General features: G+C 58.3%; 6 protein-coding genes across 19 annotated transcripts; all 6 read left to right on the top strand.

The window, feature by feature from the left end:
- The first annotated feature begins 43,008 nt into the window (after window positions 1-43,008).
- FAM102A (family with sequence similarity 102 member A) lies at window positions 43,009-78,098 on the top strand. Its single transcript, XM_045846146.1, has 11 exons — window positions 43,009-44,052; window positions 65,804-65,924; window positions 66,188-66,217; window positions 68,424-68,540; window positions 70,357-70,403; window positions 70,503-70,660; window positions 72,848-72,952; window positions 73,034-73,229; window positions 73,690-73,811; window positions 73,945-74,014; window positions 75,330-78,098. The coding sequence occupies exons 1-11, from the start codon at window positions 43,907-43,909 to the stop codon at window positions 75,373-75,375; spliced, it is 1,158 nt and encodes a 385-aa protein (XP_045702102.1). The 5' UTR covers window positions 43,009-43,906; the 3' UTR covers window positions 75,376-78,098.
- A 1,912-nt stretch (window positions 78,099-80,010) lies between these two features.
- On the top strand, window positions 80,011-82,990 carry DPM2 (dolichyl-phosphate mannosyltransferase subunit 2, regulatory). Its single transcript, XM_045846295.1, has 4 exons — window positions 80,011-80,107; window positions 80,330-80,419; window positions 81,200-81,302; window positions 82,282-82,990. Exons 1-4 carry the CDS (start codon window positions 80,105-80,107, stop codon window positions 82,338-82,340), a joined length of 255 nt encoding a protein of 84 aa, XP_045702251.1. The 5' UTR covers window positions 80,011-80,104; the 3' UTR covers window positions 82,341-82,990.
- A 2,797-nt stretch (window positions 82,991-85,787) lies between these two features.
- Window positions 85,788-92,538, top strand: PIP5KL1 (phosphatidylinositol-4-phosphate 5-kinase like 1). 2 transcript variants are annotated; one of them, XM_045846328.1, is made up of 12 exons: window positions 85,788-85,854; window positions 86,714-86,917; window positions 88,118-88,168; window positions 88,349-88,503; window positions 88,746-88,870; window positions 89,290-89,324; window positions 89,416-89,471; window positions 90,220-90,332; window positions 90,638-90,788; window positions 90,918-91,222; window positions 91,441-91,677; window positions 91,873-92,538. In XM_045846328.1, the coding sequence occupies exons 1-10, from the start codon at window positions 85,789-85,791 to the stop codon at window positions 91,183-91,185; spliced, it is 1,224 nt and encodes a 407-aa protein (XP_045702284.1). In that variant the 5' UTR covers window position 85,788; the 3' UTR covers window positions 91,186-91,222; window positions 91,441-91,677; window positions 91,873-92,538. The 2 variants fall into 2 exon arrangements, with proteins under 2 accessions (XP_045702284.1, XP_045702283.1); XM_045846327.1 differs by having other exon boundaries at window positions 90,918-91,677.
- Window positions 92,539-95,196: 2,658 nt separating this feature from the next.
- ST6GALNAC4 (ST6 N-acetylgalactosaminide alpha-2,6-sialyltransferase 4) lies at window positions 95,197-108,529 on the top strand. The gene is made up of 6 exons (XM_045845946.1): window positions 95,197-95,401; window positions 95,825-95,905; window positions 97,458-97,643; window positions 100,917-101,329; window positions 103,049-103,156; window positions 104,158-108,529. The coding sequence occupies exons 2-6, from the start codon at window positions 95,894-95,896 to the stop codon at window positions 104,345-104,347; spliced, it is 909 nt and encodes a 302-aa protein (XP_045701902.1). The 5' UTR covers window positions 95,197-95,401; window positions 95,825-95,893; the 3' UTR covers window positions 104,348-108,529.
- A 2,980-nt stretch (window positions 108,530-111,509) lies between these two features.
- Window positions 111,510-122,770, top strand: ST6GALNAC6 (ST6 N-acetylgalactosaminide alpha-2,6-sialyltransferase 6). Of its 13 annotated transcripts, none has more exons than XM_045845932.1 (8): window positions 111,532-111,657; window positions 112,789-112,842; window positions 113,588-113,649; window positions 114,499-114,589; window positions 116,704-116,883; window positions 117,767-118,173; window positions 120,499-120,606; window positions 121,231-122,770. In XM_045845932.1, the coding sequence occupies exons 2-8, from the start codon at window positions 112,789-112,791 to the stop codon at window positions 122,192-122,194; spliced, it is 1,866 nt and encodes a 621-aa protein (XP_045701888.1). In that variant the 5' UTR covers window positions 111,532-111,657; the 3' UTR covers window positions 122,195-122,770. The 13 variants fall into 13 exon arrangements, with proteins under 13 accessions (XP_045701900.1, XP_045701888.1, XP_045701890.1 ...); XM_045845934.1 differs by having other exon boundaries at window positions 111,563-111,657; window positions 112,789-112,986; XM_045845935.1 differs by having other exon boundaries at window positions 111,564-111,610; window positions 112,789-112,986.
- Window positions 122,771-127,623: 4,853 nt separating this feature from the next.
- On the top strand, window positions 127,624-136,045 carry AK1 (adenylate kinase 1). The gene is made up of 7 exons (XM_045846404.1): window positions 127,624-127,717; window positions 130,584-130,622; window positions 132,102-132,137; window positions 132,316-132,479; window positions 133,169-133,285; window positions 135,362-135,553; window positions 135,804-136,045. The coding sequence occupies exons 2-7, from the start codon at window positions 130,616-130,618 to the stop codon at window positions 135,870-135,872; spliced, it is 585 nt and encodes a 194-aa protein (XP_045702360.1). The 5' UTR covers window positions 127,624-127,717; window positions 130,584-130,615; the 3' UTR covers window positions 135,873-136,045.
- The last annotated feature ends 278 nt before the right edge of the window (window positions 136,046-136,323 follow it).

Genomic DNA, 136,323 nt, shown 5'->3' with positions numbered 1-136,323 from the left:
CAGGCCTTTGGAGTCAGCCAGCTTCTCACTCACTAGTTGCGCGCCCTGGCATGGGGTCATTTAATTTCCCCAAGCCTTGGCTTCCTCATCTAGAAGTCCTTCTCCAATGAGGTCGATGTGAGAAGTTAACCAGGTAGTACCTAGAGAACATTTAGCACAGTGCCTGCTGGCACGCGGTAGGTGCTCAGTAATGGCGGCTGCATGTGTCAGTGAGCTAGTGCTGGGTAACAAAGCCCTCCAAAGCTCAGAGGCTTCAAACAGCCATCATTTGTTTGCCCATGATCTTGCAGTTTGACCAGGGCTGAGAAGGAACAGGTCGTCTCTGTTTCTCGGAGCATCCCCAGGGCAGCTCAGCTGCGCCTGGGGGATCCGCGTCTAAGGCGGCTCACTCATGTCTTGCAAGTGGATGCTGGATATGGGCCGGGAACGCAGCTGGGATGGTCGTCGGGGGCCAGGAGTTGGGGCAGGCACCTCGGTTCTCTACATGGGCCTCACCGTGCAGCTGCTTGGGCTCCCTCACAGCACGGTGGCTGGAGGTCTGAGGACAAGGAAGGGGACATTGCCAGTCCTCTTAAAGGTCGGGCTTAGGTCTGGCACGACACCACTCTGTCGTATTCTCGTGCATTCTCAGGCCAGCCCAGAGGCAAGGAGGTAGCGAACAGAGGCAGGATGGAGGTGTGGCTCAGGCCTACAAGGGGCAGAGGAACGGGTGGTGGCCATCTTTGGAAATGAGTGGACACACTGCTTTTATTATCAGTGGGGGTCAGGACTCCAGGCACATTAAAGACAGTCTCTCTCACACGCCTGGGGGAGTAGGGACTCCTTCCAGGCCACCAACCACGAGGCAAGGGAAACTTGGAAAGTCCCCCAGATTTGGAAAGAGAACCCATTGAAGCTACTTTCCACTACCAGCAGCTTTGAATCAAGAGATTAGGAGGAGGGAAACTTTGGCAGGACGGGGCCACTTGAACTCCTCGGACACAGTGGGAAATCTCTGTGCATTAGAAATGGCCCCCCCAGACCTAGGAGGGGCCCGTCTGGGCAGACCTGCCTGAGAAGGCTTCCTGAGCCCTGGAGAAATTTCAGACAGCTGGTGGAAGGTGGCAAGGTGGTTGCTACGAGTAACGGGCAGGGATACACCCACTGTTTTGTTGAGAGCTGATGACCTAAACTTGAGATGGGTATTTAGGAAGAGGGATGTGGCTCGGACACGGTCTGTTCAGCATGGAGGCCGTGCTGGAATGTGCCGGTTCTCAGCCAAATCAGGTCACCTTCTCCGCCCCACTTCTTCCCCCCTGGCCAGCTCCAGAGCAGAGCTCGGGGCATGTCACTTTCTCGAGAGGCCCTTCCCAACCACCTGCTTGCCCCTGGGTAGGCCCTCCCCTGCAGGGCACTCACAGAGCTCCGGGAACCGTGTCCGCTCTCATCCCACATGGACTTGCTGGTTTTTGAACTGATCCCCTCACTGGGAACCCCACGGCTTCTGAGACCTCTAGCCCAGCTCTGTGAACGGCTCGTCCATTCCCCAGCTGCCCAAGCCGGATGCTAGATTCCTCCTGCAGTCTCACCCCTCACATCCACTGGTTGTTCAGACTCCCCCTCCCGGCACCCTTCAACCCTCTCCTCACTCTGCTTCTCCTACTCCCGCCTCCCCTCTCTCACCTGAGTCACCCACAGTGGCCAGCTCCCGGGCCTCCCTGCCCCCAGGCCTTTCTGAGGAGGGTCTTCAGGCCCCGCTCCCTGTTCCTCCCTGGAGTGACTTCCCTCATCTCTCAGGGTGAAGTGTGAGCTTCTGAATGCGACCTACAGAGCCTTTCACGGTCCGACGCTGCTCCCCACCTTGTATTTCGTTCAGCCACACTGCAAGTTTACTTCCTGGCCAATTGCGTACTCCACCTCAATAAAACGGGGGACAATTTTCCAAAAACAAAAAAAAAGAAAGTTCACTTTCTTAAACACGTCAGGCTCTTTCTCTACCCTTCAAACCTTTGCCTTTGCTGTTGCCCTCACCGCGAACAACTTTCTCCCTCGTCACTTTCCTCACTCTTATGAATCCTTCGCATCAGCGGGGGCATCACCTCCTCCAGGGAGCCTCCTGGGGTCACACCCTGTGATCCCTCTCTCAAGCGTGCATCACACTCTCCTGTAACTGTCTGTTTAATGTCTGGGTCCTGCTGGAGGTGGGGGGATTCTCGAGCTCAGCGCCATGGTCATTCTGGGGCTGGATCACTCCCTGTCCAGGGGTCTATTGTAGGGTGTTTAGCTGCATCCCTGACCTCTGGACACCGGGCGCCAGTAACACTTCCCCCTTGAGTTGTGATGATCAGAAATGTCTCCAGACGTCGCCAGATATCCGGGCGATGGGCGAAATCGCCCCAGAGAAGCACAACGGCTGTGTGGCAACACCTTCCCCCGCTTGTCATAGTGATCTTGACTTTGATTTGTACTTGCTTTGTTTTCACGTTTCTTTTTTTTTTCCCCATTACTTAAATGGAATTTCTTGGGGTGGCCCCGGTGATCATTCATCAAATGATGTAGGTTTCAGGTTTACAATCCTGCATTGTGTGTTTACCACCCCAGGTCCCCTCCCATCACCACTTGCACCTGTCTGACTCATGGTGACTTTCCAAGGGCATAACTCGGTCCCTGAACAGGTACGTAACACTTTTCAGCGTGGTGCTGGCTGAGTTGAACGCCGAGCGCGTTTCTGGAAGATGTTTTCCATTGGCCCCATTGATAGACCACCTGCTGGCGCATCATTTGTATAAAGGCCAGCGCTGGGAGTCTCCCCGAGCTGTGCCTGGCAGCGTGGCATCCTCCTCGTGAGTCAGCTTCCGGTGAGCGTGAGCGTGAATCAGGCTTCTGGAGCTGTGACCTGGACCCTGGACCTGGGACAGGTGCCTCAGGCTCCCCACCCTGAGCAGCTCTGCCTCACCTGCGCGCTGTGACCTTGGGCAGGCCGCACCTCCCCACTGGGCTGTCCCCTCCTCTGCAGCCCCAGCTTCTGAAGTTGCTGAGAGGATTCCATGAGATCAACGAAGCAGATGCATGCTGGGAGGGACTGTGCACAGGTGGCAGGCAGCCCCAGAGCCACCCCCAGGGCCCGGCCCCTGAGACAGGAAGAAACGAAGACACAGCTTTCAGCTGCTCAGATGAGCCCCTTGGCTCAGATGACAAGTCCCCCCCTCCTTCCCCCCTGTCCCCCGGCATCTGCTCAAGGTTGGCTAGATGGAGGCTGAACTAGGAAAGGCTGACAGGCAGGAATGTGGGTTCAGCCTGCCAGACATCCTTTTTCACAAAAGCAGCCAGAAATCTGGGCTTTTATGTAACATGTCCCAGTTTAAACATATTGACTCGCAGACATTTGTAAATCTTGCGCAAGCCAAACAAAACACACCTGTGGGCTAGCTTCGATCCACGAAAGTCAGTTCGAAAGCTCTGGACTTAACTCTTTGGGGGCTGCTCTGTACCCCCTAGGAGGAGCCCCAGGAAGGCAGCTGGAGGCAGAGCGGGTGGGCAGGAGACCCGGATGCCAGATCCCTCTTTCTCTTGCGCCTCAGTCTCCCCATCCATATGGGGGGAGGGGTGGCCATCCTAGCTGGAACTGTCCCTGGTAAGGATGCCCCTCCTGAACGCCACTCCTTTGCTCAGGCTGGGCCTGACTCACTGCACTGGGAGGACCTGGGCTGGGTTCTTTGCTTTGCTTAAAGCTGAGTCAGTCTTGACAAATGTGGCAATGCTACTCACGTGCCCACCTGCCTGTCAGGAACCAAGCACAAGTGGGACTGTGTGCCATAGGGGACCTTCAGCCCCTGAGGCTGGTAGAAGCACTGTTATTAGGCAGGCAGGCCTCCAACAGGGTCCTGTATGGGTGGGAGGTTGGGCCAAAAGGCTTTCATGATTTCTGCTGGCTGTCTTTAGGGCCTGCTCAGCACCCAGGTCTCCTCCTGGCTGTGGGGTACCCTGGTTTTGTCTGGAGAAACCATGCTTCCTTCTCTCCCAGTCCACGCAGTTTGAAGGAAGGATCCAATTCTGCCTTCAGTGGTAAGGACGGGGTCTAGGACTGGTCCATGAGAGTAGTACATCCCTCTGCCCACAGTGATTGGCTATGGGTGAACACATGACCCAATCAGACCAGTGAGAGTCTGCCATTAGACTTTTTGTTCTTTCTGATGAAGTTTCCCAGCCCGTGGGATGGAAACCTGAGGCCCTGGGGAGGTCACTCCATGGAGAAATCCTACCTAATAATGAAGCCAACCCAGAAGAGGCTAACCAGAGGATGGAGAAGGATTTCAGCCTGGGTTTGAGTACCTGACTGCTGCAGTTCCTGAAGCTACCTCTGCCCTCCCGGATTCACCGTTTATAGCACCCGCAAAGCTCCGGTGTTGCTTATGTCACTTTAAGCAAGTGTTTGTCATTCAATGTTGAAAGAGTCCTAAAGCTTTTTCCCATGATAAGGATCTGTGGTTCAGATTCCAAGTCAAAGTATCTTCAGAGTATTTGCCTAGACCAGCTGTTTTTCGTGTTGTAAACCAAGGGACTTCCGCTTTAGAACCATCAGAGTGGTAAACGCACATTTCTGAGCCCTACCTTGGAGCGAAGGAAAGAGACCGGTGGTGCTGAGTGAGTGTGTGGGCATCTGAGGCATTTTAACGAGCTCCCGTGTGATTCTGACAAAATCCTAAATCCCCAAACCCTGGCTGACTTCTGCCCCTCCTCCTTTCCACTCTCCTTGCTCCATGTTGGAACCACATCTGCCTGTCTGGCCACAGCTGATTGGATGAGGTGAGGATTCCTGGGCCAAAACTGGGCCAATCAGATCTCTTTACCCCCAATTTGGAACTGGTATCCAGAGCCCTGCTCAGTCTCCATGGCTGCTTGAACCTTCTGACACCTCACACGCCGGGGAGTAGAACAGGTGGCTATCCTAGGGAGAGGAACCAGGGATCACGCCGGGAGAGCCAGGCCTGGGAGAGCCCCACGCTAGTGACTGTGTTGCCATACAGCTCCCAGCTGTGACCCCTGCCCCCAGGCCCCTTCCCCACTGCCTGCAGCAACCTTGTTTTGTTTTTTAAGATTTTATTTATTTATTTTTAGAGAGGGAAGGGAGGGAGATAGAGAGAGAGAGAAACATCAGTGTGCGGTTGCTGGGGGTCATGACCTGCAACCCAGGCATGTGCCCTGACTGGGAATCGAACCTGCGACACTTTGGTTCGCAGCCCGTGCTCAATCCACTGAGCTACGCCAGCCAGGGCAGAACCTTGTATTTTTATAGCTCTTTCCACATTTTGTACTAACGTGGGTGATTTCCGTTACTTGTAACCGAGAGCCCCCTACCTAAAATGTAGTTTCTTTTTCAAGGTCCCAGTTTCCTCGGCTGTAAAACGATCAGCATTGTGACGCCCATACCTTCTGTCCCTATGCGCCAGGTCCCCAAAGAAGAGCCCCCTCTGAACAACTCCTTCCATCGGGAGGCCTTGATGACTTGGGTTATGGGTGGCAGAAGGCTTTCGCTCAACAGCGTGTCTCAAACCTTGGTGTGCGGAGAAGTGACCTGGAATTTCTCTAAAATGTAGAAGTGGAAGCTGTGATCATTGGGTGGGTTTGGTGGGGCCCAGTTATCTGTTACTTTTCTTTCCAGTTTTACTGAGGTATCATCAACATGCAATTAACTCCATATACTTAACAATTTGATGCGTTTGCCTGTGTATCTGTGAAACCATCACCACAATTCAGACAATGAGAATGTCATGAAAATCTCCATCCTGTCATGAGAGAGGGCTCCAGGAATTGGCTCAGACAAAAGCCAGACAACAAGGGGTGGGGGGCAGAAGGGTCCCCAAAGACCTCTGGGCTGCAAAGGCTCCTGGCCATGCTTGAGAACGAGCCTGGGGGCCGGCCAGCCTGCGGAGGTGAGTCAGGCGGTCACCCTTCTCTTGATGAGCTTCCCCTGCTCCCCCAGGAAGTGGCTCTCCAGGAAGTCACAGAGCTGAGCATCTACGTGGGCAGAACCCAGTGACCCAGTATACGAAGGGCCTGGGTCAGGTTCTTCTCCAGGGCCAAGGAGGCTTCCACGGTGTCCTCCACGGTGTCCTGAGTTCCACCCCACACATCTTTCTGTTTTGTTTTGTTTTTTAAAGATTTATTTATTTATTTTTAGAGAGAGAAGGGAGGGAGAAAGAGAGAGAGAGAGAAACATCAATGTGCGGTTGCTGGGGGCCATGGCCTGCGACCCAGGCATGTGCCCTGACTGGGAATCGAACCTGCGATGCTTTGGTTTGCAGCCCGCACTCAATCCACTGAGCTATGCCAGCCAGGGTGTCAGCCTAACTGCTCTGAGGTGCGTCCCCATGGACGTGTGCATCAGTAGTGCACTCTTGGCTGAGCAGGGTGTGCTGTAACTGGTGTGCCTCGTTAATCACATGTGGATGGGTGTTTTAGTAACTGCCAATAGGTAGCTATCACAAATACGGCTCCTGGGAACCCCAGTGTAGACGTCTTCGGGGGGACACGTGCTTTCGTTCCCCGGGCTCAGTACCTGAGAGGGGAATGGCTGGATCGTACAGTTGGTGTATGTTTCGTGTTTTAAGAACCTGCCAAACAGTTTTTCAAAGCGGTTGCACCGTTTACATTCCTTCCCACCAAGAGTGCATGGGAGTCCTGGTGGATGCACATTCTTGTCAACATTCGGCTGGGTTTCCATTGTAACCATTCCAGTGGGTGTGAAGTGGTATCTCATCTCGGTTTTAATTTGCATTTCCCTAAGACTAATGGTGTGGCGATTTGCCATCTGTAGATCTTCAATGAGGTGTCTATTTTATTTAAATTGCTTTCTGCCCTGGCTAGTGGGGCTCGGTGGATTGAGTGCTGGCCTATGAAACAAAGGGTTGCTGGTTCGATTCCCAGTCAGGGCACCTGCCTGGGTTGCAGGCCAGATCCTCAGTAGGGGGCACATGAGCAGCAACCACACATCTCCCTCTCTTTCTCCCTCCCTCCCCCTCTCTAAAAATAAATAAAAATATATTTTTAAATTGCCTTCTTATTAATGTGTTTATAGATCTAAAGACAAATATTTGGCCAGCTATATTTTGGTAAATATTTTCTCCAGTCTGTGCATGCCTTTTCACTCCCTAACATTTGCCACAGTTGACTTTGGTACACACTGAACCTGAGGACCTCTCTTCAATGACAAACAGTGCAAGAAAAGGTGGGGGTGGGGGGAAGAGGGCCCTCAGGCCTTACTGGTGACGTGGGAGGTAGGCCCTCCTCACACTCTGAGCGTACTCCAAAAGCGGTGGACATGGAGCAGTATCCTAGGACAATTTGCTGATGGTTCACCAAAATCTTTAAATGTGGGTTCCTTTGGTTCAGTAAATTCACTTCTAGGAAATTTTCCTTAAAAAGTAATTACCCAGGAGCAGTCATCGTCTGTCCACGGAACTTTGTTCCTGGGGCTGTGCTGGTGGGAAGGCCTGCAGACGCCCCCAGCTGGACCACATGGGACCGGGGCTCGGTGCCCTCGTGTGCTCAGAGCCCTTTCGCCGTCAGGCCTGGGCGGAAGGCTCAGAGGGGCTGGAATTTGGTCCGTCCCCAGCAGGGTAGCTGGAGGAAAGTGCAGTGCCAGACTCGGGCCTCGCCCCGCTGCATCGGGGGCCTGGCCCCGCTCTGAGCCTGGCCTGGCCTCGGAGGCTCTAGGAGTCCGCTGCAACCCGCGGCACTGGTGCAAACTGGGAACCTGGGCTGCTTGGCTGACACCGCCACCTGGCACCTAGGACGGGACAGCCCTTTGCCCTCCAAGCACCAGTAGTTTCCCAGGGACTCAGGGAGGTGGGCCCATGGCCAAGATCAGGCCAGGACCGTTGAGGCTGGGCCAGAAAGGGAGCTGGGAGCCTGCAGCTCTGGGGTCTAGACGAGCCCCTGCCCGGCTGTGTGACTTGGGACCAGCCCGTTCCCCTTCCTGGGCCCCAGTCTCCTCAGCGGGACAGTGAAAAGGGGAATCAGACCAACAGCCCCTTCTGGCCTCTCCAGGGAGGATGGAAAGCATGGGTGCTGGAACCAGCCAGGTCTGAGCTCCATTTCTGTCTCCATCACCTTCTGTGACTCGGCACGTTATTGGCCTCTTCATACCTCAGCTCCTGTCTCAGCTTGAACCCCTGCGGTGGCTTCCCATTGTGCTTTGGAAAAGGGCCTCAGGATCCGCCCGCCCCGACCCCTCCAGCTCTGGCTCCTGCCGCTGTCCCCTCACTCGTTGCATGACAGCCCTACTGGGGCCCCCAGGCCCCTCCCCCAACCCTGGGCCTTTACTGGCACTCCTCCCTCTGCCTTGCTCGTCTGCCCCTCTCGCCCTAGCTGGTCCTAGTCCTTCATCAGAGCTCAGACGCCACTGCCTCAGGGAAGCCTTCTGCCGACCCCTCTCACAGCACAACTGCGGCCATTGCACGATTGCGTCCGTGGGATCACCTGCTGGACGACTGTCTGTGCGTGGCACTGTGAGCTCCCTGAGAGCAGGGACAGCACGGGCCAGTGTGCAGCGGTGTTTCCTGTCTCTCGCACGGTCCTCACATAGAGTAGGAGCCCCCATAATTTTTAAAAAATATTTTATGTATTTATTTTTATTTTTTTATATTTCATTTTTTAAAGAGTTTATTTATTTATTTTTAGAGAGGGAAGGGAGGGAGAGAGAGAGAGAGAGAAACATCAATGTGCGGTTGCTGGGGGCCGTGGCCTGCAACCCAGGAATGTGCCCTGACTGGGAATCAAACCTGTGATGCTTCGGTTTGCAGCCCGAGCTCAATCCACTGAGCTACGCCAGCCAGGGCTATTTATTTATTTTTAGAGAGGGGGAAGAGAGGGAGAGAAACATCGATGTGGGAGAGAAGCATCTATCAGTTGCCCCTCACACCCCCCCCCCCAACCGGGGACCTGGCCCGCAACCCAGGGACGTGCCCTGGCTGGGAATCGAACCCAGGACATTTCAGTTTACCCGACGATGCCCAACCTACGGATCCACACCAGTCAGGGCCACCCCAGCGATTTTGTTAAACAAGCAGCTCTAACAGCACATTATCCATCCTGAGATGGGTTTCCACCCTGATTTTAACACGTCTGAAAGCAGGACGCGTTTCACAGCTTCGGGGACCAGGTGGCAGCCGTGATCTATTCCTCAACACCTGCACGGGCACCTCAACAGTTGCCGCTTGGAAGGACATCCCTGAGACAAGAGTGCATCCTCTGAGGAAAAGCCCCTGATGACACAGGACAACGTTGTCTGGAAGAACGCAGACCCCAGTGACTCCAAATAAACAGTGTGGCAGCGAAGTCCGACTCTGCACGTGCAAAAGCTGCAGGAGTGTTGTCACTGAATTACTTAGGCCATAGTTTTACTTTTATGTGTGCACCATAGTGATACAGGATTAAAAAATGTCTAAGTTTAAAAGAACGCCACGCCCTGGCTGACGTAGCTCAGTGGATTGAGCGCGGGCTGCGAACCAAAGTGTTACAGGTTCAGTTCCCAGTCAGGGCACATGCCTGGGTTGCAGGCCACAGCCCCCAGCAACCGCATATTGATGTTTCTCTCTCTCTCTTTCTCTCTCCCTTCCCTCTCTAAAAATAAATAAATAAAATCTTTTAAAAAAAGAATGCCTTCCATAAGTATAAAAAAATTTCTAAGTGACGAAGAAATGCTATATCATATTTTACTGCATAGTGCTTTTTTCTCTTCTAGTGGTACAAAAATAAACGATTCATCATTCAAGGGAAAGTGTCTTAGATTTCATTCAATACTGTAATTCCTGCCTTAGTAGGGTTGCGGGCAGGCCACAGGCAGACACCCACATAGGGCGCAGAGCTGTGGACAGCCACAAGCGACCCTCTGCCCACAGCCGGGCCTTTCCAGCCCATAGTTTCAAGAATCTGGGCTCAGAGAAGCCGTGCGGCATGTCGTTTCTCCATATGTCCCGTAGGTGGCGCCAGACAACCACAGTCAGGTGCAGGTCTGGGTGCCGCAGGCGGCCTTTTAAGCGAGAGGGTGAGGCTGGAGGGAGATGGGAGTGGGGGTGCCCTGCCCTGGTGCGGAGAGCTCTTCCACCCCTCCAGGGAGAGGACAGGGCCAGTTCTACCAGCTTGTCTAGCCCAGAGGCGGCTCTGGGTGTGGAGAGTGCTCAGGGACAGAAGTCGAGGGCCCTGCCCTGTTGTGTGCAGGATTCTGGCTCCCTTCCCTCTCTGGCCTCAGTCTCCCTCCCAGACAGTGAGGCCAGGAGGGCCCTCAAACCTGAGCCCTGCCGGGTCGGTGTCATTCGGTTGGTTGGCTGTTGTCCCACAAAGCAAAGGGTCACCATTTCCATCCTGAGCTCAGGGCACATGCCTGGGTTGCTGGTTCGGTCCCAGGTCAGGGTGTGTTTGAGGAGGAAAGGATCTGTTTCTCATATCGAGGTTTCTCTCCCTTCCTTGCCCCCTCTCTAACCATAAATAAATAAAGCCTAAAAAACAAGCAAACAAGCAAACAAACAAACAAACAAAAGAACCTCAGAGCCCGCACAGTACAGATCTGAGGGGACGGAAAGGCCCCCCACCAGCAGCCCATGAGGCTGCCGGCTTACCTGTAGAGCCCAAAGCCCTGGGGCAGCCCTTTGCCTGACCTTGCCACTTCCCCGTGAGGTCATGACACTTCCCTTACTCCCTGGATTGGGAAACTGAGGCCCTGAAAGATGAAATGGCTTTCCTAAGGCTATACAGCTGTGAGTGGTTGGAGCCAGCAGCAAGAGCTAGATCTGCTCGCTGTTTCAGCCCTGTGCGTGCCACTTCCCCTGACGGAAGGGGATGCCAAGCAGGGTGGGAGCGAGTGTCCCGCCCAAGAAAACGAGCTGAGAGAAGTTCCTCGGTGAGGTGACGGATTCATCATGCATGCCTAACTCACCTCCCTCCTGAAACTACGGTCAAGAGATTTTTTAGAATGCCCTTGCTTTCTTAGAAAGGACACAAGAAAGCACAAACTACAAGAGAAAAACTTGCTACATTGGACTCCATGAAAGCTTTAAACTTTTGCTCTTCCGAAGTCATGATTCAGGGTATGAGCAGGCAAGCCCCAGACCGGGGAGGGAAATATTCGCAGCACACGAGTGACAAAGGACTTGTCTCCAGAACGTGCGGACAGTGCCTTTCCTCGGCAGCAAGACAATTTCCTTTAAAAGTGGGCAAAATATTTAAACAGTTATTGCACGAAAGAAGATAAAGGAATAGACAACAGGCACTTTGTGACGAGATGCCCGATGTCGGTCGTCATAAGGGAAGTGCGGAGGAAAACCACAAGGAGACGCCCACCCCCGCAGCCCACGGGACGGGGCGGCTAAACTTTAATCTCAGGTGTGGGTGAGGGAGGGCAGGGCGCAGCGGAACTCGCGCATCCTGCTCGTAGTGATGCGAAATGGGACAGCCGCTTTAGTAAACAACTTTGTAGTTCTTGTCAAGTTAAACTTACACTTCCTATACCCCCAGCAGTTCTGCCCTGAAGCACTCACCGAAAAGGAATGCGAACAGGCCCCCCTAGAGACTTGGGAGTGTTCGCAGCAGCAGCAGCATCCGTAACAGGCGAAAACAGCGCAAAGGTCTGTCCACAGGTGCGTGGTGGACACGCCGCTGCGTCCACACGATACTTGTGAATAAAACGCGGTGACTCAGTGAACGAGGTGCATGACTTTCAAAGCAGCAACGCTGGGTGAAGGAAGCCTGATGAAAACAAGTGTATACTGTGTGGTTCCATTTAGCTAAAATCCCGAACAGCGCAAACCAGTCTCCAGGGACAGGAAGTCCCTCGGTGGTGGTTGGGGTGGGGGTCAGGGAGGGGGAAGGACAGGATTACAGGGGGGCATGAGGAACTCATGGGGTTACAGGCCCGGTCACTCTCTGGATTGCGGTGGTGGTTTCATGGGTGGTCCCACACAGCCGCACCTACCGAACTAGACATTTCAGATATGCGAGGGTTATTCTTCATCAATTACGTCTCAATAAAGCTGTAGTAAAAACGAGTTCTTGCCCGGTCAAGTTGCTCAACTGGTTGAAGCTTTACCCCGTATACCAAAAAGTTTGCAGGTTCGATTCCTGGTCAGGGCACATACCTAGGTTGTGGGTTTGATCCCCAGTTGGGGGTGTGCAGGAGGCAGCGATGGATATTTCTCTCTCACATCGATGTTTTTCTCTCTCTCCCTCCCTCCTTCTCCTTTTCTCTCTCTCTAAGCATGTCCTTGGGTGAGGATTTAAAAAAAACCAAACCAACTAACTCTGGCTTGTATGTCTGAAAGGTCACCAGTTCAATCCCAAGTCAGGGCACACGCCTGGGTTGCAGGCGGGGTCCCCAGTTGGGGGCTTCTAAGAGGCAACTGATCACTGTTTCTCTCCCTCTCTCCCCCCCTCGCTTTCCCTCTCTCTAAAAATAAATGAAATCTTTTAAAAAATGTATATGCAGACGAGTGACTTCTTTATTGAAGCACTGGCCGTGTTCAGAGAGTCGCATAAAGGAGTGTTTGCACCTGAAGTCCGACTGGGTGTGCAGAACGTCACGGCCTCACCTTCCCAGCGGGTGATGGGGGATGGGGCATGGGGGGCGGGGCGGGGCGCCGAGGCCTCCTTTATCATAACGGGTGGGCAGTGCGGACAGGTAGGTAGGGTCGGGAGTAGATACCTGCTAAACACGTGTGTCAACAGACAACAGTGTGTGCGCTTCTTACTTAGCGATATGAGCTGTGTGGGAGCTGGGAGACAACCAGCTCACAGTGTCAAAGTGGCTTCTCGTGGGACAGTGGCACAGGGTGACAGGGCAATGGGGGGGTGCAGACAGGAAGCTGCCCTGTGTCATTACCTTCCTTTTAACACAGGTTGGTTTTGCTCTCGGTGCATATACCATATTTGACCAGTTCGGAGCTGCCCATTGGTTCCCATCTTTAAAATCAAGATGCTTCTGTTTACAGCCCATAGTGCACCCGACAGCTATAATTGGCAGGTTTTAATTTATTTATTTATTTATTTAAAAGATTTTTATGTATTTACTTTTTATAAAGAGGAGAAGGGAAGGAGAAAGAGAGGGAGAGAAACATCAATGTATGGTTGCCTCTTGCACACCCCCTACCGGGGACCTGGCCCGCAACCCAGACATGTGCCCTGACTGGGAATCGAACCAGCGACCCTTTAGTTCCCAGGTCCATGCTCAATCCTCTGAGCCACACCAGCCAGGGCGGCAGTGTTTTTAATGGTGTGTATTGTCATAGGTGATAGATTCACTGACGTATGGCATCGTTTTGACAAAATAATGATTTCAAAGGAAAAAATGTGCTCATCTGAACAGCTGCTGTTTGTTGAACTCCTGCTGCAGGTCAAGCACGGTGCTTCCTGCCAGTGTTTTTGTTTAATGTTCTACACAATCCTGGATTATTGTTCAAAGTTTTGAGGCAAGAAAATGGAGGCTCAGAGAGGTTCAGTGACTTCCTTAACGTCACCCAGCCAGTAAGTGACGAGCACGGGTCAGAAACCGCGGCTGTCTGACTCCTGCAGAGGGTATGTTACTCTGTGCTGGCTACTTTGAAAGAGCTTCTCCCGCTGTCCTTCTGGTTGTAAGTCCCAGAGAGAGACAGGGGTTTGCTCAAAATCACACAGCAAGACTGAGGTGAAGTTGGCCCTAGGCCTGTGTCCAGTGCATTTCCTGGCACCTAGTTTCGCCCCTTCTTATTGTCACCTCATGCTCAGGACCTCACCGAGAGCTTGCAGCTCCCCATGCCAGTGACACTGAGGGGGCTAGGGCAGAGCCCCGGGAGGTGGACTGAGGGAGGGCAGGGCCTGGTGCCTGGGGGCTCAGCCAACCTGTGTCCTGAGAACAGACCTGAGTGTCCAAAGCAGGAGCTGGGCCCTGGCTGGTGTGGCTCAGTGGGTTAAGCCCTGGCCTGTGAACGGAAAGGTTACGAGTTCAATTCCCAGTCAGGGCACATGCCTGGGTTGTGGGGCTGGGTCCCCAGTTGGGGGCATGTGAGAAGCAACCTATTCTCACACACTGATGTTTCTCTTCCCCTCTTTCTCCCTTCCTTCCTCTCTCTGAAAATAAATAAAATCTTAGGAAAAAAAAAAAATCGGCAGCCCCACAGAAGAAGCCTGCAAGCGCCAGCGTGGAGGGACATGGGGAGGGGGCACCCCAGGCTTGTCCGGGAGCTGCACTCCCACAGCAAGCTCACTCCTTCTATGCAGCGGTGTGTGGTGTGTTTGTTTGGGGCTCCCGAGGCACCGGACTGCTGTGCGGGTTACTGTGATGGGGAGGAGGAGAAACCTGGCCAAGCCTGTCCATCGGCTCTGCCTCCTCTCTTGGCAAAGAATTGCTCCCACCTCCCAGTGTTGCAAAGAGCCCATGTCACCACTCCCCGGGCGGCCATGTTACCAGGCCTCCTAACAGGGGCCCAGAGAGATCCAGCCGCGCACCCGCAGCCACACAGCGAGGAGCCTCGTGGATTCCGATTCCGGAGCAGGCGCTCCAACACTCACGGCGCTGCCTCTCCCACGGTGTTTGCACGCGTCTCTGACGGTACTTGTCCTTTTCGGGCGCAGCCCCCTAAAGCCACATCCTGTTTCTCGCTGTGCCTCACAGATTGAATTTTCGATAGCGGGTATCAGGAGCTGAAGTCTGTCCTGAGGCCCTGCCCCCTCTTTCCTTCCTCTCTCCTCTGGCTCTGCTGGAGACCCACCCCCCCACCCCCGCAGCCCCCCACCTGCACACAGCCATGACTGGCCTGTGTGGCTTTTGCAGTGTTTTCACACCTCGTGCCTTTGCGCCTCGCTTTCCTCTTCTGGCAAATGGGAGGAAGGATAGGGCTGAGCGTATCAGGCTCTTTGGAGACTGGACGAGCTGCCGCGTGTTCCGTGTGCCGCGCTGCACTCCCGGGAATCTGGGAGGAGTCAGGGGACATGGGTGTGACTCCTGGTTCTGTCACTGTGACGCTGCGCCTCAGTTTCCTCATCTGTGTGATGGGGGGGCTGGTCCTGCCCCACCTTCCGTTTACCCAAAGCAAGTCCGGGACTGAGATGGACATTGTTGTGGTTCATGGTCATCAGCGCTGCTTGGCCTCGTTGATCCTCTTCTCCCATCGGAGAAAAAGCCATCGAATATGGGGAATCGACTGAGCAACCTGAGCTAACAGGCAAAGCAGGGACAGACTCCTAGATGGAGAACTGATGACAGCGAGGGGGCGGGGGTTAGAGCGTGGAGGGACTGAGCAAAAAGGGCTCATGGACACGGACAACAGTGTGGTTGCTGCCGGGGGGAGGGCAGTATAAGCAGACTAAATGGTAATGGAAAAAATAGAATAAAGATTACATATTTTTAAAAAGATTCTATTTATTTATTTTTAGAGAGGGAAGAGAGGGAGATAGAGAGAGAGAGAGAAACATCAATGTGCGGTTGCTGGGGGTTATGGCCTGCGACCCAAGCATGTACCCTGGCTGGGAATCGAACCTGCGACGCTTTGGTTCGCAGCCCGTGCTCAATCCACTGAGCTACGCCAGCCAGGAGATTACATATTTTTAAAAAATGAAAGAAAGAAGCCATCTAGAAAACTCATACCGAGTCTCCCCTGCTCCTGAAAGTGCTAAGAATCCTCGAGTCCAGGGGCCCCTGTGGTCACCGCCTCCTTCATCTGCGAAATGGGCACGTGGGCCGTCTCGGCCTCACTCTGGGGCGATGAGAACTCAGTGAATCGGTGCGTGCACATTTCCCCCGGGCGGGGCGGGGCGGGGGATTCATTCAGCAGAAAACCTGCTACCCACAGGTGTGCACAGGGAAGCGGGCAAGGGGGTTCGCCGCGGCAGGTTTGGGATGGAGTTAAGGGGCAATCTCCCTGTTGCATCAGTGGGCGCCTGCGGTGGCCGCCTGCTGGGTCGCCCCAGTGCTGCTCCGTGCCTGCTCCGTGGCCCTGGGAAACAAGCCCCTCCCACATGTCCCAGAGTTGATCTGACTGACCAGTGGCCCAGGGGCCTGGCATCATGTGGCACTTCTGAGATGAGATTATAGAAGACTGCGGGCCACTGGTCAGTCAGTGGCCACCTTGGGCTCTGTCATTGCTCGCCCCCAGGGAGCAGCTGTCAGATCATGGGGACGCTGAGACTTGGGCCCGAGGAACCGAAGTCTCCAGCACGCAGCCAGCAAGGAACTGAGGCCTGTAATGGGCACAGGAGCGAGCCTGGGAGCCAATTCTCCAGCCCTTTGGGAGACGGCAGCTTCAGCCAAGAGCGTGGCTGCATCCCTGTGAGTGGTCGGAGCCAGAACTACTGGTGCGGCCACTCCTGGATTCCAGACCCGCAGAATCTCTGAGAAGAGATTACACATGTTTGTTGTTCTAAACTGCTGAGCGTCGGGGTGGTTTGTTACAGAGCGGTGAATAACGAACACAGGACCCCGTGAAATCCACTTAGTGTACGTGTGTTACAAAATGTCAGCTCAGTGTTAAAGGGCATGTGTCCAAACTGGAACGATATCCAAGGTATGTGGCTAAGTCAGAGGAAACTGCAGAACAATATGTATCGCGTGATGCTTTTCGTGTGAAAATATGCTGTCATTGCAGAGCAAAAAAAAAAAAAAATCTGGAAGATTCCCTCTGAACTACAATGTCAGTTCTCTCTCACTGCAGAAGCAGGCAGGGAGCATGGGGGACTTTCACGCATTTCTGTGATGTTTGAATTTTTTGCAAATGTAGCTGTCTTAGTTTGGTAAACTGGTGGAAAAATACAATAATTTTTAAAAGATGTGCCCAAGATGAGTCTGCTGGAAAAAAACAAAACAAAACAATACAATAGTTTCAAAAACTGATAACCCTTAAAACCTCGGTGTTTAACAGATTAGGTGTTGATTTCTCAGTCTGGTCAAGTTCAGCCGGCAGCAGGGAGGAGCGGTGGGAAGGACCATGCCCCATGGAGTCCGGGGGACCTGCTGGCTGAGGCTCTGCTCTTGCCACATGTGTCTTCCCAGTGGCTCTGGGCGCAGATACCAGCTGGCAGCTGGAGTTGTGAGAAGGGTGAGGATGAAGTAAGAAATTTTTCACCGGTCAGGTCTGGAAATGATGCCCGGTCACTTCTGCCCACAGTCCACTTGGCCAGAACTCAGTGACTATCTCTGGCCAGTGGCTCCTGCTCGATGACCTCAGGACCATCCATCCGCCCCTGAGCCCCAAGGTTGCCTGCCCACTTTCATTGCACTGTCCTATCTGAGAGCCTCTCAGCCCAAGGGACATCAGGACGAGGCCCCCCCGCTGCCCCCAGACGCTGCTGCCAGCGGGAGGAAGGAACTGCCGATGCCGCACATTCTAGAAGGGCTAACTCTCTGCCGAAGAGGCCCGGCCTGTCCGGTGTGGCCTGTCATTCAGGAACACAGCCTTCAGGCCTGCTGCCTCCCCTTCCAGGGCCAGAGCCCAGTGCCTTGGGCAGGGCCGTTTGAGGCTGAACCCGGGGTCACGGAGCCCCAGGAATTGCTCGCGCACTGCCATGTACATCTGCATGTGCTTGCAAGCCTGCGGCGCTGAGGTCAAGAAGCGTGATGCCTGCTGCTCCCTGTGCCTGCAAGCACACCAGGCACTGGAGTGTGGGGCCCTCCCAGCCACTCTCCGGGGCTCCAAATGGGGAAACTGAGGCTCGGAGAGGTGACATCACATACCCAAGGCCACACAGGTCCTAAGGAGCAAGGCTGAGAAGAGAGTGCAAGCTTGGCTGCCTGACCCCAAAGGCAGTGTTCCTACTCCTACTCCATGTCATTCATTCATTCACTCATTCATTCATTCATGTTTGCCGACCACGTACTCTGTGCCAGACTCCGTGCTGAGGATAGTGGGAAAAACCCAAACTGACCAAGTCCCTGCCCTCATAGAGCTTATGCTTAGGGAGTGGAAACAGAAAATAACAATAACGGTAACAACAGCAGCAAACATCTGAGGTCTGTTCAGAAAGTATCCAGCCATGCACTATGAAAAATAAAGACATTTATTGAAGAAGATACAAGAAACGTGCACAGGACAGTGACATCTCAGTCCCCTTCAAAGTTATGACTCTTCTGGAGGAACTCTGTTTCAGTGGTAGTGGTTTGAATCAGGTTACTAGCAACTGCAGCACCACGTTCCTTCTGCTCTGGTAGCAGAAATCGCAGAACGAACTTTGCCACGACACGTTTCATGCCAAGAGCCTGCATCAAAATCTCGGACACAGCAGTTTCTGGAATCCCCGGATCAGCTTGTAGTTCCCGCCTGTCAGTCGCCGGTCTCTGTTGACAGCAGCCCACACCCGTTCACCATCCTCAGGTGTCTGCTTGTCGCAGGCCTCCCAGAACGTGGGGCACTTCCCACAGGTTCTCGACCACCTTTGATGCATCTGTGCCAGACTTTTATTTGTGCTTCCCTCCTTGCATCGTCCCCGAAAGCCTTCTGAATCATCTGAATAGATAGTTCCTGCAGAGGAATATTTAAGCTTAACAGAAAATTTGGTATAGTTTTGTTACTCTACTTGCTCAGTCATTTTCACTATGAAGGCCACTCAGTACACATGCTCACTCAACGGTGTCTACTGCCCCCACTGACTAGTACACTAATCAGTACGGTCAACATCACTGTTCACGCATGTGCATTCCAGTCCACACTCCTTGGCTGCTGCGTCACATTGGTGTCATGGAAACCATTCTCCTTGTATTAACGATGGTGGGGCTTTCTCCAGACAGACACAGGGTACTTGCGATGTGCCAGGCATAGGCCAGGTACTTTATATGCTCTTTAAGTTCTCCCAACAGTCCTAAGACTCAGTGCATTATAATTATTCCTCACAGATGAGGAGGCTGAGGCCTAGAGAGACTAGAGAACTTGTTCAAGGGCAGAGCTAGTGTGTGGCATGGGCAGAATTCAAACCAGAGTCAAAGGTTCTTTTTTTATTTTTTAAATTTATTTATTATTTTTTTTTAATTTATTTATTTTTAGAGTGAGGGGAAGGAAGGGAGAAAGAGAGGGAGAGAAATATCCATGTGTAGCTGCCTCTCGTGCACCCCCTACTGGAGACCTAGACTGCAACCCGGGCCTGTGCCCTGACTCGGAATTGAACCGGCGACCCTTTGGTTTGCAGGTCCGCACTCAATCCACCGATCCGCACCAGCCAGGGCTATATCTTTTCAAATTAATGTTTTCCATTTCTTCAGATAAATACCCAGAAGGGGGATTGCTGTATCATATAGCAGTTCTATTTTTAATTTTTTGAGCACCCTCCACACTGTTTTCCGTAGTGGCTGCACCAGTTTACATTCCCACCAAGACTGACTGAGTGTCCCATCACCTTTTCCTTAGTGAACTTTTTTTTATTTTGGCATAATGTTAGATTTACAGAAAAGCTGCGAGGATAATACAGAGTTTCTGTATACCCCTCACCCAGTTTCCCCCAATGTTACCATCTTAGCTTACAATGGAAGTTTGCTTGTCCAGAGAAACTAACTTGGACACGATGTTATTCATGTAGTTTATTAACTAAACTCCAACCTTTATTCTGATTTCACTCATCTCTACACTAACGTCCTTTCTCTGTCCCAGGACCCGATCCAGAATGCCACATGACGTTTCGTCACACCTCCTCGGTTTTTCTCTGGCCCGGGACAGTTTCTCAGTCTTTCCTTGCTTTCCACAACCTTGAGTTTTGAGGAGTACTGGCCCAGTATTCTGTGAAACGTCCCTCAGTTTGGCCTGTCTTCTCACAACTATGTCGGGGTCATAGATTTGGGGGTAGGCTACGACAGAAGTGGGTGGAGTGCCCTCCTCGCTATATCAGCGGGTGCATGACACCCACGGGGCATCACCTGTGAAATTAACCTTCTCTTGGTTAAGATAGGGTCTGACAGGGCTCTTCACTGTAAGGTCCCTGTCTTCGTCTTGGAATCAGCCATGGCTCAGAGCCTTGACCGCGTTTACCGGAGAATGGAATTTGGACACCGAGGTCTGAGCCTGGGTCTTAGCCGTCTGTTGCTACTAGAGAGTCCCATACGCCTTCTCAGCCATCCTGTGATTTTCATTGTTTTTGTTTGTTTTCTTTCTTTTTTTAGTTAATTTATTTTTAGAAAGAGGGGAAGGGAGGGAAAAAGAGAGGGAGAGAAGCATCGTATCGATGTGCGAGAGAAATATCAATTGGTTGCCTCTTGCACGCCCCCTACTGGGGGCCTGGCCGGCAACCCAGCTGTGTTCCGTGACCCGGAATCCAACTGGCACCCTTTCGGTTTACGGGACGATGCCGAACCCACTGAGCCACACCAATCAGAGCCCATGACCTTCGTGGTACCCATTCATTCAGCGCTGGTCCTGAGACCCAGCCCACGGTCACGGGGCAGGGAGCACACAGGGGCATGAATACCAGGAGGTGGGACCACTGGGTGTCATCTTGAGGGCTGCCTGCCTCCCACAGTGGCTTAAACCAAAGTGGGCGGTTGGGAAGGCGGGGACCCCTGCTCGCGTGCATCCGCAGGGGACGGGCAGGAACTCCGCGTGATGTGAGCAGGAATGAGGAAGGCCTTTCCTCGCCGACAGGCAGCGATCCGCAAGATCCTCTGGAGTGGGGCCACGGCTGTGGTATCAGACTTTTCTTTTTTTTAACGAGAGAAAAAAGCAGAACATATGTTTGTATTTGTATAAACTACTCCCAGAAGGACGTACAAGAAGCTCATAACGCTGAGTTCTCAGTGGGAATTGTATAACTGTATCTGTATTTACCTATCTACTTATATATACTTCAAATATTTTTTTTGGAAAACAACGTGAAAATATTATCTGTTCTAAACTTTAAATTAAAAAAAAATTAAAAAAGGTCCTGTCACCCTGGCTGGCGTAGCTCAGTGGATTAAGCTCAGGCTGCAAACCAAAGCATCGCAGGTTTGATTCCCAGTCAGGGCACATGCCTGGGTTGCAGGCCACGGCCCCCAGCAACCGCACATTGATGTTTCTCTCTCTCTCTCTCTCTCTCTCTCTCTCTTTCTCTCCTTCTCTTCCCTCTCTAAAAATAAATAAATAAAATCTTTTAAAAAAATCAAAAAAGGTCCTGTGATGGCAAGCAGAAAGGACAAAATCTGGCGATTTCCCTGTGGTTTGGAAGAAGAGACACAGCAGGCGGGCCAGGGCTCTGGAGGACGACCAGGCTGAAGTCTTCACGGTGAAGGGGCGACCTCACTCCCTCGAAACCTCAGCACCTGCCGCGTTCGGTCCGTGTGGCGGCTGGAGGCTGCTGCTCTTGTGGTTTGGTTGGTGCTTTGTTTGGAGCCGTGTGGTGCGGTGGCCAGGACCACGGGACTCGGGAGCCCGACTGCATGTGTCCAAATCCCAGCTCCGTCCCTTCCCCGCTGGATGACCCTGGGCAAATGACTCAGGTCTCCGAGCCTCAGTCTCCCCTTCTGTAAAATGGAGGCAGTAATAGCCCCTACCTCACAGGTGGTGGTGGTGGTGGTGATAAGTATTTGGTGAGTTAATTCCTGCCAGGTGCACAGAGCAGGGGATCAATGAACAAAACTTAGCATGGCCCTCAGGTGCATACACATTTAGGGAACAGAATCGTTGAAACCAGCTATGTCCCCTCTGGAGCCCTGTGAGATTTTCCCCTTTTAAATGGGCGCGTGTGTTATTCGAGCTGCAGGAACGCTGGGCTTGCACGCGCACACACGGCCCCTGCCCGGCCCAGCTGTTCACACGGGAACTGGCACTGTCTGCCCTGTCCCCACCCTCCTCACCTTCTCCGACGCAGACAAGAGGTGAGCTCTGCAGGGCAGAGGGGGCCCGTTCCTTACGGCATCCCTGCTGCCCGGCCTGGAGCCTGGGTGCACAAACAAGCATCCCGTGAACACCTGGTGGCTAAACGAGTGCAAGCAGGCGTGAATAAATGGAAAACCCAGCAGTGTGTGCAGATGACCATGGCGTGGATCCTCCCCGCTGGTGATCACGGAAGGCTTCCGGGAGGAAGTGGGGTGGTGGCTGTGGTGAGGGGGACGTTCCGGGCGGAGGGGACAGCGTGCACAAAGATTTGGAGACCAGGCAGCATTCTTTCCCTTCGGGGATGTGAAAGTGGGTTAATCCGAGTGGAAGTCACAGGTTGTGAGCAGAGGTGGGGAGGGACGGGGCGGGGCGGGTGAGCAGGGCCCTCACCACTCACCATCAGGAGGGGTCGGACTTTGCCCCGAGCAGGAGGGAAGACAGCCTGGGATGGGGCATCTGAGGCTGGCTGGGGGTGGAGACAGCCCCCGGCTGGCTGAGCTGCTGCCCCCTGGGCTGCATGGTGCTGTGTTGGCTTTGGGCAAGTTGCCTTTTCTTTTTGGGTCTTAGTTCTTTCGTCTGTGAAAAGGGCACCAGGTCCTCATGGGGGTGGACACCGGCCCCGACCACCGTGTGCACACCCCTGGTCTATCTGCTGGCTGGCAGGCTGGTCTGGCGTCTGTATTACACTCTCAAAACGTTCCCAACCTTCAGCTCAGCGGTTCCTTTTCTTAGAACTCATCCTGAGATACAAATCTTGCAGAGAGATTTGGCCGGGCGGCTGTCCATCAGGACTCGGCCTGCTGTGGCAGAGCGGCGGGGACAGCCTGCGTCCGGCAGCAGCGGGATGCTGTGTGCGCTGCTAGAAGTTGTGCTGAGAATTTTTATCTACCGACATGCAGAGGTGGTCACAGCCCATTAAAAAGTTATTGTAAAAATATGTAATACATCTCACTTGAAACAATGTTTAGACCCTGAAGAGAAACATAAAGTAAAAACTGAAAGGTCCCCCTCTCCCTACCCATCTCTCCTCCTGAAGGTTAGCCAGCCAGCAGCGTGTGAAGAGACCTTTCAGACTTCATGTATCAATGCAAACAAACACACAACACACACGTCCATACGGATATTATACAACTATACAGAAGATGGCTTTTTTTTATTAATAACATGCATGGTTTCTTTTTTTTGTTTTGATTTTACCAAGTGCCCTGTGTTGTCATGCTTACAACACTTAGGAAGTAGAGGATAGGCATCGTTTCTTTTTAAATTTTTTTCATGTATTGATTTGAGAGAGAGAGAGAGAGGAAGAGAGAGGGAGACAGAAACATCGATTGGTTGTTCCGCTCACTCACGCATCCATTGGTTGATTCCTGCCTGTGCCCCAGCTCAGGATTGAACTCGCAACCCTGGCTCATTGGGACGATGCTCCCAGCCAACGGAGCTACCCGACCTGGCCAGGGCAAAATGCCCACTCTGGGGACCCAGCAGCCACGCTGCAAGAAAGCTCAGGCAGGCTGCAGAACCATTGGAGATAAGAGGACAGAGGCCCCAGAGGCTGAGAGGCCGCCTTCAGAGTTCCTGCCCAGCCCGCCTCCCAGCGGAATGGAACCACCTGAGTGAGCCCAGCTGCCGCCTCGTGGAGCCACAGAACTGGCCAGTTTGGGGGTGGTCTGTTTCTCAGCGACAGGTCATAGAAATGTAGATTGTTCTGCAACGCTGATAAAGCTTAATATCAATACATACATATGTCATGAACATCCTCCCACGTCAGTTCGTATTGATCAGTTCATTTATTTTAACGGCTGCGTAGTTTTCCATGGGGCCGATGAAGCCCAAGTTCCTTATCCATCTCCTGCTGACGGACATTAGGGGGTCCCCAGCTCTTTGCCAGAACAAACGGCGCTACTTCTTCCTGTGAATAGCCTTGCCATCTGACACTAGAGCATCTTTAGGGTAAATTTCCAGAAGCAAAATTGCTGAGTCAAAGGGTTCACACTCCAGAAGTTTTCCCAGATATTGTCCAATCACCCTCCAGAATGGTCTTACCGATTTTCTCCCCCACCGCCACGACTAAAGGAGGCAGGCTCCCAAGCCCTGCACACGTCTGGGGTGACCCCAGTTTGAACCGCCACTTACATAGCAGCAGCGGCCAGAGCGAGCATGTGAAAATGTTACAGGAGTGGCCGGGTGGGGAGAGGGCCGGGACTGCAGGGAAGATCTGCAGCGGCTGCAGTGGGGGCAGGGTCTGGGGCCCCAGCTCTGCCCCCGCCCCCACCCCCACCCCTACCCCACCCCCACCCCGGCCCGGTTCCTTCCTCTTCCACCCGGGTCGCTGCACTCAGCACATCCTCTTTCAGTGCTGCCCTTGAAGGTGCTTCCCAAGCAGACCTGCCTCACGGACAGGCCCAAGTTCCTCCAGCCTTGACCCCCACGCACAGTGACCCTCGGGCTCGGATGCGCTGCCGCCCCAGGCCCTGACTCTGGCAAAGACAGGAGCCTTCCAGGTTCACAGGGTGGCTTCGCACAGACCCCGGATCTTCTCCGGGCCCCGCACCTGCTTTTAACAAAATGCAGGTGATAACAATGTTAACCTTTGGGCTCTGTTGTTTATTCCTCCAGCAAATAGGTTTTTTTGTTGTTGTTGTTGTTAAATTTCATTCCTTTTTTTAAGCTTTTATTTATTTTTAGAGAAAGAGGGGAAAAGGAAGAAGAAAGAGAGGGATAAACATCAGTTAGTTGCCTCTTGCGTGCCCCCCTGACCTGGGAACTGGGAATTGAACTAGCAACCTTTCGGTCTGCAGGCGAGTGCTCAGTACACTGAGCCACACCAGCCAGGGCTCCACAGTGTATCTCTGTTTGTCGACCTGTCTCTCTATCTCTTCAGCAAACACCCTGGAGAGGCTTTCTGGCCTCTGAGTCCCCATGGTCTAGTGGGAGGCAGAGAGGGAGCAGGTCACCACGGAGCTATGTATTTTTATGTACGGATAGTTGGGCAGACGCCACCTGAAATCCAGTAGAACTACACGAGAGCCTGATTTAAGGAGGAGGGTGAGACGGCCATCAAACTGCCACCGAGCGGGGAGGAGCCATGCGGGTGGAGAGCGGGGTAGCTGCATTGCAGGGGGTGGGTGGACTGGCTCGGGCACAGGCCCCGAGGTGGGGGCGGCACGTTCTTTCCTGGGACTGAAAGAAACTGAGCAGGACAGTGAAGGGGAGGACAGCCGGAGGTGAGGCCTGGGGGATCGCAGGAGCCCACCAGTGTAGGCCACCATGTTGACATTTCCTATTTTCACTCCTCACCTGAGAATGTAATCTATCGGTTGCCTTCTGTACGTACCCGGACAGTAGGGGATCGAACCTGCAACCTTGGCATGTACCCTGACCGGGAATCAAACCCACGCACGACTCTTTGGTATATGAATGATGCTCCAACCACGGAGCCACCCCGGGGCAGGGCCACAGTGTTGACTTTTAAACCAAGAATACTGGGGAGCCATTGACAGGATGGTGAGATTAAATGAGACAACCTCATATAAAGTTTTCAGTCCACGGCTAGTGCCCTTGTGAGTACTTGGGGCCGCTCGGATAATCCAGGTTCATCTCCCTATTTTAAGGTCAGGTGATTAGCCACCTTAATTCCATCTGTAACTTTAATTCCCGTTGCCACATGACCTACCCTATTCACACTAATTCCCGTATTAGGATGCGGACACCTTTGCTGGAGGGGGGGTCATTATTCTGCTAACCACGCCTCCTCTCCCTTTCTGCCCCAGCCTGCCCCGTCCTCGCCACCCTACCAGGCAGGTGCGCGCCCAGGAGGAAGTGCGCGCCACCCATATTTCTAGAGAAGAAACAAAGGCTCCTCACAACGCACCTTTGTGGAATGTTTCGGGTTGGAGAAGGACGTTCACATTCCTGGGGGTGAGCACTATTTGTTCTGTTCCGCATCTGAGAAACGGCGGTGAGAAAGGCCAAGCGCCGGCGCAAGGTCACGGGGTGGGGGATGGGCAGGGGAGGCGTGAACATCGCTGGGCTCGCTCCGGGGCCTGACCCCAGCTCCGCCCGGTTTCCCAACCATCCCCGAGCATCGTGATGATTTTTCAAGGCCACTCCGAGGGAGTCCCGTGGCCGGTTTGCCCTTATTTCTGGCGTCTGGCCAGAAGCCGTGGGGTCACACTTGAAAGACTTCCTCAAACCGTGCAAGTCGTCGCTCTGGCCATTTCTGCCTGAACCAGAAGCGCAGACCGTTTCCAACGCATCACCGAAGGGGCTTTGATGGGCGCCGGTTTCCAGGGGGGTTTCCTGGCAACGCATTTCAAAAGCCTTAAAAATATGCATTGCTTTTACTCATCGGTGCTGCATGAAGAAGACAGACAAATACGCAGAAATGCACATACGAAGTTGTATATCACAGCATTATGTAGACGAGCAAATAGCAAAGCCAGCCAAGACGTCCATCAGGAGGGTGTTGATGAGGGGAAAGGATGGGTCCACTGTCGTGGTACTGGATAGCCATGGTACTGGACAGCCGTGGTACTGCACTGCCGTACTGTGCAGTCGTTGAAAACGATGCAGAGCCGTTTAGTGATGGGCACAGGCCCTGAATGAGCACATGAAAAGACGCTCCACTCCATAGTCACCAGGGAAGCACAAAAGCCACAGTGAGATACCGCTACACATTTATTAGAATAAAGAACATGAAAAAGACTGACCACATCACCCTGACTGGTGTGGCTCGGTGGGTTGGGCATCATCCCACAAACTGAAAGGTCACGGGTTCGATTCTCAGTCCGGGCCTATGCCTGGGTTGTGGGCTAGGTTCCTGGTCGGGGGCCTGCAAGAGGTAACTAATCAATGTTTCTCTGCCTTTCTTTCTCTCTCCTGTCCCCTCTCTCTAAAATAAATAAATAAAATCTTTTAAAAAAAGACTGACTAGCCCTAGCTGGTGTGGCTCAGTGAGCACCGGCCTGCAAACCAAAGGGTTTCGGGTTCGATTCCCAGTCAGGGCACATGCCTGGGTTGCAGGACAGGTTCCCAGTAGGGGGCGTGCGAGAGGCAACCACACATTGATGCTTCTCCCCCTCTCTTTCTCCCTCTCTTCCCCTCTGTCTAAAAATAAAATAAATACAATCTTTAAAGAAAAAAAAAGACTGACTATATCAAATATTGGCAATAATGAAGAGTCACTGGAAATTGCCATACTGCTTGCTGGTGCGGGTGTGAAATGGTGTAACCATCTTAAAAAGCAGTATGGTCGTTCCTTGAAAAGCTGAACACGTACTTACCGTGTGATTCAGCCACTCCACTCTGACGCGTTCACCCGAGAGAAACATTGGCCATAACACACAAACGTTCACAGCAGCTTCATGTGAAACAGCCCCAACTGGACATGACTCAAATGTCCGTCAACAGGTGCATGGACAAACAACCGCAGATTGCACCCAGTGGCATCTCCTCAGTAATAAAAAGAAATAAACGATCAATCCACACTACATGGCTGAGTCTCAGAATAACTATGCTAAGGAAGGGAAGCCAGACTGGAAAGAGTGTGTGCTGTTTGTTTCCACTTATAAAAACTTCAAGGAAACGCAAGCTAATCTATAGGGACGAAAAGCAGGATGAGTGGTTCCTAGAGCGTGTGTGTGTGTGTGTGTGTGTGTGTGTTGCTGGGGTGGGGCAGGAAGGGTTACAAAGTGGCACAGGGACACTTTCAGGGGTGCAGATGTGTCTGCCCTCTTAAATGTGGCGATGGATTCGGGGATGCATACCTATACTGACACACTGTGCACTTTAAATATGGGCAGTGCATGCCGTGTCAATCATAACTCAATAAAGCTATAGTTTTAATGAAAAGATGCCCTCTTGCTACATTGCTAATTGTTTTAAAAAGGTGGTTTCCAGTGCTGCCCACAATCTGATTTTCTTTCTGGGGGGAAAAAAAAGGCATCTACGTGTGTGTCTTTTCTGGGGGATGGAATCAGAGGTGAAGGAGATTTTTTTTCTTTAAAATTTCCTGCACTTGTGTGATGCTTTTTCAACAAGCACATGTCTGCATTTATATTTATAATAAACAAAGCAGTTTCCATTTTGCAAAAGGAAAACCAAACACGCACCCTCAGGGGGCCTAAGCATCCCTCCTCCCTGCCCATCCTCTGCAGCCGGACGCGGGAGGTGACCCAGGCTCCGGGGCTTCCTGTGAGCCGGCCCCTGAGCGCAGCGGCCCCAGCACAGTGACGAGAGCAGCCCTGCAGATGCTTCCCGGAAAGCCGGGGGAAGGAGGGGAGGTCAGCATGGGCTAGACCAGTAAATCACCCGCGGAAGGGGCCCAAGCATTTCCTCTGCAGGAGCGGGGCCGGCGGAGGGGAAATGGACGCAGGGTTCTAATGAGTAAGGGGCACCCAGTCACGGGGGCGGGAAGTTTAGAAGGAGGAGGCAGAGCAGCCCAGCTCCAAAAGGACGGAAACAAAGGCCCGGAAAAACAGGATCCTCCTGGGTTCTTACTTCCTAGGGCTACCTACTTCACTACCCACTTTTTGGCATAACGCTGCCACTGGTAGGTAGTTCATGTGTCTACGAAGACTAGTTCTGAGCCAGATTCCCAAGGTGGAATCTGATTGACCCATCTTGGGTCATGTGGTACCTAGCCAGCCAATGGGATATGAGGTCTGTCTGGGAAAAGTCCAGCCATTGTTAATGTAACAAGAACAGTTTGTGCCTCATTGCTGTAACCTGGCGGCCAAGGAGAGTGCACTGGAATGCACATGCCTGAACAACAACAACTTCACTGTACTAGTCAGTGGGGGGCAGTAGACACTGTTGAGTGAGCCTGTGTACTGTGTGGCTGTCGCATTCAAAATGACTGAGCAAGTAGAGCAACAGATCTGCATCAAATTTTCCGTTAAGCTTGAACATCCCTCTGCAGAAACTATTCAGATGATTCAGAGGCTGCAGCTATCGGCAACTGGTGACTGGCAGCTTCATCAGGACAACCTGCCCACACATACATCACGTCTTGTGCAGAGTTTTTTGGCAAAACATCAAATCACCTAGGTGACTCAGCCCCCCTACAGCCCAGATTTGACACTCTGTGACTTCAGGCTTTTCCCAAAACTAAAATCACCTTTGAAAGGGAAGAGATTTCAGACAGTTGATGAGATTCAGGAAAATACAACAGGACAGCTGATGGAGATTGGGAGAACTGTGTGAGGTCCCGAGGTGCCCTCTTTGAAGGGGACTGAGGCGTCATTGTCCTGTGTGCAGTGTTTCCTGTGTCTTCTTCAGTAAATGTCTCTATTTTTCATAGTGCATGGCTGGATACCTTCTGGATAGACCTCGAATCCGAGGAAGACTTCTATGGAGTTTTCAAGGGGTTTTCAGAGCAGGAGCCAGCAGGGGCTGGCCCTCTCCCTACAGGCCGGCCGCTACACTCTGCAGAGCAAATCTGACTGCGAGGTTCAGACCGCAGACCGCAGACAGCGTGGTGTCTCCCTGCGCCCAAGACAGCAAAGCAGCTGGGTCCAGGCCACCTCCCGTGGAGTAGCTCCCCACCCAGGTCTGTGCCACAGCTGCTCAGACATCTGCGCCAGGGCGGCAAAGCCCTGCCCCGACAAAGGCGGCAAAGCCCTCCGAGGAGCCTGACCTCGGTTGGGTGCGGCAAGGTCAGCCCTTGTCAGTAGGCGCCGGGAGCGAAGCCACACACGGAGCGGGCAGCAGGGTCCGAACGCAGGTGACTCCCAAAGACTCGTCCCCGCTCTCACCGGAGCTCCAGTCCCACAGCTGAAACACGGACACAACCGCCACGATGAGTCACAGTAGAAAGACACGCTGAGCAAGTCCCACGCAGGAGGATGCTGCGTCGGCAGACACCCGTGCCTGCTCCAGACAGAACGCTGGAGAACCTCGTCCGACCGCCGGCATTTAAGGCGAACGCAAATGCCACCCCAGCACCTTCTACGGGCCAGGCACCCACCCAAGCACCTCACATATATTCACTCCTGCAACTCTCCTAACAACTCCAAGAGGTAGGTACTACTTATCTCCATTTTACAGATGGGAAAACTAAGGCACAAAGAGGCTCAGGAACGTCCCCTAGTTCACGGAGGCAGGATGCAAATCCGGACAGCCTGGCTCAGCTGTGCGGCCCATAACCGGTGCCCCCTAGGCACGGGCGTGGATTTCAGGCACTGGGATGCAGACCTGAGACACACACCCCACTTCTCGGGCCTCACTGCCTTGGGAGGGGAGGGGCCGTAAAGAGCGGTAACCCACACCGCCCATCAACGGTCACTGTTGTTTGAAGAGCTGCATGCTTGGTGCTCTAGGATTATCTAGAAAGGGATCCTCCCGCCTGGAGGGGTCAGGGAGGGCTTCCCGGCAGAAGTGACACCGGTGCTGAGGTCTCCCGAGTGACGAGGGGTGGGCCGGAAGAGTGCCAGGGTGTGAGGAAAGACATCCAGGTGAGAGGGAACAGCCTGTGCAGTGCGCACCCCAGATAAGGTAAGCAGGCACTTGGCTGAAAGTCACTCCAGGCAAAGGCGACAGGGAATGCACGATAAGGACCCTGCCCTGACTCCCCACCTGCAGTGACAGCTGAACGCCTGCAGCTCTCTGAGGTACCAGCAGGACAAAGCTGTGATCACGGGAGATGTTTGCTACTAAGTGGCCCAGAAGGACACTAATCACCTCAGTGCCCAGTTTGCTGATGTCATGATGATTCAGGGAAAAGCCACTTGCTGCATTCTGGAAGGGAATCCAGCCGGCCCAGCTACCCATGCGTGGAGATGCTAATCAGAGGCCAGCCTGGGCCCTGCTCACCTTGAGGGAGGGGGCTGGTTGTTTGCACAGACCAGCCCTGGCTTCTCCCCAAGGGCTTATTCGGACACTGAGTTAAAAAGCAAACGCTGGGACTTTGAGACGTGCTCTGGCCTCAGCCGTCTGATGAACATTCTCGACAAGAACGGTCAATTTCTGGATCCCAATGGCAGCAGCAGCACTGTCACACGAGGCTGGGTTGCTCTCGAGGGTCAGGTACCACTCAGCAAGGCAAGACAGCAGCTGGGGGGCATACCAGCCAGTGGGGCCCACACAGTAGCAAAGGAGGTGGGGATAGGGGAGCTGACCTCTCCCACTTTCTAGGCAGAGCTGATTTTGCCTTTCTAGAGGGAACCGTACAAATGTTCTTGACCTGTGGCCCAGAGGTTCAACTTCTGCAAATCACCTCCCCCCATCCACACACTCCACAAGTGCACAGGGCGCATTCACAAGGGTGCTCACTGCAAAGCGGGCTGAAATAGTTAAAAGCTGCAAACGCCCCAAGCGTGTCCTGATAGAACTGGCTAAACCCAGCGTGGATGTCCTCACCTCAGGACACCGTGCAGCCCTGGAAGAAAATGTCCCAGCAAGGAGCAGCCTGTAAGAGTCAGTGTTGGCTAAAACAAAACAACATAAAAGGGACAGAATAATGTGCATTGTATCGTTTCTTTAAAAAAAAATACTATACTACCAGGTTTGAAAACATTGTCTGAAGCATCTAAAACCTCACTGTTAACAGAAGTTACGTCTGGGGAGGGGCGTCAGGGGGGACTTTCATGTTTGCAACTTTTGCTTGTTATGGAATAAAATTGTGCAATGCTCGAATTTTTAAATGATGAGCATGTGTTACTTTTGCCTGGAGAACTGTCTTTTTCCGTGTAAGCACTGACCGCGATGAACTTCCCTCCCTGTCCTGCTTTCGTGCATCCCATAAATTTTGTCTTTGTTTCCATTTGCTCTCCAGATATTTTCCCATTTCCCTCGTGAATTCTTCGTTGACACATGGGTTGCTTAAGAGTGTGTTGTTTCCATTCCACATATTTGTGAATATTCCAGCTTTCCTTCTGCTGTTGACTTCTAGTTCCATTCCACAGCAGAGGGTGTGCTCAGATAAGCAGTGATTAAAGCAGGAGGAGAGCCCTGAGCGTGGTGGCTCTGTGGGCTGGGCGTTGTCCTGCAGAGCAAAGGGCCGCCAGTTGGATTCCCAGTCAGGGCACATACCTGGGTTGTGGGTTCGGTCCCAGGTTGGGGTGTGTACCAGAGGCAACCCATCTGTTTCTCTCCCACCTCAATAGTTCTCTCCCTCTCTTTCTACCTCCCTACCCTCTCTCTCTCTCTAAAAAAAAAAAGAAAAAAATAGCACAGTGGTTAAGAGCTCTGGCTCCAGACGTGAGATTAGAAGTCAGCTCCATCACTGATCACCCATGTGACCCTGGCCGTGCTGTTCCTGACATCCCTCTCCATTGGATCGAGCTCCCTTGTCCTCGATGAGCATAAGGGCCCCTGGAGTCCCCAAGTGACCGCGTGACCCTCACCTGGGGGTGTGGCCCTCACCCCGTGGGAGGTTTAGTGTCAGCGGCATTCTGTTGTTCGTTTCTTCCTTCCGTCCTGTCTGTGCTCACTCACTGGGTCCCTGTAACACGCTCGGCCCTGGGTGGGGCCGGGGGGACAGGCAGAAACTGTTCTGTGAAGTGGGGATGATGACTCTTAGTCTGCCCCGGCTGCTACAACAACATACCACAGACTGGGTGGTGTGTAAACAACCAGAAATCTGTCTCTTGGCGTTTGCAAGGCTGGAAGTCCAAGGTCAGGAAGCCAGCAGATGTGGTATCTGGTGAAAGCTGGCTTCCTGGTTGACAGAGGGTTGTCTTCTTGCCGTGTCCTCAAACGGTGACAGCAGGGAAAGAGCCCTCTGGGGTCTCCTGCAAAAGGGCACTAATCCCATTCAGGAGGGTGTCACCCTCATGACCTAAGGACCCTCCCCAGAGGCCTTGCCTCCAAATGCCATCATTACATTGGGGTCATGGGCCCCCTAGGGAGAGACCCACGTAGAAGAGCTGTTGTTATCATCTTTCTTTAAGATTTTATGTATGTATTTTTAGAGAGAAAGGAAGGGAGAAAGAATGAGAGGGAGAGAAACATCGATGTGCAAGAGATACACCCATCAGTTACCTCTTGCACGCCCCCGACTGGGGACCTGGCCCGCAACCCAGGCATGTGCCCTGACAGGGAATCGAACTAGCGACTTTTGGGTTCTCAGGCCAGCACTCAAGCTACTGAGCCACACCGGCCAGGGTGCTGTTGTTGTTTAGAGAAAGAGAAGTGACAGCATCAAGGGCTTCTTAAGAGCCAACGGTCCTGCAGGAGGATGGCCACCGGCACCCTGCCTCGGGCTGCACCGCTGGTGTTGCGTTCTATTCGCACCTGTATCCCCAGGGCTCACGGCGGGGCCTCACGCGTGGTGGGGCGCTCAGCGTTTGTTTCAGTCCGACAGGCCCTGCTCTAAGCGTTTCACAAGGGTCTATTTGTTCACTCTGTAACACATCACTGGGAAGTAAGTAATATGTTCACATTTTTTTTAAATTTTTTTTAATTGTATTTATTTATTTTTAGAGAGGGAAGGGAGGGAGATAGAGAGAGAGAGAGAGAAACATCAATGTGCGGTTGCTGGGGGTTATGGCCTGCAACCCAGGCATGTACCCTGGCTGGGAATCGAACCTGGGACACTTTGGTTCCCAGCCCGCGCTCAATCCACTGAGCTAAGCCAGGCAGGGCCCATATGTTCACATTTTAGAGATCAGGAACCAGGTCACACAGCCAAGAAGTGGCACAGTTAGAATTTGAACCCTGCATGATGTTTGTTGAAGGAAGGAAGGAGGGAAGGAGGGGAGGAAGGAAGGAAGGAAGGAAGGAGGGAAAGGTGAGGTGTAGAGGTTCTGGGGTCTCTAGGTCTGACATGCAGAATCACAGAGCAGGGTCCTCAGCAACCTCCGCCCTCAGCCCCCCCACCCATTGTTCCACAAGTACTGAGCGGAGACTGCGGACTAGGCAGGTGGGACCCCAAGGCCAAGCGGGATGTTAAAAGTCAGAGTTCCCAGCTCACAGCCCCGTGACCCCGGGCAGTCAAGAGTACGGGATGCGTCAGAAAGCCCCAAGCTTTAAGTTCCCTGCTGTCACTGAGAAGAGGTTCACCATGAGTTGAGCAGAAGGGACAGATTACAACACATGGAACGAAGTTAACGGCCAACATTCGATAAGCTCCTCCCCCACGTGCCAGGTACTTTACCAAGTCCTTTAAATCCAGGGTCCGGCGGAAGTAAGGCCTGCCTGCGTGTGGTGGGTAGGGTAATAATATGGGTGTAATAAGCTGTAGTTTTAGTTTGACCATTTAACCTAAAATGCCATACGGTGTGCTTGAGCGTGATATTGTTATGTTACAGAATGACATGCTTATGATTTTGTAATAAGAGATTGTATCATTTAAAAACAAGGGGCGTTATTTGTGCAGGACCCTGTATATTACTTCTGCGTCAAGTCCTCAAAAAAACAAAATAAAATAAAATACAAGGCCACCAAACCCATCTCACAGCTGTCAAAACTGAGGCTCAGAGATTCCGAGCACCTGGCTCCAGGTCACAGAGCCCACAGGTAGGTGAAGGAGGCTGAGACTCACACCGTGGTCCGGTCGGCCTGTCCCAGCTGCTCCCCCGCCCCCCACTCTCCGCCAGATGCGGCCCCACTAAGTGGCATCACGGATGACTTTCACATTTGAAAGTCATAGCCTTTGCTGACAGCGACATGAGCGAGTGCAACGAAGGACTCAGAAAATAAGCAGAGCTCAGCAAGGGCCACAGGGCTGTGTGTGTGTGTGCGTGTGTGTGTGCATGTGCGCCAGTCCCAGAGAGGACAGGAGGGTGACCTGGGAACACCTTCGTAAACACGGCTCTGATCGCTGGGTGAAAGGTACCGGACTCCTGCCCGGTTGTGTAAGCTCTGTGTCTACCGGCCGACTCCCGGCCCCTGGGGTGCGTGTGGGGTGGGGGTGGGGGTGGGGGTCTGGGAAGGCCTCCTAGCGCACGGTCAGGCTGCCTGGGAAAGGCCTCAGCCCACCCTTCCCTCCACCCCAGTCGGGGCTAGTGGGCCACAGGGACGCCTCCCGGAAACGGGACGACCCCCGCAGGAAGGCGTCCTTCAGGAAGCCCCCCCACAGCTGCGGCTTGACTTTGCGCGGAAGGAATTGAACGGGACTGCATTTCCTGAGTGGCTCCGCGCCATGTCCTTTTCCCTCGTAGTTGGTGTTACTGTGCAAGGTGGTCATTACCTCCACTTTATGGCCGAGGACGCCGAGGGTGAAAGAGTAACCTGGTGAAAGCAATGGGGCCAGGGAGCAGCAGGGCTGGGCTTTGACCCCGGGTCATTTCGGGCGGAAGGAAAAGCCTGAGAACTGGGTGTTCACGAAGTATCTTGAGATCCGGGGGCCAGGCGGAGAAGGGAAAGTGGAAGCAGGTAGATTCCTGAACCTCACCGGGAGACCAGAGGTCAGGCAGGGAGCTGGCCTGGAGTAATCGCACCATCCTATCTCAGTCCCCTCCGTGGCTCCCCATTCCCTTCAGGATAAAGCACGACACCGTGAACGGGGCCTGCCAGGCCCTCCTGTCGGGTGGGGCCTGCCTGCCTCTAGCCTTGCCCTTGCCTCTTGCAGATCCCGGGCTCCTGCATCCTCTTGGCTCAGGCTCTCCCCTCCACCAGCACTCCCAGCTCCCGGCTCCCGGCTGCAGGCTGACTTCTAGCCCCTCGTCAGCCTCGGGCTCACGTCCCCCGCCCCAGGCCAGCCTGCCTGGACCACCCACACCAGGTCAGGCCCCCTCTGGGTTTCCCGGCTCTCCAAAGGGTGTCACAGTGCTCATCACTTGGGCCACATCTTCGTGCTCACCGCCACGGCCCCAGTCCCAGAGCATATGGCCTGAAAAACACCTGTCCGTGAAAAAAAGGAGGGAATGACATGAACAGTGGAATGCTTGGCAGACCTTGGCAGGCCGGGGTGGGAGGGAGACCCAGGGCAAGGACCGCGAGGCTGCTGGGCTGACCTGCGGGTCGTACTAATGACAGTTGTCCAGGGGCAGGGCCAGCGCCCGGAGCTGGAATGCGGGCTGAAGTTTGGACTTTGTCCTGTGAGCAATTTGGAGTTCTGGGCTGAAGGTGAGCAAGAGCCGGAGCCCGGGTGTGAGAGGGGAAAGCTGGCCGGAGGGGGAGCCAGGCTGCTCTGGGGAAAGCTGCCCCGGGGGTCTCTGGACGCGATGGAAATGGGGTAGACACACTCAAACGTCCAGCCCGGAGCCGTCGGGTTCCACACGGCATCACATCGGGCATCGGGCTGCGGCCTTCACACACCCTCCAATCAAATCTGTTCCCACACCCCCGGAGGCAGGGACCCCCGCGGGCCCCTCTGGACAGATGGGAAAACTGAGGTCAGAGAGGTGGTGTCACCTGCCCCAAGCCACACAGGGGCTCTCCAGCCCTGCCTGAATTGAACTTGGCATTGCAGCTCACCCAGAAGTGGGAGGGACCTAAAAGCTGGACCTGCACTGTCCAATATGGTAGCCATTAGCCACAAGTGGCTACTTAAATTTTAAATTTAAGTTAAGTGGCATTAAACACTCAGTTGATCAGTCACACTAGCCACATTTTAAGTGCTCGGTAGCCACCTGTGGGTAGTGGTTACCATATTGTGCAGAAATGGAACTTCTCCGTCCCCGCAGAAAGTTCTGTGAGTAGCGCCGGACTAGACCCCGGAGGCGGACAGGCCCTCAGAGACCGTTTTGTTCCACGCTCGTCTTGAACAGACAGAGAAAGAGAGGCCAGGAACTGGTTCAAAGTCACACAGTGAGTCAGCGGCAGGCGTGGGGCTCAAAGCCTGGGCTCCTGACTCCCGATCCAGTGCTCACTTCGCCGGAGCAGGTGGAGCCCTATCTCGTAGCCAGGGCTTGGGAAGGGGCGTCTGGGAGGCAGGAAGGCACCATAAACAAAGTCCAAAGACAATTCGGCGGAATCAATACTATAGATAACAGAGCTTCACACCCACACTGTGTATGCAATAAGCTACTACAAACAAACAACAAAAGATGACTGTTTCGATCGAAAGTGTGAACGAAGGATAGGGTCAAGTAGTTTGCATAATAAATTCAAACTGCAAAAAAATGTATATATATATATATATGGGAAGTTCCTAGTGAAAGAATTGCAAGCGTGGCAGTGTAGTTTTGTTTGTTTGTTTGTTTGTTTGTTTGTTTGTCAGATTGAAACAGATGGAGAAAGCACGGGAACAGGCACTGTCTTACGCCGGGTGGGTGTTCAGCTGGGTCCAGCCCCTTCGGAAGGCAGTCTGGCAACGGCTCAGCTGTAAATACGCAAATGCCCTTTGATTCAGTCATCCCCGGGCAGAGACCCAGGGCCACCTGACTCCGGATCCCGTGTTCTGACCCATGACCACGCTGTGTGAGTGATGGTCAGGCTGGGGTTGGGAAGGGGCAGAGTTGACCCATCAATGGGGAGACTTGTGGATTTGGCCGTGGGAGGTTTCGGCAGGACAGCTCACCACGGGCGAGTTCTTTGGAGACTTTCCCTTCGTGTGTGACTGGCTCAGATATTAGTGAGGAGCCCGGCAAAAATCAATACACCCTTGGTCAGCTGCTGGGGTGGCTCGGCTGCCATTCCGGTTCTGCAAATAACCGGAGCCCAGTCACCGGTGAATCAGCACTGACCGTCCTTGACGAGCGGGGCCGGCAAGGCGGTGTGGGGTGGCACTCTGTGCTGGGTGTCAGGTGGCCCAGGGAGCCCTGCAGCTGGGTAGCTGCCCTCAGGATGATTCGGGCCAATGGCATTCCCTGCCCCTACCTCAGTGTCCCCTCTCTTTCTCTGTTTCTTTCCTTTCTATTCTTTTCTTTTCCCCTTCTTCTCTCCTGCCGCTCTCCCTCCCTCTCTTCCAGTGAGTGCCAAATGTGCTCCGGGCATTGCGACAGAAGCCAGGAGGCCAGGAGCCCCCATTTTTTCTGCACACAAGTGGCTGGTGACTTGGGGGCGCAGAGAAGGGAGTGAGCGTTGTGCCTGAGGGAGTGGGACATGGGGTGGGGGAGGGAGCTTCAGCTGAAGATGGACGCGTAGTAGGTGTCAGCAGGCAGGCAGGGGACAAGGCCAGGACCTTTGGGCAGGGCTGCAGGGGCCTGAGGGAGGCAAACAGGGAGAGGCTGGGCTGCTGCTTCCAGAGCGGCTTGAATGCTGGGTTGAAAAGCTTGGATTTTATCTGGAGGTTGACAGAGAAGCATAGGCTTTTGTTTATCTTATATAAATAGTCTGCCGAGAAAGTATGCAGCCATGTAATACGAGAAATAGAGACATTTATTGAAGAAGATATAAGATACAAGAAACATTGTACACAGGACAATGACGCCTCAGTCCCCTTCAAAGAGGGCACCTCGGGACCTCACACAGTTCTCCCAATCTCCATCAGCTGTCCTGTCGTATTTTCCTGAATCTCATCAACTGCCTGAAATCTCTTCCCTTTCAAAGGTGATTTTAGTTTTGAGAAAAGCCAGAAGTCACAGAGTGTCAAATCTGGGCTATAGGGAGGCTGTCACCTGGGTGATTTGATGTTTTGCCAAAAAACTCTGCACAAGACGTGATGTATGTGTGGGCAGGTTGTCGTGACGAAGCTGCCAGTCACCAGTTGCCCATAGCTGCAGCCTCTGAATCATCTGAATAGTTTCTGCAGAGGGATGTTCAAGCTTAATGCAAAATTTGATGCAGATCTGTTGCTCTACTCGCTCAGTCATTTTGAATGCGACAGCCACACAGTACACAGGCTCACTCAATAGCATCTACCACCACCACTGACTAGTGCGGTGAAGTCATCATTCACGCAGGTGCATTCCAGTCCACTCTCCTTGGCTGCCAGGTTACAGCGATGTGGCGCAAACCATTCTCATTATACTAACAATGTTTGGACTTTCTCCGGACAGACCTCATTTTACATGATAAACATAATTCGGTTGTACTACACAGATCAAACAATGCCCAAGAATATTCATTAACATAGAGTAAAAATTGCCCTCCAAACCCTCTCCCTAGATGAGAGCCTCTGTTAATAGTTTTGGGTGTGTCCTTCAAGATTCTTTTCCATGAATGATACAGTTTTCTTCACATAAACCTCGTCCTCCATGCACTGCTCTGACTTATTTGCCCCAGCAGTGTGGGCGCTCCCACCGTGAGAACACCGTCTCCTCCATCCCTCCCACCGGCAGCACGGCATCCCACTGACGACAGCCCCCTCGGGTCCACAGGCATTTACTGAACCCTGCTGTGTGCCAGGCGCCAGGGATGGAGCAGGAATTAGAGCACCGTCTTTACCCTCAAGGCCTTGCTCTTCCTGAGGCCAGACATCAGGCTGCTTCCGAGTTGACATCTAACGTATCATGGAGCAGGGACCATCCGGCACGCTCATTCTGAATGCATGTGTGAGTACTGCTACTAGGGAACTCACTATGAACTACTATTAACTTACTTGAAAAGGAATTGTGCACATTGAAATTTCAAAAAACTTTTTTGTTGTTGATTTGAGAGAGAAACATTGATTTTTGTTTTTCCACTTATTTATGCGTTCACTGGTTGATTCTGGTTATGTGCCCTGGACCTGGGATTGAAGCAGCAACCTTGGCGTATCAGGATGATGCTCTAACCAACTGAGCTACCTGGCCAGGGCCTGCACATTACATTTTGATAGTTATTGGCGACACGGAGGAGTGTTCAAGTAGGGGGTGACACAGTTATATGTACAGCCATCCACCCCTCCACTGACCGATCCATCCGCGCACTCATCTGGCAACTATTTACGGAGTGTCTGTCATGCAGCTGGTCCTGAGCTGAGCATGGGCACACCGTGGGTGTGGTGTCTGAGATAAGTAAACAGCCCCACGAGAGTTGGTCCGGGTCCAGGTAAGGGCGAGGATTCTCCAAGGCCGTCCCACTTTCTCCCGCTGCGTTCCTAGAGGCCTCAGCCCCGCTCCGTTCCCGCCCCCGCTGCTCCTGTCCCGCACCTGTTGCTGCACTTACGCTCACTCACCTCCCGACTTCAAGAACCTGATGACATTTAGTCAAATTCGCAACCCCGGGAATATTCAAAAAGCGCTCATTGAGTAACTGTTACCACTGCACAGTGTGTGCTGAGCTCTTCCTCTGAAATGTGTGCCCTTTCTCTTCCCATCGCCCTGCCCTGGCTCCGCTCTGGTCTGACCACCAGTCTCCCGTTGGGATGCCTGTAATAGCCTCTTTGCCTGGCTGCCTGCTTCTGTTCGTGGCCCTGACAATCAACCCATTCCCCAATCAGCAGCCAGAAGGAACTTCTAACGCGGTATTTTGGCTCTTGTCACTAGCTTGCTTACATCCTCCAAGGCTGTCCCTTTGGGGTTAGAATAAAATCTAAACTCCCAGGACCATGAGCCTGTGTGAGCAGGTTCCTGCCAGGCCCCAGGCCTCCCTCTCCCCTCCCTCTACTCGCCCTCCTCCAGTCAGGCCGAGTCCCCCAAACACGCCAGTTTCTGCCTCTGCCCCGGGAGCTTCCTGTGCTTGAGTCCCCCCGATTAGTCAGGTCTGGGTTGAGACCACAGCTCACAGAGACCTTCCTAGACTACCCCCTCTAAGTCAGGACCCCCAATCCAGTCACCCTAACATTCCCCTGGGCTTCCTTCTCTAGATCCTTTGTCTGAATCATCTTGTGAAATGCTGGTTTCCTTCTATGTCTGATCCGCGTCTCAAGGAGGTAAGACAAGGAACTAGGAGCTTGGTAAGACATTCCCAAGGAGCTATCCTTGGGAATATTCGGGGGCTGGAGAAGTATGGAAGTGCTGGCCTGGAGTCCCTGCTGCCCACTCCTTCAGACCCCCGTATCCCCCCAGGCCCGAGCCTTTTGCAGGCACCGCCTCTGGAACATTCTGGAAAGGTTGGTATTCTCATTCCCATTTTACAGGTGAAGAAACTGTGGCTCAGAGATAGAAAAGTTTAGGGTATGTCCTTCAAGATTCCTTCCCATACAAAGCAACCGACACGCAGAGTCTGTGCGACACAGGTGGTCAATGTTCCATCTTCCAGATCTGAACCCAACTCTGTTGGCTGCAGGGCAAGTGGCCCTAGCCGTACCACACTGAACTCCTTTGGGAGTCCCCGAGCTCCGCGTCCCGAACCGAGGTCACGCTGCCCACGTGCAGCAGAACCAGGATTCTAACCTAGGGTTGTGTCACCCCAGATGGAGCCTCGTGTCCTGGCACCACACTCTCTCCCTTCCCCAGGCACCATCCGGGAAGGAAAACTTCCTGGGGGGCCTGCCCTGAGGTTTCAGGGAGTTGGACACCCCACTGAGCTCAGGCTGGCAGTCGGGCCCCCACCCTCCAGTTGGAGTGGCCTGGGGTTACTCATAGTCACAGCTGAGGAGCCAGCCAGGTCTTGGGACATTGTTGGCTGGCTCCTTCCTCTGAAATCCCCTCCTGGGGTCAGGTAGCCACAGACTGTCACCTTGTGCGGGAGGAGCACACACCCCACAGTGGGGGCAGCAGGGCCACACACTAGAGTCTGTGCTCTGGAGTCAAAACCTAGTCAAGTTAAAAAATAAATAAATAAATAAATAAATAAATAAATAAAATGCTATTTAAAAAAAGACCTAGTCAAGTGATGTAAATTCTCCAGGCCTCAACTTCCTTGGCTATAAATGAGGGTACATGAATGGGAGCTGCTATTATCATTATGTTTCTCTCTGGCTAACGATGTGTTCTAAATTATGGGATAAAGTGGAGATAAATACAGGGTAGGGCAAAAGTAGGTTTCCAGTGGGCATACACACAACACAGTTTATTCTTGTATTATTATTTAATTGTTGCATTATTTTCTATACGAACAACTGGAAACCCACTTTTGCCCAGCCCTGTGCAGGTCGCCACCCACTTTAGGGCTGGGAAGGAGGAAGAAATCAGAAATCTGAGCTCTCCAGTTACGTGTCTGGATGCAAATCTAGCTGATTCCATGAATGCTCCTCAGACCCATCCTCTCATTTTCCCCCAGGGCTCAGGTTCCAGCGTCATTGTCTCCGATCGCCCCAAGAGGCCCTTCACCTGTTTCCCATCTCCTCCCCTCCATTCTACCTGCAGCCAGAGCAAGCTTCTTACGACAAAAAGCAAATTTGTCTGGGTCACTCCTCCTCAAAATGTATAAGTGGCTCCTTTCCTTACTCTGGTCTACAAGACTCTGCATGATTCCAGTCCCATCTCCTGCCAAATTGCCCATCCCCCCACCCCAAATTGCCAAAATGCATTGCAGAAGGAAGGACTCGTAGCTTTGTGTGGGCACTGCTCTCCCTGGCCAGTAGGCCTCTGGAGGCTCCCCCTGCCCGGACCCTGTCTAAACCAGAGCATGCATCCTGTGGGTGGCTTGGAATATTTTGTGCCAGAAAGCTCCTGGGTCCTCATCGCCACCATCCTTACTCTACTGAGCTTCCCTAGTCCCCTATTACAGTTCTCATCTACTAGATTTGTCTCTGTCTGCTTCATCTGTTCTTGAGCTTGGAGAAGTTGGAGAGCTCAGGCCCACCAAGCTCACTGCTAGATCCGAACGTGGCTCAGAGCAGATTGCCCCTAAACATTGAAATACTGTATGAATGAAGTACAGAACGCCCAAGGTCTGAAAGGCACGAGGCTCCAGAAGCGACCCCTGCGCCTAGGGCAGTTAATCTAGTTAGGGAGACCAGCCATAACTAGGTAAGAAACGACAACAAACGGCTTAGGTAGCAGTTCGGGTTGGGAGAAGCCAGGTCTATCACAGGTTGGTGGTGAATTGCTCTAAATCACCCCCTCCACGAAGCATTTGCAGACACTCCTCTCATCAGAGCTGAGACCTATCGTTTCAGAGGCTGTTAAGACCTGCTTGGTCTAATCCCCTCCACCTCTCTGGGGTGTGTTTTCTGGGGGGGGGGGGAAAGGGGGACTTGCTACCTCCCAGGCCTAATTAAGTGATCAGCACGCTCAGGTCGGGATGGGGTGGCCATTTGGAAGGTCATTCCAGCCACAGTTTTCACATTGTTTCTTCTCTTCATTGTTTCTTCTTTTCTTCTGCTCGCGCCCTCCTCCTTGCTCCGCCAGCCCCGGTTTCCCGCCCCGCGACCTCCCACTGCCTTCGCGGGGCCCCTCTCTCTTTCCCTCCGCTCCTCCCGGACCGCGGAGGCGAGCCCAGCCACGCGGCACACCAATGCAAACTACCCGAGCCGCCTCTGCCCCTCCAAGTCCCGCCTCACGCCTCCACCCACCAATCGGGTTCCGCGCCCGCTCCGTCGGTCCGCCCAATCGCTGGCTGGCTGAGCAGCCGGCGCCCCGCCCCTCCCGCGCTTCGCCGCGGCTCCACCGGCTGCCGTGCTGGGCCTCGGCATTCTCGCAGCGGCGCCGCGCAGCATTAGGCTTGGGTCGCGGCATCGGGAGCGCAAGCGGCGGTGCTGCTGCTCGTGAGGTGCCGGGCAGAGGCGGCGGGCGAGGCGGGCGCCACTGGCCGGCCGGAAGGGCGCTTCAGCTCCGCAGGAGCCCGCGGTGCGGGACCCAGGACCGAGAAGGAGGCAGCGCCCTCGCTGTCCGGGGCCCGGCCCAGTGCCGGCCCGGAGGGGTCGCGGCCGGACGTCTTCGGCCCCGACGCGCCTCCCGGAGAGGACCCCAGAGTTCCTGGCCGCCCCCTGGGGGTGCCCTCAGCCCCCCGGGATTCACCTGCGCAGGCCGCCTGGCACCCAGGTGCGGGGGCGTGTGCGCGGCGAGGGCACCTCCCCCGGCCGCCAGCGGGGCGGGGGCGGGGCTGCCCGCCGCCTTCGGCCTCACCAGTCCGCCTGCCGCCTTCAGTCTCACCGGTCCGTCCGCCACGCTCGGCCGCCGGGCGTGAGCTACCCGGGGACCGCGGGTCGGGATGCTGCCTGCCAGTGCGGCCGCTCGCGTGCCTCCCGCCACTCCTGTCCTCGCTTCTTGGGCCGCGGCCCGCTGTTTACATGCCGGTGAAGCCCCTGGCCACTCCGAGCCCCTGCGAGCCCCAGCTCCCCGAGGGTGAAGCCAGCCGCCCCGCGAATTGGACTGGTCGTTCAGACCTGGGCCCTCCGGACTCGGATCCCCGCCCGCTCTGCCGCCTCCGCCACCATCTGGGCGGGATCGGGCTCTGGTGTTTTGAGGAGGGGGTGTGGTGTAGGGAAAGGAATCCTGGGGATTTCTGGCTCCCCCCCTTTTTTGGCCTTCGAGGCTTTAGACTCAGGGAACTCGCTCATGGCTTTCTTGATGAAGAAGAAGAAATTCAAATTCCAAACCACTTTCACCCTGGAGGAGTTGACGGCTGTCCCCTTTGTGAACGGGGTCCTCTTCTGCAAAGTGCGACTGCTGGATGGCGGGGATTTTGTCAGCTTATCGTCAAGGTAGGAGCTGGGACAGTCTCGTCTGCAGGGGAGGAGGGGTGAAGAACGAGATCTAGCCAGTTGGCGAATGTGCAAGCGCCCCTTGGGGCCGAGAGTCCTCCTGAGGGTTCTGTGTGTCTGGGACGGGTTTCCACAAGGCAGGGCTTGAGCGATCTGGGGGGTCCGGGCCTGAGGAATCCGACAGAGTGCCCACACCCGTCTGCAGGTGACCTGCCAGATACCTGGGGGGGGTCTCTTCTCTTAGCCCCCTCTTGGGGCCCTCCAGGCAGCCTGCCGTAGGTCTGTTCTGCAGACTTGCACAAAGAGCCCCGAGGGTTTGCATATGGAGGGGGCTGAAATAGGGAGGAGTCTTCTAGGCTACCTTGCACCCAGCTGGCCGTTTGGGCTGTCGTTATGATTTAGAGCCCTGGCCAGCCACAGGTGCCCAGGTACTCCCAGCTCTGGGAAGGCCCGACCCAGGCACTCCTGGTCTGTCTGGAGGGAGGTGGCTGGATTTTGGCCTGCCCAGCCGCCTCTGAGTGCCCTCATCTAGCTGGAGCAGGGCTGCTGTTTTGCATTGCAAATGCCCCCGTCAAGGAGGCCGCAGCCCTCTCTGAAAGAGGCTTGATCAACTTTGGTTTTGTGTTCCCCATCCTGCAGGTCCAGCTGCCCAGCCCCTTGGGGAGGGCAGCTGAGTTCCCAAGCTGCACCCCCTGACCGGGCCCACCTGGGGTCACAGAGTCTTGGCCTGCTTGGGAGAGTTCCTGGGAGTTTGACAGATGGGGGTTTGAGTCCTAACCCTGTCACTTTCTGGGCCCAATGCAGGTCCCTTTCAGAAAGTCATGGAGATGTTTCAGTCGATAGAAGGCGTTGCAGGGCCTGGCCCAGTGCCTAGGACAAGCTGGTTCCCCTCCCTGGTCTGTTCCTCTGCTCCCTAAGCCTTCGTGGGGGGTGCCTGCTAAGGGAGGGAGAAACTGAGGCCCAGAAAGAGGAAGTAAGTGGCTTGCCAGAGACCTCTCAGGAAGCAGTTGTCAACTGAACTCGGTTTGTTTGGAGACTCGTTGGTGTATCTGGCGGTCAAACGTTTGGTTGGGAGGAGGGGAGGAGCGCTGTACAGCTTAACCCAGATTTAGGGCCCTCCAGTGTGGACAGGGTGGGGTGCCTTTTCATGCAGTGGGGCCTGCTCAGGTCTGGAGGTTCTCCAGTCTCCTAGGAGCTGCTTTTCTGGGGGATTGAGACTAGGGCTGCCCTTTGCTGAGGGCTGGGTGGTGGGGATAGGGTGGGATGTATATGGTTGCTGAGGAAGCCTGTGATTCCCGGGCTACCCCACACAGCTGCCCGAGGGTGAGGGGAAGGGCTGTGCTCACAGCTAGGGTCTGGGGTTGATCACTTAACTCACCGGCTGGTGGCTTTGCGCGAGTTACCTAACCCCTGTAATCCCGGCGACCAGCAGTTACTGGGGCGGTGCTCGCCGTCTCACTAGTAGCACCTTTCGCTTGTCTCTTTGCCGCTGCCACGGAGCAGGGTAGAGGCTGGGTGGGGGGGCCTGTAGGATCACTGTCCCCATTTTAGAGAGGTGGAAACCGAGGCTCAGAGAGGGAGTGGTTTGCCCAGGTTAATACAGCAGAGCCCAGGTCCAAACTCAGCGCGGGCTTTCAGTCGCTGTCCTGTTCCGCCTTTGAGCCTCAGTTTCCTCATCTCTAGAGCTGTGAGGGGGACGGATAATACCGTACGTGTCTGGCTCTGCAGATTGTGGCAGCGGTTGTGGTTTCTGCGGCAGAGGGCCGCAGCCCTCACCCCTCCCAGGTCTCAGGGGGACCAGCTGCAGTCAGCAGGGGGTCTACATGTGAGCTGGTGGTAGGGCCAGGGCCTTGGATCCCGCCGAGGAACTGGTGTTCAGCCCCACCCTGAGGTCTCTACCGGCTTCCCAGACCCTGGGGCCACTGCCACCCTACCTGTCAGCCTTTCCATCGCCCTAAACCTGCCCCCAAGCTTGGGAGAGTCTGGAAAGTTCCAGGTGTCAGCCCACAGCTGCTGGATTTCACCTTTGCCTCTCCTTCTTCCCTCTTGGCAAGGGGCCATGGATTCCCTGAACCCGGCGAGCCCAAACAGCCCTGCCCAGCCCTCATCCTGGCTGAAACCTGAGCGGGGCTGCAGAGGGGGGAGCTGACATCGAGCCCCCCAAAGCTGGGGGGGGGGGGCTCCGGGTGCCTGTTCGCCGCTGTGCAGGCGTGGCTGGCGGGAGCAGACATCAGCTGTGAGATGTGAGGCAGCTTTAGAGCTGCTTTGGATTTTGCTCAGAAGACACGGGTTTCTGTGTTTTGTGGGTTTTTTTTCGTATTTTTATCTCTTCCACTCCCATCCCACCCACCTGGATCTGCAGCCCGGGAGCCCCGCCTCACAGCCCATCGCTCCAGACAGACAGGCCCCGGGGTTGTGGAGTTGGGATGGGGTTAGACGTGACGGGACCTGCCTAGATCCTGGCCCCAGAGCCAGTGGCTCACTCGCCCCAACGCCAGGGGCCCCTGAGGTGGCCCAGAGACGGGGGGCGGTGGTGGCATGGGTGGCGTCTGAGGGAAGCAGGCTCCAGGCCCCACCCTCGCAGCACCCTCCTTCCTACTTGGAGTGTTTCCCTGTGTGTTGGGTGCCATGGCAACAGCACGGCGCACGGTTCCAGCCTGACCCACTTTGAGCAGGTAGAACAGGTGGTGGTTTGTCGCCCTGTTCCCATCGTCACCTTTCTGAGGCCTCCGTGCGAACCGTCGTCCTCACAGCTGCAGTGCTCCGATGCCCGTGCCACGCGCCAGGCGCCGCGCTGAGACTCTTGCAGACCGTGTGTCCGTTCATCCTCTTGGCCGTCGGGAGACGCACCAAAGGCCGGGAAGGTGAAGCCACGTGTCATAGGTCACCTGGCTGGTCATTTAATTGAGAAAATAACCCTTTTACCATTGGGGTTCAAACTGCCTTTGATTGTGCGCTTACCGTATGCCAGGCACCGTGAATGCATGAACCTCAAACCGCCCCACGAGCCGATGAGGCAGCTGAGGCCAGAAGACGGAAAGTGGTCAGCCCGTGCCACTCGGCTAGGGAGTGGCATCACCGTGACTTAAATTCGGGCTCGTCCAGCTCCAGAGTCCTGCCCTCCCTTGGTGGCAGAGGGCAGAAGCAGCTACAGCCCCATGTGATGTCCCCAGACCTTCTAAGTAGTTTCTTTTTAGTGGGTTGGGTGGGGGGCGTACAGGAAACTCCAGATAGGGATAATTTCGGGTCACTGAGCTAGATCCTGTGAGATCTCAAGATAAGGGACAAGGGGCCCCGGGGACATAGCTGGGGGTGGGGCTGAAGTCACTGCCATGGTTTTGGGGCCAGGCGCGGACTGGCACTGTGGGACAGTGGGCATGTGCCAAGGACCCTGCCCGGAGGCCTCCTAAGTGGATGTATCCAAATGGCAGCTGAGAGGCTTTCCCAGGGTCCCCGGGGAGGGGTGCAGAGGTCCCAGCCAAGTCTGGTAGGTCTAGAAGCAGTGGGCTGGGCTGTGCTCTCCCCGGGGCGGGCTGGGGGCACGTTCCCAGCCTCCAGCCGTTTGTCCTTCAGGCACGATCCCAAACCTCCCGAGAGGTCTCTGTGTCCAGCTGGCACTGGTCCTGTGGCCTGCCCCGTGCACGTGGCTGGCAGTGCCAGGGGAGGGAGCGAGGGGGAGGTGTCGATTTACCCTACAAGTCCTCTCTGGAAGAGACAGGCAGAGATGAGAAACTGAGGCCTGGGGCCAGGAAGTCACTTGTTCAGGTCCCTTCGTGGGAGCTGCTGAGGGTGCAGCTGGGCGGATTTCGGTCCGGCCCTGACCTCTGTCTCCTGTGCCTCCGTACCCCTTTTTGCATGAAGTGGGCAGGCAGGACCGGGGAGAGAGGAGGGACCCCTTCAGGGGATCCTCCTGCTGCTCTGGACGTGGGTGCCAGGCCGTCTGAGAAGCAGACTGTGACTTGGGGAGACACCTCCCCCTTCCTTTCTTCTTTGGTAACTTTGAACCCTCTATTGTCTCTCTTTTTTAAAAACAAGATTTTATTTATTTTTAAAGGGAAGGGAGGGAGAGAGGGAGAGAAACATTGATGTGTGAGAGATACATTGAATCAGTTGCCCCTGCAAGCCCCCAGCTGGGGACCTGGCCCCACAACCCAGGCATGTGCCCTGACTGGGGATCGAACTGGTGACCTTTCCGTTCACAGGCCAGTGCCTAACCCACTGAGCCACACCAGCCAGGGCTCTACTGCTTTTTCAGTGGGATTTTTACTCGGTCAACCTGTTGAAAGAAGACACCCCTGCCCCCAGCACAGGCACTGCCTTTCCTCTCTGGGCCAGGCTTTGAACCAGCTGGGGTGGGAGGCCTCAGAGGGACGTTTGGGATTTTTGGGGCATGAATAAGGCCTTGGCCAGGTCAGCTCTGCAGCTGGAGGGCCCTGTGCCCAGGCCTGGCCCCCGCAGGTCTTTGCACGCACGCCACAGGCTTGGCCGGGCCTCCACTTCCCCGTGGCCCTCCTCCTCCCTCCCTCCTTGCCAGAGGCCACTGGCATCCTCTGTCACCTTGGTGCGGGGGGAGGGTGCTATGGGGATGACGCGCAGTTTGTCCTTTGGGCCCAAGGGGGTGAGGACCTTGAGGCAGGCAGCGTACCAGCTTTCCGTCACAGAGCAGGAGCTCTGGACACTGGGAGTGGGGGGAGGGAGGAGGAGACCACATGTGTTGAGGACCCCCTGGGTCCTGGGCTTCCAAGGGGAAGGGGACGGGGACCAGACAGCCCTGCGCCCGTGGAACTCCCCGCGGGGCAGCATGGAGAGAGAGAGAGAGACGTCAGAGCCAGGCAGGCCTGTGGCAGGTCCTCCCCAGGATTCCAGTAGATCCCCACGGACCGGCTGGGGAAGGGGTTTCTGTTCAGTCGTCTGTCTGTCCGTCTGTGCGACAGGTGTTGATGGGGCACCCGTCTCGGGCTGGACGTAGTCCTTGCCTTTGTGGAGCTCGCGATCACGTGATAGGGGCAGTAGGGAGAAGGGCTGCCCCGAGGGAGTAGCCCTTCACAGGGGTCCGGCAGGCCCGGTGGGACTGGACTGGAGAGAGGCTGGGAAGAGCCTTTTGGGTAGAGGCCCCGGACCACAAGGCACTTGGGCAGCGGTCTAGGCAGGGCCTGGCTGGGGGGCAGAGAGGGGCAGGGAGGAACGGGAGTGGATGGAGTTATGGGGGGTGGCTAGGCTGGGCCATTCCCCACCTTGGGGGCCTAGCCAACGGGCAGGGGAGCAGTGTGGCCTGGTTTGCCCGTGAGGCTGATGGCTCGTGGTTGCTGGTGAGAAGAAAGGGGGCCCGAGTGACACCCAGTAAGGGACAGTTGTGTACTGGCAGGTGGAGCAGGCAGGTGGCTTTCCTCATCCTGAAGTGCTGGGCACCATGTCCGGTGCTTGGTAGCTGCTGGAAGGTGGAAGTTCAGAAGGTGCAAACTGTAGCCCACGCAACTGGGTTTCGGTCACGTACTGTGCTCTAATCATTTTTGACAACGTGAAAATCCAGGCTTTTGGTGTCTTTTATGTATTTTTTCACCCTCACCCGAGGACATTTTTTTCGTTGCTTTTAGAGAGAAGGGAAGCGGGGTGGGGCTCAGAGAGAGAGGGAGAGAGGGAGAGTCATCAGATGGTTGCCTTCTCGTGCCCATCCCAGCTGGGGTATGAGCCCGGACCGGGGATCAAACCTGCAGCCTGGGTGTGAGCCCTAAATGGGAATCAAGCCCATGGCCTTTTGGTCTGCGAGACAATGTTCCAACCAACTGAACCACGCCGGACAGGACCTTTCGGTGCCTTGAACTGGAAGACCTGGCAGCAGTGCAGAGTGGCAGCCTTTGGCCCAAGGGGCTGTGCAGCGGCCACCCCCGCCCCGTGGGCGGCCTGCGTTGGGCCTCTCCTGGCCTCACTGCCCGCCCTCAGATCCCCGCGCACGGTCTGCCTCCCTCATCCTCCTCGGGCCAGTCTGGTCCCTGGGGCCCCGGTGAAGGGCCTTCCGCGTGCAGTCAGGGCTGTGAGGAGGCAGATGCCTGTGGAGAGAAGTCATGCTGGCAGGCCACAGGGGCCACCCCCGGTGGCCAGCCAGTGGCATCGGGCCAGCTGCCGGCTTCCCTTGGGGTCAGGCCGTCACGCTGGTGCCCTTGGTGAAGCCTGAAGCTACCCAGCCCATGCCCGGCCTCGGTGTCTGCTCCTTGGCTCTGGCCCTGGCGGCGACCGGCCACACCATCGGCAGGTGCCAACCTGGCAGCCCCTGTGACGTGCCTGCCGGCCTGTCCCTGGCCGGGCCCTGACCCAGGCTGATCTGGCTCTGGAGCCAAGGCTGCTCCCTGAGGTCCGCTCCTCGCTTCCAGCTCTGTCCTCCCTGGAGGGAGTTACTCCGGCCGGGGGTTCTGAGCGGCAGCTGCACTGTGTCTGCGGGCCCTGCTGCCTGGGGTGGCCAGGGGCCCCGAGAGCCTTTGAACTCTGCTTGTGCGGCACCTGGAGGCCTGACCGGACTCGGGAAGCTCTGCCTGGGCCTGTGCGTGCTGCCAGCACGTCTGTTCCCGGACCTCCGGAGTCTGGGAACTCGGTGTGTGGTGTCCGGTGACTGCCATGTGGTGAAACCTGCAGTCACTTGCCCGCTGCTGGGGACAGGCAGTGTAGCACCCCTGGTAACCAGTGGAGATTTATCCTTATCTCACCTAGACAGCCACAGGAAGGCTGGAGCCGCAGCAGATTTGCTTAGAAAGAGACCCGGGACTAAGGTGGGGGGTGGGTCAGGGCGTTACCCACCTTACCTGGCAAGTGCTTTGGGTTGTGGGGAGACCAGACCTGTCCCCACGGCTCCAGATGTGCCCCGTGACCTGAGGTCTGTCACTCCGGGCCTTTTGGCTCTCCACAAGGTCCCACTGTGCTAGCGGTGGCCTTGGTCAGTGAGGCCTGAGGCTGCCCAGGCTGTGTCCAGCCTGTGTGTCTGTCTGCTTGGGCTGTTGCAGACCCTTGGTCTTTGCTCTGAGCCTGTGTGGCATCCGGACTCGAAGCGGCGCTCACACGCAGGCCTGGGACCACCCACCCGCCCTGCCCAGGTGCCAGCCAGCAGCGCCCCTCCTGCCGCACCGGTCCTGCGCGAGGAGGAAGGAGCGCTGGTGGAGGACGTTTGCCTCTCCCGGCGGGCCGGTGGGTGCCTTGTCCCTCCCACACGGAGGCCTGGGGGGGACGTTCCCGTCCTGCTTCTGCCCTTGCTGCCTGTGTGACCTCGGGCAAGGAACTTAGTCCCTGAGCCTCCGTGGCCCTCCCTGCCCAGCGGGGCTGCTGGTGCCCGCCTCGCAGTGTCCCTGGGAGCACACAGGGCGATAACGCCTGCCAGAGGTCCAGCTCGGCTCCTGGCGCCGGCCAGGTAGGAGCATGGCACACACGCTGCCGTTTGTCCTTGAGTCCCGGCAGGGGGCAGGATGGCGCCCCTCCCTCGCCCCCTGCGGTCGCTGGCATTTCCCTGTGGGCTGGGACTGACTGGGCTGCTGTGGGCAGAGGGGACTTCCCCAGTGGGGCTGTCTCTCTGCCCTCTGGAGGGGTAGGGACAGGTGAGGGCCACACCTGGTGTGTAGGGGGCAGGGCCTTATGCTGGGGCTCAGGGTCCCCAGTGGAGCCTGTTGGCAGGAACCTGCCTGCCTTGGGGTGCGTGGCTCTGAGCCAGGGGAGCTGCAGTGCTCCCCCTGGGGCGGGAGGGGCGGGCTTCTGCCCGTGGGGAGGGGCCTTCTGCACATTTAGCTCTGGGACCCACTCTGGCAGGCAGAAGACTGCTCCTACGTGAGGCGGAGGGCAGGGGAGTGAGAAGGACCCCCCACGTGGGAAGCCGGGCCTGTGGCTCCGTTGAGGGGAGGCCCCTGCCCCTCCTGGCCCTCCCTTTGCCTTCCCCATACCTTACACTCTCCTTGTTTTTGTCTTCTGCAGTTGCCTTGTCCTCAGGCTCCCTGCCCCCACCCCCTGCTGCTTCACCTAGCTGAACTGCTCAGCACAAGGGCTACCTCCTCCAGGAAGCCTTCCCTGGCTTCGTTTGGCCATGTGTACCCACTGTGGGCCCTCATGTCGGAACGCCACAATCTCTGTTCACACCTCTGAGCTCCGTCCCCAGACTGTGGGCAGGGGCGGCCCACGTTGTGTCGCTGTCCTGGCGCTTCCTGCCACGGGTTGGCACTAGCTCGGAGCTGCGACGTCTTTTCCTTGGCATTCAACCAGCATGGGCGCTGCTGGTGCCGGACTGTGTGCCGGCTACAGCCAGCTGCTGGGGTCCAGCGCCTCCCCACTGGTGCCAGAGGTATCAGTCCGTGTCAGGAGCAGCCCTTGCCCGAGTCCCGGGCAGCTGGGGACACCGCTGGGTTGCGTTGGGTGGACCCTCTGTGGGGGTGGGGGAGGGGGAGGGGGCTGCCCCGGGCTCTGTAGCTGGACCTTGGCAGCTGCCCTCTGCCTGACTCTGACCGCGGCCGAGGGCCTTGTGCTCTCAGCCTTGGCTTCCTCCTCCCCGAGTTGGGCGCGGGTGCTCATCCAGGGCCTCTTGAGATCAAGGCACTTGCTCAGACAGGGCCAGGCACCTGGTAGCCGAAAACAGACTAAACCTGCCCAGAGGTTTAGCCCGGTGCTGGGAGGGTGCTGGTGGGGAGGGTGGAAGTCTGGGCTCTTGTTCTCACGCAAGGCACCCTCGCCTCCTACCACTTCCTCTCTGATGGCGCTGCTGCTGCCGGCTGGACTTCTCTGCGGGGACTTTTCTGCACACGCTGGGGTGGCACACCTGCGGGCCCCCCACCCCCGGCCCCCGCCGGCCCCCTAGTTCCTCAGGGGCGGTTTCCTGAGCACCTTCTGCGTATGGGGGGGGGAGCCCTGTGCAGCTTCCTGGGGACACAGCACTGCCCCCATTGGTCCCCAGCCCAGGAAGCGATTCTGGGCTGGGTCTCAGGCGTGAGTAGGTCACCCAGCGGTGGGAGGGGAGCCGCCCAGGGCAGACCGAAGCGAAGGCAAGAGTGCTGAGCCGGGAAGAGCCAGCGCCTGGGGGCTTGGAGTCGGGGAAGGCCCCGGGGAGGGGCGGGACCTTGTCGGAGGGCAGCCACAGTAGAGTGTGAATCAGTCAGATTTTTATTTTAGAACCAACCGGGCCAGCCAGGCCGGGTGACTCCCTGGGGCTCCAGGGGGCAGAAAGGGAGGTGGCTGTCAGCTGAGCAGGGCAGCTTCCCGTCTCTGTCATCGTGGGACAGTCAGAACCAAACCCGAGCCTACCGTGCACAGCGAGAGCCGAGCAAGCTGCTGCTGTCATTGCCACTGCTCGTGACGGGGCCGAGAGGCACACGCACGGCGTTGGGGGCCGGGAGCCAGAGACGGGAACGGGCCACGTGACACCGTTTAAATCGAGTTCAGAAGCGTTCTGATCAAAACCGCCCATCCTGGTACAAGTCAGGATGATGTCATCTTCGTCAGGGTGGCGGCCACGTCTGCAAGGGGCCCCTGGGGCCTGCAGAGTCCTGCCTGTGTGGGCCGGCTCCCGGGGGCTGTCGCCGGGACCTGCCGCAGGGACACCGTCTGCACACGCCTGTGCTGGGGCTGGGGGCCAGCGTCCCCCGGGCAGGAGCGAGGGTCCTTCTCTCGGGCCAGGAGGCCTGGAGGAGGCCTTGGCTCTTCCCAGGGTCTTGTTCTCAGGGCAGCCCGAACCGTGCCGACATGTTTCTGAGGCCATAAGTCAGCGGGGCAGCTGCCAACAGTCTTCGGCTGGGGCTTTCGACTCCTGCAGATCCCCACGGGGCCGCTGGGTCGTGGGCCTCGGCAGTTCAAGGGGAGGGCGGACTCCTCAGGCTGCCCGACCTCGGGACCTCTCCGAGCCTTGCTTTCCTCGTCTGTGAAATGGGGTGCCGAGCGCCTTCCTGGAGCTTGGGTTAAAGGAGTCGACACCCCATATACCCAGCATAGTCCCTGGCACAGAGCAAGTGCTTTTAGTAAAGGCTGGCAGTGGTTGGTGTTGATCTGGGGCGACTCCTGGAGGGGGTGCCGGGCGGGGAGCAGAAAGGAACGGTCCACGTTCCTCCCTCTCCCCCTTGAATTGTTTCTCTTCTCTCTGGCTGCGGTTCACCCGATCGGCAACCATTCGCGGCAAGGGCCAGGCTGCTGCCCTGGCCCGGCGCTGCCCCCTGAACGTGGTCTCCGACTTGGGGCCCAGGAGCCAGGACACCACTCGACACATCAGCTCTCAGAGGAGTGCTGAGCACGGCGGGGAGGGCGGCCTCAGCCTGTCCTGGCCCTGGCCCTGGCCCTGGCCCTGGCCCCTCCCTTTGGGGGAGGGCCTCTGAGCGACTGGCTGCTCTCCCCGCGTGAGGCCTGACCGTGGGATCCGGCACCTGTCCGGGATTTCCTGTCAGCCAGAGAGGAATCGCATGGGCCTGGGTGAGACCGGCCAGGCCCATTTTGGACACAGGCAAGGCCTTCAGGTCCAGGCCCCAGGATGCGTCCCCGGTGTCTCGCAGCGGCCTGGCCTGTAGTGAGCGCTCAGGGAGCATGTGTGGACCAAGTGGGTGGGTGACGGAAGCAGCGGTGGGCCCGGGGCTGGTCTGTGAGTCCGCAGCAGAGTCCGGTGTCCAGGGAGGAGGTGGAGATCGGTAAGTCAGGGCCTCGGGGTCCCACCTGACCCCGAGTCCCCTGACCTGTGGGTGGAATCTCGGACGACGGCTGGAAAAGCAGGCCTGAGTCTCTGCCGGCTCTGCGAGATGGGGCTCTGGCTGAGAGGTCCCTGCTTACTCTCGGGGACCTCTGGTCTCCTCATGGAGAGCCTAGGGAACACCTGGGGTAGAGCCGGCGCTCGCGGTGACCCCTGACCCTCAGACTCCGCAGACAGCCAGAGGGCACGGCCTGACCTCTGCTGGGAGGCTCCTTTCCCGGAGGTGGACATGCCAGTGCCCGGAGGCCCAGGGCAGCCCGCGTCGGAAGCAGGGCTGTGAAGGTCCCTCACCGAGCGCCTGCTGTGTGCTGGGCAGCGAGTGGGACAAGGGCCTTTAGGACCTCCGTGCTTTGGGACACCAGAGCCTCTGGCCGTGTCCCCACACCCAAGACCCAGACCCGGAGGAGGAAGTCGTTTGCCCAGCCGCGGTGGGGGTGGGGGGTGCTTTCAGGAAAGGCTACCCGTGGGGTTGGGAAGGGACTCAGAGGACAGGGGCGTCCCTGTGACTGGCGTGAGTGCAGCCGTTGGAGGAACAGGGCTCTGGGAGTATGGATCCCTCCCTTCAGCCGCTTCCCTTCCTGGGGTGATTCAAATACCACCCAGGTGTGAGTCAGCAAGGAATGGCCCGGGCGCGCCTGGGCCACCTGTCGTCTCCCTCCCAGGACACCCCACACCCCAGGCAGGGTCTGGTCGAGGCCTGGGGAAGGGGGACTCCCCGAGCACGGCCAAGGCCAACCCTGGAACGCTGCGCTTGCTGCGCTTGTGTGTCCTGGGCGAGGGGAACCGGTGCTGCAGCAGCTCCGCTGTGACTCTTGTTTCGCATCTCTCCGGCCCGCAGCCCAGCCCAGCTCCGGCTCGGGGGCCCGGCTTGGGGCTCTGGGGGCAGACGGCGGTGGGTTGAGAGGGCCGGTGGCTCCTGCGCTCTGGGCCTCAGTACCCCTGCCTGTGACACGCGGGTGCTGGAATCTCTCGCCCAGGGTGGGTTGCGGTCTGGACTCTGGGAGGTCAGGCAGCGAGGGCTCCTAGGTAAGTGCCTCCTGCGGAGGAAGGGCTCAGGAGGTGGGAGGCTGATGGTACAAGCCCCTACGCATTCCCCCCCTTTCTCCCCCCGACCGGGATCGACCGGGCTTGGTCCCTGACGCCAGCAGGTCCCGGCAGATTGGCCCAGCGCCCTGTCGGGGACCGTGTCCTCTGACCCAGTCACCACCCTTCCTTCGGCTTAAGCCCGGTCTCAAGGCCGCCTCTTCCCCGTTACTGAGACTCATGGTGAAGGGTCAGCCCACATAGCGCAGGCTCATTGATGTCACGGTCGCCTGAGAACGTCTCTGATGTCTTGGTGCATTTTCCCAGCCATCCTGCGGGGGAGGAGGCGGGGGGACATGTCACCCCTTGCCTCTGGGGTGATCTGTACACCCCCCGAGTGTCAGTTTGCTCTTCCGTGACGAGAGCGTGGTTGTGCCTGCACAGAGTTAAAGCTTCGGCAGCACCTGGCTCTCGGAAGGGCGCCCCGGCAACTGGAGCCAGGCTGGGCCACGCTGGGTGGTGGGGACCTTCCCCCGGGTGCCCAGGGGTGGGCCAGCACCTTGTCAAAGCCAGCAGGTGACTCTGCATCCCTTCAGGGACCTGCTGTCCTCTCGGGCCGTGAGAGCGAGGGGGGGTGCCCGTCGGCATCACGTGAGAAGAGCATCTGGGAGTGCTCCTGGGTGGCGTGGAGGCAGCCTCCCGGCCGCACCCCCGGTGCGGAAGGTGGAGCAGGGGAGCGCTGTGCCTGCGTCTGGGAAGCAGGAGGCTGCCCACTTGGGGTCTTCGATCTGTTTTGGTGACTGGGCTGTTGCGTGGCAGGATTCGAACCCACGTGCACGTGACTCCAAGCACTTCCCTTGATGCCTCCCCACCAACTCTGAGAGACCTGGCTGACCCTGACCCCTTTTCTCCCGTGGAGTTTCTGAAGCTCCCCGAGTGCTGTCCACCCTGCCTCCACGGGTCACCTGCCGCCCCAGCCTGTTCCTCCCAGCCCACCTGCCCTTCCCTGGGCCACCCCCGGGGCCCTCCTTTTTGGCAGGAGAGCAGAGGAGGATCCTGGGGCGCCAGGTGACCCCTCTGAGTACTGCAGTCTCCAAGCACAGAGTGGTTTGGCTTCTAGGAACTTCTTGCTGCCTCACAGTGGTGCTGGGGGGGAGGGGCGGGGGGGTGGGGGCGGGCTGTGTCAGAACTGCCGCAAGCTGCTTCCCCTGCACACGGCCCTGAATTCCTGGCAGGAGCCAGACACTGCTGGGCTGCCACGCTGGCCACGTCGTCGCCGCTGCTGTCGGGATGAGGTTCCACCGCCCCACAGCCCTGGATGGACGCCTAGACTGGTCCCCGGGTGGGCCCCTGGTGGGCCCCTCCCCAGGCGGCTGTGCCTTCTTCTCTTCGGTGCGGGGGGGTGGGGTGGGGGAGCACAGGCAGATGTTGTCAATTTAAATTGTTTCCTTATTAGACTCTCGCCTTTCCCTGGCTGGGTTTCATCAGCCGGGAACCTTGGTTGCATCACTAGGGCCCCTCCCTCCTGCAGGGATCTGGCCAAGGACTGGGAGATCGCAGAGTGGGTGTGCCTGGGGGTGCAGGCTGGATGCTGTGGCAGCCCCCCCGAGTCCGTCAGCCGTGGGGGGGACTGGTGATGGAGCCTGGCTCAGGTTACCTTTCATTACAGGCGCCGAATGGGAGGAATAGGGGACCAGCCCCTCAGGAACCCAGGAGCAATGCTGGGGCTAGGAGGTCCCCGGGGTCCCACTCCTGGTGGGCATGGCCTTTCTTAGCCAGGTGCCCAGCCGCTGCCCGGGAATCTCCTGGGAACTTGTTTAAAAAGTGTAGTCCAAGTCAGGCAGCACTGGTGCTCCACCGGGGGCGACTTGTGCCCCGCCGCCCCGGTCCCAGGGGAGCATTTGGCAACGTCTGCAGGCATTTTTCTGGTTGTCACAGCTGCGGCTGCGCTCCCGGCAGGGTGCTGCCGAACACCCTACGAAGCTCAGGTCAGCCCTGGGGGAAAAGGCAGAACTACCTGGTTCAGAGCATCGCTAGCGCAGAGGCTGAGAAACCGCGCCCCACGGAGCCTACCGCCTCCGAGGGCCGGGGAGTCTTCACGTGCGACAAGGCCAGGGCTTCTCACCGCTGGCTTCGGTCCGATTAGCCCTGCCTGCCACGGCCACCACAGAGCCTTTCCCTGCCAGGCCAGGCCTCCGTGCTGGGCAAGCACTGGGGTGAGACGGGCGTGGCAGGTGAGTACCTGTAGCCCGCGACTAGGAAAGGGGGTGCCGGGGGTGCGGTCTCCCTGGAGCCTGTTCCCGGGGCTGCCCCACTCGCCCTGGGTTCCCTTCTCCTGACTCCACTCCTGTGACCCCTGCCCTGACCAAAGGCTCGGGCTTCGCTCCCCCTGACCCCATCAGCCCCCAGGAGGGGCCCTCCATGATTCCTGTCTGCAGGGACCCCTGGGGGGCGTGGCAGCCTGTGGCCAGGAGGTGGCTCCCCCTGCACTGATGACCCCTTGTCACCTTCGTGGCGGAGACACTGCCCGCAGTGTCTGTGGTTGCGGAATAGAGGCCCTGGTCTGGGGCCACAGGAGCTCCATGGGAGTTCTGGCGGACAGGGTGGGGGGGTCCTCTATTTCAGGACAACCCAGAAATAGCCGAATTCTGCCACTGCGCTGGCTGGCCCCAGTGGGCTGCGGCGGGTGGGTGGAGGGCTCGCCCTGCCGCTCTGGGGTTTGGATGTCTAATTGTACATCTCAGAGCGAAAAAGGAGGCTCCCCTGAAGTTGCCCTGAAAACCCAAGCTCTGTAATTACCTGTCCCCGGCTGGCCGCGTGGGGCGGCAGGCCCAGGCGCCGAGGCCCCGGGCTGGGGAGGGCTGGGCCTTCCCCATCTCTCCCCCAGGGAGTTGGTCCAGCCAGGGGAGAGTGGACCCAGGTCTTGAGTCAGGTAGATAGAGGTTCAGATTCCTTTTGCCTCTGATCAGCCCTTATAATCCCAACCTGTTTACATTTTTTTAATTTAAATTTTACTTATGGCCCTGGCTGGTGTGGCTCCGTGGATTGAGCGCTGGCCTGCGAACCAGAGGGTCGCCGGTTTGATCCCCAGTCAAGGCACACGCCTGCGTTGCCTGCCAGGTCCCCGGTGTGGGGGGGCGCACGAGAGGCAACCACACACTGGTGTTTCTCTCCTTCCCCTTCTCCCTCCTTTCCCCTCTCTAAAAATAAATAAATAAAATCTCTTTAAAAAGCAGATTTCACTTATAGGAATGATCCTTGGGCGGCAGTGAGGACCACGGTCCTGCAGCCCCCTCACCCGGACTGAGTGTCGCACTGCTTCCGGGGGCCTGTGCCGTCCCGGTTGTCGCTGCTCGCAGTGGCTTTTTGGCCTCTGACCTCGCTGCAGTCAGGGCTCCCCCACCCCCCGCACGCCTTTAGAAAAGTCACAACTCATGTACTTCCGGTTCAGAGAGAGAGGAAAAGGGCCCAGTCCCCCTCTCCCGCCGCATCCCCCGTCTCCTCCGTTCTTCCCTACCTGCTTGTGCGCATGTGCACACCCTGCAGCACCTGCAGCACCTGCAGCACCTGCAGACAGCCCTTTGTGCCTGGCGCCCTCCCCAGTCTCCCGTCCCTCCCCCTGCCCTGCACAGGCTCTGCTGCAGCCACACTGGCCCCCTTGGGCTCGCTTAGGCACAGCAGGCAGGCACGCTTCCACCTCAGGGCCTTTGCACTGCCCATTCCTCGGGCCTGGACCGCCCTTCACTGTTACCTGCATAGGTTGCTGTCTCGCCTCCTTCAGCCCTTGGCTCCAATGCCACCTCCCACGAACGCCCTCCCTGGCCCACTGCCGCCCGGTCGGCCCACGCCTGGGCGCTGCCTGCCTCCTCACCGGGTTCCTTTCCCACCACAGCGCCAGCTTCACCGCCGGCCGACGTGGGGGCGCCTCGTTTTGTCTGTGTCCTACCCCCTGCCAGACGACACGCCTCTCGAAGGCAGGGACTCCTGTCTGTTTTGCTCACTGTTCGCGTCCCTAGCACCATCGGCCGTACCCGGCACTAAGAACACGCTCAATAAAAGGTTTTGAGTGAATCGGGCGCCTGGGATTTCCGCAGACCTGGCCTGGCTGGCTCCCGACCTGGGCTCCTGGCCCGCTGCTTGGCATCCTCCTGGCTGTCTTTTTTACGGATACCTTCCCGCTCCTGTTCGTCTCCTCCCCCCATCATCCCTGTCCTGTGCGTGGGACCCCATGCTACCTGGCTGGCAGTGCTCAGTCCCCTCTCTGCTCGGGGCCCTGGAGGCGGCTGCAGGGCAGAGTCCCAGCTGCACCGTCATCAGGCCCTGCGTCCGTTGTGGGCTGTGGACACAGGTGGGCCTGGCCACTCTGAGCCTCTCTTTCCCCGTCTGTAAGGTGAGCCACGATAACACCCAACTTTCAGTGTCGGAGAGTTCCAGGTGGCACACAGTAGGCCTTCGGGGAAATGGCCACCATCAGGGGGTGTGTTTTACCCTTGCCGTGACCTCCTGGGGTGGGCCAGGGCGGGGCTGTGAGCTCCTCCCCTCGGGAGCCCTGGCATTTAGGGGTGTGTGCCGTGGAAACAAGAGGGAGGCTCAGCCCCGAGCCGCAGAGCCCTGCCTGGTGGACACCGCGGCCTGTCACCTGAGCCTGGGAGGGCTCCCTGGGTGTTCCCACGGCAGACTCACAAAGGGGAAGGGAGAGGGCCCAGGATTGGATGCGGGTTTTTGTTCCGGGACATTAATCCTCATTCCTCTGGGTGTGTCTACACGCCCAGCCTCGGGAGCTTCCTCCTGGGGCTCCGGCGGCATCTTCCAGCTCCTGGGCTGGGTCTGGCGGAGCCGGTAGGAGGGGATCTGAGGGTCCACAGGGGAGCCGAGTCCCCAGCTTTCCCTCTGTGTAAGCTCAGGCCTCTGGCTGCTTGGGAAGTGTTTCCGCTCTCTGCCCTTCCACCCTCCTCCACCAGGGCTGTCGGCCCCCCCGAAGCCAGGACTCACAGTGGCAAGACAGGGACCCTGTCAAAGGCCTCGCCATGGCCCTCGAGGCCCAGCACAGCCTGACCCCTGCTCCCTTGCCAACCGCATCCCCTCTGGTCTCCTCCCCGGTCCATTCATCGCTGCTGCTTTTCCATCTGCCCAGCGTGTCTCTACCTCAGGGCCTTTGCACTGGAAGTTCACGCTTCTGGACAGCTGTTCCCCGTCTCTGCTCAGCCCTCAAGCCCGCTGCACCCCAGGCCGTGCACAGACCTCACTGCCCTCACGGCTTTCCCTGACCACCTGCGGGAGCCGCCGCCGCCGCCACCTCCTCTCTGCCCAGCACCCCCCTGCACCTTCCCTTCCCTGCTCTGTTTCCCCCACTTTTCTCTCTGGGTCCCACTTACCGTGTGTGTGACTTGCCGTGTGTGTGTTGTGTGGGAGTTCAGATGTACTTCTCGTCACACCGTTCACCTATGTAAAGTGTACAGTTTAGTGGTTTTGAGTGCATTCAGAGATACGTGATCATCGCTACAATCAATTTCAGAACATTTCATCCCCCCCCCCAAAGAAACTTCACACCCGTGAGGGGTCAGTCCCCCTTTCCCCCCCGCCCTTGCCCCATCCCCCGGCAATCACCAGTCTGCCTTCCGTCTCGTGTGGATTTGCCTGGTCTGGGCATTTCGTATAGATGGAATCATGCAGTGGGTAGCTCTCGGTGACTGGCTTCTTGATCTAAGCGTGTTTTCCGGGTTAGTCCACATTGCGGCACACGTGAGCACTCCGTTTCTTTGGATTACGGGGTGAGAGTCCGTTGTATGTGTGGGCCACGTTGCTATATATGTCCGCTCTTCGGTTGATGAACATTTGGGGTGCTTCCGCTGCTCACTGTTCGGTGCCTATGAATAGTACTGCTGTGCACAAGTTTTTGTGTAGACGTATGTTTTCATGTCTCGCGGGTAGATGCCTAGGAGTGGAACTGCTGGGTCGCAGGGTAACTCTCTACCCTTCGGAGGGGCTGCCACACTGTTTTTCGCAGCGGCTTCCCCACTTTACGTTCCTGCCAGCAGTGCGGAGGGTTCCCATTTCTCACCGGCTTGCTAGCACTTCCCGTGTTATTATCTGTCTTGATTATAGCCGTCCTAATGGGTGTGAAGTGGCAGCTCATTATAGTTTTGATTTGCGTTTCCCTGGTAGCTAATGATGTTGAGCATCTTTTCATGTGCTAGATTTTATTTATTTATTTTTAGAGAAAGGGGAAGGGCGGGAGAGAAACATCAATGTGTGGTTGCCTCTTATGCGCCCCCCAACCCGGGGGGACCTAGGCTGAAACCTAGGCATGTGCCCTGACTGGGAATCGAACCAGTGACCCTTTGGTTCGCAGGCCTGAGCTCCATCCACTGAGCCACATCAGCCAGGGTTCTTTTCATGGGCTTATTAGCCATTTGTGTATCTTCTTTGGAGAAATGTCTATTCCAGTCATTTGCCAATTGATTTTTAATTGGGTTTTTGTTGTTTTATTATTGAGCTGTGCTGTTCATATATTCAAACTACAAGTCCTTTATCATACATGTGATTTGCAAATATTTTCCTTTATATTGTGGGTTGTCTTTTCACTTTCTTTTCTTTTTTCTAATTTCATTTATTTATTTTTAGAGAGGGGGAAACGAGGGAGAAAGAGGGGGAGAGAAACATCAGTCGGTTGCCCCTTGCCCCACCAGGGGCCTGGCCCACAGCCCGGCGTGTGCCCCAACGGGGAATCGAACTGGCGACCCTTTGGTGTCACAGCTAAGAAACCGCTTCCTAATCCCCTATCATGAAGCTACCCCTGTGTTTTCTTCTCAGAATTTTATAGATTTGGCTCTTAAACTCAGTTCTTTGATTCATTTTGAGTTAATTATTTCATATGGTATGATAAACGGGTCCTAGTGTGTTCTTTTGCATGTGAATATCCAGTCGTCCCAGCAACTTTGGTTGAAACCACTGTTCTTCCCCTGCAGGCACTCTTGTGTGAAAAATCAATTGACCATAAATGCGGAGGTTTATTTTCGGATTTTCAGTTCTATTCCCTCCGTCTGCGTATGCGTCTGTCCCTGTGCCACGAGTGCACTCACTGTCTTGATGACCGTTGCTGAGTAAAAGGTTTGCAATCAAGACGTGAACTCTTTGATTTCGTTCTGCTTCTTCTAGGTTGTTTTAATTAGTCTGGCCCTTTGATGTTCCAAGGTTGGTTTGGGTTCAACTTGTCAAAATTCTACAAAGAAGCCGACAGAGATTTTGATAGGGATCGTGCTGAATTTTTAAATCAATTTGGGAGTATTATCACCTAAACAATATTCCATCTTTTGATCTGTGAACGCAGGGTATCTTTCCATGTATTTAGCTCTCCCTAACTTTTTTCAACCATGTTTTGTAGTTTTCTGGAGTATATGTTTTGTTCTTCTCTTGTTAAGTTTATACCTACGTATTTAATCCTTTTTGAATAAATCGCTCTTCGTTTCATTGTGGGTATTTGCTAGTACGTGGAAGTAATCGATCTTTGTATCCTGAGCTTGTATCCTGAAGCCTCGCTGCACTCGGGTGTTGTAATCGTTTTCAGTGAATTGCTTGGCACTTGCCACATACGTATCAGGTCCTCTGCTGGTAGACATAGTTTTTTTTCTTCCTTTTCACTGTCATGAATTCTGATTGGTGGGATCGGCATCTTTCTGCTCCCGCAGGTCACGGCTGTGGGCCAGTGCACTGAACAGCATCAGGCACACAGCTGGAGCTCAGTTCTGAGTGAGTGGATGGATGGATGGATGGATGGAGCCCCGACCCAGGGCTCCTGCTTCCCCTGCGGCAGTGGCTTCCTCAGGGCCCCTGGCCGTGTCTGCTGGGGGCTGGGGACTCTCCATCCCTCCTTCCCCGGCCCTGACCTGCTCTGCTCGTCCCCGTCTCGGGGCTGTGCAAGGTCACTAGAGATCGCCCTCCTTACAAGGTCGGAGCATTCTGGTGACGAGGTCTCTGCATCCCTGGTGTCTTCATCAGATGAGACACATGTCACGGACCGCCACGGGCCCGGCCCTTGCGAGGCTCCCCTCCCCGACCGCTCGCCTGAGCCAGTGGCTGGTGCGCCTGTGTTTTACGCATGAGGGTGGAGTGGCCGAGCCCCAGCCCGGCTGCACAGAGAGCAAGAGCTGTGAGCCCAGGTCCCGTTTTCCCTTGTCACACACCCGGCAGGATGTGGGACAAGCCTTGGTCACGTCCCAAAGCCTGTGGAGCCAGAGGGAACGCCGCACGGGCTCTGCTCACAGGCTCACGGCAGCCGAGGACACCTGCCCTCACTCACGCCATTCCCTCGGCCTGGGACCGTCTGCCCCCCTGGCACTCCCATTCTCCATTCGGGTCTGAGCTCGACTGGCACCTCCCCTAGCTTGCCCTTCCTCACCCTCTTCCCTGGTGACGCTGAGTCCTGACTGCGGTGACTGTCAAAGGTTGGTCTGTAAGTCCCCTGCAGTGCCCAGTGCCTGGCCCATGCTCGGCACTCAGAGACACGGCGGGAGCCCCGAGTACACAGCAGGGCACTGCTGCCCCCGCAGCCCCGAGGGGGTTCCACCTGCCAGGCTTCCCGGGCTGTGTGGCCTGTGAGCCGTGGTGGTGGGGTCCCAGCTCTGACTGTGCCGTCGGACAGTGCCAGTTTGAACCCCGCCTTGTCGGCCGCTGGGGATGCGAGCTGGGCGGTCTCTTATAGCAGCCTCCGTGCCCTCGGCTGCAGGGGCAGGTGGCGTAGAGCCCGGACCTGCCGAGGTTGTGGTGAGAAGCAAACAAGGCGGGTTCAGGGGAAGCTCATCCTGTGCTGACCCTCTGCCCTCGGGCCCCAGTCTGGCAATGAACCTGCACCCCGCCCCCCCCCCGGGGTGTGGAGTGGTCACTTCCTCAGCTGTCTGCTTGGCCATTCCTGTTCGGTGGGATGAGGCTGGAGATACCGTTGGTCATGCCGGCCCCGCCCTTCCTGAGCACTGGTTCTGCCAGACTGGCTGTGGGGGACGGGGAGCGGCACAGGGGTGCAGAGCTCATCCCTGACACGTGCTGCTGCCACCCCAGCTCCTGCCAGGGCCCCCGCAGCAGCTGGGAGAGGCTGGGAGGAGCTGCCCCCACCCCTCCCACTCACTCCCAGGGCACGAAAGCGCTTTCCCTCTCAAGGGGGTGCTGGCCTTACTCCCCAGGCTCGGGAGGAACTCAGAGGGCTGGAAGGACAGCCCCCCAGTTAGCGTCAGGAGAGCAGAGGGCCTTGAGTAGGGCCTTAGCCCTGGAGCGGTGGGGCCCCTGAAGCCGGGCTGCTTGGGTTCAAGACCCTGGTCTGCTCCACCGTGGGTGGTCTCGGGGCGGGGGCTTAGCCCAGCGTTTGGTTTCTTTGAATGTGGGATGGGATTCATGGGGGCGATGGCCCCGCTGGAAGGGGTGGCGTGGCAATGAGCTGCCGGCACCCGGAGCATGCTCCAGGGGGGGCTGGGTTTGCAGAGAGCTTCGAGTGGGGCGCACGGGAAGGGCTGTGTGAGTGTTGCAGCCGCTGCCGTCAGGAAGAGGGCCGTGGGGCCGGCGGCAGGGGGCTCGGGGCCAGCTGCTCCCCGGCCGACTGGCACCGGCGGGTTACCTAGCCTCGGTCTCTGCATCTGTCCAGCGGGCTGCTGGTCCAGCCCGGGGAGACTGCTGGGAGGGCCACTCGGCGAGGCCAGTGGCCACCTGGCTGGTGGGAGGCAGTGGCCACAGAAGGGGCCGCCCAAGGCCACAGAGCGAGGGGGCCGGGAGGACGGCGCTGGGAGCAGAGGGTGGGGGTAGCTGGCCCCAGCCTGACCTCCCCTGCCGTGTGTGTTTTCACTTTTTATGGCATATTTTTGTTTCTGCAACACTTATACACAAGCACATTCTTGTTAGCACAGTACGGCCACTTTGTAACACAAAGTGAAAAGTGGGCGGTCCCCTTCCTCCCCTCCCCACCACTGCCTTCCCCCCACCATTGCCCCCCCGCAGAGCTGAGCCCTGTCCCTCGCCGCCTCCCTCGGCACTGACCTCCTGTCTGGCCCGCAGGGAGGAGGTGCAGGAGAACTGCGTGCGGTGGCGGAGACGGTTCACCTTCGTGTGTAAGATGAGCGCCAACCCGGCCACCGGCCTGCTGGATCCCTGCATCTTCCGGGTGTCGGTGCGCAAGGTGAGTCTGGGCCGGGGCCGGGGCCGGGGCCGGGGCTGCAAGCCGAGCTGAAGGGTGGGTGTGGGGCCTCCGCTCTGGTGGCTGTAGAAGCCCCTCCCCGGGCTGACCCCCCTCAGGGGAAATGGGGTGAGTCGCTCTGCCCCTTTTCTTATCCTCCTCCCCTGGCGGTCACCTTTCGGGGGGAGGGCTGGGGATGAGGGGGACGCGTGAAGCCCCTTGGATTCCCCAGTCACCTTGCTGCTTGTGTCTGTCTCCCTACGCAGGAGCTGAAAGGCGGGAAGGCGTACTCCAAGGTGAGTGGAACTGTGGGACGGCGTGGTGGGACGGGACGGGACGGGATGGGGTGGGGTGGGGTGGGACGGGGTGGAACCGGACAGGCAGGAGAGAGGCTCCCAGAACTCCCAGCCCCCTCTCTGCCCCAAACGGGAGACACTCGGCCCTCCAGGAGATACATAATTTTGGGGAAAGATCTTTATCGATCGTCTCTGCACTTCACGTGAAAGACCGCATACGTTCGTGGCGTCACAGATGGGCACAAACGCTCACAGGGCGGAAGGGTCGGCTTCCGGGCCCTTCCTCCCCGGGCCCCAGCCCCGGGGTCCGTTGGGGTCCTTCCAGACCTTTTAGGGAAGGGTGAACTGTACTGTGCGGCAGAGCAGTGCAGACAGCGTCTGCACGTGGTTTGGCGACGAGGCGAGCGCGGGCGCGGGCGCGCGCCTCCCCGGCGTGCGCGTGCCCGTGCCCGTGCAGACAGAGTGGTCTTGAAACGCCCAGGGGCAGCTTGGCGCTGCGCTCGCCGGCGTGTCACGGGCACGTTTTCGCGTCGCCACGGATGTCCTTTTGCTTCAACAGCGGCAGCGGGGTCCCACTGTGTGGCTGGGGAGCAGGGGACTCAGCCAGGCCCCGCCGTTGCCCTCTGCGTCGTCATTGCCAGGCAGGGTCTCCCTGCACCCACACACAGTCCAGCCCTCCGCCCGGAAGCCTGCGCCTCTGGGAAGAGGGGGAGAAGACGGGCCGCCTCGGGCTCCGAAGGAGCCTGCTCTGCCCTTCAACCCCCTTCCTTCTCTGCGGTAGCCTGCACATGCCCGGCGGGGCCTCCCCCCCAGGGAGGTGGCGCAGTGGCGGGGGGATGGGGGGATGGGGGGGACACCTAGTCACTTTGGAGGGGAAATGCCTCGCCTCGCCTCCCCCTGCGTGGGGTGGGGGGGGGCGTGTTCCTTCCCACCGACCTGCGCTCAGGAAGGGCAGCGCTCCGGGCCGCGCGCTCTGCCCCGGCTGGTCGCTGGTGTCCCTCTCCTGGAGCAGAGGGCAGGGGGGCCCAAACCGGCCCGTGGAGGGTGCTCTCAGAGCCGAAATTTCTCCTCCCATCTATTCACACGGGTGAGGGTAGCTGCCCAGCCAGGAAAGAAACGACCAGCAAACGGCCAGAGCGTCCTCCCTGCGTCGGGCAAACGTGTGTCACGCCCCCGGCGCGTGGCAGACCTGCTGGGCCCTTCCCTTCCACTCCCCGGTCAGACGCCCACACCGGCCCGGCAGCCTCGACACAGAGGACAAGACTGACGCCAGAGGGGTGGCCTGCAGGGAGACTCGTCGCTGACCGGGCCTCCTTCAGGCCTGGCTCTGCTGGCTGAGCCGTCTGGGGCCCTGCACACGTATTATGTCCTGGGCCTTAGTTTCTCTACCTGGACCTTAGTTTCTTTGTCTGTAAAATGGGGGTCGCTGAGTTGCTGGAAGGGCTGGGATTTGAACCTGGAATCCCTGATTCTGGCAACCATGCCCCAAAGTCTGCAGCAGAGACCTGCACCCAGCAGGTGCTCCGTAAAGGTCCCCGGGTGGTGTGGTTGTCGCCCGAGTCTCTAATCCTGGTGCCCCCCATGGTAACCTCTGCTGCCTCTCCCAGCCCAGCCTGCCACCGCTGGCCTCTGTCGGAGGCAGAGACCCTGTTCTCCGCCTTCTCCACTTCCTCCCCCACCCCTCCCCTCTCTGTATTTGAGGAGCATCACCCCCGAGTGCCCCGCAGCCCCTCACTCCAGCCCCCATGCGGGGTTCCTGTGCGCCCTGCAGCGTGTACCCCGCCCACCCATCCCAAGGCCAAGTTCCCATGGGCTTCTCCTCCCCGCGGCCCACTGTCCCGGCGGCTCCCACAGCACAGCCTTGTTTCCCGGGGAACAATGTGTCTGTGTCACAGACAACAATGTCCTTTCATCTCAGGCACTGCCCCGGTGCACTCTGGGACACAACACAAAGGGCGCTTTGTGCGGCTCCGGGATGTGAGCTCCCGGCTCTGCTGCGCTGGAGCCTCCAACCCAAGCCGCCAGCCGGGCCCCTGTCCTTGGGTGCCGGTTACGCAACAGTCAGTCTGGGCCGCCTGGGCCCTCGTGGGACCTGGGGCTTTGCCGCCCCGCCCCCCTCCGCCCCGCCAGGTTAACTCTCGGGCTGCCAGCCCTGCGCCCGCACGCCCGGCCGCCTCCCACGGTCTCTTCTCTCCCTCCCTCCCAGCTGGGCTTTGCCGACTTGAACCTGGCTGAGTTTGCAGGCTCGGGCTCCACCGTGCGCTGCTGCCTGCTGGAGGGCTACGACACGAAGAACACCCGCCAGGACAACTCCATCCTCAAGGTACGGGGCCCTGCTGCCTCCGCGGCCCCGTCCCACCGCGGGGCCGGGGCAGACCTGCTCCGCATCGGAGTCCCCGGAGGGTTGTTAAAGATACAGGTTTCTCCCCTGGACAGGCAGTGAGGGCTACTGGGCGGGTGTGGACCCTGGGTCAGGAATCAAAGGCCTCGCTCCGGCTCTGGCCTCAGTTTCCCCATCCATAACGGGGGGTTGGACCCCAACAGTCTGTTCAAGGGTTTGGTGAGATCAGCATCGCTGAGCGCTGCCACCTCTTGCCGTGTGACTCCTGACAACGGCCCGAGGCGTGTGGTGTCTGTTATTAGTCCCAGTTTTGCACAGGAGGCAGCCGAGCCACAGGGGTTAGCTCACGGGCCCGGGGCCACAGCAGAGCTGGCCCTTGAGGCTGCAATCCAGGGCCTCACCGTTGGCCCGCATGACCTGGGGCAGCCTGAGGTCCCGGTGAAGCACCGGTGACCGGAAGAACCTGCCGCCCCTCCACCTGGCCAGACTCTGAGGGCGGCTGCTCCGAGGGCCCAGCCACGCTTCTGGTGCCTGGAGTGGCTCCCCCCCCCGCCCAAGGCAGCAGCCACCTGGGCCTCTTAGGTCAGATATCTGGGTATCTGCCACCTGCAGACCTCTCTTCCTTGTCTCCACACCCTTCCACCTGGCTGAGAAAACAGTCTTGTCCTAAGTACACCTCTGCCGGCCGACCCGGTGGGAGCCTGTTGTGCGGGGGCAGCGCTGGGCTGCAGCTGGGCCGGAGCTGGGCCAGGGTGGTGGGCAGAGGTTCTGGGGTCTCCCAGGCCCATTGCAGAGGGAAGCGGAGGCACCTGAAAAGGCGTAGGCTGATGGTGGTGGGACCTGGGACCCTTCCGCCTTGCCCCAGTGGCACCAGACACCTCGGGCCCGACCAAGGACACCTGAGGGGCAGGTGGCCTCAGCTTCAAGGCTACTTCCTGTCTACAGGGCCCTGGGCAGTCACTTCCTCTAAGTCTGGGGCTCAGTCCCCAATCCGGGACCTTCACCTGCCCTGCAGGGTGCTCTTGTGGCCAAAATAAAATAAAATAACCCATAAAAACAGAAGCCTCAGCCCAAGGGAGCTCCTTTTGGTGGTGGTGCCTGGGATCCGGCCCCTCTGTCCCACCTGTCGCTCCGTCTCAGCCCAGATGTGGGCACCCAGGCGTTGCCTCGTTGGGGCCATTGCCAGAGTCTTTGCCTGCCCAGGCGGACGTTAAATTGTCAAGTTTCTAATGGGTTTGTGCTTCACTTGATTCAAGACACCGTCACTGAGCCCCACGCTCTGCGTTGGACTCTGTGAGCGCCCCCCACCCCCACCCCGCTTCCAGCTCGGGGAAGCCCCTCCTCACTGGGCAGGCTCCTCCAGCCTCCTTCCCTCTGCTGCCAAGTGGAGCTCGGGCTCCCACGCCCACTCGGAGCCCCAGGCCCTGTGGATGGAGAGTGACTGGGCGGCCCCTCCCGAGAGGGCTCACGGTCTCGCTGTAGTTTTGAAACAACAGCAGCTGGCTTTTGCCTCTCGGTCTCCCTGAGCCAGGTGCCAGGCCAAGCGAAGCCTCATCTCCTGCTGCGTCCTCGCCACCGTCCCGTCCCGTCCCGGGGGGCAGGCGGCAGGGTCAGGCCCGTCTGCTTGAGGAGACGGGCCCAGCGAGGTGTGGCAGCTTCTCCAGGGCCAGCAGGGCGCAGAGCTGGGCTCAGACTCCGAGCCCCGCCTGCACCCCAGGCAGGGAGGCTGCAGCAGGGAGGCCGGGCGCCCCGGCTGAGTGGGTGGACGCGGTGTGGCTGACTGCGCCCCGCCCCACAGGTCACCATCGGGATGTTTCTGCTCTCTGGAGACCCGTGCTTCAAGACGTGAGTGCGGGGGCCGGCTGCCGGCGGGGAGGGGGCCCCTCTGCCTTCAGCTGACTCCCAGGCTGGGGCCCCACGGTCACACCTGTCTGTCCTCCCAAGGCCGCCGTCCACTGCCAAGTCCATCTCCATCCCAGGCCAGGATTCCTCCCTGCAGCTGACCTGTAAGGGTGGCGGGACCAGCAGCGGTGGCAGCAGCGGCACCAACTCCCTGACGGGGTCCCGGCCCCCCAAGGCCCGGCCCACCATTCTCGGCTCAGGTACCTTCCCCACCTGCCCACCCTGCCCCTTTTACCTCCGAGGTGTCCCAGGGGAGGCACTCGCTGGGAAGAGCGAGGTGGTGGGAAGCTGCTTGCCCTGTGCATGCTTCCACGGTGTAGACGTTGTCCAAGCCCCTCCCGGGGGCCAGGCGCAGTGCAGTGCCCTGGACTGGGACTGACGTGGCGTCCCTGACCTCACGGCCCTCCCGCTCTTGCAGGAGAGAGGCATCAGTGAGACAATAAATAAGCCAAATGCATGTCCACCTGCGGAGTGGCAGGAGCTGCGAGAGACTCCGCGGTGTCTGTCTGGGGCCTGGAGAGTCTCCCTGGAGTGGTGGCATTTGAGCTGAATGTGGGGCGTGGGGCGCAGTATTCCTGGCAGAGGGATGCGTGCTCTGAGCTCTTGCTCCCCGACTTGCGGCAGGTCCTTGACTGGCCGTTTCGCCTCTTTGGGGCTCAGTGTCCTGTAAAATGGGGTCAGCAGGGGGGACCAGGTCCTGGGCTGCTTCGGGGATAACCCGGGTGAACGGTGGGCCCCGCCTGTGCAGTGTATGCACTCTGGGGGTTTCCGTTCAATTATCATTATTACCAATGCTGTAAAAACTTCAGACGAGCCCTGACCGGCGTGGCTCAGTGGGCTGGGCATCATTCCTCAAAGCAAAAGGTCGCCAGTTCAATTCCTAGTCAGGGCAGATGCCTGTGTTGCAGGCCAGGTCCCCTGTTAGGGGCGTGTGAGAGGCCACCAACTAATGTCTCTCTCGAGCATTGATGTTCCTCTCCCTCTCTTCCTCCCTTCCCCTCTCTCTAAAAATAAATAAAACCTTAAAAAAAAATTTAGACAAGCCTGCATCCCCAGAGGAGATGGCATGGCAATTAGGAGGAGGGGGTGCCACCAGGGGAGGGGGCCCTGGCCTGCCCCCCCAACCCCATGTCCAGTGCTGTGCAGGGGGAAGGAGGGCCTCAGCCCCCGTGCCCCATCTGACGAGGTGGCACGTGGTGGCTCTAATTTGTGTCACAAGAGCAATTAATGCGGAGGGCCAGAGGCTCAGCAGATGCTTGCTGGGTGATTCCGCCCCCAGGGGCTGGGAGCTTCCTTCCTCTCCTGTTTTCCTGGACACCCAGCCAGGGGAGAGGCCCAGGGCAGGGAGCTAGGGCTCTCGCCTGCCTCAGCCTGGGGGCTGCACCAGGGAACGGGGCTTCTCAGCACCTCTGCTTTCTCCAGCTCCGGCAAGGGGTTCTCCAGAGGAGAGGTCTGGGGACCGGGCCGCCCCGGCACAGACGACGCCTTTGTGCGAAGTAGCAGGGGTGCCTCTCCCAGGCAGCATGGGGTTGGGGGGAGCCTCAGGTGCCGCTGTAGCTGGTGCTGCGGAGAACCTGTTGGGCACTTAAAAAGCCACCTGACTTTGGGTGGGGACACCGGCCCGGGGTCCAGCTGGTGGCCTGGCTGTACTCAGCTCTGACAGGGGGATGGGCGAACCCTTGCTTCCTGTGTTTGCTGCAGGAGGACTGGCGGTGGGCCCCCAGGGAGCCGGGGTGGGTCCGCCCGCTTCCCCTGCACCTCCCAGTGGGGAGTGCTGGCACGTTAGTGTCCAAGCAGAGCTGCTGGGTGACCTGGGTGACCTGGGGCGGGGCCGTCAGCCAGGTCCCCATACCTTTAATTTGCTGTGTGCCAGCTGCACTGACTCAGCTCCATCAAGCCTCAGGGCCTTTGCCCCACACTGTGCCTTCCGAAGGCCCTTTCTCTGACGCCTTATCTGGCTTGCTCCCTCCCAGGCCTCTTGAGGGTCTCGTGTATTAAGGCCACCGCCTCAGAGAAGCCTTCCCTGCCCTCAGACTGGGTTGGACCCCCACGCCCACTGCTCCCCGCCCTGTACCACTCACTGCAGTTGTAGTTCACTGTGGGTCCCATTGAGTTCAACATGCGCCCTCCCCGGTGGTCTGCGACACCCAGGCTCCTGTTCACAGCACCCAGCAGAGCACCCTGCGAGGAGGGGTCCCTGCAGGCATTCGTAGGATGAATGCATCTGGGTTCAGATGGTCAACTGTGGCTTGGAGCACACTGCTGCTCCTATGAGCCTCACCTTTCCAGTCTGTTGAATGGAAATACATAGGGCCCCCACCCACCCCCTCCATACTCAGTGAGAGGATGGGCACCCCAGGAACCCGTGCCCTCTCCCTGCCTTCCAGGGGTGCCAGAGGAGACAGACCAGAACCTGTCCAGCCCCGAGGAGGTGTTCCACTCCGGCCACTCCCGCAACTCCAGCTACGCCAGCCAGCAGTCCAAGATCTCCGGTGAGTGCCCGCTCGGCCCCATGCCCCCGGCCTCCCGTGTGCCCGGGCGGCCCCTGACGAGCGGCCCCGCCCGCCCACCAGGCTACAGCACGGAGCACTCGCGCTCCTCCAGCCTCTCGGACCTGACGCACCGCCGCAACACGTCCACCAGCAGCAGTGCCTCTGGTGGCCTCAGCATGACCGTGGAGGGCCCCGAGTCTGGTGAGCGCGAGCACCGGCCTCCCGAGAAGCCCCCGCGGCCGCCCCGGCCCCCACTTCTGTCTGAGCGCTCCTTTCGGTGAGTCTCCCTTCGCAGCAATTTAGAGGGCAGGACCCCTCTCCCAGCCCTCAGCCCCCCGCCCCGTGCCTAGTGGCTCTTGCAGCCTTTGCTGCTTCACCTGTAACAGGAGGCAGGAGGCTGCGTGGTGGTGATTCAGCCAGTTGGTGTTTTCGAGGTGTGGAGCCCTGACCTGGCTGGCCTGCGCATGCTCAGGCCTTGCTCTGTACGCCTTAGGGCACCTTGGGTCCCCTGCCTAATGCCGTGTGGCCCTTCAGAGCCTCCGTGTCCTCACTTCTGAGAGCACGCAGTGACGGCGCCTGCACAGCCGAGCGGGGCTGCATGAGGGGAGGGCTGAGTGAGTGCCGCCTGCGCGAGTTCCCACGGGCACTTCGAGCGTCCTGAGCCAGGAGGCCCCCGCTGTTGTCCTCACGGGGCCCGTCCCGCACTGACTGTGGCGACTATGCCCGCTCTGCTCCAGGCGGAAGAAGGACTCGATGGAGAGCCACCCGCCCTGGGTGGACGACACGCGGATCGATGCGGACGACATCGTGGAGAAGATCATGCAGAGCCAGGACTTCACGGACGGCAGCAACTCCGAGGGTGAGCCGGGGCGACGCCGCCGGGCGGGCTAGGGGACTGGGCGGGCTGCAGGAACCCTGCTGCGAGGACCCTGCCACCCTCGGCTCCAGGGCCCCGCCCTGCTCAGCCTCCGCCTTCCCCCGTGTCCCCACAGACAGCAACCTCCGGCTGTTCGTGAGTCGCGATGGCTCCACCACGCTCAGCGGCATCCAGCTGGCCAACAGGTAGGGGGCAGGGGCAGGGGCGGGTGGTCAGGGCGGCCTTGGGAGGCCTGGTGCAGAGAGCAAGGTCTCTGCAGCCTACTGACCTCCCTTGGAGTGCCAGTCACCACGGGGTGACCTGGGGCCAGTCACTGCTCTCCCAGCCTCCGTTTCCCCCTCTCTCAACGAGTGTGCACTGCGTCTCACCTAGAAACCTGGGCAGTGTTCCAGAGGTGACCTTGGAAAGCACCTAGCACAGGGCTCAGCACAGACCAGGGGCTTAATGATCTTTATTTTGGACCCACCTTTCCCTTCCTCCTGGATCTGGGAACCCCTTCAAAATGAGCTGATGACCCGTCTATCGGACGGGTGTTTACTGAGCACCAGGTACGCACCAGGCACTGATTGAGGAGCTGGGCGTACAACAGTCAGTGGCAGTTTTCTGCCCTCGTGACGTTCAGAGACGAGGCGGTGGCAGGATCACACTTGGGCTTGTAGTCTGCAGAATGCCAGCGCCCTCCCAGGCATTTATTTACGTGTTCACCGTGTGCCTGGCTCAGTGAGTGAGGGAGTGAAGGAATGAATGAATGAATGAATGAATGGGGGAGGGGCTTCCCACATGCAGGGTTGTGGGGAAGGCTTCCCCCGGCCCCCCACCCTGTTCCTGTGGGAGGGCGGGACAGTGCCCATTTCACATCTAGGGCCAGAGCTGGAGGAGCCTTGGCTGGGCTGCCCGGGGGCCCCAGGCCTGCCCCCTGGTGCTGCTCTGCTGCCCCCTGCTGGCAAGGCACAAGTTTGCATATGCCATTGCCCTGTGGCCTCCTCGGCTGCCCCCACAAGGTGGGCAGGGAGAAAACAGTGACCTCTTGAAGGTGTGTGAATATGCGTCCTCCCTCTGAAGCTGGGATTCGGGGAGGGAAGGACCAGCCTGGCAGCGAGGTCCGAGGTCTGAGCAGAGCAGCTTGCTGAGCCCGGAATGCCCATGGCCTCGTGGGTGCGCCTGGCCTCAGTGGGAGGAGCTCCCAGCCTCCACCGCCCTCCTGGCAAGCCTCGTCATCCCTCTGAGCCTCCCTTTCTTCACCTGTCCAGTGGGGTGGGGTGCAGCCCCTCCCTGCCGGGGTCGGTGTTAGGACGGGCTCAGCACACCCCTGTGTGTGCCAGCTCTGTGATCCCGTGGACTCTGAGACTTACTGTCTGTGTCACTTGGGCAAGTGACTCCACCTGTCTGAGCCCCCTTTGCAAAATGAGGCCAGTTCACAGTGCCCGCTTGTGAAGTGCTTCCAGGGGCCTGGCCCAGAAGAGCACCGAGGAGGACAGGCTGACCTCTCTCCCCCCGCAGGGTCTCCTCTGGGGTCTATGAGCCCGTCGTCATTGAAAGCCATTGAGGAGCGGGTGTCCAGGCTGGAGAAGGGCCCTTCCTTTGCGGGCGTCCAGACCCCCACCATTCCACGAGGGACCTTCCCCTTTGGATATCACCGTCCACGCCGCATCTCATCTGTGCCTCCTCCGTGCACTCCAGCCGCAGTCCTGCCCCAAAGCCTCATTCCACTGTCCTCCCATCCACGCTGGGACCCTCCTGGCCTGCTGGGGCCTGGGCACCACTGTGAACATTCTTCTCTCAACCACTAGAGGGCAGGACACGTGGGCCCGTGAAGTGGGCGGGCAAGACAATGATGGCCAGAATGCCCCGCTGGTGACTGACCTGGTCCCTCGATGGGGACGCGCAGCGGGTCCTACACACACGGAGCTGCTCATGGCCGAGGGGCCCCTTGCCCTGTCCCCCACCCCCCCTAGGAGCACCAGCTCAAACCATGCCCCGGCAGGGCTCTGTTCCATCGCCCCCCATTCCCTTGGGGGCTGTTTCACCCCCAGAATCCTGCCACCGTGGCCCTGTGACTGCTTAGTGCTTTAGCTACCCCTCCCCTGTGCCCTGGGGGACCTGCCGGCGGCCTCCCCCGGGAGCCAAGACCTCAGACCCCACCCGTACTCCAGATTGAGACTCCCTCCCCCAGAGAATGTTCTCCTGCTGCCCGGGCAGCCTGCACTTTGCACACGCTTGTGTCCAGCACAGCCCCACTGGCCCTCGCCTGCCCTTCCCCTGATCCCTTCCCCAGGCTTCTTGGGCGCTGCCTGCTGTGCAGTCCGCGGCCCAGCCCTAGCAGCCCGGCTGGCACGGGGCCCTGCCTCTCCTCCCTCCAAGCTAGCTGCAGCTCAGGCCCGAGGCCCGTGCTGAGAAAGGCCTGAGCTTCGATGGTCCTTCCCCTCTGCCCAGGGCTGGGACCTGAGCAGCTGGTTTCCTGTAGGAAGCCAGAAAGGTGCCTCCCAAGCCCTTGGAAGTCAGGGGCCCGGCTGGGCTGGGCAAGCGCCACCCCCGTTCTCTCCCCTCAGGGTCAGCTGGCCCAGGCTGGGGCCACTGCTGGAGGGGCAGGTGGGCTGTGGCTGGACCAGCTGGAGCTGGCTCCCTGGCCAGAAAAGCCTCAGCCTTCCTCTAAAAGCATCCCCCTCTCCGGGCAAGGGCTGGGCGGGGTCCTTCCAGGAGGGGTTTCCTGCAGGGAGCAGCCCGGCACTGCCCCTGCCCCCTCACCAGAGCCTCTGCTCCGAGCACTTTCCGCCCGCCCCCCGCCCCCCAGTCCTCATTACTGCTTGAAGGTAGGTGCGGGCTGCCAGCCAGTCTCTGGACAGTCTCCCTGCCGCTCTTAACGTCACTCGTTTTTGTATAAACCCAGCGGGCTGGTGTTTACTTACCCTATACATTTTTCTCTTCTTTCCTTTCCTTTCCTTTCTCCCTTTTTCTTTCTTTTCATTTTTTTTTGTAGGGTTCACAGTTCGACATTTTTCCCTCCCCCAGGTGAGGGGAGGTGGTTCTGTTCTGTGCCCCACCCACTGACTGGGTCCCCAGCAGGGCTGGGGATCTGGAAAGGGGGGGCCAGGATACTGGTTCTGTCTCTGGCAGGGGTGGGGGTGAGGGTGTCCTCCCCAGGCCGGGAGGGCTCCTGGCCCCTCTGCCCCAGCTGGCACGAGTTGGAGTCTTGGTCTTCGAACCTTTCAGCACTGGGACCAGAGCAGTTCTAGGATTTTGTTGTTTTTAATCACCTTTTAGGAAAAGAATGCCGGCAGGCACCTGCCGAGGCAGGACAGCGCATTCGCTGTGGCTGGAGAAGGCTCCGGTCAGCTCTGTGGGTCCCTTCCTGCCCCTAGACACCTGGCACTTTAAAAGGCGGCTGGCTGCACTGTCTCCAGATGGAGTGACTCCCAGGAGATGGGGGGTATACCACCCTTCCCTCCTGTGTCTGCCGGACCTCAGCCCAGTGGGAAGGTGCATGCAAGGTGCATTTGGTGTCTGGTTCAAAATTCTGGGGCGTTAGGCAGAAAATGGCTGGCTTTGGTGCTGCTGGGGAAAGCCCCCAGAAGAAGGAACGCTAGCCCCACTGTAGATGAGGCCTGAACTTGACAGTCACCCCAGCAGACAGCCTCCCACAGCCTCCCATGCCAGGCCCTGGGCCAGGGTCATTGGGCTGAGAATTTGGCCGTGACCAAATTAACGCTGGCCAGAGCCCTGGCCTCGTCCCTGCGTGGGAGCCTCCGGTCCACTCAAGCTCAGTGAATTCCCCCTAGGCGCCCACCGCTCCTGGACTTAAAAATTCTATATAGAGAGAATAGAGAGGAATATATTAGAGATATTTTTGGAAAGGATTTGGTCTATGCAATGACAGTTTGGAATCTCGGAAGACAGTTTAACGTTTTTACTAGGAGATTTAAAGAAAATAAATAAAGGTCTACAATATTTTTAGGTTATTTTTTTTTTCTGGTCACCCCACAAACTGACCACATGGCATGATCTGCCAGGATGGAGAATGTCCATGCTCTCCTCTCTCTAGGGAGGTGGGCAGGGAGATGGGGGTCGGGCGGGACGGGGAGGTCTTTTTTATTTTTGTTAATTCCCCTCTTTCTAACGGAACGTTGCCACCACCACACCCTGAGTCAGTGGGCTGTGTTTGTATCTCTGTCCCAGCTTCTACTGTAGAAAATAACATTGTAAAGGGGAATCAGCCTAGTGTCAGTGTCTTGATTTGGGGGGGAAATAAATGTTGCAGTTTTTGTTCCTTAATGGCATGGGGGTCCTCATTTGTTTTGTCGACTTGACTTTGGGGTCACAGACACCACCAGATGGATGTAAGGTGATGCTCTGGGGCGGGGGTTGGAGATACAGGTGGCCAGGGTTCTCCAAGTCCCTGCTGAAGTCACAGTAATTCCCACCTTTACACCACCAGAGTCCTGGGGAGGAAACTGAGGTCCAAGTGCAGTTTCTTGCCAATCTCAGACCTAGTAAGTGGCAGCCCCGACCTCAGAGCCCGAGTTCTAATGGCTCTGCAGACCCCCTGGCAGGCAGGTGCCCCTGACAAGCGTGCCTGAGGACAGAAAACTCGCTGTGCCTCCGTTTTCTCAGCAGCAAGTGAGGTGGTAGATCCGATGAGAACCTGCGTGAACCACTTGCCCTAGGGAGGTGCTGAGTTGGTTCCCAATCTCTAAATCTCCAGGCCGGGGCCTCTCGCTCCCTGCCCGTCTGAAGTTACAGAGGAGTCTGCACCAAGCTCTGAGACACGCATGTCACCCTGGACCCTTAATGAGCTCAGAAGTGGCAGGAAACCTGTGGCTTTGGACAGACAGAAGCGACCGGACTACCAGGCTGTGGGCCTGCCACGGTGCTGCCTTGCCCCACCCCTTTTCAGGGCTGATGCCCAGGCACAGCCCCTGTGAACCCTGGGGGCTGCTTCTCAGGCTCCTCCAGGGTGCACCTGGAGACAGGAAAGTTGGCTGTCTGCAGAGCCCTGAATCTGTCCCGAGACAAGGAAGGAATTGGGCCACAGAGCAGAAAGCGTTGCGCCTTTGGAACACAGTAATGTTGGGTGACACAAAATGGGAGGAAAGAAAAAAGGATACTCCTATGAGCTTTGGGAGGGCAGCCCCCATCCTCGGAGACGGCTCAGACAACCCAAGGTGACGTATGCTGCCAGAAGGAGCTTTCCAGGTTCAGGCCTGATCTCCACCCGCCACCCCCTACCCCCACTCCGCCACCAAATGCTGTACACTATAGCATTCCAAGATCCAAAAAGCCACCAAATCTTAAAACCGGTTGGTTGATTCAGAGCTCCTACTTGGTGCGAAGCTCCATTCTCGGCACTGGTGATGCACACCCCTGACTATCCGCAGGGAGCTCACAGTCCCTTGGGCCAAATCAAGTCAATCAGCTAGTTCAAACACGGTGACAAGTGTCATCAGGGAGACACTTGGGGCTGTGGAGCAGAGAGGAGGGAACACATCGCTTTCCAGCTGCGAAGGTGACTTCCCTGGGTTGTGTGGCATCCCAGTGAAACCGGACTAGTGAGGCACAGCGGCCCCTTGCTCTCAGAGGAAAGGGCCTCCAAGCCTGGGGAGGGGCCCGCAGACGCAGCCAGTCCGGGGACACGTTTGAGTTGTTGCCTGAGCTGCCGAGACACCCAAGACCGCCGAGGCAGACGCGGGGGCGGCGAGTAAAGAGAGTACAGACCACGGTAAGGGGACGCCACCCCATCCCTGAGGACTCCGACTAGCCCCTCTGCCTCCGAACCGGGCGGTGAACGTTCTCTGCATCCTCCGCTCAAGTTAGGGCGTCGGGACGAGAACTAGGGCCCTAGGTGCTGGTGTGGCTTCACCACAGCCTTGAACTGTGATCTCCCGCAAGTCCTCGCCCCTCTCTGAGCCTCATTATCCCCATCCGAAAAATGAGATTTCTGCGTCCCCACCCCACCCGGCTCTAGCCTTGGGACTTGAGGATATTTAGATACGGACTTTCCTTCTGGGGAGAGATCGACTGAGGCCACGAGTCCCAGCCAGTCTGAATTCTCAACTCTGACCCATTACCTATGAAGATTCGGGAACTACTTGTCCCACAATGCACTCGAGAAACTACATTTCCCGACATGCAAAGCGGGGAGGCGGTGCCTGCCTGTCAGACTTCGTAGGCCTAGGCCCGCGTAAGGACTACGACTGCCGGCGTGCCACGAGCCCGAAGGCCGGAAGGGCCCGGATCCGGAACCGGATGTGGCTTGGTGCTCCGGGGCGGAGCGCGGGGAAATGGTGAGCGTGGGGCGGGATGCTGGGTTTGGGGGTCCCGCGTCTGTTTAGGAGCCAGGGTTTGGGCGCTCGGACCTGGGATTGGCCCCCCGCCGGCCCGTTGTACGGATGAAAACTCCAGATCCGGCGCTCCGCCAGTATAATCAGGCTCCGACGCACCCTCCCCCCCATTAGTACACCTAAACGAAGAATCACTTAGTCAACTAAGCCCTCCCTTTTCTCCAGGCCACGGGGACAGACCAGGTGGTGGGACTCGGCCTCGTCGCCGTTAGCCTGATCATCTTCACCTACTACACCGCCTGGGTGATTCTCTTGGTATGTGTACTTACCCGCCCCCCCATCTCCATTCATGGATCTAGCAGCCGACCCCTAACGTTATTTAAACAGCCATGGGACTGGAACTGTGCGAGGTGCTTTACCGAAATATTTCATGGAATCCCCAGAACAGCACTAAGAGGAAGATGCTCGTGCTGTCCCCGTTGTATAGATGAGGAAGCTGAGGCTCGGGGAGAAAGGTCGGCCCGAGGTCCTACCCTCACCTGCTCCGCTGTAAAGCCCCCTTCCTGATGTGCCCTGCCCCTGAAGGGAGGTCTCATCCTTCTGGTTATCCCGCTGGCTGCTGGGCACCGTGGGTGCCAGTGGGCTTTGTGAGGACCTTTAGCACTTGGGGTGTGGGGGGGTGGGGGGTTACTGCTGAAGAAGTGCAGTGTGTTTGGAAGGCAGGGTCTTGTAGAACTTGGTAACCTTTGGAGAAAAGTGTGAGGAGAGAAGAGGCTGGAGCCCAGGCTGGGCATCACTCCAGGCTTCCTCGAGTGCCCTTCTCCCCCGTGAGCGCCTGGCGGCAGGTCCTGTCTGTTCTGTACCCTGCCGGGTCCCCAGCACTAGCAACTTAGGGCCAGTGCCCTGTGAACAACTACTTGAGCGAAGGAAGAAAACACACTAAGACACACAAAATGCCATTACCTTAAAGAAAAGCAAATGCCCTCCCAGTGGTTTGAGTGGGGGCAACCCCTGAGATGGAGGAGGTGGAAGGGGGGGTTTGGGGGTCCTGAGCAAGGCCGGGAATGCTCACCAGAGCTCTGCCCTGGATGCCAGCCGTTCATCGACAGCCAGCATGTTATCCACAAGTACTTCCTGCCCCGAGCCTACGCCGTTGCCATCCCCCTGGTTGCTGGCCTCCTGCTGCTCCTGTGTGTGGGTGAGTCACCACGCCCCTGGGCAGGGTGTGGGGTGGGCGTGGGGGTGATGACCCTCTCTCACCCCTGAACTGCATCTCAGCACTTGCTGGACGTCTGCTTGAGGCTCCTTGCCCTGAACTCCCCTGGGGAGTTTCCTGCTGAGCCTTCAGGGCTACCGTCAGTCTTCCAGACGCCTGGGAAGTCTCCCTCAGCTCTGCTCATACCTCAGTCACCTCTCACCCCCTTGTCACTCTGGCTCGTGATTCCTGCACCTCTCTGGTCTCCCACGGTTTAGCGTGTGGGTGCCCTCGGACTGTGTCTTCATCAGTATTGTGTTCTCAGCGCCCACACAGGCCGAGGCACTGAGTTGGAGCTCCATAAAGTGCTTTGGGCCCTGGCTGGTGGGGCTCATTTGGTTGGAGCGCCGTCCCATAACCCAAGGGTCGTGGGCTCGATTCCCGGTCAAGTCACATACATAGGTTGTGGGTTCAATCACCCGTCCAGGTGCATGGGAGGCAAGCAATCAGCGCTTCTCTCTAGCATCGGTGTTCCCCTCCCCCTTTTCTTTCTCTGTCTCTCTAAAAGCAATGAAAAACATGTTCTCAGGTGAGGATTAAAAGTAAATAAGTAAATAAACTGGTTTGAACGAGTCAACAATCACATGATGGGGTGGGTGGATGCTGCGTGCTGAGTGGGGAGGCGGGTGGGCAGGGCGTTGCTGGTGAGCTTGGTAGTGGGGTGGACCTTGGATCCTGCGGAACCTGAAACACTAAATGCAGCAGACGGCCCGTGGTAGGCACCCGGCGGTGTTTGCTGAGTGAATGTGGGTGGATGTATGGCTTGGCTGACCAGGGAGATGACCGGGTGGCCTGGAGGGGCGTTGGGGAGGTACTTGGCCGCATGTACGGGTGGGTCGCTCTGCCACGCCATGCGCTGTGCTGGCCTTCTAGCAGCCCCAAGCCCCGATCTCACCCGGCCTTTCTCATCTGCACGTTCCAGGACTGTTCATCACCTACGTGATGCTGAAGAACCAGAAGGTGACCAAGAAGCCTCAGTGAGGGCCCCCCCGCAGGGGTGAGGCTGCCGACCCCTTCTCTGCCTCCCCTCTTGGGCACACCCAGGGCGGGGCCCGCAGCACCCATCCGCGCACTGCAGCCCCCTCAGGCATGGCTGCCCTGCAGACGCCCCCAGGGATGGAGCTGTTCAGGACTCGCCCCTGACTGACCAGAACCCCCACCTCTCCCCTGCTCACCCTTCCAGACCAGGAGGAAGTACCTGGAAGTCTCCCTCTCCTCGTTCTGGCTCAGGGTCTGAAAGATGCCCACCTTCCCTACCTCACCTCCAGACCCCTGCCACTCTTTCCTCTGGGTTCTACCCTCTTGCCTCAGTCTCCCTCCTGACACTTGCTGATGTTGGAATTGGCAGGTTCTGAACCATCACATAGCCTCCACCACCCCCCCCCCCCACCCATGTCCTTTTCCTCCACAAAGATAGCTTTCCCGGGTCTGATGGGGCCTGGGGCCCCACAGGACTGCTGGACCTGGAAAGCCTAGGGGGAGGACAGACCTGCCCCCCGACCGGGACCAGGCTTCAGGGCACACTGAGATGGTCCCCACGGGCCCCCAGGCCTACTGCTCATGGAGGCCCAGCCCCTCGGCCCCAGCGCTGGCCTGCTGGGGAGCTGGACAATAAATGTTGATGACGTGTTTGTCTCTGTGCCATCCCTGACCAGGGGCGCTGGGCTTTGGGGGCTGGAGAGGGGCTGGCAGGTGGTCACTTCATTGGTCTCAGCTCAGAAGACTCTGGTTTGGCCAGGGAGATGCCTCAGGTGCTTCCAGGGTCATCCCTGGACTGGACACAAGACAAAGCCGGAGCTGGGGCAGCCGTGGTTCTGACTCGGAGCAGCACACCACTGGGGACCCCGGCAGTCTGCCAGACCCCACGGCAGCCTTCACCGTGCCGCCTCTGTCCACGCGGCCGGCTCGCACTGGTGTTTTAGGGGTCCTCAGGCCAGTCTCCTAAGAGCCCAAGCCTGTTCATCTCGTGCCAGCAGCCCAACTTGGTGTGGCTCAGCGGTGAGGGCCGCTACCTTGCCAGAGCAGGGCTGGTTCTGCTGTGTTTGGGGTGAGTGACCTGGCGCAGGCCTGGCCCCAGCCCCACAGCAACCCCTGCATTCCCCTCTGGGCAGCCAGCTGTCCCGCTCACCGTGCCTGATGTAAGCCTCCTTCCTGTCACACCTGCGAGGTTCACTCCCGTTAGCGGAGGTGTCCTCAGAGGCCAGGTGCAGGCACACCTGTGCTGCCCTCGCCCAGTCCCCCAGGTGGTGCTGCTCCCCTGGGCTTTGGGTTCCGTCCTTTTGCCCTGCTGTGGCAGGAGCCTCCTGTCTCTGATGCCCTGCTCTCCTGGGAACAGCCTCTGGCTCTCGACAAGGTCTTCCGGCGTTTCCTGAGGGTCCAGTCTCTCACCTCAGGGACCTTCCACTGAGCCAGCAACTCCCCCCAGGTCTCTGCCCCCTCTCCCCTTCATAGCCAGACTCCCCAAAGGTTGTCCACACCTGCTTCCTGCATTTCCTCATCTCGACTGTGCTCGGTCTAACCACGGGGCGCTGCACCCACTCACACGACCAGTGGTGTCTGCTTTTTAAGTCCAAAGCACGTTTCCTCGACTCCCGCCACGTGTGGCCTGTGACATCCCCCTTGGGTGCACCCTCGGGTGCTCTGATGTCTCGTTCTCCTGTTTCATGTCTCCTGTCCCTCTGCTCCGCCGTGAGAGGGCGGGTCCCTCGGGACTCTGTCACAGGGTTCCCCCCTCCCACTCTCCCTGGGTGACCTGGTCTTTACCCAGACTTGCCCCCAGCCCGGCTGTCTCCTGAGCAGCCGCGTGTTGCACGCGCACCAGCCACCCACCTGACGCCTCCATCGAATGTCATCGTGGCACCTCAAGTTCATCCTGTTGTGACCCGAATTCTCAGGACACACCCTCCCGGACCTGGCTCTCCCCTCACAGCCTGCACCCTCTTGACCGGCGTCTTCCTGTGCCCCTGACCCCAGCCAAAAGCCTGCCAGACATCCCTGACCTCGGCTTTCCTCTCCTGTCCCCCTAGCCACGAGGCCCCAAATCCTGTCCATTCTACCCCTCACCCCCCAGCCCTTCTGGATGCAAAGCCACCGTTCTCCGCCTTAACTCACCCAAGTTTTCCTCGTGCTCTCCCTCTGCCCCTGGTCCCCTCCAAATAGGCCGAATGATAACCAGTGACCTTCCAAAAACAACAGCATCTTCCTCACGCGCTTACAATGCTTCTCCGGGCCTCCGCCCCTCTCCATGCCACGGGCCGCCCGCGAGAACCCGCACACTTGCTCCTCACTCGCTCTTTCCTCCTCACACCACCCACCACCACGCTGGCCTCGCCTCTCCTGGGGCTCACCGCGGCCCCTGGCACATCCCACTCCCGCGGGTTCCCCGCACACTCGACCCAACATCAGTCCGTGCCAGGTGCCGAGCCAGGAAGCGCGCCTTGCGTGGTTTCTGCCCTCCTGGCACCCCCATTCGAGGAGGGGGTTTGGTAAACAAATGAACGATCTCCAATCTCCAGCGGTGTTACAGATCTCCGACAGTGTTACAGATCTCGGACGGAGTTACGCGTGATGAGGAGAAAGCAAGGTGGTGTGATCAGGAACGAGGAGAAGGGACAGGAGGAGGAGTCGACCAAGGGGACAAGAGGCACGAAGGAAATGGAAGTCTGAGGAAAAGGATTTCAAGCAGAGGGATCAGCATTTGCAACAGCCCCGAAGTGGGAAAGTGTTTGGTAGCCGAGGACTGGTGGGGGATCCCGTGGCTGCGCAGTGGGTGTAGGGAGAGGAGACTGGGATGGGGCTGGAGAGTGGGCAGAAGGTGCTGGGACCGTGGTGGTGGTGGGGGGGTAGATTTTGTTTCAGTGCCGTGGGAATACCCACTGGAGGCTTTCAGCAGGAGAGTGACATCATCCGATGTATACTTTTTAAAGATCTCGCTAGCAGCTGTGTTCCTCCTTCTCACTCACCACTGAATCCCCGAAGTCTAGCACCGCTCCTGGCCCACAGTATGTGTTAGAATACATGTGTTGAATGAATGCTTGCCCCAGACTTCCCATGTGACCTCGAGGTAATCACTTCTCTCGCTGGACCTTAGTTTCCTCGCCCGAAACACGGCGGATGGGAATTTCACTCCAGAGTGTGTGGGCGGAACTGTATTGAGCTTACCTGCCTCCTAGGGCAGCCCCGAGAATCAGAGGAGGAAAGCCGGGGAGGGGAAGGGACGGTGGTCTTCCCTCCCAGGGACCACAGCCAAGGCGCCGCGCCCCCACCCCATCCCACACAGTGGTCCGAAGGATGCTGCAGCTCTGGAGGCGGGACCCGCAGGCGACTCCCGCGTGGATTGGGTGCAGACGTGACCGGCGCCGCTCTATTGGTCAGTCTGGAAGCAGGGGCGGGGCCCGGCTCCTGCAGCTGGGCTGCCCAGCGGCGGGGGATGCGGCCAGAGCCGAAGAAGCTGCTGCGGGTCGCCATGGCCGCGCCGAGCCCGGGGCCCCGCGAGGTAGGTGCGGACCCGAGAGAGCACAAGAAGGGGAAGGGTTTGGGAGCAGGAGCCGGGCCTCCCCTCCTGTGTGGGGGCGGACACACCCCTACCCGAGCTCAGGAGGGGTCCTGCACTGGGCGGGGACCAGGACACGCCCCACGTGGAAACCTCAGGTATGAAGGGGAAAAGCCTGGAGGGTATCCCTCGAGTTAATTTCTCCAGTTTTTTTCCATGGGGGCAAATGGAGGTGATAATAAAACCTCCTCCTTCACAGGGCTGTTAGGAGGGCCGGCTCTCGGCCAGTGCAGGTCACACGGTGGGTGCCCACTACTAATGGGTCTGGGGCTGTGGTCGCTGCTCCGCGCTGACCTTCCGAGCTGGCCTGGAGGAAGTCCGCGCAGATGAGCGGAGCAGATGACTGAATCACTGGCAGCCCGCACAGCTCCTATCCGGGGCTCCTGTGCACAGATCTCAAACTCCACAGTAACAGCAGTTAATATCTGCCACCACGTTGTTGGAGTTCTCATTTTAACAGACGAGAAAACGAGGCCCAGAAGGTCAGGTGGTTCACCTCAGGTCGCACTGCTGGCGAGAGACGGTCTGTCTTGGGCCAGGTTTGGCTGCAGAACTGCACCCTCTGCTTAATGCTAATAATAACCACCACTCTATTTCCGGGGGGTGCTAACTGCATGCCAGGGACTGTGTGGCCCCTCTCAGCAACCAGTGAGGGGGGTACCAGAATTATTCGTATTTTACAACCGAGGAAACTGAGGCAGAGGAGGGCTCAAAGAAGTGGAGATGGGACTCACAGCCATATCTTTCCCCTCTGTGATGCTGCCACACGCCCATTGCTTCTTGTGCCTTGTTCTGCCACCAGGTCCTGGCCCTGTCCCCAGAGGCTGGACGCAAAGCAACTACCTCAAGGTCCGGCCGCCGTGGCCTTCTCGGGCGTCTACGAGACAAGCAGCTGCGCCTGGGCCTGTTTGAGATCAGCCCGGGGCATGAGCTGCACCGGCTGACGTGCATGATGCAGGCAGGGCTGTGGGCTGCCACCCAGGTCTCTATGGACCACCCACCCGGGGTGAGTGGCCAGTCTGCTCTCTGCACCCACGGGGAGCCCAGGCGGATGCCCTGTCTTGCTAATACGGCAGAGTTGGGGGTCAGAAAGAACTATAAGAGGAGGGAATCAGGGGCGTGGTACAGGGAGGGAAGGACATTCTGGGGTTGGGACTGAGGCCAGGACAACAGAAAGGCCAGGGCGTGTTGGGGGTGTGAGAAACCCCCTGACTCAGGTGGTTGCTGTGTGACTCCAGGTGGGCCTCTGCCTCTCTTTGGGCCTCAGCGTCCCCATCTGTGTAATGCATCATGGCATGGCCTCTGGGGCCCTCCCAGCTCTGCCAGGGTGTGTGGCTGAGAAGGGACCCTACCCCCACCCTGGCAGCACAGCCCATCCTCCCAGGAGCTCAGGCTGGGGCCAAGCTGGCTCAGCAGAAAGGGCCGCCCAGCTGCAAGCTCAGCAGCTGGACGTGCCCGGGTGAGCATGTGTGTTGTTTGTGTGTGTGCACAGCGTGATCACGACCCACAGGTACAGGGACCTAGAGGGTCCGGGAGAGTGTAGGCGCCAGAAAGGAGGGTCTTCTAAATCTCATCGCCGGCTGCAAATCACAGCCTGACCGAATTGCTTGCTGATTATCTCCCATGGACCCCTAGTACTCATCATGGCCTCAGGATCTTGTTGGTTCAAGGCCAAGGGCCAACTGCCCAGCCTAATTCACACTCCATCCCTCTCTCACTCACTTCAGCCGCTTGGGCCCTCCTTCCCTTCCTGGTGTCCGCCAATGCTGTTCTCACTGCCCTGAGCACCCTCCTCCTCCTCCTCTCCACCGCCCTTCAGATTTCAGCTTACGGATCTCCTCCAGGAAGCCTCTGCCCCTGCCTCTCCCAGGCCGAGGCAGGCAGGTCCCTTGGCTTCAAGGCCATCTCCTTTTCCTGAGACGGCCTCCGGCTTCACTGTGGGTCTGGGCGAATGTGCCAGGTGTTAGGGACCCAGCTGTGGAGCAGACACACCCGGGACCAGCCTCTGGTCACTCTCATCCTCCCTCCAGCTCTGGGGCCGGCTGCCTGCCCCATCTGCCCCGCTCAGGCACACCCAGCGGAGTCCCTGTTTGCTGGAGGACCCAAACTGGGGAAGGGGTGACGCCAGGTGCAGAACGCTTGGAGATCCCAGGTCCCCCAATGGGGAGCTGAGACTTGCTCTGAGTCCTTCTACCCCTCCTTGCAGGGACCGCCCACTGAAGAGGATTTCTCCGAGGTCCTGACCCAGGTTCACGAGGTAGGGAGCCTCAGAGCATGGCAAGGAGGGGCGGACGCCGTCTTAGTTCTCTCTCCTCCGTTTCCCCGTGGGTGCAGAGCCTCCAGGCCTTCAGGAAGGGTTGGCCCTCCCGCACAAGGGCCAACTGTACACGCCTGGGCCCCAGTGGACACTCCTGGGGCTGCTCTTCCTCCCCTGCAGGGCTTCGAGCTGGGCACCCTGGCTGGCCCGGCCTTCGCCTGGCTGCGCCACTCCCTAGGCCTGGTGGAGGAGGACTATCGGGCCGCCCTGGGGCCCGGCAGCCCCTACCTGCAGTTCCTGAGCACCTCCAAGAGCAAGGCCAGCTTCTTCCTGTCGTGAGCTGGCAGCAGGGGGTGGGGAACGGGTGGGAGTGGTGTCCTCGGGTGGAAGGTGGCTTTTGGGGTGAGAACTAGAATGGTTAGGTCAGGGAGGGCCCCAGCCAGATAGAGGCTGGAGAAGCAACGGAGGGCAAGGGCCTGGCCCTGGGGAGACAGCCACACACGGACAGGAGAGGTCAGGGAGCCTGGTGGGAGCCACTCAACCCGGCCTGGGCAGTGACCTCTGCCTCCCGCCCCAGGAACGACCAGCGCTTCTTCCTGAAGACCCTGCGGCGCAGGGAGGTGCGGGTGCTGCTCGCCCACCTGCCCCGCTACGTGCAGCACCTGCAGCGGCACCCGCATTCGCTGCTGGCGCGGTTGCTGGGTACGGCGGCCGGCGGACCAGGGACCCAGGGACTGTTGGGGTGGGGGGCAGGGAGGGAGCCGGGGAGTGGGGCGCGGAGTGACTGAACTTAGCCGGGTGAAGGGGACTGGAGGCCGATCTGACTGCGGGCGGAGGCAGAGTTTCCTAGGTGGCATTAGGAGGGCCGGGGCGGGGCCCAAATGAGGCGGGGTTGGGATTGGACAATCCTTGAGGAGGACCTGTGGGCGGGGCATCTTTGGGGCAGAGTCTGGAGGTGGTGGAGTCTCAGACTCCTGACGGAGCGGTCTGGTGCCAGAGCTGGAGAGGCGGGATCGGGATGCTGCGGAGCTTGAGGAGGCGTGGCCCGGAGCTGGAACTAGGACGATTTGGACCCCGGGTGTTAGAGTTGGGGCCCCTCACCCGGCACTCTCTCTTTCCAGGCGTGCACAGTCTGCGGGTGGCCCGGGGCAAGAAGGTAGGTGAGGCCGATTCGAGGGGTTCCGGGCCAGAGGGGGCAGCTGCAGGGTGAGACCCTGTCCTTCCTCACTCCCCACCGCTGTCCCCAGAAATACTTCATCATCATGCAGAGCGTCTTCTATCCAGCTGGCCGCATCTCCGAGAGGTGAGTTGGCCTCGCGGGACCTTAGTCCCCCTCGGAAGATGCCACCGGAAGGACTCACACTCACTAGGGAGATGGTGAAACGGAGGCCCAGGGAGAGAGGACGTCCCCAGGACCTCCTAATAGGTCGGAGACCGCGATACCCGTGACCAGCATCTCTCAAGCGCTCGTTTGCACTGGGCGCTGTGTTGAGACATTTGCCTTCATAATCTTTATTCCCGTAACACCTCAAAGGGGTGGGAGTGGTTCTCACCCCCGTTTTGTGGAGGAGCCACCGAGGAGGGCCACACAGCTACTGTGTGAAGAGCAGGGATTCAAGCCCAGGCTGCGAGTGCCTCCCAGTCGTGACTCAGTCCCCCCCTGAGGCTCCCCAGTACTGTCCCTCGGGGCCTCCTAGGGTTAGACCCCTGTGTCTGGGACGCCCCCGGGCATGACCAGGTGCAGAGAATCAGGCACAGGCCAGGGGTAAAGCCTGGACTGCTTCCAAAGACCCAAGTTCAAGTCCCTGCTCTGCTCTTTACTTACTGTGTGGTCTCAGGCAAGTCAGAGAAACCCTCTCATCCTTTCTCTTCATCTCTGATACGGGGACAACAACAGAATGGGGTCGTGCTGAGGACTGGAGCAGTTACCTAGCGGAAGCTCTTATTTATTTATTTTTTTTGCTTGTTCCTTATTATTGTGAGAGTCCCTGTGTATCTGGAGGCTGTGTAAAGCTGCATTCCGCCATGCCCCCCACTCCCCTGGCCTCCAGGTATGACATCAAGGGCTGCGAGGTGAGCCGATGGGTGGAGCCGGCCCCGGAGAGCAGCCCCCTTGTCTTGGTGCTGAAGGACCTCAACTTTCAGGGCAAGACCATCAACCTGGGTGAGCCACGGGGCCGTCGCTGCCTGCACTTCCTCCCTCCAGGGTGAAGTTCGGAGGGTGTCCTGGGCACCGCCCTCTGCCCAGGTCATTAAGAACCGAGACCCTGGAGTCAGGCAGAGCAGGGTTCAAATCCTGACTCCACAGTTCAGTAGCTCGGTGGCCAAGGCAAATCACAGCTGAGTTTTCTCATCTGTGAAAAGGGGCAGTAATGACACCTGCCCTCCTGGGGCAGATGCGTGTGGAGCCCTCAGCCCCTTGCCCCGAGCACTGCGAGCACTCAGGCAGCGGTGTTGACGCTTTGGCAGGGCCCCAGCGGAGCTGGCTGCTGCGGCAGATGGAACTGGACACCACCTTCCTCCGGGAGCTCAATGTGCTGGATTACAGCCTGCTGATGGCCTTCCAGCGCCTCCAGGAGGATGAGCGGGGTCCGGGCAGCCTCCTGTTCCGCACAGCCAGGTAGGTGCCCCCACACACAGGGTGAGGGCACAGTGCCACCCTAGGGCAGCCTGGCCACGCTTACAGGGCCAATTGGCTGGGGCCCCTGGAGGAGGTGGTAGCTTCACCCCACTCCCCGTCGGCCCCCAGGTCTGTACAAGGGGCACAGAGCCCGGATGAGCCCGGAGCTCAGAACCGCCGGCTGCTGCCCGACGCTCCCAACGCCCTTCACATCTTGGACGGCCCGGAGCAACGCTATTTCCTGGGTCTCGTGGACCTCACCACCGTCTACGGGCTTTGCAAGCGGCTGGAGCACCTGTGGAAGACGCTGCGCTACCCCCACCGCACCTTCTCCACCGTCAGCCCCGCTGTCTATGCCCGCCGCCTCTGCCAGTGGGTGGAGGCGCACACTGAGTGATCAGCGTCTGGCCGCGCGCTCCTCATCTGGACAAAGGGTGCACGTTCGGAACGGCCTGTTCCAGCCTGGTCAGGGCAACGGGTCGGGCTCCCCTCACCTGCTGTTCCTCTGGCTGGCCTCCAGAGGGCAGAATTCCCTAACTAATAAGACACAGCCTCCTCTGAGGGCGACGCTGTGCCCGGCATCGTGCCAGGGATTCTCCACATTAGCTCATTCCATCTTCAAAAAAAAATTGCTGTTATTCTCTTTTTACAGACCACGAACTGGAGGCTCAGGAGATGAAGGGACTGAGCAAGCTGACTCAGCAGTAAATGCTGGAACAAGGACTCAACCATGCCTTTCAGATTCAGGAGCCCTATTCTTACCCATCGGCTCCTGCAGCCCTGCCCTCATGCTGTGGGAGAGAGGCGAGGCTGAAGGCTCCGGCTCAGGCCCTTTGTCGTCCAGATGGGGAAACTGAGGCCCAGAGACTTGAAGTGGGCTTATGCACGGGTAAGTGGCAAGGCCAGCCCGAGAACCCGGGCCTCCCTCCCTCTCCCCCGCGGCTCAGGGGGGGCCTGCTGGCCTCCTTCTGGGGCAGCCCCTCTTTCCTGCAGCTCTGGGACACGCTGTGTTGGGGCTGCTGTTGACCTGGAGTGAGTTCTGCCCTGCTCTAAGTCACCTTTCTCTTCCAACAAATGGGGGCAGGTGGCAGACCTAGGACCCTGGCCAAACAGACATCACCGGGAGCAGAGGAGCAAAGGGCCTGCACAGCCGCTGATCATCCCCTGTCCCTCCTCCAGGAGACGGCAGCCCGGCCTCTGACATCAGTCCAGTCTGACGGTGCCCAAGCTGGCCTTCCCTCTGGTGCTGCTCTGGGGGCCTGCTGTGTGACCGGGGCAAGGTGCTATACCTCTCTGTGCCTCGGGGGTCTAGTCTGTCAGATGGAAGGATGAAAATGGACCTCCTGAACTCATTCAGTGTTTATGGAGCACCTGCTGTGCTTTGGGGGGACCTGGGGGTGGAGCAAGAGGCACAGATCTCGCCTCCGCAGAACTCCCTGTGTGGAGTGTGGCGGCGGTGAGAGAAGCAGACTGGTGAAACGGACCCTTGGGAAGGAGCATGGGACCATGAAGCTCAGGGAAGGGGCCCCCTCCTAAGGACAGGATGAGCGGGGCGGTTTCTAACCTCTACACTGAGAGCAGAGGGGTTGGGTGCAGCCCTGGGGAGGTCCCAGGCTGAGAGCACGGCAAAGGGTTGCAGTGAGAGAGCGTGGCCTTTGAAATAAAGAAACACGTCTCTGTGGTCGGCGTTGAGAGTGGATGGGGCGAGTGTGGTGAGGGGCTGCGTGGGCCAGGAGCTGCCCCGCCAGGACTGGATGACTCTGGACCTTGGGAAAGCCACTCAGCTACCCCAAACACTGCCGTTCCGTTTGTCTTCAGAGGAAAGGAGGAAAAATGGCTGACGGGGACGGGGCAGGAGAGGGAAAGCTTACGTTGCAGGCTTGGAGTGTGGGTTCCTGGAGGTACAGTTATACAGACACAGATATAAATATAGATATGTCACTGACATCACCCCTAGATACCTGGGTGACCTTTATGACAATCTTTGTGAGCTAACACAAGCCTGGGAGAATTTCTGGCTCTGACTCAGCAGGAAGTCGAGACATCCGGTGTGCTCAGCTCAGCGCCCACCCGGGAGATGGGTGGGTGGTGGAAACGCAGCCATGGTCGGGTGCCACAGCGGGGAGCTGGGGTTGGGCTCCACATTTACGTGGGGTCTGGATCCGCGGGGCTGAGTCAGAGCCCCGGAGTCCTGCACTCCTAGGTGAGGATGGCTCAGCACCTCCCTCCCTGGGGGTCTCTGGCAATGGCCTGAGGCGGGACAGGGGAATGAATGACTCACGGGGCCTGGGACTCCTGGCTTTCCTAGCTTGTGCATTCAGCAGACCTCGTGTGTGTTAGGCGCTGTGCAGATGCTAGAAATGCCCCGAAGACGTGGCTGGCCTGACCGCCCACAGGGAGCTCAGAGTCTAATAGGCGGGTAGACCACAAGCAAGAGAACCATCATACACAGGATGATTTCTGTGCGTGACAGTACTTGAAAGGAGGTGACGCTTGAGCTGAATGACAAGAAGGAGCTGGCCATGGGATTAGAGCAATCCAGGTAGAGGGTGTGGCAAATGCAAAGTCTCTGAGGTAGAAATGAGCTCCGTGGGATTGGGGGTTGGAAGGGGGGCCCAGGTGGGCGGAGGGTGATTCAGTGGGAAGCAGGAGTCCAAAATGGGCAGGGCCTTGGGCAGGGGAAGGACAGCGGCTTTTGCCAAAACCAAACGGAAGAGCTTCCTGTGAAACAGCGGGACTTTCCCTCCCTCCGCACCCCGGTGGAGGTGAGAACCATCCGCACTTGCACTGAGGGCCCCAGGATGTTTGGGCACGCCCCGTCTCGTCTCGGTGTAGCCCTGGCAAGGAGGGAGTTGCCTCTCGGTGAAAGGAACTGTCACTTCACCAGCCACAGTGGGTGACGAACGAATCCATTCTCACCACGGTGCCCTAGGGGTTGTGTCTGTGAAAACAGAAACCTGACAGATGAGGGCCCGGGGGAGGCTGAAGGGCCCTGGGTTTGGGCACCCACTGCGTGCCGAACCTTGGGTGAATGAGGGGCCCCAGAGGGATACTGACTTGGACCACTCCCCTTGAGGTGTGCCCAGGGTGGGGCGGAGGAGACCAGCAGGGTTTGCGCTCAAAAGAGGGCTAGGGGCAGGGGCACCTCAGCAGGACGGGGAGAGGCACAGGGGCCCGGAGCCCTGGCTTGGGGGAGTCTGCCTGGCACCGGAACGGAGGAGGCTTGGACAGTGGCTGAGTTGGGTGCAGACACCCAACACGAATACCCTGAGGTTGTGCCCACACCAGAGCGTCTGAGAAACGGGAACCTGGGCTCTGAAATGAGGCCAGAGCAAGAGAACAGGCTGGTTCCCAGGCTGGGGCCCTGCGGAGGGTGGTGGGTGTGGCAGGGGTGGTAAGATGAGCTTTCTGGCCTATGAAGTATTTTGTAAAAAACAACACACACACACACACACACACACACACACACGTTAGCCCTGGCTGGTGTGGCCCAGTGAATTGAGCACCAGCTTGCAAACCGAAAGGTTACTTGTTCATTTCCCACTTGGGGCACATGCCTGGGTTGTGAGTCAGGTCCCCAGTAGGGGGCGTGCGAGAGGCAACCAGTTGATGTTTCTCTCACACACTGATGTTTCTTTCTCCTACCCTCCCCTCTCTCTAAAAATGAATAAATAAAAACTTTTTTAAAAACCACTTTTGATAGAAAGTCTGCTTCCTGCTATCAGAGGCCTACCTGTCCCTGCGGCACCTTTCTGGCCCCTAGAGGCACTTGAGTTTGAAGTCTCCAAGGGACCCCATCGGAACCTTCAGATGGGACACATTTCAGCATTGCAGGTGCCCTGGGCTGAGTTGTCTTGGATTTGGAGGACACTTTGGGAAGGGGTCTGCTGGGAAGGGAAGCTCAGTGGTCGGCCAGCTCGAAACTCCGGGCTGCCTGGCTCCAAGTCTGTTTCATCTTCCTCCCCGTCCCCTAGTTTCAGAAATGGAGACACTCCAGTGGGACCGCAGCCGCGGCTGAGCAATTCTGACACCCTCTAGGGTGGGCCTTTCCACTAGCGGTCGCCCACTCCTAACCTGGGCAGAGGGAACTTTATTTTTATTTTTAAATTGAATTTCTTTTCCACCCAGCCCCGCAACCCCTCCCCTCTGACAGCTGTCTGTATGTTCTTTGCATCTATGAGTGTTCCTATTTTGTTAGTTTATTTGGGGGAGGAGCTTAGACAAATGACAGGGACAGAAAAGAGGGAATAGGATGCTGAGCTCAGACTCTACCCGACCGCTGCTGAGACCCGCCTCCGGCCCCGCAGGCCCCGCCCTCACCCGGAGGCGGCCGGCCGTTCAGGTCCCTCCTCACCAGCGCAGGCGGCGCTCGTAGGCTCCGCCCCTGACGCTCAGGCCCCACCCACACCGTTCTCCTCCCCAAGTTCGCAGCTTTAGCTCGCGCCCCCCGCGTCGCACATTCGCACATTCGGCTTCCAGCTTCCAGGAGCAGCGGCTTAGGCGCCGCTTGTGCCCCGGGGCTCCAGATTTCAGCCCGGCTCGCCCGGTCTGCGGGCCATGGAGGTCCGAGTAGCGGATCGAGAGCGGTCGACGCGTCCCAACTTGCCCGCCCGGTTAGCTCCCGGCTGGGGGAGGGGGGGGATGGAAACCCGGAGAGGGGCGGAAACCCTTCTCCCGCGCCCTAGGCCTCTTCGTATCCCGCGTTTAGTGAGGTAGGAGGGTGGGTGAGAGTCGGAGCCCCTGGCTGCTGGTTCTCTCTGACCCAGACTTGATGGGTGACCTTGAGTTCAGGGTTTCCCCTCTCTGCCTCTCCTTCCTCTTCTGCACAATCGGATTCGGGCTAGCGGAAGAGTTCCCAAAGGTCACGGATTCCGCCTCCTTAAGGACGGGGCCAGTGCTTTTGGAGTTTGGGGACTTCTGTATTGAGAAGCCATTTGCTTTGGACCCTGCCTGTACCCTCCCTCCCCTGCCTCAGTTTCCTTGGGCGGTTTCCTCTGAGGCCTGGGACCCAGCTCTGAGTTTCTGGGTCTTGACAGGTGCCCGGCTCCCACCCCTTCCCAGCCCTGGAGACAGCAGCCCTCTTGCCGCTGAGTGGCAGCGACAGCATGAAAGCTCAGGTAAGTGGGGAAAAGAAAAGTCCACAAAGGACGCTGAGGTGGCTTCTGGCATAGCAGCCTCAGTGGCCTCGCCCACTCCAGGACTGACCACCCCTTCTGATGGGGCTGGAGGAGAAGGGCAGCCTGGCCCCAAGGTCCAGCTCTGATCTGGCAGGCTGTGTGGCCCCAGGCAGGTGGTGGACCCTCTCTGGTTTCAGTGCCTTGCCCCTCTCCCCTGCAAATGGAGATAATACTCCTGCCGCCTGTGAGCATCTGGGAGGTCACCCAGGTGAGCCACCTGCCTGGGACTGAGCTATGGTGTGAAAGTTCAGTTTAGCGGCTTCTGACCTGAATCGGGAGCCCCTGGTTGTGGGAGAGAGCCCTGGACGTGCGGGGAGCCGACCGCCACTGCCTGCACGGAGATCTCTGGGTCCCTTGTGCACAGAGACGTGTGTGGGGCAGAGCCCGAGGCCTCAGGGGCCATACTTCCCCACGTCCCCCCCCGGCTGGCCACGCACAGACTTATTTTTAGAAGTGATACAGTTTATGGGCAGAAAAGGTTGTGCCCGTTGGGTTGTGCCTGGAGGGGATGGTGGGAGCTGCTTTTCCACCCGTGGTTTTCAAAGAGCACCAGCCAGCTGCTAGGTGGGTTCTGACCGTGGCTGAGGGACCTGTGCCTGGACAGGCTTGGAGAAAATCGGAGCCAAGAGACACACAGGCGGTCACCAGAGTAGCCCAGCCCAAGACGGCCGCCCTGAGTGGTGACCCCTTCCCTGCCCAACCAGACTGCCCCGCCTTGAAGGCTTGGTGGGGGCATCACAAAGTCCGCCAGCAAGGCCAGCCCTCCAGTAGGGCTTCTGGGCACCGTGGCTTTTGGCACATGGTTTCTGGAGGCAGAGCCCCAGGACAGCAGCTCTCAGTGACTGAAACCATTTCTTGAATGACACTTCTCTCATCCCCTTCTGGACCTCCTTGCTCGCCGAGACTGCCGGCCGGGATCCTGATCCCCAGCTTGGTGGACTGCCGCTGAGTCGGCTAGGGGGCCACGGGCTGGGGGTGGGCCTACCAGCAGCCTCAGTCCAGGGTCTGAAGGGGGCTGGGCGCCCTGCTGATGGGCACCCTGCTGTCCTCGTGTGCTCGGCACTTTGCAGGACACAGAGCCCTGTCACCGCTGTAAGTCTGCGCTGCGAGTGCTACTGGCCCCTATTTTGTAGAGAAGGAAAAAGGCCGGAAGAGGGACAGAGGCTCACCCAAGGCCGCACAGTGCGCCCAGGCTTCTGGTCAAGGGCATGGACGCTGCAGCCTGGACTTTGACGACTCGCCCTGCTCTTTTCCTGCCCAAGTTTGGCTTTGAGTGACACACTTCACCCCAAATTGGTTTTCTCTAGAATGTAGGGCTCATCTCCAGAGCCTCTGGTAGTCTGAGCCTGGCAGCCCAGAGAAAGGGGACTAGAGATTCTGCTGATGCTCTATAAGCTACTGAGCTGGAGTTCGGATCCACGAGGCTGGGGTGCAGCCCCCTGTAGAAGCCCCGGTGACCCTCACTCCCTCCTCATGACTGCTGTCTCCCTAGGGTCGGTTCCTGCTCATCATCCTGTGCTCCCTGGGCTTCTCCGCTGCCTACATCCTGCTCTGCTGCTGGGCCTACCTGCCCTTCTGCCTGGTCTCCTGCCTGGGCCCCCACCTCTCCGCCAACTCCAGGCCCACCGTGCCAGGGCCCCTGCACTTCACTGGGTATAGCAGAGTGCCAGATGGGAAGGTGAGTCGGCCAGGCAGCATGTTGGGGGCAGACCAAAGATGCTGGGGTGCCCCCGCCCCCCAACTCTCTGGAGGGTAGTGGGAACCGGGCTCCTGCCAGGTCAGCCTGGATCTGCGCTGGGCTCTTCTGCTTACTAGCTGTGTGGTATTGGGCATTCAGCTCACCTCTCAGCCCCACGTGTTAAGAGGGAAAGGATTTTGTTTTGTTTTAAAGATTTTATTTATTGATTTTTAGAGAGAGAGGAAGGGAGGGGGAAAGAGAGCAGCCTCAGTCCAGGGTCTGAAGGGGGCTGGGTGCCCTGCTGATGGGCACCCTGCTGTCCTCGTGTGCTCGGCACTTTGCAGGACACAGAGCCCTGTCACCGCTGTAAGTCTGCGCTGCGAGTGCTACTGGCCCCTGGAGAGAAACATTGATAAGCAAGAGATACATCAATCAGTTGCCTCTCATGTGCCCCTATCTGGGAACTTGGCCCACAGCCCAAGCATGTGCCCTGACTGGGAACCGAACCAGTGACCCATCAGTTTGCAGGCCAGCACTCAATCCACTGATTGAGCCCGTCAACCCAAGCTGCGCCCGTCAGGGCTAATTCTTTATTTTTAGAGAGGAGCAGGAAGAGAGAAAGAGAGGGAGAGAAACACTGATGTGTGTGGTTGCCTCTCACACGCCCCCAACCAGGGACCTGGCCCACAACCCAGGCGTGTGCCCTGACTGGGGATCGAACGAGTGACCTTTCATTCTGTGGGACGATGTCCAACCCACTGAGCTACACCAGTCAGGGCAGAAATGGGTTTTTAATTCAACAGATACTGCCTGGCTGCTGTCAGCTGAGTGCTGGCTGGGGGCGGGTGGTTGGGGGTGGCTGGCCTCCTGGAGTTCCCATTCCAGCGGGGGAGACGGACGTGACGTCCTGGTGGTAGGTGCGTTGTGTGCCTCTTCGGATTTAACTGTTGACTCACAGTCCGTTCGCCCAACAAGTGTGTGTTTGGTGTCCTGAAAGTGGCTTGCCTTGTGCTGGCTGCTGCTGGGAATGGAGATGACACGGACACGCCAGCAGCCGAGAGCTCTCCCTCTCATGGGGAGGCAGGGACGCTGGCGCCCAGGGCGACGTGGTGGCTGTGCCCCTGCCCTGCGGCCCCCACCTCCCCACACCAGCTCTGCTGGGTGAGGTTCAGAGCACTTCACACCCCTCCCCCTGGGTTCAGTGGCCCCCGTGGTAGGTTCCCCGGAGGCGTGCTGCGCCGACACCCAGCGCCGACACCCAGCGCGGGCAGCTCCCGGTTCTGAGTGTCGGTCAGAGGGAGGTATGTGCTCAGGAGCCGTGGATCGAAGGAGACTTGTTTCAGGTCTTCGTGCCTCTGAGTCTCCGTGGCCTCCCCGTCTGTAAAGGAGGGTGGTTGAAGTTCCTGTCTCTGCAAGGTTGCTGTGCAGGCTCACCTGGGGGATTCGTGGACAGTGTTCGGAACGGGTGCCATTTGCATATTTGATCAAGATGCAGAAACGGCAGCGAAGGGGAGCACAAACTCCAGCGCCCCACAAGTTCGGCTGGGCGGGGCAAATGCTGGGGTGGGCTGGGTGGACCCTGTCCCGTCTTGCGTGGTGGTGACCAGTGTTCGTTTCGGGCACTCAGAGCCCCTGGGCACGTGGGCTCAGGGTGGCCACAGTCTCTGTGTTTGTTAAGAGAAGCAGGGGATCCAGGTCTTGAATGTTGAGAGGGCTGGTTTTTATAAATTAGGGATTCAACATTTTAAAGGCCGTGTGTAGGACAGGCAGAACTCCTCCGGGTCCTGGTGGTGACCTTGGATCTGAACTGACCCCAGTCGTTATGAGAAGTTCATACCAAGGGCAGAAGGAAGTCTCGTTCTTTGTTGCTGGGGTTTGGAAAGCGGTCCCACGAGTTCTTCGGTCTACATGTTAAATGTGAAATGTCCCTGAGGCGGATGGGACAGCGTGTCTTTTATTAACTGGAGTTAATGTCCCGTAGCCTTTACAGGGCTTTGTAAACCCTCCTCCCCCCACCCCCCCAGGACACGGGGGCTGGGGGTGGGGAGCCAGGCCTTTCCTGGGAGACTTGGCCCCTGATCCTGAGTGAGTGTCTGTAGGCTGGTTGGCTCAGCTTCCACCTCTTGGAGGGGAAGGAGGTGGGGGCTGGGCCCTCACTGCGCTGTGACTCTCCAGGCATTTTTTAAACTGGGAAGAACAAACACTGCACTTGATCTCAGCCGAAAGGCGGAGAAGTCATCTCTCTAGGCATTTTTTAAAAAGATTTTATTTATTTATTTTTAGAGGAGAAGGCAGGGAAGAGAAGCATTGATGTTCGGTTGCCTCTTGCGCGCCCCCTACTGGGGGCCTGGCTCACAACCCAGGCATGTGCCCTGACTGGGAATTGAACCGGCGACCCTTTGGTTCTCAGGCCGGTGCTCAGTCCACTGAGCCACACCAGCCAGGGCTCTGCAGGCATTTTTAATGGAATCCTCACAGCCTGGTCAAGTGGATGGTGTTTTATCCCCATTTTACAGATGAGGGGATTGAGCCTCCTTGAGGCAAAGGGACTTGCCCACGGCCATCCAGCCAGGGAGGGGCAGTCGGGATTCCGGCTCGGAACCAGACATTCCCAGCATTTTCGTGGGCACTAAAGACTCTGCTTTTTTTTTTTTTTAAGATTTTATTTATTTATTTTTAGAGAGGGAAGGCAGGGAGAAAGAGAGAGAGAGAGAAACATCAATGTGCGGTTGCTGGGGGCTGTGGCCTGCAACCCAGGCATGTGCCCTGACTGGGAATCGAACCTGCGATGCTTTGGTTCGCAGCCCGCGCTCAATCCACTGAGCTACGCCAGCCAGGGCCTCAAGACTCTGCTTTTACTTACTGAAGTGGACGCCTGAGTGAGGCTCAGGCAAAGGAGGGACCTGAGTGATTTTGAAGAGCCGAGGTTTCTGTGTACTTAACACCTATAGACACCCAGCCTGTGCCAGGTGACATGCCGAGTGTTTTATAAGTATTTGCTCCTGTGAATCTAATGAAGACTTCACGATCAAGGGCTTGTTAGGGCCTCAGCAGAAGGGACGAGGGCCATGAATGTGGTTAATGTAGAACCTCAGCTCTGCGGCTAGCGCCACCTGCCCAGCCTCAGTTTTCTCATCTGTAACCTGGGCTGATGAAGTACTCCGAGTTGATAGAGGGGTCGAGTGAGGTCAGTAGGTGTCCCTAGGGGGAGGAGCAGGGGCAGAAGTTAGGTGCCCACACCTTTCTCTTTCTCTGTCTCTCCTTCCCCCGCAGCCGCTGGTCCGAGGGCCTTGCCGCAGCTGTGCCGTGGTGTCCAGCTCCGGCCAGATGCTGGGCTCGGGCCTGGGCGCCCAGATCGACGGTGCTGAGTGCGTGCTGCGCATGAACCAGGCACCCACCGTGGGCTTCGAGGTGGACGTGGGCCAGCGCAGCACCCTGCGCGTGGTCTCGCACACGACCGTGCCGCTGCTGCTGCGCAACTACTCGCACTACTTCCAGCAGGCCCGCGACACGCTCTACGTGGTGTGGGGCCAGGGGAAGAGCATGGACCGCACGCTGGGCGGCCGCACCTACCGCACGCTGCTGCAGCTCACCAGGATGTACCCGGGCCTGCAGGTGTACACCTTCACCGAGCGCATGATGACCTACTGCGACCAGGTCTTCCAGGACGAGACGGGCAAGAACCGGTGAGCTGGCCTGCCTGCCGGGGTCTCCCTGCTGGTGTCTCCCTGCTGGCTCGGGGTCAGCGGAGAGGGAGGCGGGGTGGCCCTGCCCCCTCCAAGGGAGCAGGAGTCAGAGAGACTGTTGTTCATCACATTATCCCAAAGATCAAGGATCCCGAATGGCGGTGAGCGGTTGGGGGCCTCGTGAGCACTGACCAGCGTAGGGACAGTGTCAGGGAGCCCTACCCTCTGCAAGGGGTGCCCTGAGATCCAAACTGGTCTCTGAAGTCCCTTCCAGAAAAGAAAAGGAATGGTTACAGCACGAGCAGCCCCCCTCACGCCCCAGGCCCTGGGCTAAGCGCTCTGCATTCAACATCTCATTTTATCCTGGCCTTCCCCGCCCCTGTGGGCTCCTCCCCTGCCCTGCAGCTCAGGAAATACAATGACCGGCCTCCAGCTTTCCACCCAGGTCCCCTTGTGCCATCACCTGCCACGTACATTGGGGTCTTGCATCTCTGACAGGTGCCACCACCCTCCTCTGCCCTTGCAGCACCTGCCTGGCTGGTGTCCCCGCTGCCCCTGCAGTCCGAGCTCCAGCCACCCCAGTGAACTCACCCCAGCAGTCCCCTGCCCTCCACCCTACAGGAACTCCTCTTCACAAGGAGAATAAAGTCCAGACTCCCGCCTCCTCCGCTCCCCTGGCCCACAGGCCTTGTATGATTCGGCTCCCGCCTGCCCAGCTCCAGCCGTACTGGCTGTCCAGGCCTCCAGCTCACACACGCACGCCGGTTCTCACCTGCATGCCTCTGCCTGCAGCGGTCCTTCCCCTAAGCCTCCCCGTGACTGACTCCTTCTTGCCATTCAGGCCTGGGTGGAATGTCACCTCCTCAGAGAAGCCCTCCCTGACCACCCCATCTGACGGTCGCCTCCCGCCTGACACTCTTCATTCCTTTGTTTCCTTGTCTTCTCAGTGGTTCTCTCCCAGCTGCCTCCTCCTTTGAGAATGTTAGCGTTGAGTGTGGCAGCTTCCTGGCCAGCACAGGGCCTGAGAGGTGCCCAGTGTGAGGGAATGAACCACCTCATAATGCTTCTCTAGAGGTGGAGGTGAGTGGCTCTCAGCTGGGAGAGTGACCGGTGCTGGTGTCCTGAGAGCGTGGAGAGCGTGGAACAAGGGGTGGCCACGCGGCCTCTCGTTCCGAGTGAGGTGTGGAGGCTTGGGGGGCTGCCGGGCTGACGGTGTTCCCACCCCGTGGCCGCCTGTAATGATCCCTGCTCCGCAGGTGGGTCAGCAAGGCTCAGAGAGCTTCATGCACAACCGGACACCCCAGGGCAGGTGCAGGCATCGAATCAAAGACCACTGGACTCCAGGGAACCCCCCTTCCCACTTTCAGCCACGGCTCCGCTGCCCCCCGCTGTCCCCCCAGGCTCAGTCCCTTAGATCCAGAGAGTGCGTGGCCAGGCCCCCCACACTGTTCGCTCAAGTCCTGCGGGTGGTAAGGAGTCCAGCAGTCCTGGGTTTGTGTCCAGCGCTCCCTCTTGGCCGCTGCTGGCCTTGGGCTGGCTCTGTCCCCTCCCCGGCCTCCTCCAGGACCCTCTCCAGTAGGGGTCAAGGGGAGTGGCTTTTGGCCGGGAGGGGAGCCAGTGCAGTGCCTTGCAGGAGCTGAAGCTAGGGCCCCCGCAGGCCTCGTGCTCTGAGTGGGGGGGGGAGGCAGCCGGGCTGATTCTGTCTCCTCTCCCTGCTAGGAGGCAGTCGGGCTCCTTTCTCAGCACCGGCTGGTTCACCATGATCCTCGCCCTGGAGCTGTGCGAGGAGATCGTGGTGTACGGAATGGTCAGCGACAGCTACTGCAGGTCAGGCCGGCCAGGCCCTGGGCGGGAGGGGAGCGAGCTGGGGGCGCCCGGGAGGGCTGTGGGCCTCATGCCCGAGGATCTGGGAGCTGTAGGGCACAGGGTGTGTCAGCCTCCGGGTGGGCAGTGGCGGAAGCACAGGTGTCCCTGGAGCTGGTGCCCAGGGGGAAGGGGCTCAGCCTCTGGGACGGGCTTGGTGCCCATCCCCACTCTGCCAGTGCAGCCTTAGGCCAGGCACGCAGTCTCCCAGAGCCTTTGTTTCCTTATTGGGAAGGAGAGAAAATAATCGGACCTTCTCCGGAAGGTTATGGAAATAGTTATGTAGAGAACAGCCTGCGGAAGTACTTACTGCAACATTGGGGCCAGTTGCATGTCAGTGACATATCACACCTAAGTTTTTCCTTCCAATGTTATGTTTCAATACTGCGGTAACTGTCAAGTTCACAAAGGGTCCCACGTGTTCACCCTCTCTTCTCTTTGGGACGTATTTGTTGAGCGCGTGGGCGAGGTGGCAGGGGCCACAGAGATTCGCTGGGAGATTTGCAGAGACCGTTTGTTGGTCCACTTATGTATGCATTCAGGGTGGATTCTTGTATGTGCCCCGACTGGGAGTCTAACCCGAAACCTTGGCATAGCGGGACAACCATCTTACCAGAGAGCTACCTGGCCAGGGCTGTCTTCATCTTTTTGACCTACGAACTCAGCCCAGAAGGTGGATATCACCGTCCCCGATTTACAGATGGGTTATTGAGGGTTACGGGGTGTGTCTAGGCTTATCCTCAGCCAGCTGGCAAGACGCAGAGCCAGGACTCGAACACTGGCCTTTGGGAAGCTGCCCTGCCCTGTGTCTGCCTGATCTGGCCTCCTCTGAGACCAGGGACGGGACTCCGTGGGCCCGCAGTGCCCAGTGAGGGTGGCTGAGTTAGGTGCGGGGTCTGGCGGGAGGTGGGCAAGTCCTGGTGCCCCACACCTGTCCCTGTCCCTGTCCCCCGCCCGCCCCACAGGGAGAAGAACCGCCCCTCAGTGCCTTACCACTACTTCGAGAAGGGCCGGCTGGACGAGTGCCAGATGTACCTGGCGCACGAGCGGGCGCCCCGCAGCGCCCACCGCTTCATCACGGAGAAGGCGGTGTTCTCCCGCTGGGCCAGGAGGAGGCCCATCGTGTTCGCCCACCCGTCCTGGAGGGCCCAGTAGCCCGAGGCCCAGCCGGCCACAGTGACTTCGCCAGGCCTCTGTCCTATTCACACCCCACCAGAAATATTTATTTTGTGGATCCTGCCCCTGCCACATGCCAGGTGAACCTAGGCACACTCGGAGCCGTCGTGGGCCTCCAGACTTGAAGGGGGAGGGGGCGTGGTGACCTTTGTACCCTCCTCCCATCCCTGAGTAATCGATTACTCGGGACTCCCTGAGTAATCTGAATCATCCCACCTCGGGGGTCTGTCCAGTGGCCTTTGCCCTCAGGGCCGATGTTCCCCCCACTCACCAGCTTTGCAACCTTCGAAGTTGCACCGGCCCTGGTTCTCCCTCTCCACACTCCTCCTCCACGCACTTTGGGTGCCGCACTGCCTCGGCTGGGCGCCCCGGTCAGGGCAGCCCAGAGCACGGGGTTCGTTGAGCAAAGGTGCATTCGAACTGTGACTGCCAGGGCCACCTCGCGTAGACGGGTAAACCGCGTTTTCTGGAACCCTGTCTCCGGTGTGGTTGTGTCTGGGGGTCAGAGTCGGGGCTGCTCTCCCCGTCACGGTCCTGTAACCTGTGGATCCGAGGGCAGACCGAGTCCTGGGGCCCCTCTCTTAACCCATTTCGTCTGCCTGCGTGTTCCTTCCCCAAGAGCCTGCCCCCCTCAAAAACCAGGTCAGAGAGCCTAGCCCCGGCTAGGGTGGAGACAGCTCAGGGTGGGAAGGAAATTCCTCCACCCCGTGTCTTTTGTCCAGGGTCAAATTCCTTGCCAGTTAAATTTCCTACATCCGAGAATATATTTATTGATTTTAGAGAGAAAGGAAGGAACAAAGAGAAACATCGATCAGTTGCCTCCAGTGCCCTGACCAGGGACCAAACCTAAAACCTAGGTATGCGCCCTGACCTCGAATCAAACCCGTGACCTTTTGGGTCTCGGGACAATGCTCCAACCTACCGAGCCACACCGGCCGGGGCTAAATTTCCTCTTAACTCCGGAGTTGGTTGTACTGCAGGGAAGGAAGGCAGGGAGAAGGGGGCAGGCCAGAGGCTTGCCTTCTCAGAGCCTCAGTTTCCTCACCTGTGACGTGGGAAAAGCCGACCCACCAGCACATAGCAAGGGCCTGCAGCCACCCTGGCAGGGGGCTCATGTTAGCCCACTTGACAGATTTGGCGAAGCCACAAGGCTGAGCCGGGGTGGAGCCCCGGGTCTGAGAGCTGAGCCTGACTGTCTGGGCCCTGAACCAAGAGACTGGCGCTACCGCCCTTTGCCTGGGGACTGGGGGACTGACTAACGTGGGACCCAGTTCCCGGACTTCAGGCCCTCAGCTGGAACGGAGCCCTGGGGCTCCAGCTTCCAGGCCCAGGAGTCCTCCGCTTCACGGGTGCGTGCCCTGTGCCTTTACCCGCCCCGGGACCCCACGCTTGCTTAGCTTCATGCTCTGCTGTTGCTTCAAATTCTAATAAGTTTATTTTTAAAATTCAGTTCTAGAGAGAAGGGAAGGGAGGGAGGAAGAAAGGAAGAGAAACATCCATCAGTTGCTTCTCCCACGCCTCCAGCCGGGGGACCTGGCCCGCAATTCCGGCAGCCTTTGGGTTTGCAGGCTGGTGCTCAGTCCACTGAGCCGCACCAGCCAGGGCTGGGCGGGGTGTTTGTTTGTTTGTTTGTTTTGTTTTAAGGAGCTGTACATTGTCACTTCGCAGGACCCCACAAATGATGAAGCTGGTCATGCCAGGGAGTCTGGGTGACCTTCTCAAGAGGGTCTGGAGATCTGGCCCCTGGGCCCGTGGGCCACAGCACTCACTGCCTGTTGTGCCCTGCCTCCCCCTCCCCAGTGTCAGGCCAGCCTGGAGGTTCTGCAAACAGGGGAGGAGGGAGGAGAGCCCTGAGGGGGGCGGGGGAGGGGGCACTGTGGTGGGAGGGAGCCAAACCTCAGCAGCTGGCCTGGCCCAGGTGGCGTCTCTGAGCAGGCGTCAGGCAGAAGGAAGGGTGGGATGTGGCCAGGCAGGCGGAGGGCTGGTGTAAGAACCGGCTGCAGATGGAGGGAGGCCCCTGGAGTCAGACCCGGCCTCTGCCTCCCGCCGTGGGGCCCTGGCAGATGAGTGTCTCTCTCTGGGCCTCAGTTTCCTCATCTGTAAAAAGCCGTCCCCGCCTCATGGGGTTGTACAGTCACCTGTGAAGTGCCTGTCCCTAGGGATGGGGTCACTTCTGCTCACCCAGCTGTCACTCACGGTTGGTGGTGACAAATGGGCATGAAGACTTCCCAGCCACGCCGCCGCCCCCCGCCCCCTCCACAGCGCCCCTCAGTGGATAGAGCACAGGCCTGTGAGCCAGTCAGGGCACATGCCTGGCGGGCCAGGTCCCCAGTAGGGGGCACGTGAGAGGCAACCACACATTGATGTGTCTCCTCTTTCTCCCTCCTTTCCCCTCTCTAAAAAGAAATAAATAAAATCTTAAAAAGAAAATAGATAAATAAATAAAAAGACTCCCAGCCCCATCAGCTCTCCCCCTCACAGCCTCATCCTGGGCTCCACGCACGGCCCACGACCCACTGTCCTGATGGGACTCAAACTCAACGCCCCCCCCCCCCCGTGGTCGCCTCCTCCCGCTCTGACCCCACGCATTTACTAGCTTCACCCTGCGGCCCAGTGACAGGCGCATCTGCCCTGGCCCTGCTCCCAGGTGGGGTGCTTACTGCTGGGCTGGCCCAGATTTCTGGGCTTTGTGACCTGGTAGGAACCCTCCACCAATTACTTCCTCCAGGAAGACTTCTTGCAGATGACTCCTGGCCGGGCTGGTGACAGGTCCCCGCCTGCAGGAGGCATGGTGAGCACCTGCTTTGCCGCCACCGCAGTTCCTGCCGCTTCCGGGGGGAAAAGGGTGAGTTGGGGTGGGAGCCTCCTCTTCGTGGGGGGCACCTTGGTGTGCAGCCCCTCTTTGAGCTTGTGTCCACACCCTGGCTCCTTTTCCCCTCGGCAGCCCAGCTCCTACCTCCTCCTGCGGCCGAGGGGAAGCCAGGTGAGCCTCACAGCCTCCAGGTGTCTTAAGGGGCCTCTCTCCTCAGAAGGAACTTGGGTGCCGGGCCCGGAACCTCTAGCCAGGTTCACGTCGGTGTCGACAGGCACCATGTCCAGGTCACCCAGGCCAGTCTGACCACTCCTGTCTGTGCCCATGAAGAACCAGGTACTCCCTGGTTCCAGGTCCACCGCCCGGGTCCTGGGAACAAGTGCTCATGAGCGGCCACTGTGTGCCGGCCATCACCGGCCTGTGGCCCTCACCGGCCTCTCTTCAGACGCCCATCCCCGGGGCTCCTTCTTGCCCAGAGGGAGAGAGGCTGGCGTCCACGGGCCTGGCTCCCACCCTGGCTCTGCCCAGGACCCCTGGGGAGTTTGGGGCAAGTCCTCTCCCCTCTGTGGGCCCTGGTTTCAGTCTCTGTAAATTGGGAGCTGGGGTGGCAGGCGAGGAGACCTCTGAGGACTCTTTCCAGGAGTCGAACATTGCAAAGATCGCTAAGGGGCCAGAAGAAGGTCACACCCAGGGTCCCCACCCTGGGGTGCACAGGGCTGAAGCAGAGGCTGTCTCCCCCAGACCATAGGGGGCTGGCTCAGGAGTGGGGGGAGCACCAGGATTGGCCACAGCCCCCCTCATCCGTTGAGGCTCGGGCATGCGCGTGGGCAGACCCGGGGCTCTGGAGCAGAATGGCTTGTCATTATTCAGCTTGGGCACCTGTGTATACTCTGAGTCTCACTTCTCCCTCTAGGGAGGGGGCTAACCTCCCAGGTTATTTTAAGGATTCAGTGATGAATTTTAAGGATGTCTGTCAAGTGCTTATCACAGGAGAAAGCACACGACACATGGGAGCTGTTGTTTTCCTTTAAAAAAATTTTTTTTTAGTTGATTCTAGAGAGAAGGGAAGGGAGGGAGAAAGAGAGAGAGAGAAACATTGATGTGAAAGAGAAACATTGATCGGTTGCCTCCCATACGCGCCCCGGCTGGGCACCAAACCCGCACCCTAGGTGTGTAGACCTTTCTGTTTACAGGATGAGGCTCCGACCCACTGAGCCACACGCACTGGCTGGGGCGGACCTGTTGGCATCGTCATTATTATTGAAGTGGTTGTTACTGTTCTTGGGGCCGTCGCAGGAACTCAAAAAGAGTTTGGAGGCTTTGGCGAGAAATAAATGATAAAACATTTATTCAAGAGTCTCAGGGCTTGCAAACTGGAACACCCAGAATGTTCCAGAGAAGAAAGAAAGGCTGAGGGTTCTTGCAGTAAAAAGTACGTTCTTGAGAACAATCACTTCTGCATTCTTAGCTTCTGGATTGGTGCCAGATGGTAATCCTCCATGACTGCTGCCTAGGATGCAGGATGTCACGTGATCTGGACTCACGACTTCCTTTCCTTAGCCCTTCAGGGCGTTCTCCGAGGGTTATCTGGAGGTTTGATGAATATACAGGCACTGATGCAGGCCTGGAATGTTTCAAAGTTTAAATTCCCAGTAAGACAAGAACAGAATCATTTCCTCACACCTCACGCTGCTCGAATTGAGGGATTTAGCAGCTTGGCTGGAGGGATTCCATTTAACTTCTCACTCTGTTCCTCACGGCCCAGGAGAAGTAAGCCAGCCCCCATGGAAGAACCTCCTGGAGTACACCTGGGCCCCAGAGACATCACAGGCCTGAGTGGGGAGCTCCAGGTCCGGATTTGGTTCAGGAGCCGGGCTGCTGCGCCCTTATTTCCAGAGGGCATTGGCCTGGGTCCAGAAGAAGGGCTGGGGACAGGATGGCCCACCCTCGTGCAGTTTCCAGCCTGCAGGGTGACCTCTGGCAAAGGGCTCCCCTTTTGTGAGCCCCAGCAGCCTGGTTCATCAGGCTTCCTGCTTGGTGGCCCCTGCTCTGTGGCTGAGTGTGCCGGCAGGCGGCCAGGGAGGGCCAGGGGTGGGCATGGGGCTGGGGCGCAGGAAGCAGATGGAAGTGGATACCAGAGGGACAGGAAGCCTCGAGTCCACCCTTGGCCCTCCCCACTGCCCCCGGCTACCTGGTGGGCCTTTTCTCTACAGCCTGGAAGCTGGACCTTGTTCCGCCCTCTTTTGTTTTAATTAAAAACAAAGTGGTGTTAATTTGTTAAATTAGTCCAGTGCAAACAGCCTGGAAGTTTATGAAGCAAAAAGTCAAGGTAGCACCCACCCGTTCCACCTGGCGTCCATTCTGCAGGGGAAACTACTGCCAGTAGGCTACATAGATTCTTCTAGACACCCCCTGTGTGCACTGACAAGCATAAATGCATTGATAGTTATATATTTTTTAAAGGAATCATATATGCAGTTTCTTTGTGATAAGTTAAAAATAAGTTTTTAGTCCTGGCTGGTGTGGCTCAGTAGACGGAATGCCAGCCTGTGAACCGAAAGGTCGCTGGTTCGATTCCCAGTCAGGGAAGATACCTGGGTTGTGAGCCAGGTTCCCCAGTTGGGGGCGTGCAATAGGCAGCTGATTAATGTATCTCTTGCACATTGATGCTTCTCTCCCTCTCTTTCTCCCTCCCTTCCTCCCTCTCTAAAAATAAATAAATACAACCTTAAAAAATATAAATAAAATCTCTTTTTAAAGATTTTATTTATTTATATATTTTTAGCAAGAGGGGAAGGGAAGGAGAAAGAGATGAAGAGAAACTGTGTGGTTTCTCTCGTACGCCCCCTACTGGGGACCTGGCCTGCAACCCAGGCCCGTGCCCTGACAGGGAACCCAACTGGAGATGCTTTGGTTTGCAGGCTGGCACTCAATCCACTGAACCACGCCAGCAAGGGAAAAAAAAAAATTAATGCAAAAACATTGTGTAACCATTATCTTAAAATTTTTGGAAAATACAGTTAAGCCAAAAGAGAAAAAAAGCAGTCCGTAGTCTCACCATTCCAGAAATAGCCACTGTTAACACTTTAATCACCATGGCAGGCAAAAGGCATTTTCTTATGTTCATTCACCTTTCCTTTTTTTTTTCTTTTTAAATACCGTGGTACGCACAAGTGATCAGACCCTACTAGAAATCCACACCCCTGTGTTACCTCCCTACCTCCCCTACGGAGACAACTGTATTCTTGACTTTTGCTTTTAAAACTTTAATCACTCTGATAGACGAAAGCTATCTTTTGTCCCTGGCTATGAGAGGTGGCCTACTGCCTGCAATATGCACAAACAATGTATCATGTTGTTCATTTGTCTCCTGAGACTTGCCTTTTCCACTCCTTATATCTCTAAGATTCATCCTTGTAATTCTAGCTCATTTTTCCCCTGCTATTTAATATTCCACGCTGTGAACATACCATCGTGTAAGGAAATTCCATTCTCCTGTCGGTACATGGGCTGTTTCCAGTGAAGTATTTTGTCAAGCGAGGTTGCTTTGAATTTCGTTGTGTACATGTTCAAAAACTTCTCCAGGGTCCGTATGCATGAAGGGAACGCACGTTTTCCTATCTTTGTTTTCCAAAGGGATTGTAGAGATGCCATTCTTCACCTTGCTCTTTTCACTTCAACACCCTGTAAATATCCCGGCGGACTCTTCCGACAGTGCACACCGAGCCGCATCCCCCCGTGTACTTAGCGGGGCTGGACCTTTGTTTATTTCACCGGGCCCCTATCGCGGCTTCTGGTTATTTTTCACCGTCCCATAAAATGATATGATGAATACCCCGAAAATCGTAAGAAGTCAATAACATTTTTAATTCCATAGGCGGGCTGGGGAAAGGTAAAGGAATGTGCCAAGACCACACAGCTAGAGAAGGCAGAGCTGGACTTCAGGGTCCGAGGGGGACCCTGAGTTTATTCAGGGTGACTGCGTGACCCTGGGTGCAGGGCTCTGGAGGGCCCGGGTGGAGGTAACCAGGGAAAAACTCAAGTGATTCCAAGCGCTGTGTGCTCTGGGGCTCAGTTTCCCCATTCTGGTCGTGGTGAGAAAAAGCGAGATAGAAACGGGCATGATCCACACCGAAGGGCTCTGGAAGGCTGTTATTTTCATCGCCACTACAGGGCCCAGGGGAGTAAGCGAGCCCCTCAAGTGGCCCTAGCCCAGGGTCACTTGCCCTTACCCCAACCCCTTCCGGGCATCGCCGGGGGGCGGAGCCAGCCAGCTGTGGGGTCCCCCGCCCCCAGGCTCCGCCCTCCTCCCAGGCCTGAGAGGGAGGAGGGAGCTGGGAGCTGCGGCGCTAGGACCCGGCGGGCCAGGGCTGCGGCGGGGCCTGGGCGGCCGGAGCAGCGCGGACCCGGCTCTCAGCTCCCGGCACCATGTGAGGGGGCTCAGGGGCCACGGGGGGCCGGGCGCTCCCCAGGGGAGGTGAGCAGGCGCCGCGCGGGGGCGGGCAGCGGGGGTTGGGGCACTGCCTGAGCCCCGGGGGGAGGTTGGGAGCTTTCGGGGATGGGGAGTGATGATGTGGGTGCCCCAGGGGCTGCCATAGACCCACTCTTTAGGCAACCGGGACCGGAGATCCCGGTCCTCGGTGCCCGAGGGCTGTCGCGGGGTTCGCGGGGGCCTTCTGTCTCTGTCTACACCATCGGAGCCCGGGGACCCGGCCGCTCTCTACCTCCTATTTTTTCTCAGCTGGGGCGAGGACTCCGGGACCTCCGGAGTGCGGGAGTTCGTGGGGTCAGCGCAGTGGGGATGCAGAGGGCGACTCGCCCCCTCCCCAAGCGGACCCGCTGGCTCGACGACCCCCATTTGGGAATTAGGTACCCCCTCCCCCTTCTCCCTGAAGGCTTCCTTCCGCGCCGCTCGTGGGGGCGTCCCGACCCTGCAGGAGGACTCCCCGGGCTGGGAGAAGCAGAGCCCCCCCCTGAACTGAGGGCAAGGTGCGCTGCCCTCCCCTTACCTCGCGCTCTCAGCCCAACTGCAGGGCCCGCTGTGGGCATGACTCCACACCCCCGCCCAGTGCTCTGGGCTGCGGTCTCCCCAGCCTGAGCGAGTCACTCCCCAACAGGCCTGCCTCGTGTGCCAGGCCAGGGGATGGGCACACACGTGAGGCCTCTGGCCCATTCCAGCCCTGGGGTTTCCTTGAGGGAGACCCCATTAACCTCAGCCCTGGGCTGCTCCCTGCAAACAAGTCTTCCCAGCAGGCTCTGGACAGCCCCGCAAGGCACTTTGCCTCTCTGAACCTCAGTCGCCTCGTCTGTGAAATGGGGAGTGAGAGCCCCTACCATGCAGTGTTGCCAGGAAGATGGAGTGAGTGGGTGATGCTTAGTTGGCACACATTTCTGATGGGAGTGACGTTGCTGGGCTACGGGTCAGAGGAGGGGGGAATGTTTCGCTGGCAAACTCCGTGAGGCAGGCCTTGAACAAGGAATAACAGCAAGACTCACAGCTGCTGGCACTGACCTAGCACTTGCAAACCCTGTGCCTTCCTTGCCAGACGGGCTTGAATCCTTCCACCCTCCCCTGAAGTGACCTACTGTCATTACTCCCATTTCACAGATGAGGACACTGAGGCTGAGAGAGGTCCACGGCTTGCCCAAGGCCCCTCAGCCAGTAAGTGGTGGAACCAGGATTCGCACTTGAACCTGAGATGCTGCACTGACCATGGCCTTCTCAAGAGCAGGACTGTGACGGGACTGACAAGGGGGACCGACCAGGGGGACCCTGGTCCTGGCTGAGGGCACCGCTCAGGCACAGGTGGGAAAGTCGGAGGTGGGCCTGGGAACTGGCGTGCGCTTGGGTGTCCGGAGCGAGGGCCATCTGGAGGCAAGAGTAGTGACGACGAGGCTCAGCTCTGAGCGGCTGCTGGCCCAGCTGGACCGGCAAGGGCCTGGAGTGCCAGAGGCGTCAGGACTGATGGGGGCGACCCTGGAATTCTGGACTCTTGTTATTTGCTCTGATGGGGCTTTGCCTCCAAAGACAGGCTACTCCTCCCTTGTGATGAGCCTCGGTTTTCGGATCTGTACCCGGTGAGAGCCCCAGGGCCTCCCGGACTGGCTGTGAGGGCGGGCCAGGGCGAAATCTGAAACCTGGCTGGGAGGCAGGGGGGCGGGGCTCGGAAGGCGAGGGAACCGGGCCTGGATAGTGGGCGGAGTCAGGACCTAACCAGTCAGGAGCCGCCTATGGGGGAAGGCTTCTTTGGCCTGAGGTTCTCCGGCTATTCCGGTGGCAGTGTAGGAGTAAACAGCAGCTAGGTCAGGGGGCGGAGATGGTAGCGGGAGCTGGGAGGCCGCTGGAAGGGAAGACAGCTGGGCAGCCCCGAGCCCCAGCTTCTCCCTTTGCGCTCTCCCAACCTTAGTGCCCTCCGGGCTTGAATCTGCTGGAGGCGTCTGGACACGAGTGCTTGTTTCCATTTGACAGGTGGGGAAACTGAGATCTGGACAAGAGCTGGGTCCTGGGAGGGTGGGTGCCGGTTGGGGAGCTAGGGGCAGATCTGGGCTTGGAAGGAAGGGCTGTCCGAGGCACATCAGGCTGCATTGTCCCCTGAAGATCCCTCGCACCCTCTGAGGGTAGGGCTGTGATTATAGCCAGTTGAGAGATGAGACTGTGTGCCCTTAACCCCTCAGATCTTACTCGGAAATCCCTGAAGTCATTCAGCCATCCTCCTGTACCCATCTCCAGGAGGCACCGCAGAGGATGCGGTGAGGGCTCGGGGGAGCGCTCAGCCTTGTGGGGAGCTGACACTTGGGGGAAGTTCCTGGCCCGCCGCAGGTTGGAGGGATGAGTGGGTGGCGTGAGCAGGGTGCAGGAAGGCAGGGTTTTTCAGACATTTTGTGCAAGACCTGCAAGGGTGCAGTGCAGAGAAGTTTGGGGACCTACAAGGAATGTTGCTTTCTTCCAAGGCCACAGGAACCTAAAGCAGGGGTTCGAGTAGCGGTGAGAATGGGGTTCCTGCTGGGTGGGGGGCAGGCTACCCAGCATGAGAACCAGCTGCCTAGAAGAGCCAGGGTGTGGGGCAGCCCCTGCTGAGAGCACTGAGGAGAAGAGAGTGAGGGGCAGGAAAGGAATAAGGGTTCTGCCACCACATGGCCCCGGGACCTTGGTGTTCTGCCCTTTCTCCGCCTCCGTATCTCCATCTGCAAATTATACAGCCCTGAGCCTTGAAGTCGTGGGTGGGAGGAGAGCTGGCAGGGGTGGGGAGGGTGGAGTCTTCGACAAGCTGGACCTAGGGGAGGGCACGCAGGCCATAACCCTTTCTGTGACTTGCAGGTGTGAGCCCACACCCCGGCCCCCTGGGCCACCTGCAGGACGCTGGCCCCTGCCCCTCAGCAGACGCCAGAGAGAGATGAGTAGCAACAAAGTAAGTCCTCCTTCATTTCTGGTCCCCAGCTCAGCCTTTCGCTTCCTTCAGTGAGGCCAGCTTCTACAGACCAGCCTCTGGCCCAAGCCCCAAGTCTTCCTTCCTTGCCGAGAAACGGCTGGTGCCTGGGAGGCCCTGGCCGGAGCCCTACTGTACCACTGATCCGTGTGGCTTTGGGCGGGCTCCTGCCTCTCTGGGCCTGGGTCCAAGATGGCAAAGTGCTGTGCGGGGAGGGTGGGGTGGGGAGGCGGAGGTGAGTGGGAGTCTGGAGGAGGGGGCAGAGTCGGTCCGAGATGACAGAATGCTGTGAGCACCACTCTGAGGATGTCGGGATTCCCCATCATCCACTCATTCATGCTTTCCTGAGCACCGGCTACGTACCTGGTCTTGCACCCCCGCCTCCTAGAATCCACGGCAGCACAGCCTCGGCAGAGCCTGAGGGCTGGGCGCTGGGTGATGTGGGTGTATCAGTCTGGGTCCCACTGGCAGAGAGAAACTGCACAATAATTTGAACAGGGAAAGTTTAGTCGGGCTTTGGAGTACTGAGGGACTGGAACTCTAAGGAATGAGGGAGTCTCGGGTGTAAGGAGCAGCCACCAGCCCCAGGTCGGAGATCCAGGCCTTGCTGGAGAGGGCACGGCTTTGGTCCACTGGGGGGCAGAGAACTCAGGGTGGTGCTGTACTGGCGCAAGCAGCTGTAAGTCCACCCTCCAGGCTACAGGGAAGGCTGTTTCGGGAGATAACTCCCCAGAGGCACCCACCTTCCGTGCAGAACTGCTCCGGGGAGGGAAGCTGAGGGCAGCTGGTTGAGCCCAGCTCCGGAGAAGCTGCGGTCGCAGCAGGAGCCTGAGGCACTGTGCTCCAGAACCACCCGGGGGTGGGCGCTGGGGGAATGTGCTGAGTGCAGCGGGCTGCTGGCCACTGGGCGCTGGAGTTGAGCACGTGCTGAAGAAGCCATGTGCCCTGTGGGGGCGCGTGCCCCAGAGCCGGACGCAAAAGCCCACCAGAGTCAGGAGGCGAGGGCCTTGCCGTCTGCAGTGTCTTCTGCGCTCTCTACTGACAAAGCTTAATATGCAGTTTAGCTGGTAAGGAAAAACAAGTAAAGGGTCCAGATCCATTTCTGCAGAGCTGGCAAAAAGGGTGAACTTGGACCCTGGCTGGTATGGCTCAGTGGATTGAGGGCCAGCCTGCAAACTGAAAGATCGCTGGTTTGGTTCCCAGTCAGGGCACAAGCCTGGGTCACGGGCCAAGTCCCTGGTTGGGGGTGTGCAAGAGGCAACCGATGTATCTCTTGTACATCGATGTTTCTCTCCCTCTCTTTCTCCCTTCCCCTCTCTAAAAATAAATGGAATCTTTTTTTCTTAAAATGAGGTTTCATTTTCTTTTTTTTTTTAAGATTTTATTCATTTATTTTTAGAGAGGGAAGGGAGGGGGATAGAGAGAGAGAGAGAAACATCAATGTGCGGTTGCTGGGGGTTATGGCCTGCAACCCAGGCATATACCCTGGCTGGGAATCGAACCTGTGACACTTTGGTTCGCAGTCCATGCTCAATCCACTGAGCTACACCAGCCAAGGCAAAATAAAATCTTTAAAAAAAAAAAGAGGGGGTGAACTCGGAGCTGAGAAACAATATGTGGATAACCAGCGCAGCGGGCTCAGCACCAGGAGGCAGGCCCCCAGGTCTCAGCTAGCCTTGCAGACCCTGTGCACACACCCCAGTGGGCAATCTGGGCATCACGTTCCTGCCCGTGCAGCCCGACTCCTGAGCAGATCCATGCCCTCGGGGCTCCCAAGCATCCTTCCAGCTGCAGGGGGACCCTTCTGGCGCCCACATACGATCCAATCCAACCCAGCAGACCTGCCTGTGAGAACCTTCTGTGCTCCAGTCCTCGCCACCCTGAGAGCTGGGATAATGGTGGGGAGCAAGGCTGACCCAGTCCCCGCCTCAGAACTCACGGTGGTGTGATCGGTGCTCAGAGGGACGGAGGAGGCCTTCCTGGAGGAGGCAGTGTCTGAACTGGTTTGGGACCCGGAGCAGGGGTGGTAGGGGGTGACGAGGTGGGGCGCCAAGTCCGCACGGTCACTGGGCCCTCACCAGCTCTCCCCTCTCCAGGAGCAGCGGTCAGCAGTGCTCGTGATCCTCTTCGCTCTCATCACCATCCTCATCCTCTACAGCTCCAACAGTGCCAACGAGGTCTTCCACTATGGCTCCCTGCGAGGCCTCAGTCGCCGGCCCATCAACCTCAAGAAGTGGAGCCTCACCGACGGCTATGTCCCCATTCTTGGCAACAAGGTAGGGCGGCCACTTCCGGGAGCTGCCTGGTGCCCGATCCCTCCCGCATTGCCCTCCACCACTGCTCCCGCGCTTTTTCCTGTCCACGCTCTCCATCCCTCCTAAAGGAAAGGGTGGCCCCGGAGTCAAGGCCCCGGCTCCCACTGCCCTCGGCCCCCTTTTTGCTGCGTGGCCTTGGACAAGTGCTCTGCCCCAGGGTGGGCGTCAGTTCTGTCCGACGTCCCACCCTTCGCACTAAGATCCTACCATCTCCTCAGGCAGAAATCTTTGGAAAGACATCTGGTTGTCAGTGATTTCTGTCTCTGCTGGGGAGTCCACATGGGGTTTGGGAGGACCCCGCGGTACCGGACAACACAAAAACAGCCCCTGCTCCCGCCCCCATTGCATCTTCTCCCCAGCACAGTTGACTCACCGCCCGAGTTATTTTATCTTTTACGTGTTCGTGTCTCTCTGACCGGGAGTTCTCGAAGACGGGAGTGCAGTCTCTCTTGCCCGTTGCTCTGCCCTGAGCACTTGACCACTAGCCTGCTTACTATAAATATCTGTGGAACGCTGAACAAATGGGCTTCAGTTTCTCTGTCTTTAAAATGGGCATACTTAGCCCTGGCTGGTGTGGCGCAGTGGATTGAACGAACCAAAAGGCCGCCGGTTCGATTCCCAGTCAGGGCACATGCCTGGGTTGTGAGCCAGGTTCCCCAGTTGGGGGAATATGAGAGGCAACCACACGTTGATTTTCTCTCCCTCTTTTTCTCCTGCCCTTCCCCTCTCTCTAAAAATAAACAAAGTGGATGTGATTATTTTGGCCTCTTGGAGGCCTGGATGTACAGAGTACAAAGCCTGCCACAAGTGACTGTGACAGCATTCACTTTCCTTGTCCCCCCAGACGCTGCCTTCCCGCTGCCACCAGTGTGTGGTCATCACCAGCTCCAGCCACCTGCTGGGCACCAAGCTGGGGCCCGAGATTGAACGGGCCGAGTGCACGATCCGCATGAATGACGCGCCCACCACGGGCTACTCGGCAGATGTGGGCAACAAGACCACCTTCCGCGTGGTGGCCCATTCCAGTGTCTTCCGTGTGCTGCGGAGGCCCCAGGAGTTCGTCAACCGGACCCCCGAAACCGTATTCATCTTCTGGGGGCCCCCGAACAAGATGCAGAAACCCCAGGGCAGCCTCGTGCGGGTCATCCAGAGGGCAGGCCTGGTGTTCCCCAACATGGAGGCCTACGCCGTCTCTCCCGGCCGCATGCGCCAATTTGACGACCTCTTCCGGGGTGAGACAGGCAAGGACAGGTACCAGCCTCCCGCCTGCCCCCTCTGGCCAGCCCTCTGCTCTTCAGCATGCTGTGCGCAGTGGGCCTGTTGCTCCCAGCATGCACTACTTCGAGGGTGTGGTCACATGCCGACCTCTGGTTTGGTCTCCTGGGGGAGTACTCCTCATGTCCAACTTTTAGCACGAGTCATCTCCAGCATGCACTGCATGGCCTCATCTTCCCTCGGGGGCTGCCTCCCAGCATGCATTGCTCTGAGAGAAGGAGGGCCCCCAGCATGCTCTGCTCTAAGGTTGCCCAGTCATTTCCAGCATCTTTCTAGGAGAGCTCCCTCTAGCGTCCCTCCTGGCACCTCTTGCTTTCAGCGCGCTGTTGGCTCCCAGCACTGAGTACGGGTCACTTCCAGCCCTGCTCCGGAACAGCTAGGCCCATGCTGTCCAAGGGAAATAGAATGCAAGCCAGATACATAATTTTAAGTTTTTATAGTAGCTACATGAAAACAATAAGGAGAAACAGATGAAATTATTTTTAATGTATTTTATTAACTCAGTATGTCCCACATATGGATCCTATACATATTTGTTTGATTTATACCTAAATATTTAAAGTTTTGGAGCTATTGTAAATGGCATTTTTTGGTTCTCAATTATTTATCACTAGTATTTAGAAATACGATTTTTGTGTAGTGACCTTATATCCCGTAATCCTGCTAAATTGACTTTTTGGTTCTAGGAGATTTTGGTAGATTCTTTAGGTTTGTTCTGTGCAGATGATTATGGAAGGACATGCAAAGAAGGCCAGTTTTATTCCTTTAGGCCTCATTTCTGTTTCTTGCCCTTAGCGCACTGGCTAGGAACTTCCAGTCCAACGGGGAAGTGTATTGGAAGGGGCGGGAGTCGACATCCTTGCCTGGGTCAGGGCCTCAGGAGGGAGGGTTCAGTCTCTCCTCATGACATGTGAGGTTAGCTACGGGTTTCTGTAGCTTCCCCGTGTCCGGTTGAGGAAATTTCCTTTGCTTCTTAGTTTACTAAGAGTTTTTATCAGTACTGGATATTGAATTTTATCCAATGTTTTTCCACCTCAATTAATATGTGGTTTTTTCAAGACTATTAATATGGTGGATTATCTTGATTGATTTTTTCAAGGCTATCGAGTTAGCCTCGTATTTCTGCAATCAACTCCAGTTCGTTGTGGTGTATTGTTGTTTTTATATAGTGATGGATATGATTTGCTAGTACTTTGAGGTTTTGGTCTCTGTGTTCGTGAGAGACGGTGGTCTGTAGTTTATTTTGTGCTGTCTCTGCCTGGTTTGGCTGTCAGGCTGATGCCAGCCTCACTAAGTGAGCTGGGAAGTGTTTCCTCTTCTGTTTTCTGGAAGCGATTGTATAGAATTGGTGTTATTCTTGCCTTTAAATGTTTGCTAGAATTTGCCAGTGAAACTATCTGGGCTTGGAGAGTGTTTTCCAGAAGATTTTAAACTGTGGATTCACTTTCCTCAGTAGTCACAGGATACTCAGGTTGTCCGTTTGGTCTCGGGTGAGTTTTGGTCGTTTGTAGTGTTCAAGAAACTGGCCCATTTCATCGGAGTTTCCATGCGCGTAGTCTTTTGTGGCTTTTTTAGTCATTTAATGTTAACATGGTCTGTGACGAGAGGCTCTCTTTTACCCTTGATATTTGTGTCTTTCCTCTCTTCTTCTGTCAGTCTGGTGAGAGGTTTCTTTTCTAGTAAACTTTTCAGAGAACCACCTTCAACCAAATATATCCCAACTATTTTCAGTTCGACATGTCATCCATACAAAAAAAACCATCAGTGACAGATTCTGCATGCTTTTTTCACACTCTCCAAGAAATCCAGACCGTGTTCTACACTGATGCCACGTCTCAACCCCATGCCAAGTGCCCACCCGCGCTGCCTGCGGCCACCCCAGTGGACAGCACAGCTTCAGGCTCGCAGCTCTCTTCCCATGCCTTGCCCTGAACCTGCCGCTCCCAGCACGACTGTCTCTGATAGGTCGCCCCGTAGGAGTTTGCTTCTAGCCTGGGCACAGCTGCCTCTAGCATGCTCTGTGGTCGTGGCCACCCCCTGCCTGCTCCGGTGTGACCAGTTTCCCCGACAGTTTTTTCCCAGCATGCCCTTCTCCTACTCTCGCTCTCAAAGGAGCTCTCTCCACACCCCTCACCTCTGCCCAGACAAGCCCTCTGCCAGCAAACCCGTGCTCCCCCAGGGGGCTGGACAGCGGTGGCTAAAGTGGGGGAGTTCTGTGAAACTGTGGGGGTAGACTCTTCCTCCCTGCTTGCCCTGCCCCCGCCGGCATGCCCCCTCATCGAGCGCCCTCTCTGCCCCCAGGGAGAAGTCCCATTCGTGGCTGAGCACAGGCTGGTTCACCATGGTGATTGCGGTGGAGCTGTGTGACCACGTGCACGTCTACGGCATGGTCCCCCCCGACCACTGCAGGTGAGCCCCCCCAGGAGAGTGCGTAGTCACTGGCCCTGGGATGGAGCTGGGGGCCGGGAAACCTCGGCTGGGCGGCCTTTAAGGGTCTCTGTTTGATGGCATTCAGACTGCCCTGCGGAGGTCCAGGCTCCTCAGAGCCGCCTCAGGGGCCAGAGTCCAGAGTTTGTGTATTAGTAATAACTATTATTATTACTGCATGAAAAGCCCAAGAAGCACAGTTGTGGTTTACTGAGTGGGGACCATGTCTCGAGCATGACTATATTTATGATCTCGTTCACTCCTCATAGTGATCCTAAAGGATAGGTATGTTATTATCCTCATTTCATAGATGGGGAAAACTGAGGAAGTTGTTCTGTGAGTGGCCAAAGGTCCCACAGACAGTGAAGGGTTGGGGCCAGGCTCCAGAGCCCACAGTCCTTACGTCTACCCTACTCTGCCTTGGGGACAGGAAAAGGTCTACTGCTTAAAAAAAAAAATAGTTAATGGTGGAAAACTGAGGCCCAGGGAGGTATAAGAATTTCTGCCATTCAGGTCCTATAGCAGCTGGTCAGGGGCTAGAAGGGGCAAGGGCCCCACCGGCACCCACCCCACGCTCACAGCCCCTATCTGCTCTGCCCCAGCCAGCGGTCCCGCCTGCAGCGCATGCCCTACCACTACTATGAGCCCAAGGGGCCGGACGAGTGTGTCACCTACATCCAGAACGAACACAGCCGCAAGGGCAACCACCACCGCTTCATCACGGAGAAGAGGGTCTTCTCGTCCTGGGCCCAGCTGTACGGGATCACCTTCTCCCATCCCTCGTGGACCTAGGCCGCCCTGCCTGCGGGGCCCACACAAGGGACATAGGAGAAGTGGCTCTCGGCCAGCCATCTCCTGGCCAATCAAGGCTGGCCAGCCATCTCCTGGCCAATCAAAGCTGGCCAGAATATCTTCTGGTCAATCAAGGCTGGCCAGCCATCTCCTGGCCAATCAAGGCTGGCCAGAGTACTTTCTGGCCAATCAGGGCCTTGAAGAGGGTGTATCCTCCAGCCAGTCAGGGCCTGGGGATATCTCTGGGCCAATCAGGGATTTGGACTTTTCTGTGGTTAATCAGGGGTGTCGGGATTTCTTGTCCAGTCAGGGTCTGAGCGTAGTCAATCAGGGTATTTCTGAGTCATTTGAGGCCAAGGACATGTGCTTTCCCATGAGGCCTTGGTTCAGAGCCCCAGGATGGTTCCCAAATCATTCCCTATTGTCCGGGACAGTGGGGTCCTGTTCCAAGGACCTGGGTACTCTGTGTTACCCCTCACTTCCCCAGAGCCAGAAAGGGAGGTTGCATAGGGGGTGGGAGCTCTCTGGAGGCCGGGCCGGGGCATTTGTGGGCTCGAGGGGTTCCCAAAGTTGGGGGGCAGTGTCTGGGTCTCAGCTCTGCCCTGAGTGGCCTTGGACAAATCCCTCATCCCCCTCTCTGGCACCCTTCTGCCCATGTCAGGTTCTAAGGTGGAGTCTTCGGCCCCTTACACCTTCCCCACTGGCTGCCTTGGGTCTGCCCTCCATAATACTAGACCCCTCCAGCGACTACCCCTTGCTGGGGGTCTCACCTTTCTAGGGGTCTGGGGTTCCTTTCCCTACCTCCTCCTGGAGATGAGGGTATTTTTGCGCAAACTCCCCCAGGTCTGGGGGACTCTGATAGGAATGGCCCAGCTGCCATTAGCTTGGCTCTTAAAGAGCCAGGCCCCCTTTTCTGTTGTCCAGCAATGAGGCTTTCCACCTGTTGGAGGAGCCTTTGGGGCTGAGAAAGGGGGCACCCCAGCCAAACCGAGGTTTCAAGCAGCCCCTTTGTCTGCAGCTGCTGAAATCATCCAAGCGTCTCCCTCCTGCTGGGCCCGGAAAAGCTCTAGGGGGCCGGGAGCTGTGTTGCTTGGGTTCTGTCCCTCCTCACTCTGTATCAGGCACTTTATGACTGGGCCTCAGGGGGTGGGTTTGCCCCCTGCTCCTCTGGAGCCTGGAAGGGAAGACCAGAGGGCTTCCTGGAGGAGGCTGTGGAATGGGAGGGGCCAGGTAGAGAGGAGGCGGCCAGCAGCAAGCCATTGCACACTGGGGCAGGGGTGGGGTCTGGCAGCTCCCCCAGACTTGGTTTTGTAATGATTTGTACAGGAATAAATGCGCCTAAGCTCCAACTCCAGCTCCTGCTCCTGCATCTTCCGATGGGTCGAGCTGGGCCCCGGCTGGTCCAGGGCACTGGGCCTCTGTGGGACCGCGCCCACACCCTCCAGGTTAGGAGCCCACACACGAGCAGGGTGGCCAGCTTTTCCAGCCGGCCAGTGAGTCGTGCGTTTTGCAGCTTGGGTGGGGAGCTGGCAGCTCTGGGGGTTGGGGAGGTGTGGAGTTCCCAAGTCGAGCCCATCTGGCTTTTCCAGTCCTGCCTACTCCTGCCTCTGTGACCTTGGGCAAGTCGCTTCCCCGGGCAGGGCCCCAGTTTCAGGACCGCCCACTGCTGTCAAGGAGCTCGGGTTCCAGGGAGGGGCGAGGCCCCGGAACAGGTTCTGTCCCAGTCAGGCCACCCCAGGAAGGAAGGAAGGGCTGCAAAGACAATAGTACAGGTGCTGTGAGAGGGGCTTTGAGTAGGTGACAGTCTTCTGAGACCTGGAAGATGAGGACGGGTCCTGCAGAGGCCGGGACAAGAGCTTTGGGGACGCAGAATGACATCTCTGTCTTAGAAAGAAGTTGGGGGAGGGGGGAGGAACAGGAGAGAGGAAGCAAGGGCAGGATTCAGGGGGAGAGGACACATGGTGGGGTCAGAGGTTGGCTCTCGGGCCTGGGGGTGCCGAGGGCAGGGAGCCGAAATTCCCTGCAGGGCCAGGCAGCCAGGAGTCAGGCAGGGCTGCAGCCCTGGGAGGGACGGGTTGAGCTGGAGTTGAGTGATAGGCCTTGTTTACCACCCCAGGTTGGCAGGAGGAAGGGGGTCGCGACTCTGGGAGATTACAACCTGTTTCAGCAGATAAGATACCCTTGGGAGCAGAGGCCTAACAAAGGGCGACCGTGTGAGACAAGGGCAGGCGGCCTGCCGGGGACCAGGAAAGAGCTGTCCCCGGGCACTGGGCCAGCCCGGGTGGGGGGGCCACGGAGCTGGGAGCAGGGAAGGTCGCACCACATTTGTTTCTGAATTCACGTTTGCATTCTCCTAGTGAGTAGCTGCGTGCTACGCTCTGTACTAGGTGCAGGTGAAGAGGGAGGGAATGTCAGGTGGGAAGAATGGCCGGGGCCATAGTCCAGTGGGGGGGGGCCCACAGCTCTCTCAGTAGGCATGGAGGTGGCAACAGTGGGAGACAAGGCTGCTTGGGGCCAGATGAAGGGGGCAAGGCTCAGTCCCTCTTGCTTGGAGAGCTCATCTTGCTTGGACAGCAGCAGGACAGGCAGGAGGCTGGGCTGCCACCGGACATAGTGATGGTGGTGATGGGGATGTCAGGGGGACAGGGACTGCTTGCAAAGTCATTTCATGGGGACCCTAAGGCCCTGCATGGAGATGGGAGTATGGAGTACGGCGCACTCTAGCCCTGTGCAAAGGCTTCTGGGAACCTGCCTGTCCACTGGCGGACATGGAGACCCAGCAGTGCGTCAGGAGGTGGGTTGTGGAGGGGGGGGTGGATGCTGGGAAAGGTCGGTCTAGCATCAGGAGGCAGGACTTCGATGGAGGATGCTGAAGGTAAGAGGCCTGGGGTCTAGTCCTCAGCTCCCCCGACTCTTACCCCCTCAGGAGGGCCCCACAGAGACTGGTACACTCATTGCCCAAGTTACCACATCGTCACGGTCCTTCTTTGCTCTGAAATTTTCACCTGCTCCCCACCGTGGCCAAGACCGCATTTAGGGTTCAGGATCTTCCCGCACGCCTGTGTATCCCTCTCCCCCCTCGCGAGCCCCCCACCCCTCCTTGGGGCTGGAGGCATCCCCCACCAGCTGCAAACCCAGTGTGTGCTTCCCGGACCGGTCCCCCAGCTGCGTTCTGTGGGTGCTCCGCGGCGCAGCCCAGCCCGGCGCGGGCAGCCCTGGCCGCGGGCTGGAACCTCAGAATGAGGCTGCCCCAGATTCAGTCTCCGAGGCTGGCTCGTTTCCAGGTCTGGGGATTCTGCCTTTAACCAGAATATTTTTAAATGTTTTTTTTTAATTGGTCTTATTTTATATGGTTATGTTTTTAGATACATGTATTTTTATGTTATAACTTAAACCACACAAATGATATAGGGTAAAAAGAGAGGGCATTGCCCAGCCCTGTTCCCTGTTAACAGTCTAGGGTATAATGCAGATTTTTCCTCCATGCAATTTTTTCCTTCCCTCTTTCCTTCTCTCTCTTCCTTCCCTCCCCCCTCCCTCCCTCCCTGCCTCTCTTCTTCTCTCCCTCCTTTCTTTCTTTCTTTAGGTGAAAGCTGAGGAAAAAAAAATCCTGAAACTTCAATATTCCAGGCTTGGTGGGAAATTTATAGGCCATATGCAAATGAAATGATTAAAACAGATACTTAAAATAGATTTTCCTCCCGTTTTTACAATTTCTACTTTATAATTTTATTTATTTTTTTAACCCTCACCGAAGGAGATATTTATCGATTTACATAGAGAAACATCAGTTGCTCCCATAGGTACCCTGACCGGGATCAAACCCGAAATCTTTTGGGGTGTAGGGTGACACCCCAATCAACCGAGCCACCCAGCCGGGGAGTTTTTGTCATTTTTAAATTTATGATTTTTTTAGTGTGCTGAAAGAACACATCAGATTTACCAGTTAACCTTTTTTTTAACTGTACGGGTCAGTACTATTACATAGCTGTGCCTTCTTATGGAACAGATCTCTAGAACTTTCTTTTTCATTTTGCAGATCTGAAACTCCTTCCTCATTCAACAACAGTTCCTCACTGGTTTCCCCCTGCCCCTCAGCCCTGGGTGGCCACCACCCCACTTTCTTTTTCTATGAACTTGGAATCGTACAGCCCTTGTCTCTTTGTGACTGGCTTGTTTCGTTTAGCGTACTGGGCTCAAGGTATCTCCGTGTGGAAGGTGTTTTACGTGTGAAATAACAGGGGCTTGTTGCATGCGCAAGAATAGCCCTGGGGGGGGCCTTTAAGGAAGGTCCCCACCTCCACCTGGGGGGTCACGGGCCCGCAGCCGCCCTCCGGGTGCTGCTTCATTGCACCTTTGAGATGCCATCCGTTTGATTCCCAGACAATCTCATAGATGTTGAAGTGCAAAGAAAAAACATTGAGGAGTAGATTGGACACGCACGTCCTCACGTGTTTAGAAACGCTGCCGGCGGGAGAAGGCTGGCGCAGCAGCCCTGGGCCGTGCGGCTCCACGGGTCGGGGTGCCGCCGTCCAGTAAACTGCAAGGTCTCGGGCGTGTGTGACAGGCACCTGTTTGATGTTCCTCTCCCTCCCTCCCTCCTTCTCCCCCTCTCTATGCATGTAGTCAGGTGAGGATTAAGAAATAAATAAATCCAGTAAAAGACTGGTACCACTGGTCTTTTTGCCTGTTTCTCTCACGTCCCCGCCCCGCCCCCAGCCCCGCCCCCAGCCCCGCCCCCAGCCCCGCCCCCAGCCGCACAGACCCCTGCTCCTTCCTCACGCCCACTCTAGGGCCGTCAACACCTTCCCGCGCCTGGCTGCGCCACTGCCCGGCCCCCCCCGCCCCCCCGCCCCCGTCAGTCCGTCCCCACTGGCCCTGGAGAACCATCCTGTGCACATTTGGTGCCCACGTGTGGGGTTCCTGGCGGTGAAGGGCAGGTATGAAATTTTTATCGACTCCATCGGTTTGCTTTTCCCACAGGTCTTGCCAATGTGCACAGACATGTACAGCCTTCCAGAGGGCCTTTCAAGCAATTTCTAAGGCAGACCCTCTGACCCAGCACCCACCCCTCCCACAGATGGGGAAACTAAGGTCCCAAGGAGTAAGGACCTTGTCTGATGTCCCAAGTGGCAGAGCTGGGACTAGATCCAGGCCTCCCAGTGTCCAGGCTGCTGTTGTTGCTGAGAAACTACCCCCCTAAAGTGGTCTCACTCTCTGGGTAGTCTCACTCTCTTGCTCAAACACCTTCCATGGCTCCCTAGTGCCTACACAACAAATTCTAAATTTAACTCACCCCACCATCTGGGGCTGCTGCTGCTGCCTTCAAGGTCGTGACATGGTTTAGCGGTCAAATGCATGAGTTCCGAAGGTGCATGGTCCTGGTCTCTGCTCCATTACTGAGCACCTCCTGCTGCTATGTTGGTCTCCATGGTTACACACATCACTTTCTACTGGGGACCTCAGGCAAGCTAGCTGACAGGTGTGAACCTCACGTCCCTCCGTGTGTAAGGATTCACAGACGTGGTCTGAGACCAGTGTTCTTTCTGCCCGGCACCTGGCGTGCACTGGGCGCTCATCACTGGGAGCTGTTCTCTTATCAGGGTTCTAGGACCCCCACCTGGGTGCAGCTTTCAGCGTGTCCCGCATGCTCAGGCTCGCCTCACTGGGAGCTGCCGGCAGCTCCACGGGGCAGGGCTGGTTATTTACAATCTTCTACACAACCACCAGCTGGGAGAGAGGAGCTCTTCGAACCCCTTCTGGAAAGGGAGGAGGCATTCCAGGTGGGTGTCGGTGCAGGGGCCTCTGGGCAGGATCTGAGGATGGGCGGGGGGGGGCTGGCCTGGCCAGCAGAGTCCCCAGAATCCATGCCTGAGTCCTCTCCGTCCCCGGTCTGGCCTCTCCCTGCCACCAATTTGCTGTGCAGACAGCCTCTCCTCTCCAGGCCTCAGTTTCCCCAGCGGTCCCATGGGAAGCCTGGTCCTGTCCCCCTGGAGCGATGTGGAAACTGAGGGTTTTCCAGGAGTGGAAAACCCTCGAGGGGTGGTGAAGGGCCATCTGCGTGTGCAGGACCCCGGTCTCGGGCTTCCCATCAGGGCTCCGCTCTGGTCCAGCCCCCTCCCTTCCCTGTCTGCTCTCCCTGCCTCCTCCCTCCCTCCCTCCCTCCTGCCACTCGGAGCCGGCTCCCGGCATGCTGCGCGCTGCTGACAGCCTTATAAATAGTCGCCTTTGCGGGCGGGTGGCTGGCCAGCACGGGCAGGGCACGCACTGGCCCCAGCGCCCACCCGCGCCCAACCCCCAGGTCAGTGTGTGCCTGCGTCTGTGTCTGTGCTCAGGACGGGAGCGCCTCTGCTGCAGCGGGGGAGCCGCACGCACGCCCCTGGGGAGTGTGTGTGTGTGTGTGTGTGTGTGGGCGCGCCCCGTGCCAGGGTATCCTCAGGATTTGTGCGGCTGTGTGTGTGTCCACGGTTGTGATCTGTGTGTGCTTGCCTGTCTGCACTCCCCGGCTCCACTCCGGGTATTTGTGCCGCGCTCTGTGCGCCTTTGTGGGTGCGAGTGTGTGTTGCCGTCCCTCCCATCCTCTCGCACAGTCACCCCTTTGTCCTAGCCCGGGACTCCTGGGGCTCCAGGTTCCTGCCCTTGGCTCGCCCCAGCTGGGGCCCCGGGAGGGGGGCTGTGGCCTGACTGCCTGCACTGGAGGGCCTGGGCGGGTCAGGCCCTGTGATTGGAGGATCTATCCCGTCACATCGTTCTGAGTACCTGGGGGCACAGGAGGCCCCCTGGGCGTTCGAGCCCCTGCCTCCGCTGGCCCTCTGGAAGGGCAGGGGCTCTGTGGGGGCCCTGCAGGCTGCGCAGGCCTTCCCTGAGCGCCGCTCGGCCCTCCACCTGGGACTCTACACCCAGGGCCTGGGGATGCAGGTGCCCCGGGGGGTGCAGACCCACAGAGGGGATACCAGCTGCCCAAGGTCATGCAGCCAAGTGATGGACTTGGGATGTGAACCCTAGTTGGTTGCCAGCCACTGAAGAGGCTGCCCTTGATCCAGAGATGGGAGACCTGGGTCTTGCCCTGGCCTTGTGTGGCGATTGAGGCGAAGTCTCTCTCCCTAGGGCCTCAGCTCCGCACACCCCTCGCAGACCACCCAGTTATACTGACTCACTGCAGCCCCGGTCCAGGGGCCTTATAAGGCCTGGTTGCTGAGCCCGTAACCTAACTCCACCCCGGACCCCTGGCCTCTGTGAAGCCTCCTCACAACCCAGGTTATTTTGGACCAAGGAGCTGGCAGGTGCCAGCAGGACAGTGGGGCTTAGGTCACTGGGAGGGGGTGGGGCAGAGGAGGGTCCAGGCTACTCCTCTGGTCACTGCAGGCTGTTCCTGGCCTGGGGACCCTCCCCCTCCCCTGCCAGCTGCTGAGCAGCATTGGCAGCTACTGCCCTCCCTTAAGCACACTCAGCAGGAACGAGTCTATAACTCATGCCCCACAAGCAGCTGCTTAAGGACCTACTGGGTGCTGGGCCCAGGTCAGCAGGAAATGCAAAACTAGGTTTGACCGCAGCCAGGCCCGGGAACAAGTCTCTCTCCTCCAAGCCTCAGTTCCCTCCTAAGACGGCTGCGAGGATGGCGTGAGGCCCCCAGCACTAGGGTCAGCTCTGGGCTAGGCCCAGTCTGGTGGGGACACAGGCCTGCACTACGACAGGAAGTTCCAGTACAGTGTGGCTTGTGTGACACCAGGGGAAGTTCAGAGGAGGCACTTGCCAGGGTAGGAATGGAGGGCGGAACCCAGGAAGGCTTCCTGAAGGAGGTGACACCTGAACTGAGTCCTAAACATTAACACCTTGGGGAAAGGCATCCAGACCTTGGGTGCAGCCATGAGCTGGGGACTGGAGGTGGGACGTGCCACGGTGGGTGAGGGAGCTCCCAGAAGTTCAAGTGGCAGCTGATAAATGTGTGGTGCGGGGGTGCGGGGGGGTGGACAGGCAGGCTTTATCTTGGGAGCTGAGGGGGCCACACATGGAAGGGTTTTAAGCAGGAGACTGATGTGTCCTGCAGATGGCCTGGAAGGGTATGGAGGGAGGCAGGCGCCCCCACCACCCCTGCTTGGAACAAGGAAGTGGCCGTGAGGAAGTGGCCAAGGAAGAGGGGGGTTTAGGAGCGGGAGGGTCAGGATGGGCCTGTGCAGGATGGAGGTGGGTGTGAGACGGCCTGTAGCTGGGGGCACAGGAGGAGCTGTTCAGAGTCTGCAGGGCCTCCGGCCTCTTCAGGGGCCGTAGATTCACGGAGCTGGACAGAGAGGCCTGGGCTGGCTGGGCACGGATGGAGGGTCCCGGGAACCTGAAGCTAATAGTGAAAGGGTGGAGTAGGGGTCTGGGGCGAGGGTCCCAAGCAGGAGGAATGGTGGCCAAGGGTCAAAGATCAAGGCGAGAGTGGCGGTGATGGCTGCAGGTGGCCTTGGAGAGGGCTGGTGGATGGGGGTCAGAGGCATACGGGCAGCAACTCCGAAAAGACTGATGGGAAGGGGAGGTGGAGGCAGGCTCCCGGGGGGGCTGTGGGAGCAGAGCGGGGTCCCAGGAGGGGTTGGGGTTGATTTGCGTGCTGGGGGGAAGGGAGGGTAGTGGAGCAATGTCCTTCAGGGGGGTGAGGGGATGGGCCACACAGCGGGTAGAAGTTGGGCCTTGGCGAGGGGGGGCGGGGGGGGGAGCCTGGGAACCCCTCGTTTGAAGTCGCAGGGCCAGGTCCATGGGAACGCAGCTTCCTCCCTGCAGGTGTCTGTGTCCCTCTGAGCTTTCCCTCCCGAGCCCCATCTGAGACCAGGACACGCGCAGCTCCCGCCGCTCCTCCGCTCCCCCCCGCCTCCTGGCGCCTCTCCTCCCGCCCCAGGGGGTGTTGTCAAGGTGTCAGGCAGACACAGGACCGAGCTCTGTTTTCTGCCAGGGGAGTGGCTCACGCTCCGCAGTTACTGGAGCCTCTGCTTATGCCCCTCAGTGGCGGGCGGGGGCCGCTGCCCTTCGTGACAGGTGAGGCCAAGGAAGCACATGGAAGAAGACGACTTCCCAAGCTCACCCAGACTCCTGCGCCTTCCCCGCACCCAGCAGGCCCCTCGGAGGGCAAGCCGGGGCCTGGCAGGGCGCAGAGAGCTCACTCACCGGCCTCCCTGTGCTTTGTCTTGCAGAACCCTGACTCCACACCCCGGACCTCGGCAGGATGGAAGGTACGGAGGTTCTTCTCTCCTGCTCACTGCCCGGGCCTCAGTGTGCCTGCCTGTGAAGGGGGTGTGCTTTGGGGGGACACCCTGGGAGGGGTTCCAGGAGGCTCTGGGGCTGCCAGACGGGATGTGCCTGGGAGCTCCCAGCACCCTCCTCAGGCCTCTCCCGGGACGTTCCAGTTGCAAGATCAATTTTAGAAGCCACGAGGCCTCCCCGAGGCGCCTGAGGGCCCCACAGCTCACCTCCACCGCTGGTATTTTTAGAGCGGAATCCCTGCCTCTTTCTGGAGAGGGTGGGCACTGGTGAGGGCGGGCTGCCCTGTGGAGAGGCCCCAGTGTGCAGATGCCCCTCCCAGGGACTCAGTTTCCCCATTGTCCAGTGGGAATGGCTCCTGAGGATGTCTTGGGCCCTCCAGGCTCCGCCGGGCCCTACTCGGAAGGAGTCGTGGGCAGAGAGCCCAGCTGGCTGTCTCCTGGCTGCGCCAGCCCTCCCATCCCTGGCTTTGGGCCTCGGCCCGGGCAGTTCTTAAAGGATCCCAGTGGGCCTGGCTGCTGCTGCCTGAAACCAGTGGTGCCCCTTATGCCCCTGCGGCTCTGCGTGTCTGCTGCTGCTGGGCCGTTGCCTCCACCCACACCCAGGCTTATGCCTGTCACACGGCAGCCAGGTGGCGGGCAGCCACGGGACGGGTCATCCTCCCGCCAGCTCTTCCAGGCTCCAGCCAGCCCCTTGGCTGGGGGTGCGGGGGGGCAGGGCCTGGGAACTTCGGAGCTCACCTCCACTTTGGGACAGGAACGGAGAGCCAGAAAGGGGCGGGGCCTTCTTTCCCGAGGCCTCAAAGCGAGCTCCTGCTTCCCCACACGGGAGGGGAGGCCCGGGCTGCTGTTCGGGTTCTGGCCGCCCTGGAGCGGGCCCCCGCCTCGCTAGGCCTCAGCTCCCCTCTTTTGGCGGGGCCGTGGTCTCGCTGAGTCCTCAGGATGGTTGGAGCAGAGGTTGGAATGTAAGCTGGCCTGTCTCTTCGGGCAAGGGTTCCACGTGCCCGCCGCAGCCCTCCTCCCCGGCAACTGTCTCCGGGGCAACATATGTTGTGGTTGCCAACTCCACATTGGGACCGCCCGGGGAAGGCGGGCCATGGGCGGACCCAGGGCCTCGGAGGGGAAGGGTAGGGGGCAAGGCAAAACGGGACCATGGGTGCCTGCTGCTCATCCACAAACCCCCGCAGCGAGGAAGACGCTAGGGCCAAAGGTGACCCGCTGCCCAGCCACCCACAGGGACTGGGGTGACACGAGCCCCTCAGAGTCACCCTTGAGGCCTGTGCCTGTAGCCTCCCGGCCTCTGTTGTGGCTGGTGCCGCCCTCCCCTCACCCTCTGGGCTGCTTCTGACCCTCCTCTGAGCGGGCCCAGCACAGGCCTGGGGCTCCTCAGGTGCCTCTGGCTCTCTGTGTCAAGCGAGTGGCTGAGCTCCGCTCCCCTCTTCCCTCCCACAGAGAAACTGAAAAAGGCCAAGATCATCTTTGTGGTGGGTGAGTCCGGGCAGGCGGGTGAGGCACCAGCAGGGGCCGCCAGCGCAGGCCCTGGTGGGAGCCGGGGCCGAGGGCTGCGCCCTGGGCTCTGCCCCTCCTCCGCTGGGTGGCCTGGGCAGACCCTGTCCCCCTGGGGGGCCCTGTTCCTCAGGGCTTCTGAATGGGTGGGCGCTTGCAGGAGGGCCCGGCTCGGGCAAGGGCACCCAGTGTGAGAAGATTGTCCAGAAGTATGGCTACACCCACCTCTCCACCGGGGACCTCCTTCGGGCCGAGGTCAGCTCGGGCTCGGCCAGGGGCAAGATGCTGTCGGAAATCATGGAGAAGGGGCAGCTGGTGCCACTGGTGAGTGGGCCCCAGTGGGGCGGGGGCGGGGGCGATGGCGGTCCCGAGTGGACGGCGGCCGGCAGGGCCCACGACACGCCGGCAAGGCGGCCGACCAGGACCTTCCCTGGCTCTGAACCCTTCTGGGGACCCCCACTGCCCTTGGCACAAAATTCCTTCCAGAATCTTCCAAGAGCCTCCGGGACCCCCCCTTTGGACCCCTTTATCCTCCTGCCACCCTGGCCTCTCTGTCCCTTCGAACTCATCCCGCCGCTTCCTGCCTTGAGTGTTCTTCCCTCCTCGGCGTCCAGGCCTTCCCAAGTCCTCAGCTTGGGGCTAAGACCCCCAGCCGTATAGCCCCGTGGCGCCCCCTTCTCTGTCCACATGGCCTGCGTCGTGCTTGGAAACTGAGAGATCCACGCACTGCGGGTTTCCTGATGGCAGGGGCGTCTGCTTTGTTCGCCGCTGCGTCCTCTGGGCCCCCCAGGAACTGGCCGGGAGGAGGGGCCCAGTCTATAACTGAATGAGTGAGTGAATGAATGAATGAATGAATGATTTGGTCCACCGATGGAGTCTTCTTGGCTCAGGGAAGGCCTGGAGGGGAGGCTGGTTTGGGAGATCTGCGTTAGGGCTGAGGGCAGCGCGCACCGGGCCCGAGGAGGGTGGGGAGGAGGGGCTCATCACCCCTCCTTCTTTTGCTGTGCCCCCAGGAAACGGTGCTGGACATGCTTCGAGATGCCATGCTGGCCAAAGTAGAGACTTCCAAAGGCTTCCTGATTGACGGCTACCCTCGGGAGGTGCAGCAGGGGGTAGAGTTTGAGCAGAGGGTAAGGCGCAGCCTGGTGGGTGGCCTTCAGGAGCTGCGACTGGGGGCGCCAGGCAGAGGCTGCTGTGATGGACACACACACACACACACACACACACACACACACACACACACACTGTTTGTGGGGGATAGGGACTGGGTAAGGAGGGAAGCCAGGGAAGACTTTCTGGATCTTTCTAGAAAGCCAAAAAAAACAGTCTGGAAGGATGGGCAGCACCAGGCTGGGGAGTTCACAAGCCTGGACAACCCTGGTCAGGTCCCAGCTTGACTGCCTCAGGCCTTGGGCTGTCATTCTGCCTCTCTGACAGTTCCCACCTGCCACATGGGGACAGACAGGGCACGGCTGCCTTGTGCGACAGTGCGGGGGTCCGAGGGGACGCACTCTTCTAAAGTGGGGCTTGGTGGCCAGAGGGGCAGGGAAGAAGATGGGCAGGGCTGGAAGGGTCAGGGCCCCCAGGCCCCTGTGGAGGGAGCAGAGGCTGCTGGGGCAAGGCGACGGGGGTGATGCGGGAGAGGGAGGCTCAGGCCTGGCTGGAGGCCTCGGCTGCCGGGGAGCAGAGTCCCGTCCTCTGCCGGGGGCCACGGGGAGTCTGGCTGGAGAGTGTGGGCTTCAGCATGGCGTCTCTGAGCTGCCCGGGGTGGGTGTCCACCAGGAAAACCTTCTGCAGGGTGAGGGCGTCTCACACACATACATGTACAGGCATGTGCGTGCACGTGTGTACATGCACCTGGCAGTGTGCACTCGCGCACCTCAGGCAGCGTGTGCCTGCACACTCAGTGCACCTGAACACTGGGCTGCCACACATGCACACACGGGGCACACACCCACAGTGATGGTGTCACGTGCCCCATGGGGAAACGGATGAAGCTGTAAGTGCCAAGGAGGGAGAGGCCAGTAAGTGTGTGGGGTGTTCAGGGAGGGCTTCCTGGCGGAGGGACTCTTTCCAGGCCTTGCAGGGAGAGATCTGGGCGTCCCAGGGGGCAGGGGGCTGGACACCCATTCCTACTCCCCGTCTCTGCGAAACAGGGGCTGTCTTTAGGCTGTCATAGCTCTCAGCCTCGTCCAGAGGTAGGGTGCTGCTGGATTTCTGGCCCTCTAAGGGGTGCGAGACCCCAAGAAACTATCTATGCTGATCTGGGCTTCCGTTTCCCATGGATGAAACGGGGGTTGCCTGGGTTTCTTTCAGACTGAGAGGCCTGGACCTAGGCACCAGCTGCGTGGCATCCCTTCTGACCCTCAGGGCCACATCTGAAAAGTGGGGTTAATGGAAATTCTCACCCCTCCTGGGCTGGTGTGGACACCTGGCTCGGCCCAGGGCCCAGCCCTGCTGTGGCTCTCAAGGGTCTGGCGCCTGGTCTTTTTGACTCTGAACAGCAGGGGGAGCCAGGTCCTCACCAAAAGAAGACGCATCAACCTTCTCTCCTCTCCCTTCCAAGTCCTCCTGGTGATGAAACACTCGTTCCAGTGACAGTGACATTTTCAGAACCTCCCAGAGCTCAAGTGCCTCTCACCCCTTCCCTCAGCGTGGTTCCTTTGCCGAGTCCTTATCCAGCCCTGCTGGTGACAAGCAGATGTCCCTTGTCCTCGTGGGCTCCAGGCCAGGCTGGGGAGAGGGATGTTAAGTAAACAGCCAGAGGCCCTTCTGAGAAGTGCTGGGGGCAGAAGCGAAGGGGACTGGGAGAGCATGTCCCAGGGGCCTGGGGGTGGCGTCTGGGAAGACTGCTCGGGAGGAATGAGGTTTTAGCTCAAGTGTGAAGGCGAGCACTTGGCATTGAGGGAAAGGGGTGCTGGGAGGTCCCTGGCACGGGCAAAGGCCCTGCGGACGAGGATGCTGATGAGAGCCAGCCGAGACCAGAGTCAGCGCAGGCCCTCCGTGGTCAGGAAGGGAGTTGGGACTTTCTCCTGAGGGCAGCAGGGAGCCACGGAGGAGGTTTGAGCAGGAGAGTGGCAGGGCGCATTGGTTTGAGGAGGGTCTGTCAGGCTGCCTTGGTGGCCCCAGTGGTGGGGAGCTGGGGAGGGGGGTGGCCCCAGGGAGGGCAGGAATGGGGGCCCCTGTGACTGGTGCCCCGCCCACAGATCGGACAGCCCACACTGCTGCTGTATGTGGACGCAGGCCCCGAGACCATGACCCAGCGGCTGCTGAAGCGTGGACAGACCAGCGGGCGTGTGGACGACAACGAGGAGACCATCAAGAAACGGCTAGACACCTACTACAAGGCCACAGAACCTGTCATCACCTTCTATGAGAAACGTGGCATTGTAGTCAAGGTGCGCCCCCTGCAGGCCTGAGGGAGTACTAGGAGACCTGGGTTTTTGCCTGGTCTGGCCTCCAATTGCCGTGACCTTGGGCCAGCTGCCCTCCCTGGGCCTTGGCGCCCCCGCTGATTTGATGAGGGGCTGCTGCCCCACTGTGGTTGGGCGCCAGAGGCAGGCCTGGCCTCTGTGGGAGGGGCCGGCCTCCGTGGGGTGTGCCCAGCCCTCCCCGGCGTGTCTCTGCTCACCACCAGTCTCCCCGCAGGTCAATGCCGAAGGCTCTGTGGACAGTGTCTTCTCCCAGGTCTGCACCTACCTGGATACCCTCAAGTAGCAGCGCCGGAGCCCCTTCCCCAGCTCCGAGCCCAGCCCCGCCCCGTCCTGACTCGGGAGTCCTGGCCTGAGCTCGGCGCCTCCACCCCGCCCGGCTGGAGCACAGACAGAGGAAGCCACTTTATCCTGTTTTCATGGACAGCTGAGCACTAAAGGAATTTCCGAGGACGTTCAGTTTTACTCCTTTTTCTTTGCTCCCTTCGGGGTTGATTTGTGTGGGATGGCCGCCCGGCCTTGAGTCCCCGACCCCTCACCCTCCCCATTCCTCTTCGGGCCCCTCAGCCCACCACAGCCAGCTGCCCCTCCCCGAGCTCTGGTGGAAGACCTAGGGCCCTTCCTTACCCAGGGCATGCCAGGCCCGGGCTGTGCCAGGTCTGGGGACCCAGAGGGCCTGGGGCAGCGTCTTGCTCTCTGGGACTCGTGGCCAGGCAGAGCTGGGCCTGGGCCCCGGT

Source organism: Phyllostomus hastatus, unplaced genomic scaffold (assembly GCF_019186645.2).
Source record: "Phyllostomus hastatus isolate PE091 unplaced genomic scaffold, TTU_PhHast_1.1 phas_contig_495, whole genome shotgun sequence".
NCBI classification, from domain to species: domain Eukaryota; kingdom Metazoa; phylum Chordata; class Mammalia; order Chiroptera; family Phyllostomidae; genus Phyllostomus; species Phyllostomus hastatus.
This window is presented reverse-complemented; position numbering and strand designations above follow the sequence as displayed.

Bases quoted from the DNA above. Each gene is read 5' to 3' on its own strand.
- PIP5KL1 (XM_045846328.1), top strand. From the start codon at position 85,789: ATGCGGCCAGAGCCGAAGAAGCTGCTGCGGGTCGCCATGGCCGCGCCG. The intron at 89,325-89,415 runs GTAGGTGAGGCC...CGCTGTCCCCAG, and splicing joins GGGTGGCCCGGGGCAAGAAG to AAATACTTCATCATCATGCA. The intron at 90,789-90,917 runs GTAGGTGCCCCC...GTCGGCCCCCAG, and splicing joins CTCCTGTTCCGCACAGCCAG to GTCTGTACAAGGGGCACAGA.
- ST6GALNAC6 (XM_045845932.1), top strand. From the start codon at position 112,789: ATGAGGACACTGAGGCTGAGAGAGGTCCACGGCTTGCCCAAGGCCCCT. The intron at 112,843-113,587 runs GTAAGTGGTGGA...TCCCAACCTTAG, and splicing joins TGCCCAAGGCCCCTCAGCCA to TGCCCTCCGGGCTTGAATCT. The intron at 120,607-121,230 runs GTGAGCCCCCCC...TGCCCCAGCCAG, and splicing joins GTCCCCCCCGACCACTGCAG to CGGTCCCGCCTGCAGCGCAT.
- AK1 (XM_045846404.1), top strand. The intron at 132,480-133,168 runs GTGAGTGGGCCC...CTGTGCCCCCAG, and splicing joins AGGGGCAGCTGGTGCCACTG to GAAACGGTGCTGGACATGCT. The intron at 135,554-135,803 runs GTGCGCCCCCTG...GTCTCCCCGCAG, and splicing joins AACGTGGCATTGTAGTCAAG to GTCAATGCCGAAGGCTCTGT.
- ST6GALNAC4 (XM_045845946.1), top strand. The intron at 97,644-100,916 runs GTGAGTCGGCCA...CTTCCCCCGCAG, and splicing joins GCAGAGTGCCAGATGGGAAG to CCGCTGGTCCGAGGGCCTTG. The intron at 103,157-104,157 runs GTCAGGCCGGCC...CCCGCCCCACAG, and splicing joins GTCAGCGACAGCTACTGCAG to GGAGAAGAACCGCCCCTCAG.
- FAM102A (XM_045846146.1), top strand. From the start codon at position 43,907: ATGGCTTTCTTGATGAAGAAGAAGAAATTCAAATTCCAAACCACTTTC. The intron at 66,218-68,423 runs GTGAGTGGAACT...CCTCCCTCCCAG, and splicing joins GCGGGAAGGCGTACTCCAAG to CTGGGCTTTGCCGACTTGAA. The intron at 70,661-72,847 runs GTACCTTCCCCA...CCTGCCTTCCAG, and splicing joins GCCCACCATTCTCGGCTCAG to GGGTGCCAGAGGAGACAGAC.
- DPM2 (XM_045846295.1), top strand. The intron at 80,420-81,199 runs GTATGTGTACTT...CCTGGATGCCAG, and splicing joins CCGCCTGGGTGATTCTCTTG to CCGTTCATCGACAGCCAGCA. The intron at 81,303-82,281 runs GTGAGTCACCAC...TGCACGTTCCAG, and splicing joins CCTGCTGCTCCTGTGTGTGG to GACTGTTCATCACCTACGTG.